Here is a 143,418-nt window from a genome sequence, read left to right on the forward strand (position 1 = left end):
CTTGGTCCACACAAATTTTTCCTGCTTGCCAAAAGCTGGGGTTTGTCTTGAGCTTTCTGCTAGGGGGCCTTGAGCAAATGTGCTGAGGTTCTGTTCATTCAGTGGTCACCTTGTTTGCACTCTGCTGTGGTGGTGGAGCTCATGGCAGTCTGTTTTGGAGCCTGGGAGCTGCCTTTCTACTCCAGACTCAGAGCAGAAGTAGCAGCAAGGATTCCCTTCACCACCACAACAGAGTAGCCAGAGCTGCCAGAAGTCTGCAACTGCTGAATGCCTCCTGCTAATCTCTGCCCCTGGCTTAAGGTGGAGACAGCAGAGCTAGCACAAGATATTAGCATTAGGTGCCAGCAAAGAAAAATATTTGCTCAAGAACTTTGAGTTTTCTTGCCCTTCCAGTTCTATTTAAAGTAGCTAGTACACTTTTAAAGATTGACCTGCTACAAAGACAACACACACTGACTTTGAGCACATACTGGAAGCAGTGTGCTGAACGTTCAGCACAGCGTGGCAGTAGGGTAGGCCTTCCCAAATGATTCTGCATGGCCTTAGTTGCAGCAAAAATAACCAGTGACAAAGGCTTGTTGTGTGTTCATCTCTTACGTCTGCTCTGCTGCTCTGGGGCAAAGTTAATCTGTAACTAACTCATTTCACTTGTGAGAAAATCCTGTGTGAAGTCAGCATTCCTGTAGCATCTGGTTGTTTTTTTTATGGGTAGGTACTGGTTCTGTGAGGCAATGGAATGGGAATGGTATCACCTGAGTGAAATACAGTGATTCCTTGTTTATAACTAGGCAATGAGTGTTTTCCCACAGTGTCCCCCGGAAAATGGCATTCTGCTTTTTCTTGTCTGTGCCAGCATCTTGTGTAAACCTGGTGAGGCAAACCCTGGTTGCTTACATCAACCAGGATATTTAGAAGTGTTTGACCTTAACAAGGAATTTATTTTATGTATTTATGGAGATAATTGGAAAAGATAAGTATGGGTGACTTCTTTTTAAAATGTCAGCATGTTCACCAAGTATTTGGAGTGTTTCTGAACAGCTCTGAGGTAGAGCTATTCTGGTCTGGAAAGCAGCTCCATGGCACTCAGTTATTTCTGTTAGCCTGCTGTAAGATATAGGAAACTCTTTTCTGCTTGTTTTTGTGGCTGGTGACATGGCATTGTGCCTGTCACACACCAAAGAAGGCTTTCAACTTTAATTCTCATTAATCTGCAGAAATTGCTCTGTCCACAGAAATTATGAGGCATGAATAAGTAAGAGAAGATACTTCAGCCAAAGAAATCAAGTCCCACTTTACCAAAATAGCCCTCTCTGTGTTCTGTGGGGTTGGGGGCACTGTGTCTGTGTTCCCAAATACAGGCCACACTTCAGTTCAAGACCATCAATGCCTGTGGGGGGGGCTGGTGAAAGCCCTTGCAGAGGGGCAGGCATTGCAAAGGCAGGAAAGCTGAACTGGTGCTTAGAGAAGCCCCTGGGTACAAGAGCAAAGAAGATTCTGGTAAAGGAAGCCTGTATTTCTGTCAGTGTACCAATTATGTGGGTTTAGTAACAGGCTCTCTTCAGGGCTGGCTATCCCACTTTTTTCATATGTCAGAAAAGGAATAAAATGCCAGGATTGTGGGGAGAAAACTTTACTATTCTCAAGCTCACCTTCTATTTTTAACTCTGAAATTTCTGTGGTGGAAGCCTTTTTGCCAAATAGTTGTGCGTGTCTGAATCTACAAACTAAGGCTTGGTGTCTGTTTATCTTGGCAGTGGTGACCTTCTCAGCACAGCAGTGTGATTTAAATCTCATTTACACAAGAAATTTGCTTTGTTAGTGCATTGCCAGATACGGGGTAGTGCAAGTAAAGTCTTTGCACAACACACAAAGAAATAACTTTCACAGGGCTTCTCCTGAGACAACCTCTTGTGGGAAAGGTATGACAGTGTGTGTGAGATTTCTTTCTTCTGCTTGTTGCTTAGTCCTAAAAGTTCAGCTCATTACCATACCTGGCCATTTCACAAAACATCTACAGTAACTACTGTGATCAGAAGTTGACTGCTGGTTTATTCTGTATATTCTTAGACCTGAAATTTGTGCACTGCACTCTTTAAGAGGTGCTGAATTTGTTGAAAAAATCTCTAGCTGTGGCTGTTTTCTGTTGCTTTCAAGGGGTAAAAATTTTATTTGTAGCTGGTCAGAAACCTGCCTGTGGGCTCTGTTGCTGTTTGTTCTTTCCTGTTTGGTTTCTCAAACTGATTTGAACAGAGTGGCTGTAGAAAATAGATGGTTATCTTGATCCTGGTTGTCACAAGTCAGAAAAATGTCACCTGTAAATATTTAATGAACCTTTGTGCAGCTGACCTGATCGAGAACTGAGTATTGATGTGGTTGCAGGAGTTGTGGCTTCTGTAACCTGGATCTGCAAGAAGAAAGAGAGCACCTTTCCTTTGCTAGGCTCTGTATTGTTGCTTGCTTTGTTCTTTGATATTTTAAGTAAGTGGTGTGTGTTTGGAGCTCTGCCTTAGCAGCCTCCCCTTTCTTAGCTGGTTTTCTCTGTAGGTTTTCATGTGTGTTTTCTGTGTGGGCTTTCTGCTCCTTGCAGAAAGGGAACAGAACTCCCAGTGAACAAAAGCTGAGCTCTCCTCTTCCCTGTATGTGCAGATAATATTCTCCCTACCCTTTTATGTTCTTGTAGATTTTTGGTCAATTTTTGCACTCTCCCCCTGTGCTGCAGAGCAAGTTCAAACCCTCTTCAGAACAGTGGGGTGAGGAAAGGGTCTCACACAAAAAGAAGAAATCAAAAATGCTCTCAGATTTACATGAGTTGGAACTTAAAATTACTATTAAAGCTGCTCTAAGAGAAAAGTAATGGAGCATGGAGAAAAAGGCTTGATTTTCAGCAGGCTGGTAACTACTGAAATCCACCATTTAAATCCTCCAAGGAGCATGGGATAAAATTAGGATAGCTGTGTCTGTATCATGTTCCTGTTGGTTTTAAGGCGCTTTCTCCAGTGCCTGATTTCTGGTGCAGTGTCAGTCTGGGCAGCAACATATGACACATTAGACTGCTATCCCATGTGTTGTATCAACACACTGAATAATTAATATTCTCTGGAAAGGATGAGTTTCACTTTTGTCTCTTCCTTCTGGGTGCCCTGTATGTGCTGCTAATCTCCAGCAGAACCTTGTTCTTTCAGATTTCCTTTCCCAAGAAGAACTCAACACATCAGGGTGGTGTCTTTGCTGTTGGTTTCCACCATGCAAAGCAAATTGGTCACATTTCCTTTTAAAGTCTTGGGTAATTGTTTCAGAGATATTGAAGCTCAAAATTTACATGTAGCCTTGAACACTAATTTTAATAACGTGTCAGTAACTGGGCAGGGTGCCCAGTTACCAATATTGTGTTTTATATTTATATTATAGCCCCAGAAATGGAAAGTTTTGTGTGTCAAAATATTTCAGTGGCCAAAGAAGTCTTCCAGCATACTTCTGAATTCTTAGCAGCTCTGTGTCACACAGCAGCTGCTGCGTCTCAGTACCAATGATAAAGAGAGAGCTCCTGGGGAAGTGCAGAGGGGAAGGGACACAACTTTATATGGTGAAGGAAGAGTGCAAAACAGTGGGGAAAGCAGTGTGCTGTTTACCCAGGGTGCCTAATTTTGTCTGAGTGCTTTACTCAAGGGGGAATGACAGAAGTATGTGCCTGTTCAACTCCTTCCTTAAATAAATACTTCTGCCTGAGAAATGTGTTAGGGTGAGAAAGTTCAGCCCAGTGCTCTTGGTCAAATAGCAGTCCTTGGGAGCCCCTTGTTCTCGTCATGCTCAGCAAAGGAAGCTGCACTCACCCAGTCAGGACCACGTTCTTCTAAGGTGTTTCATTTCGTTGGTTTAGGAGGCAAACACGGCTCTCCCTTTAGTCTTCTCATTCTGGCAAAACATTCGTTTAGTGCCCCAGCCGCAAGAAATTATCTAGTCACAGCAGTGATTTTAGAAGGTGCTAATCTCAGCCAGCAGGGTGATGGAGAGCCTTTTGTTAAAGGGATTATCACAAGGCCCCAAAAGCTTTGAAAGGAAGAACGCATCCAATGAAAACACGGAGGCTCCTGGATAAGGAACTGACCTTTACAAATTTCACAATCTGCATCTCTAGACTGGCACAATGGAATTGCTTTGATAAACAGTGCCTGGCAGTGCCAGGACACAAGAAGTTTGTACCTCTGGCTGGGGTTGCCAAAGTGGAAAGTAGCAATTCAGGCACTGGTAATTTGGCTTTAAATTTTTAACTTTTGTCACACTTTTACATTTTTTTTTCCTAATCAAACCCCAGCAGTTTGATAAATTTTAAAGGAACCAACCTGGTGCAATCATCATAAGTTCTCCTATTTTTGTTGTGCCTATTAAGGGCTGGGAAATCCTTCTGGCTTTGTTTTCCTCAGGGGGCAAGTCTGGGCTGTCCTGAGCGCGGATTGGGTGACTCGCGCTGGCTCTGCGGGTGGATGGAAGCGGCTGCCACAAGAGGTGATGGCTGAAGGGAGGTCTGGGAGGGAGAGAACACGCCAGCAGTCCAGTTCTGGTTCGTGCACAAGGCAGCCTGGACGGGTCAGTGAGTGTTGAGCTGACCCCGCAGCACCCGGCCGTGCCCGGGCCCCGGGAGCTGCACACAAGCACTGAGCAATGCCCAGCTTTCTGCATTCTAAATATCCGGCAACTTTCCACTTCTAAAGAACCATGGAATGTCAGTGTTGCCCCGGCCTGGCAGGAACACAAGTCTTAAAATACCATACTTTCCCGTTGCCTGGGATTATTTTTACTGCCGGTTGAGGCAGGCTGCCCAGAGCTGTGAAGTTCCGGTTTTCACAAGATGGTTCTGACCTGGCTTCACTGCACAGGTTCGCTGGGCCGCGCTGTCCCCGTCCCGTGTCCATGGGCCCGCCCTGTCCCCTGTCTCTGGGGCCGCCATCCCGGGCGCAGGGCCGGGGCCGCCGCGGCTCCCTCCCTGAGGGCGGGTACGGGGCGGGGCGGCGCGCGCCGGCCGCAGTCTTGTCGCTGTCCCATTGGCTGGCGCGCCCGCCGCTCCGCCGCGCCATTGGCCGCGCGCGCCACGCCCACGTTCCGCGGCCGCGGCCGCTCGAGGCCCCGCGCTCCCATTGGTCCGCGCCCGGCGCTGCTCGCCCCCGATTGGCGGGCGGGACGGCGGGGGCGTGTCCGGGCGGGGCGGGGCGGGGGCGCGGCGCGCAGCTGGCGGGGGTGACCCGCCCGCCCGCCGCCGGCTGGGGGAACGCGCCGGGGCGGGGGCGAGCGCGCGGCTCCGCAGCCCGGGGCAGCGGCGGGGGCAGGGTCCGGCAGCGGGGCGGCGGACGGACCGACGGACAGACAGACCGACGGGCCGGCGGGGGTGCCTGCGGCCGCCATGGAGGTGTGCGAGAGCGGCGGGGAGCAGCCGCCGCTGCTGCACTGGGACCGCAAGCTGAGCGAGCTGTGCGAGCCCGCGGACCCCGACACGCTGCTGAGCCGCACGGTGAGGAGCGGCGGGGGCGGGCGGCGGCTCCTGGCGGCGCCGGGAGGCCGGGGGTGGGATGGCTGAGACGCCGCCGTGGGCGGCCCCGTTTCGGGGGCCGTGGCGGGGTTCCCCGGGCTCCCCGTGGGGCGGGGGTGTCCCGGCGGGAGCCGGGGTCGGCACCGGGCCGGTTTGGCCAACAGGTGACTGCCGCCGCTCCGGGGCTGCTCCCCGAGGGCCTTGGGGCCCCCTGTGCGCCGGGGGGGTCTCCACTCCCTCCCTTCCGAGCCTGGCAGCGGCTCTCGGTAACCGGGGTCCCGCAGCCCCTGCTCCGGCCGGCGCCGCTGCCCCCGCCCGGCCGGGGCTCCCTCTGCGCTGCCACTTGTCCCGGGCGAGCGCTCAGGAGTCGCCGGCCGTGTCTTCTTCTTCCTCAAGACGAGACTGTCCCGACTCCGTCCCACTCCCCAAGCGCAGGAAGTGACACAAGTTTCCATGTTTTTGTTGTTTATTTTTTGGCTGGAAGCCCCGTATTTTGTTTTGCGCAGAACGCGTGGTTAGGACAGTTCCGAGGAAACGTGTCTTGTTATCTGTGCCCTGTTGGCTCCCTGTCACTCAGGAGGCTCCTCGTAAGCACAGCGATGCTGCCCTGTGGGTGCAAATTCCGGCTGTGCCGGGCGCCTCGGGACAGCAGCAGCAGCAGCACGGGGGACTGCCGCAGCCCGCTGCCGCTGCGAGGCCCGGGCAGCCACGCTCGCTGTGCTTGTCGAGCACGTGTTTGAGAGCCAGAGGAACGTGGTGGTGGCCACTGGGATGTGGCAGTGCCCCAGGGATGGAGCTGGGCAGGGGCTCCGCGCTTCTTCCTTGCCCCCAAGAGGTGCAGTAGAGCCCCGGAGTGAGGCGCCCAGCTCTTCGTGCGAGCAGCGGTGATCCCACAGCCGCTGCTCCTGCGCCGCTCCTGGCGTTAGTCTTGGAAGGCAAACGAGGAAAATCTTATTTGTTGTGTGTGGTATGTGGTCGTCTTACTGATCCGGGATCGTGTCCGTCACAAGCTCCGAGCCTCGTTCCAGCAGGAAGCGAGCCTGCTGCACGCGTGACGGTCTTTAAACAGTGTTTGGCTCCTTTGTCTTTGGAAGTCTTGGCCTTTATTGCACAATATGTATCTTCTGGTAGATCCGGGGAAAAGCAATCATGTTATGGTGGCTTGTGTTTTTAAAAGAGTCAGCAGGACCACTCATCAATGGAAAGCTCTTCCTTCAAACAGCTGTTTTCTTATGGGTTTGTTTTGTTTTGTTTTTCCTTTATCAACAAGAATATTTTGAACTAAATGAGAGGCTCTCTGGAGAGTGTTCCCCTTCATATTTTACGGTTGTGTTGGCACACTTCCTCTTGCTCTGTTTGGATCGTTGTGATGAGAATGGAGTTGCCACTCCTGTTTTCTTACTCAGTGTTCTCATATCTTCTTTATTTAGTGCCTGGAAGGAGATCTTGCACTTGGGTTAGAACTTGTGGCTGCAGTGACATGGATATGTGTCTTTTCTGCCCTATTTCAAGGAGCCTGAGAATTGAGATGAAGTGTGTCTTGATAAAGAAAACATCCTGTTTGTCTGGTGGATGGAAATGGGATGCTTTTCCCTCTTCTGTTTTCAGGTTTTATTGGGGATTTTCAGCTTCAAATGCTATGATGATGAGCGTTTTGTAAGGGGCAGTGCATAGCTGGATCTGCAAAATCTTGGGCAGTGATGACCTTTTTTAGGAGCAACACTGACATTGATTTGTTTGTGTTCTTTTGCTGATTGGGTCTTCATGGGAGTTTAAGATTTCTTCAGAGACCCTCTCGAAGCCAAATAAAAAGTGTGAAATAAATTCCTTTTTTTGGTTGTTCTTGGAATTCTTCTGACAGAAGTTTCAGAAAAAAGAGCCCAACTAAATGCTGTAGAGTAGGTATAGTGAGGTATTGCAATCTTTAAAGAAGAAAAGAATGTGTATGAAATTAACATTCTTTAGAGTGAAAAAAACCCACACTTCTGCCTGTTGAACTTGTTCTTTTGTGAATGTGTCCTGCCATGTGGAGGAAAATACTGTGCTTGATACCATGAAACACAAGGTCTCTATTTACCTCTGGCCAAAACTTCATAGAATAATCTGAAATACCCAAAACAAATAAACAAGCTCTCTGGATGAAACATCTGTTCTTCTCCTGGGTTATGCTTTCCATCTGGGAGGACTGTTTTGACCCAGTTACTCTGCTGTTTGTAAACTTACTGCAGGGTCTTTCTGGAAAGACTGGATGATGAGGAGACCCGTCTCGTGCTCCCTCTGCAGGAGTGCCCATGCCCTGTGCTGTCACCCTCACAGCCAAGGAACACATGTCCTACAGCATCTTCTAGTCTTCACACACCCCTGAGGTGCCCTGTAGCTGGAAGTGCAGGTCTGCACATCCAGGGAAACCGTGGGCTTGGGAAAGGTCTCTGGGACAGTCATGCAGCCCTGGGAGCGTGAGCTGGACTGGCAGGGGAGGAAGGAGAAGATGGTGATGACTGAGGGCAGAGCTCACGAGCGGGAAGAAGGATCAGTGTCATTCCACAGTCAGACCTGTGAATATAGACTGAGGGTGAGAATTGCGTGCCAGCTGCCTTTTGTGTATTTTGAGTTAAAAATTAACCTTTCTACGACCAAAAAGGCTGTTCCTGGCTCTTGTTGATTTGATGCTAGTAGACAAGTGTGAAAGTATGCATACACCTAAAAACTTGACCTCTATTTTAAACTGTTCCAGCCTGCCTTAATTACCAGGGCTGAAATCCAACCTCCTGGGGATTTACATTTCTTTTTAACAGCTGATGATTTCACCAGTGCCTGGAGCTGTGTGAGGAGCCGTTCCCTCACCCCACTGGTACTGTCAGTGATATCATCGGCTCTACCTGGAGAAAGTGGGGCCTCGAGGAGCTCAGCTCTGCTATTGGCAGGCAGCAGTCCTGGAGGTGTCTTGTTGAAGTCCTCACAGTGCTCACCTGGAGGCCAGATAGCTTTATAGCAGTTGTTTTTCCAGCGTGGTTTAGTTTCCCATGAAAGCAAAGGCTGAAAGGTTTCCCAGAGGTGTGTTCATGGTACGTGTCATGTGTTTGCATTATATAATCTTCATCTGTGCCGTAGCTTGCTGTGACTGTGTTGGCAGTGCCATGTGCTGGCACGGTGCAAGGCAGTGTTGTTGTTATTATTATAAATATTACTATTGTTATTCTATGCTTTTTCCTGGTGGTCGGACAGAAGGGAAACACAACACCTGCCACTGCCCAAGGGGAGCAGGAGCACAGCCAGGTGGCAAAACCTCCCGCTTCTTGCTGCTGCTGTTACTTTCCATAACACACAGGTGGGCTTGAAGTGGGAGAGCTCTGCTGTTGGCCGTGGGGCTCTGCTGGAATTGATCTGTGGTTGGACGTGGCCCAGCTGGGACCGTGTCTTCTGTGACAAGTGCCAGATCTGATGCAGATGGATAAGTCTGACAAACATGCTGTGAAATGCCAAGTACCTGTCCCATTGCTGGATGGGGGCTGAAAGAAAGACAGGTGGTTCTGAGGAGCCTTTGACATTCAAAAACCTTTGACTCCTTTTGTAATACTGAGGAGGAAGTTTTAGTGCCCCCCATTTTCATGTTTTTTTTAGTCCTTTGGCTGCTGCTTCCAGATGGTAGCAAAATGCAGCTGAATGCAAGCATGGATGTGATCTCGGCATGGAACATGTAGAACTGCAGCTGCCCTACAGGTGTGGGGGGACAGCAGCTGCCTTAGATATTTAGGATTAAATTCCTAGATGTCATGTCCTGGGTGTCTGGATGAATGGTTAACTGGAAGGTTACCTTCAAATGCCAAGTAGCCCAAATGGTTTATTCGTTAAAGAGCGTGATTATTGAACTTGGAACTCATGAAAAAATTGGAATTAGTGAAATGTCACATTGCTGCTGCTGTTGTCTGAGTGGTGTTTGAGCCCTGTGATCCTGTTTCCATGTTTCTGGCGATGCTGTGTGCGGCTCAGCCCTGGGACAGGGGTGTAGCGTAGGTTGGAGTGAGAGAAGGAAGCTTCCCAGGCTGCAGCTACCAAGTTTCTGTCTCCCTGTGAAAGCAAAACCAAAGGTGAAGGTTAATGGTCGGGGTTGTGATTGTCATCTAAGATGAGCTCGGGAAACTCTGTGCTGGCCTTCTTTCCTCCCCATTGCAAACCTCGGAACCTCAGCAGCGCTCGCCTGGTGATTCATTTCCTCTGCCACAAAAACGATGGTTGCTGTTACTTTGTGTTTCTAATGACTTCTGCAGGAAAGCTGCTTCTGGATGAGCTGCCAGGGAGTGCCTCGAGCTTTTGGAGTATGGCAGTCGTTATTGTAATGGATGGCAGCGCTTGATTTTTACAGCCTGTGTGTATTTAATTGAGAGCTGTGGTTACTGCAGCGGGTGGGGATGGGGAGCTGGCTCTTACTGTGGGGTGGCTGCATGTAGCTCTCTGGTGTCAGTATAGTTGGATCCAATTTTTGTTTCATTTTGGTAGGGGGAGAGCTACTTCATTTATTTGCACATGGGGTTTGGTCTGTTGCCCACAAGCCATAAAGCTGAAATCTCTCATTCTTTCTTCTCTATACACCTGCAGCTGACTTTATGTAAAATATTTGTACAGTCAGTACTTGCAAAGATTTTTCCAACATTTCCAGTAAAGAGGGGAAATGAGAAAGCGAGATTTTAAAGTAGTTGTGTACAGAGCTCATACAAGGCAGCAGTGTTAAATTTTGTCCATGACTTTCCATATCAATAAAAAAGTCAACATCACAACTGCTGAACAGTAAAATTAGTTGTTCCCAGTGCCTTGCACTGAAAACCATTTCTCCTCCTCATTTTCTTCCCAAATTTAAATAAGAAACCTATTCCAGTTTGCTGAGAGACATGTCACATACTTGTAATGGGTCTAACTGATCTACAGTTCCTCTAAAAGCTGAGATAAACACGAGTAGGAGACCATGAAACTTTACCCTGCTGTTTTCTGACAGTTAAAATTAGAAAAATAGGGGTATTGAGTTGCTGGCTGTAACTGTATAAGAAGTGCTTGATCTGCAGTGAAGACAGGAGCTGGAAAAATTGTTAGTCTTTCCTGGGACTGACTTTGAAGCGTGGTAGATAAGAATGAGCCAGAATTTGATGTACAAACCCACTATTTATTCTTTTTCCTAATGGATGTGGCTGATGTGTGCTGTCCTCTGTAAATGTTTCCTTTGGAAAGCCAGTCCTTACACATGGAGCAGGCTGTGCACGATAGCAGGGGTAAAGGAATTTCACTTCTGGTGTTGCCAGACAGGGCTTTCCTGTGTCTGGAGCTGTTCAACTTATCTACAGGGCTGGTGGGAACTCGTGCTCTTTGCTGGTCTTTGTAATGTGAAGGGTCCCTTCTTAGCTAGGGCTAAGTGAGTTTCCCCTGTCCTGGGACGGGGACCAGGTTTTTGTTAAAGCAGTCTTGCTTTTTTAGGATTATCTGTGTCTGTAGAGGAGGCCAGTGTGTGCTGTGCCTTGCTGGCTACTCCTTCCTCCAAAGAGCTGGGAGCTCAGTGTCACTGTGGGCTCATTTTCTCTTGGTCCCTCAGCTCACAAGGTCCCTGTGAGTTACCTCCCTGTGTAGCTGTGAAGACACAGTGCTTTGAAAGTAGCCCCCTGTCTCTGATCAGGCAGATTTTCTTACTGCCTTTGCACTTGCAGATAGGTGCTGCTTTTTTGTATCCTAATGTTGGTTATCAGGCCTTGCTGTCCTTAGTCAGTACACCTTCCTCCCTGCATTCCCAAAAAGTGGTTTTCCAGTCACTTCATAATCTGTCATCTGTATCCTCTGTCTTAGGCTGCTCCTCTCCCTTTTGGAGAAGGATCATTTTGTGGGTGAGATGTTAGCAATTACTGATGTGTGAAATTGCTATCAGACAGTGTCTGACCTGGCTCAATGGCATTTGTCACAGCCTGTCTTGGCAGCTGACCCTGAGCTTACAAGGTCTCCCCTTTAACTCCTCTGATTCCCTAGAGCATCTTGTCTTTTTCCAAGACAAATAGGTTCCTGGTGAGTCTCTGAGGGCTGCTCTCACAGCAGAGCTCTTAGTCTGTATTTTCAGGAGGGCACATTCTTTTGTGCTGTTGCTCCCTATTTGTCTCTCTCTGAATCATGGAGATGCCTTCTGACTGTGTTTTTTTTGTGGGTGACAAGACCTGACAGTGCAGTTCTGCACCTGGATGTAACCACAGGCTGCTGTGGCAGCTGCCTGGGAGCCCATCCAGTTTTAAAATTACTTTTTTTGCCAGAAATTAGCTTTCAGGGATATCAGTTCCCTGACATATCTTGCCCTGTAGCAGCCCATGTACTGACATGAAGGGGCACGTAGGAATATTTGGCTGGGGAAGGGGTAGTGGAACTGCATTTTGAGCTAAAGGAATGTGCAGTGGGAATGGTCAGAGTAGATTTATGAGATGTGCTTAGATGCAAGCCTGATGTTCATGTGTGTATTTATTTGATACCAGAAGATAATTATTTGGATGTCACTGGAAAGAACAGGGTTTGCCTGGAAGAGGTATTTGTTCAAGGGTCTGTAGGAAAAAGGGTTGTTTGAGAAGGATGTGGGTATGTAGCAGAAAAAGAGACAGACCTGATGTTCAAGGAAGCACTGATGTTGGATTGGTGCATGGCCCCACCACCCCATCATGATATCAAGTGCTGGTGAAAAGTGGAGGCTGCCTTGGATGCTAAATTATTTTTCTTTCATAAAAGCCAAAGGAGTGACTTGCAAAGAATAAGCTTGGCTTAAGGGCCACAATTTTGCTGGCAAATATGTTGCCCTTTCACCTCACTGAAGTAAAAGGCAGTAGAGAAGACAGGTGAAAAATGGTGGGGTTTAACAAGGCATAGCTGAGGTGCACATTCAGTCTGAGATGCTGAGCTTTTCAGAGCAGGGTCTTTTTCCTCATTCTCTCTGCCTGTGAGCTGACAGACTCAGATCACAACTGCAGAGAAGAAAGTCCCTGGACTGAGTGCTAAATGTGTGCAGGAAGGATAGACATACTCTACCAAATAATGAGCATTCCCTCTCCTGAGAGTGAGTGGGGAAGCAGAGAAGGCAATGTAAGAAAATAAAGTGTGGTTAAATGGGACCTTAATTACTAGAGTTGTCCCCATAGGTGCCATCCATCCAAATGTGGAGCTGAGTGCTGCCAGTGACCTCTCTGTGCCTTCTCTGTGTCTTGGAAACTACTACCTTCTATTTGTTTTGCCATCTGCTTCTAACTGGCTTTCAATCTTCTGTATGTGAGCTGGCTCCACTGTGGTGACAGGCAAAAATTTAATGGAAAAACGTGGCACCCACTTCATCTCTCTCCTCTATGCCAAAGAAAAACATTCCTGTGCAGCTGTGCCGGGGCTGACTTTGTCCTTTCATGCAATCTGTCAGTCATTTGGGGTGCGAAATAGAGACCAGGCTGCTCTAGTAACCTCTTAGGGAGCTTTGGGTGTCTTAAGGAGTTTAAAGGCCTCCTTCACTGCCAATCTGAATGTGTCCTGAGCAGCAGTTCAGGGCGGAATTTGATGGAGGCTCCTCTCCTGTAGTGTAGGGGCAAAGAGCAATATTCCTGATGGGCTTTAGTGGCTCACCTGGAGCTGGGCTCACTGCACTCCTGCAGCTCTGCTGGGATGAGCCCAGGCTGTTTGGTGACCCTGCAGCGCTCATCTCCAAGCTCTCGCTGCAGCTGCAGATGCTGGCAGAGGTAAGGAGCATGGGTTTTTGGGTGAGATGGGCTGATCTCCAGCAGACAGGAGGAAAGTTATTTGCCCTTGTTCTGCACCAAAGATGTTGAGTGTTGCCCCTGATTTTGGATATGAGCAGAGTCCTCAGCTGTGGCAAAATTGTTTGAAGCACGTGGTGGCTTGTGAAGTAAGAGAAGCAACTTTCAGTTGCTCTGCTTAGGAGTACCCAGTTTAATTTCTCTTTTCCAAAGCTTGCACGCTGTGATGTGAAGGTCTGTAGAAAAGAGTGGAAAAAGTTAGGCTCTTCACACCACAGCATGGCAGGACGGTGAGAGGAAATGGACATCAGCAGAAGTGAGAGAGGTTCAGACTGGTAAGGAAAAAGGGCCTCACAGTGAGGATAACAGCACTAGAGAGAGCTGCCCAGGGAGACTGCACCACCTCTTTCCTTGGAAGTTTTTAAGACCTGACTGGCTAAAGCCCTGAGTAAGCTGGTCTTAGCTTAGTGTTGGCCCTGTTTGGGCAGAAGACTGGGCTAGAGACGACCTGAGCCCCCTTCCAGCTGGAGCTGTGCTGTGTTTCCTTTCACAGCAGTCTGGACTTGAGGCACTGACCTGCTCAGATTGAGATAGGGCACTGCTGGGCAGCAGACTGGTTTGTTTCAATGCTGTTTGTCTGTGCTACCTCATACCTGTGTTATTTCCTTTTTATGGATAACCCTGAATCTATGGGTGTGGGAAGAGACCACCTCATGGATTAGCTCATGTGAGTAGCATAGGGAAGGTTTTCTAGACCTAAAACCTGAAAAACACCCAACAAAAAAAAACCCCAAAACTCCAATCTTTGTATACCAAGCAGATCTCCGTTCTTCATCCCTACAGCAAATTCTGTGCGCAAGATAATGCTTATCCCAAGGCTGCTTTTTTTCCCAGTCTTCTGTAGTTTCTTTTGTTGGCTTTAGTGCCAACAAATCTGTCTGCAATATTTTGGTTTTGTGGGGGTTATCTGAAGACATTTGTGTTCTCATTTACGGAGCTGCTGTTACCCACAGGAGAGATTTGTGTATGGGTAGAACCAAAACACAGGAGCAGCAGAGAACTGATCTCTCCTGGATTTTGTCTCCACTGCTGAAGCAGTGATGGCACAGCTGCCTTAGAAAGCCTGTGATGTTATGGACAGGATGCCTTTGGGGTGCCAGGACTAAGAACTTAGATCTAAGACTGCAGTATTTCTTGCAGCCAGACACCTGGCTTTCTGGGATCTGTCCTGGCTAGCAAGGGATGAAGACTAAAGGAAAATATGATGTCTGAAGTCTCCACTTTCATAACTCCTAATACGAAGCAGTGGCTGACTTTCTGCAAAACATCTGTCTTTCTCATCATGGGCGTAACTGGCCTCGTCATCAGCGCTGATGGTATGTCTTGTTTGAGCTCCTTGGAGCTGCAGCTCCCTTTCCCTCCTCCTCTGTGCCTCCCCCCCGCACAGCTGGCTGTGTGACTCAGGCCTGGGAGTGGTGTGGGGTTTCAGGCAGGCTGGTAAGATGTACTTTTTAGAAAAAGGGCATAAAGCAGAAGGGGAAGGGTTCTTTTCAGAGAAAGAAAAGCAAACTGGCACTGCCTACATATGGCTCCAGTGCCTTGCTCCTTGGTGAAATGCTGCAGGGACTGAGGGCTCTCTGGGGATGTCCATTATGGCTGGCTGTGAGCCATCTGCCCTTCCTCTCGCTGGGAAGCATTTCCCCCTTGCCTCTGCAGATGGATGCCTGTGTGTCTGGCTGAGCCCTTCCCTCACTGCACTCTGGAGGGGCTGAACCACTGGGAGAGGGCAAGAGCCGGCAGCTGCAGGAGGGCTCCAGATGTGCGTGGGTGCTGCTCCCTCGGGATCCCCAGCCGGCTCTCTCTGCCAGCTGCTGGAAGGCACCGCTCAGGCGTGACTCCCTGCAGGAGCAGGCATGGCAGGAATGAGTTCTGGCACAATTTTTAAGGCATGAGCTTTCTGGATGCAAAATTTGTCTCCTCCTCCAGCTTTAGTGCTTTTTCAATTCAGCTCGTTTGCTCGTCATGGCTTTCAGTGGGTGCTGTTGCTTGCCAGAAGGACTAAAAGAGAAAAAGTAGTATTTTGTACTTGTCCAGGGTGACTTGTGACTTCTCACTTGGGTGTCCTAATTCAGAGCAAAATTTCAGCTAAATTTCCATCAGAAAAGGGCTTTGGAGAGTCTGCCCTTTGACTTGGGAATGTATCCCTATTGCCATTGCTTCTTTATTGGGATGTTAGAAATATGTTAGAAAAACCACAGGGAAAAGATGAACTTAATTTATGTTGTTGGTTTTTTTTTCAACTACAAACACTGCAAGATCTGCAAGATCAAAATGAATACAAAAAGTGCCGCTGACTTTCAAAATTGTGCAGTTAAAACCTTGATTACTTTTCTAAAAAGTTTAAAGGCATTTCATGTCCAGAACATCTTTTTTTAGCTTTACTGAAAAAGAGCCTTGACTGGGACAGCTTGCTGGCAAGATTAGTTGGGGATTTTAAAAAGTCCTACCTGGTTTTAAGATGTGGCTTCAGTGCTCAAGAGGAACATTATGTGGTGGCTGGGATGGAGCCACTGCAGCTACGAGGAAATTGTTTCAAATTCACAGGCATTTGAGAGGGAAAAGGAGCTTGGAATTATAAGCAAGAAATGAGAGTCTGCAGAAACTTGCATTGCTGAAGAGGCTTTTGAAGCACTAATTGAGTGCAGAAAGCTGTAAAGTCTAGGTATAAAGGAGCCAGGGCTGTAGCTGGCGATGGCAAATTAATGGTGCCACTACCATTGTGGTGATAAAAGTGTTGAAAAGTATGGTTAGGGGAGATTCTTAAAAATCTGAGTCTTGCAGGTGTCAGTATGTCACAGTTTGGCTGAGGACTTTTCAGTTCTTGACACCTGGATATCTGTAAGAGAGCCTGATTTGGGAGAATTCCGAAAACAGCCGCAAAAGTAAGTGGTTGAAGTATGAGGTTTGTGAGAAATGATTACAAACATTAAATGTGTATTGCTCTGAAGGTGGGCAGGTGTTGGGAGGAGTTTGAGGAAGTGGTGTGATCAGAACAGTTTATATTAAGCTCACAATACTATTCTTGAGGCATCTTTCTCAGTTTCATGTGATGTATGTAATTTACAGTAATAGTACCAGAATAGAGCGTTCTGTGAAAACTTTGATTTCAGCTGTGGTTCTTGTAACACACAGATAATGAATATTTCTGTACTCGCAGCAAGATCCCTTCAGAGCTTTGTGCTTAGATTAAAATTATCGAAAAGGGGATTAGGAATCTTAAGCTATCATTATGCTGTGTCTTTTTTAAACTGCTAATGTCCTCTGGTGTAGTATCTTTTCTCTTTTTGTCCAATCTAATGCTTACAGGTTAGAGAAAGGTAAGAAAGAATCAGTGTGAAATAAAGAGAAGCTGATGATGATCAGCAAAAAATATCCAAGGGGAAAACACAATGTTGGCAAATCGTAAGGTTAGAAAGGAGACTTTTCTAAATGGTGTCGTATGAAAATTAACCACTGTCAGTAATCAGGTTACAAAACATTTTGGAACCAATAATTCTAGATAACTGGAAATCCAGATAGGCTGGAAGGTCCCAGAGGAGAAGTTTGGCTTGTTGACATTGATTTTTGTTGGGTCATGACATCATGAGGAAATAGCTAAAAATATTCAATTAAAGAGTAAAGGGGAGGAAATTGAAACTATTCACTAGAGATCCTGGTACCAAAGATATGTGAAAATACTTGGAATCTTTTAGGATTTCTCAGTTAGAGAGTGCAATAATACAGATAGGATTTAACCCTGGTAGGTAGAATTTAATGGAAAGCAGACAAACCTGGTTTCATTCTTTGAGATGAAAAAAAATGACAGTAAATGGAGACATTTTGCAAGCAATTGGCTATTTATTTAATTGTATTGGTTGAAAGACTTTACCGCAAAGTGTATGGAATTAAAGGACTGACTCAAAGTAGTTGCTAATGAAGAATTAGTGTCAGAGGATAGATTTATTGGGTTCTGCAAAAAGGTACCAGACAGGAGGCTTCTCAAGGTTCTCATGCATGGTCTGGAAACAAAGTTATGTGACTAGGAACAAAAAAAATGTGTCTACCTATGGGACAGTGAATATATATTGGAAATCAAGATTTGGAAGGCATAACAAGAAAAGTGCTAAAATATACTTAAGAAAAATGCTCAATCTTTGAGGCACACCCATGTTCTCTCCTGGCAGTTACATTTCAACAAATTATCAGATCCTATGTAAGTGTGTACCTCATGGAAACGGTGGATTAGGACGGGGAAGATTAGGAAGGTTTCATAGTCCTTTCTAGCTTGAAATGCCATAAAACTTTATTGCTGGGCCTGTTGACTCTGGGTACTTCAAGGCATAACATACATCACATGCATCACAGCATTTGGTCATTTTCCTGAACTGTTGATTTCAGTGAAGTTTGAAGAAGTGCTTTAATTGCTTCAAGCTGTTTTTGAACTGCTTGTGTTTATCATGACACCTCTTGGCACATATTAAGGAAAAAAATGTACAGGGTGTATGGAGAAGGATAAGATTTCTGCTAGAAAAGAGACGTTAGTCCCAAAATACAAGGCCACCTTTATGTATATTCCCTCTTGAAGATGACTACTAAAGGTGGCCTTGTGTTCTCTGAGCCTCCATCTGGGGTAGACTGGTAAAACACACATGGTTGGTGTCAGGGTGCCAAGGGTCTTCAACTCTGTCGAGTGAAAGGCAGAGGAAAAGAAGAAAGCAAAGCAGTTAGGGTGAGGTATGAGGAAAAAGGGAATATGTGAAGATGGGATAAATACCATCCCAGATAAAAAAAGCAAAGTTTGTAGCTTTGATTTTAAAGGTGTAATTAGTGGAAGGTGGTGGTTGGTATGGTTCCAGTTGTACTAATGGTACCAACTTTTGCCCCAGTGTTTAACAGTGGAAGATTGTTCTTGTCCCTCTGTCTCTGTGCATCACACTACAACCCTGTACTTTTCTACACCATCAGCTGAAGAAAGCTTAAAATCCCTTGCCTGTGGCAGGTCTTACCTCATTAATGCCTGTCCAGAACTTCTACAGCATTTTAAGAAGTGTGGAGATCACTGTGCAATCCAGGGTCAGTCTCCTCATAGTTTAGAGGGGAATAATCGTTAATTCTGACATGCATATTGAAACAGAAGGAGGAGAGTGCCTGGGACATTTGGGAAGGGTGAGTAATTTTTCTCCCTTGGCATCTCTGTATTTAGGTGGCTGGCCGACAGGAGATGCTGCTTTAGACTGCTTCCGTGGCATGGCATAACCTTTTGTAGTGGTAATGCTGTTTTGTTTTTTCTCTGGAATATGCTAGAAGCAAAAATATTTTATTCAAGTATAGTATGGACAACAGATGTGTTTTGAAAGTGTCCAGAAGCTGAATTGGAAACATGGCAGTGATCAGGAGAGTACTCGTCTTCTCTAAAGCAGTGTTCCTTCTTTTGGCATGAAGTCCCCGTGTGCCTGTGATGTGATGTGATGGTCTATGGGGGAGTGCTGCTGCACTCGTGGAGTGGCCCCTTCCTGACCTGCTCTGCATGGAGAATGTCTGGCAAGGAATGGAGCTCCTCAGCCTGACGATCCTGTTGGGCTGGTCAGGCTCCACCAGGAGAGGCTGAAGCTACGTGCTGCTGGGAGTCACCTCCGGAGCCTGTGTGGGGATGGAATAAATGAGCAATGCTGGTTGTTCAGCACCAGTTAGTTTGTGGAGCAAGTTCTCCTCCTGTGACTGCCTTTCTCGTGGAAGCCACTGGACAAGACATGCCTGACTTTTCAGAGCACTGCCAGAAGGCTTTTGAGGGGTCTCTCTTGACTTACAGGTCCTCTCTAATTGAGATAATTAAGGCACTTTCCAGCGGGTGTCCCAAAAATCTCAATTCCCACTTCTGCTTAAATATCCAACAAGACGATTTGTTTGAGCCAGGCAGGCTGCATTCCATCAGTTTAGTCCAGCAACAGGAAAAAAATGGGAGTCAGAATTCTGTGGAGGTGATATGGAGTGAGCAAATGCCTGAGATAACCTGGACCAAGTAGGGGTGTGAAGAACTGTGGAGGCAGATGGGGTAAGGAAATGTAATGAGCCGTGTGCAGCCCAGGCTGTGACTTCAGAGGTCTGCACTAGGTACCAAGGAGAAATGGCTGTGCTGGTGCTGGGGAACAGCTCTTTCACCAGCTCAGTTACTGGCACATGCTGCACTGTCTGTGAGCTTTGAGGCAGTGCTGTGACAATCTGAAATGTGTCCATGTGATGCTTTGCTTCAGAGCTCTTGCATTAGGCAGAGATATTTGACACATCTCGGATTGGAGCTGTACCCATACGGGAGCTGATCTTCTCTCTGGACTTTGGAGGGGAGAGGGGCCTGGTTTAGAAGCAGCTCTGAGGTTGCACGTGGCCTGGTGCTGTCTCATAGCAGCAGGGAGGAGGTTGGGTTTTTTTGTCTCTAAACAGATTTTCAGGGATTTCTCTGAAGTACAATGACACAGTTAATGTAACCAGCACATTCACTGTGGTTATTCGCAACACAGGGACACTTAAATCCTCTTTTGTTAGCTTAGCCAGGGACCAAGCAAAGACCTGGTTCCTTCAGCATCCTGTATTTTCCCCTGATTTGGTTTGAGGAGTGGTGCCCGTGGTTGCACCGCTCCTTTGGGCTTCTTGGAATCTCCCTGCAAACGCGCCTTTTCCAGTTAGTGACGCAGCGCTTCAGGAAGCTGAGCCAAGCCAAACAGGGATGTTCCCCACTTGGGGAGTGAGCAGGGAGCCTTAGGACCTTATGGTCAGTGTAACTGCAGGCAGTATATTCAAATATTAACTTCTCAGAGTCTCCTTTTTAGCAAATAGTCTTTGTTTCCTGGTGGTGTTCCTTTGAAAACCAAACAGGAAAATAAGGCTGGGAGGAAGGAGAGGGTTTTTCCATCCTGCTCTGACAGGGAAGAAAAAAAGTAGGTTATAAAATGTCAATTTTTTTGGATAGTTTTATGCGAGGAGCAGCTCTGCCTTCTCCACTGTAGCCTAATGCAAAGTTTCTCACACTGCTGGATGGGCTCTTATCAAAGTGTACAAGTGTAACCACTATGGGGAGTAAAAAGGGTTTACATTATTTTATTGGAAAAGGGTATAGCCAGAGGATCTATTGAGGGGATCCAGGGAAGGGGCAGAGAGATGTAGAAGAGCTGAGAAATGTGTGCTCTTTCAGCCCACTCCTGCCCTAGAAACCATACAGTGTAGGAGGGTGTCACTTCTGCTCCTTACCTTCCTGGTAGGGACTGGTGGTCTTGTGGAGCTCTCATTGTTATGTTTTTGTATGTCTAACCCAGATCTGCCAGCTCCTGCTGAGTCTGTTTTAACTGGAGAACCTCTTCCCTTTCCAGATTAAGCTTTGGAGAGCTCTTCAGGGAGTTCAGACTAAGGGACAGGGCATGGACTGGACAACAGTCAGTTTGACAGAATATGGGAGGAAAAAATAACAAGGAGCTCTCTTAGCTTGAAACTTTAATAATTAAGGACTAGTTGGACTGACCAGGAAGAGATTTAAGAAAGCAGAAACTGTCTGTAATCTTATTTAAGCAAGAGTTATAACTAAAGGAGACTGGGTTCCTTTTATTCTGTATTTCTAGTATATGCATGATGAACCTGTGACTTAGAATATTTATCTGCAGACTGTACTTTTTTTATCTTTCCCTGGCAGACATCATGAAGTTGTGTGTATTGATGCCACTGTGGAAAGCTGGGCCTGCTGGTCAGAGGCACCTCTGGGAAGTCTGGATTGCTTGCTTTGGTCAAAGGCTGACTGATAAAGGGTAGTACAAGCTGGCTCAATCACTTTGGTTTGGATTCTGGCTGGGCTTGGAAGGGTTTAAAGGAGGTTTAAAGACAGGGAAAAAAAAAAAAAAGACAAAATCTGCCTTTACCAGGAAGTGATGCAAACCTCAGAAGATCCAAATTTGATTCCCTTTTCAGCAGGGGAAGGCGTGTATTCAGCCTTAGCAAGAAACTGTCATCTGTCCACTGGTGTGTTTTTCTTGGAGGTGTGCAGTATTTTGGAGACAGTTTTTTTATTTTGGGAAAAGAGTGGGAGTGCACCATCCAGAGCAGAATATATCAGAATGTGGCACTGGCACATTAGCAAAATAATGTTTAACTAATGTAGCTTAAATAACTTGAAGAAATTTAATTGCTCATTAATGCGGTGGGATTTTGCTAGATGGAAGCATATGTGAAGAAGAAAACACGGAAGTGTGAAATATTTTGAAATCTCCTCTTGTATCTGCAGTGCTTAAAATGTGTCTTGATAACTCTGTAAGAATGAAATCATTCCTGTTACGAGTTTTTGATAGTTACCAGCCAGTTCTGATCCCTCAATGATCTTGGGCGACATGGGAAGTGCACTGCTCTGGAATCTGAGATGTACATGGCTTGTCCTGTTCATTAGACTTTGCACAGGTGCTGCCTTGCACAGGAGACACAGATTTGGGATCTTGTGGGAGGGCTGGAGCACCAACAGTGCTTGTCACACTGTGTAAATAGGGAGGGAGGGGTTTGTACCTCTGAGTGGATCTGTGGTGTGGGTGGCTACAGACTCAGCTGCGGGAGGGCGGCTGAGCGAATGTTTTACTGCTGCTGTCACAACTATATATGGGAGACCAGAAAAAAAAAACAAACCAAAAACAACCCACTGCAGTGGCCAGGCCAAAAGAGCTTCAGCTGAATTTTATTTTCCACTTGCTGAAGCATGTCTGGATTGTTTCTGTAGTAAGAAACAAAGTCAGGTACTTCGTGTCTGGTGGATGGCAGCTGGCCCAGAGAGGAGCAGATTGCTTAGTTTGAGGCTGATCTGTTGCTACCATGAAGTACATGGCTACCTAATCTTTTTTGGTGGGATTTGGGAACATCACATGCCAGAAGCAGATGTTCCCTTCAGGAGGAAGGGTTGAATAGTTCTATGTGTGGGCTCTAACAAAAATGTGCTCGGGTTTTGGAGGAAGCAGTGTTGCTAGTGCCCTCCCAGAGCCTGCAGAGGCAGCCCTGCTGGTATAGCCTGCAGGATTATGCTGGTTTATGGTAACTCTGACACTTCCAGCCATTCAGTGACTCAGGGTTGGGGAGAGTAGCCTATGAAGTCTACTTGGCACTTCAATTTTGTTGTTGCAACATTATGAGAGACAGTATGTCCTGGACAGGATGCACTGTAGCCCGAGGCATTTCAGGCTAATCCATGAGATCTTAAGGACAGGGAACCACACAAACCTCACATTCTTCTCTAGGGAAGAGCTGTTCACCCTGGAGATAGTACAGCTACGGAGTGCAAACTTGGACAGGATGTGCAGATCAATCTGCTTTTTTTTCTCGTTCTCTGATCATGGCATGAAAATTTAGTGAAATTGGACTTTAAAGTGCATCTTCATACAAAGAAATTTTATGAAGTCTTTATTGATAGAGCTCAAATTGCTCATTCCATGAATTTAAGAAGAATTCTTGAAGATATCTTTTGTCTCTACCAGTTTTGGTTCTTCCTGATGCTGAAGACAGAGTATCTCTTTTTCAGACTTACACATATGGGGATAGGTACATTTGCAGATCCCTTACAGGAATATTCAAGTTTTTCTTGCATTTTCAATGCAGAATGCTGCTCTAGTTTGAGGAGGTCACTTCTTGCACTACCTTATCTGGAAAATAGATGCTAATGTACCTCACCATGTTTTATGGAATAATTATAGAATATATTGTTGGCAAAGATCTGCTGCAAGAATGTGTGTATTATTTTTTATTTTTTTATGGAAGTGCATTTTTCACTTCAGTGAAGTTCTGTGCACCTGACCTCAGCCAGAATGGTCTAATTGTTGCAATTAAATCACCAAATTCTGTCATTCGTAATACCTGTAAAGGAAGCAGTGCTCTGTGCATGGCAGTGTGATTTAGATGAAGCAGCCTAAACAACCTACATCATAATGTCTAGTTTTACAAAGGCTTGCACACACCAGATGATGCAGGAACAATGCATGATTTTTTATTATGTCACTGTAAGATTCTGTATGGAAACACTGATTTACTTACATGCTTCTACATTCTCTTATGTTTCCAAGAAGAAATAGGATGTGAGGTGAGCTGCTGCTGTAAACAATGCAGTTCTGAGAGGTGGAGAGAAAAAAGAAACCCCAATTTTGCTGGGAGAGCTTGAGCTGTACAAATCTGGGTGCTTGGGCTGCTGCTGTTCCAAAGTTGTTGAACTTTGCTGGTGTCTTAAATAAAGTCAGTCCTGGTCGACCAAACAGGTAGGAATAAAGCCAAAATCAGCCGTGGGAGGGACAGCAAGAAATGAACAACTGGTTAGGTGTTCTGGCTGTCCACTTTGGAGCTGCTGGCATAACTGAACCTGGAGTAACTCCCTCGTACTGCTCTGCCAAGGTGATCTCTGTCAGCTTGAATAATCCACAGATCCATCTGGGTGGAACTAGGTTTGAGCAGCAGATGCGGAGTGAAGCTGCTCACTCTGACAGAACAGTGACCTCTGGGAAGGAGAGTGCCATCTTTTGAATATGAGGAATAACCCAAAAGTTTCTGGCAGAAGGGCATGTATCTCTGCAGGTTATGGGTGTTAAACACTTTTATCTCAGAATTCCAGCAGCATAGCGATACTAGGGTTTTCTTGGTGGTGGCCTTTTGCGTGATCTGCTTATGCTGTGGGATGCTGAAAAGAGGCTGAAGTGCACCTTTTGGTGAAACAGATAGGATGGAAGGTCAGGCTATAAGAAATTGCATATTTATGAACTCCTGCATTTTCAGTCTGGTGTGATGGCTTCAAATTGAGTGTTGCAGTTGGAATGTGCCTCTTTGCTGTGCTCAGTCTGAGTTTTAATGACAGTGCTGGCGTAACTGAGTAGTTTGCATGTGACTTTGCCAGGACTTGCTCAGTTTTCAAACTGTGCTCTCATCCATTGGATATGAGCAGCATTTAGACTCTTGAGCTGTTAAAGATAGGTTGCCAAAGTATGTTTCATAGCTTGATATTGTTATAACACTCCTTCGTGCGTGTGGGTTTTCAGGCACGTCGAGGTTTTCTGAAATGTGTTCCTTCAGCTTTGTTCACACTGGTTGTGTCGTCTGAGATCCCTGCTTTCTTCACCACTATCAACAGAGAAAAATGGTTTCTCAGAGTTTGAAAAAACCCAAGTGTTACCCAAAAATGAGGGTAAGATAAGATTGTGGTCATTTAGGCTGGAGAGTGTTCCTTCAAAGTCTAGGAATAGGCAGAGGACCATGCCATCACAATAGGCTGCCTTCTAATTGCTCCCCTTGCCCCTCCTCTTCCCCATCCACTTGAAAGTAGAACTTGGGAAAGAAGTAAGAAAGACAAGAAAGAAGCTGACCCCAAAATGTAGCCAGCCGGGGCAGTCTGAGCCGGTGGAAGCAGAGGCATGCAATTAAAAAAAGCTGCGTGCGCCCGGTCCCAGACATTCCTGCAGCTGCCGGCTCCTGGCGCGGTGTCCGGGTGGGCTGGATCCCTGCTGGATCCTGCTGGATCCCTGCTGGATCCCTGCTGGATCCCTGCCAGCCCCTGCCTCGGCTGGGACTCTGCTGGGGAGCGCACCGTGGATGGGGAGACGCGGTGGCTATTGCTCTTTCTCCACAGGGCGATGGAACTGCTCCTGCCTCTGCTCAGAAATGGCTCACTTTCTGTTTATGTGCCTTGGACGAGCTGCGCTGAAGGAAGAAAGAGCCTCAGAAATCCATCTGAAAGGCAGATGGGGCACAGCTCCCCTCCAGCGGGGAGCCCACCTCTGCTTTCCAGCCTGCCTGCACAGTCCCCGCTCTGTGCGCCCGCGGGGGAACGGTTTCACAACAAATGTCTCTGTGTTTCCTTTGGATCCGGAGGGAAAGGGGCAGGGGTCAGTGCCAACAGTCAGGCTTTTGAGACCCTGGGCCCACTGAGCCTCGCATGTGTGCATAACTTTTAACCAAACCCCGTTGAATCCGTGTGGTTTTATTCTGCCAAAGGGATGATGTAAATCCAGGGAGAGGTTAACACATCGGTTACTGGTAGTTAAATATAAAGTGTGAGAGCATGGCTGGGACTTTGGTGGGGTGAATCGTGGGGATGCTCTCGCCTCTTTCCAAGGACAACAACTCTGTGTTTGTGCTTTGGGCTGAGGCAGGCCTGAAGCTGCTCTGGGCACATACTTGGTCTTTCTTTGCACAGTGTTGCTTTTCCACGCTGCTGCCTCCAGTTGTCCCTCTCGTGTCTCTGCTGGGGACTGGCGTGGGAAGAGGTGCCTGGGCCTCACACACCAGTGTTTTAGCTTAACCCTGCCCTGGAAAGCGAGTTGTGCACCTCGTCCCTTCCTGAGAACAGGCACGGCGGGGGTGAAGGCCTGCTCCTGCCATCACGAGAGTGATAATCCTGCAGGTGTCTAGCATGATGTTATCTTACACCAGGGCTGTTTTTCTGGATATTTTTCTAGAACTTGTTTATCTGAGTTTTTGGGCAGTGACTGAAGGGTTCAGGTATCTTGGGGCTAGATATGTGTCTTAGATAAAAAGCACTTGGGATGTTCTGGGTGGCTGTTGGTGAAATATTGTCCCTTTCCCCAGCATCCCCACATCCCCAGGGCTCTTCCCATCACAGGCTCACAAGTGTGCTCTTGTGCCACCACTGTCACTGGCTGAACAAGGTGAATGACCACAAGACCATTTTGCTGCTAGAGGTTATCTTGTCAAGGATGAAACTTCTGTCTATCAGGAGAGGAGGCTTGCTGGTGGTGTTCCTGCCCTGGTTTCACAAGTGTGCTCTTGTTTTTGGGAAGAAAAGAGTCATTGCCATGGGAATTTGAGTGTTGAAAGGCAAGATGGGGAGCTGTGCACATTCCTCTTCTGCTTCCCAATTGTGTCTTTGTGTCTTGTTTATTCTTGTTGTATCACTGAAGTCTTCAAGAAGGTCTGTGTTGCGGTTCTTGTAAGTCCTGGTAGGAACCCCCTCTTTAGTCCTCCTTAGGTGCTGAATTTTTCCTCTAAACAGAACACCAGCTTCATAGTGTCCCAGGAGAACACCTGAATATGTGCATGGACATCCCTTAGCAGTGAGATATTTCACAGCCCTTGGCTGTGTCTGTAGACCATTTGCTTATTGGCCCAGGTGGTGCAGAGTTGTGTTGTTCTCTGATAATACAGTGCATTGCCTAACAATACTGTGATGTGGTGTGAAAATTCCTGTCCAGCTTTGGTTCCTGCAGGTACAGCGCTGTGTGAAGGGCCTCTGTCTTGTCAACAGAAAAGCCAGGAATACAAATATCTACACATCAAAAAAGGCTGATTCTCTGCATGTATCCTTGTTTACTGCTTGAGCTTCTAAGAATGGATTTACATCAGGATCGGTCAAATCATCTGCTTAAAAAAGAATGGCTAGAGCACTAAACCTTTAAAAGCATATCAGATTGTCACTGCTTTTATTTGTTATTTTCATTTTAGTTAGGGAATATACAGTTTGAATTGCTATTGGCATGGGAATCTGGTTTAAATCTATTTCCATGTTCTTTCCTGACCTTTTCTGACTGGTTTAACAAATCCTGTGGATAGGGGAGTAGGTCTAAGTGCAGCTACATGCACTGGAGATTGTAAGCAGGATGGGGAGGTTGATGATCTCTTCTACTCCTTCCCCCCCATCCCACTCACCTGGCAGCTTACAGAAAAGCACATACAGGAGTTATGCTAAAAGCTGGATGGTCCATTTAAATTTCTGTTATCTCCATCTGTTTGCAGGCTTTTCTGGGTGTGCCTGCTATCCCCATAAAGCTCAAACTGGAGGCTTGTGTAATGGAACCCTTTCGTGGAACAAAACTATTAGGTCTTTCTGTAAAATGGTCTAGTGTGTTCCTTTTACAAAATTATAACTTTCTAGACCTTTTGAAATGCTACTAGATATTTTTTATTGCATTATTGGAAAAATAAAGATAATTTAGTGGGGAAAAGAGGGAAAGCTGCTGTTTCCAAAAGAAGAGCTTTTCTCTTTACTGTCCTATGCTTGAATTCCCAATGTGTGCATGCTTGCAACTGTAACAACATGGGAACAATTCAGCTTTACAGAAATCCCAGAAATACTGAGTTCCTCTCCTTTGGCATTAGTGCCAGCCATGCCCATTTTTACTTGCCAAAGAGCAGGTCTTCCAAAGCCATCTGAAACCACAACTAGTTGGTAGAACAGAGCAGTGTTTTTAAATCCCTTGCTATTTGCACATCCGACGCTTTTCTGGGAAAGTTTGCGGACTCTGCAAACTTGAACTTGTTTCATATTCTTTAGTTTCCTTTGTTAGACTTTGCAGCTCTTGCAACCAGAAAAAAAAAAATAAAAAAATTAATTAAAATAGAAGCACAGAGAGGAGGATGCTCAGTAATTCTGAAAATCTGATGGTTTTAGTTTTGGCATGTCTGAGTCTTTGTATTGTTACTGCATTAGATGTGTGATTATTGTGAGCCTTGATTTATAAAATCTTCTTGTTTGTGAAACTTTGCTCTCATCTCTAGAGACCAGAAGCTGCTGAAGGGTGTGGAATACAGATCTCCTGAGGAGTGGCTGAGGTTGAGGTTGCTGGGTTGTTTAGCCTAGAGAAAAGAGGCTCAGGGGAGACTTTAGTGTTCTCTACAACTACCTGAAAGCAGCTTGGGTCAGTCTCTTCTTCCAGGTAACAAGCAATAGGAAATGGCCTGAAGTTGTACCAGGGTTGGTTAAGTGATGCTGCTGAAGACGAATAGATCACACGGACACAGGTCGAGGTGTGGTGAAAAGAAGAGAGAGTTTATTTTTCCCCCCAGGATTTATAGGCTTCTGACCACAGCCAGGGATTGGATGGTCAGGATAACACTTTCTCACTGCACTGGCCATGAGAGATGCCCATCACAAGACGTGTAACAGAAAGAATGTACACATATCAATGTTTATAGTTACTGTCCTGGGAAAGTCTTTAGAAAACCATGTTAGTAAGCTCAGAAGCTGAGTTTTCAGGGTGACACTTAAGGTTGGATAATATGAAAAAAAAATCTGTGGAAGGGGCTGTCAAGTATTGGAACAGTCTGCCTAGGGAAGTGGTTGAGATTCTGTCTCCACATAAACATTATTATTCTTGGTTAGAAGGATGTTGGAATGCTTTGCACAGGAACCATTTGTTCTTGTATGTTAGTTTAATGAATTAAAACTTGTGTGGCTTTGATGTGCTTTTCTTTTTTTAATGGAAGCAAAAGGCACTCTGTGCTAACCTGCTGAATGCCAGGTACCACTTTCAGTTCATTGGGGCAACATCAGTTCAGTACTTGATCTGCTGGCACACTGATGCCTGTCCTGGCAACTTGGTTTGGTTTCATTTCATGATGCTGAATTTAAGTGGTGTGAAGTCAGTCCTGTCATCTGTAGCCAGCTCCAACCCCCACAGGAAGCAGCAGTTTTAGGATCACTTCTCCTTCTTTTTTTTTTTTCCTTCTTTCAGTTAAAAAACCTTCCTGATACCACACATTAGTCCGTGTCCCTTATGCAACAGCTTTCTGTGTAAAATCCGCTGCAAGTTTCAAATTCCTCAAGAGTCCCATAGCGTTTTGGTCTCCCTCCCTCCCAGCCCAGATGGTCTGTAGCAGATGCTCATCCGAAATGTTACGCAGCCAACGGTGCCGTGTTAAAAAAATGATCTATATTTAATACACACAGACACACAAGCATGCACACACATACACATGTATATAAATCTATGTATATATAGTCCTAACTGGCTCTGGAGTTGCACATTGCAGATGAGCAGTACAAGGTTCCCCTGATTATTTTTTCTGGCTCTGTACCTGTGTTTCCCTGGAGCCAAACAGCCTCATTTAGCTCCGGGAGAGTTTTCCTCCCTTTGCTCTCCGCTTGAGCTGCGTCGTGCGGGGGGCTGTGCTGGGTTGGTACCTGGCAGCGGGGTGTGGTGTGGCCATGTGCCACAGGTGGCTTACAAGCTGCATGGAAGAAATCACAAGGCCTGAAATTTGAATGCACATTTTGATTTCTGAGCTCCCAAGCTTGCACTTTATCTCTGGGTAGCCCTCAGAGCCTAAAGTACCGTATGTGGTGTTGACAAGGTGGCATCTTGAATCCGGTGTTCACCCTCATGACAGAAAAGACACTGAGGTGCTGGAGCAAGTCCAGAGAAGGGCAACAGAGGTGATGAAGGATCTGGAGCACAAATCTTGTGAGGAGCAGCTGAGGAAGCTGGGGTTGTTTAGTCTAGAGAAAAGGAGGTGCAGCGGTGACCTTCTTGCTCTCTGTACAGCTATCTGAAAGGAAGTCATAGCAATCTGGGGTGGGTCTCTGCTCCCAAGTGATAAGTGGTAGGATAAGAGGAAATGGCCTCAAGCTGTCCCAGTGGAGGTTTTAGATTGGATAATAGGAACATTTTTTTTACCAGCAGGGTTGTCAAGTACTCAGAACAAGGCTGCCTAGCGAAGGGTTTGAGTCACCATCCCTGGGGATTTTTTAAAAGATGTGCAGATGTGGCACTTTAAGACAAGGTTCAATGTTGGACTTGGCAGTGCTGGCTTGGACTTGATGATCTCAAAGGTGGTTTCTAACCTAAACAATTTCAAGTGGTTGTGTGTGTTCATCTCTCGCTCCTGGCCTTTGTGCAGTATTCACTGCTGTGCCCTGCAACAAGGGGCTTTCTCTATCTCCCAGCTGGCATTGGTTTTCTTATGATCCTGATAATTTTGGTACTGAATGTGATGCAATCTTCCATGGCACTACCCTTGAGATCCCTCCCTTCTCACTAGAGTATCGCTTCCTTACTGCCCCTGGGCACATGACAAAGGGCGAAGGCAAAGGGTGCCCAGGCTGGCCCAGGTGGTATGTGATGGCTCTTACCCAGCCCTCTAACCACCAGGCCATATTTCTTTTCTTAGAAGAAGGAAAATGTCTGATAAAGTCTGGAAAAACCACATTTTCCACCCTGCTCCCCCCGCTTCTAAACTGTGGGGTAGTGGTTGCACAAGCGGGGGCTGAGGGGCCCCTGGAGGCACTGGCTGGGTGCTGGGACAGGTCCCATGTCCTTCCCAGGCACACCCCAAGGCTGGGCCTCCCCTGCATGCTCCCCATTCAGGCACCCAGCCACCTCTGAATAGCTGGAATAGATCTTGGCCGTGGCTGGCAGAGGCCTGAGCTAGCGCTGGCCGGGATAGTGGGAATGAGCGATTACGTGTGCCTGTGCTTATGCAATGTCTGATACTTCCCTGCGCCGTCTCTGTCCCCAGGACACTGGCAGGCTCTTTCTGCAGTCTCGGGAGAGGAGTCTTCCACGCTGCACAGCTCACTGGCTTGCTCAATATATCCAATTAATTAAATTTCAGTGCTGCAAGTGAAAGCGGCTTTGTTTGCGCATTAGCGTTTGGGAGATGTGGATGGGGAAGATGCTGTGCAGGGCTGTGTGTGTGTCTGTGTGTGTGTCTGTGTGTGTGTCTGTGTGTCTGTGTGTGTGTCTGTGTGTCTGTGAGTGTGTGGGGGTGTGTGAGTGTGTGTGTGAGTGTCTGGGGGGTGTGTGTGTGTGTGTGTCTGTGTGTGTATGTGAGTGTGTGTGTGCTGGCTGGAGGTTTTGGCTGCAGCACCTTCTGCTTCAGTGCCAGAAACTCACATCGCCTTGCCGGCATTCATCTTGTAATTAATCTTTAAAACTGGATGAAACTCCTCCTTTCCTTAAATGCTCCCTCTCCTTTCATTCTGTCAGCTGGTTGCTTTTAAAGCTTTTCTTCATCAAACTAAAAAAGCTTATTTCTAATGTAAAATAAGAGCACAAGTAACCTTGTTCTCACTGTGTTTGAATGGGGCTGCGCATTACGTGCTCGTGTTTGTGCTCTTTGTCAGATTTAAAGCAAGAATAAAGTTATTTGCCTTTGATTTCTCTGCTGTGGGCAGCCTTCTGCTGCTGCAAACTTGGCACTTGGAAAGGATGATAGGCCCTGAAAGAGATGCCCAAACACAAGCAGCTTTACTAACTAGAAGACTTAAAAGAGACTTTGAAATGAGCAATTGCTAAATGACTTCTTTTGAAGCAAATCCCTTCACACGGAAGCTCCCTTTTAATTTCCCCGTGCAGTTTAGCATTCCTCTCGCTTGGGCTCACAGGGAATCTCCATCAGCACTGGAAGTGGCCATCTATTGGATGTGGCAATCAGCTGTGGACTCTGGAAAGGATCACAGTGCTCTGTGCTTGGGAGTCCTTGCAGTTTGTCACAAGTTTGCTTGTGCTGTGGCGTGGCTGCAGCTACTCCTCCGGTCCTGAAAATCAGTTTCAGAAGGATAGGGGATGGTTTGCATGCGTGTGTTTGCGTTTGCAGTCTCTTTGATAGAGAAGCCTTGGGGTCCAACGTGAGCTTGCCAAGTCTTTCCTCTGAGACCCCGTCCCAGCTCGCTGTTGAGGTGTGGCTCTCGCAGTGATGGCAAGTGGTAGGGGCTCCCTCTCCCACCTAGCTGGAGATGTCTGAAGCCTTCACCAGCCCTCTGGTGTGGGGAGGGAAGCTGACTCACTTGTGCAGCAGAGCTGGAGAGCCCAGCCTGAAAAATAAACAAGGCTTTCAGTGGGCTGAGGCTGCGGGATGTGCCGGCCGCTAGAAGTTTGCCGAGCAGTGTGTTTGGAGCGGGCTTGTGAGTGGGAGGGTTGTGTCTAACATGGACAACCTTTGCTCCTAAAGCTGGGTGCTTGAACTGTGTTCCCCAGCTGCCTTCCTGATAAGGATATCGAGTTACCTGGACTCCAGGGAATGCAAAGCTGCATCAGCAGGTTTCCCAGCTCCGGGTTTGCATCAGTTTCTCCAGAACACGCTGCCATTCTAGTAAACAGCCTTGTTTTGCTGCCAGAAGGCCAAAGGAAACAATTATGATGAATTATTTTAACCTTACATAAATCAAGGGCTATAAAACTTCACCAGATTGTTTGAATTCCTGCGTATCTTTCTAGGGCAACCTCTAGTCTTCAGTTAAGAGTGGTTTGGGTTGAAGAATTTACACTGTTCCTTCATGATTGATTGTTCTCCCGTTTATTTAATATTGTGAACCACAATGAATGGATCTGGCTCCAGCTGGTAAACTTAGCTGAAAGCTGGTAGAGCCATCCTCTTTAAGTCTTATTCCCTGTTTCACTACTTAGGAACATTCACGTTCTGCATTTGTTTCCTCTTTGATAAGCTGAATACATTGTTTTCTTCTTGTTTGCTTATATTTTGAGGCAAGATTTCCCTTTCTATAGTGATTCTTATGATTCTCTGAACTTTCTCCAGTTGTTCAACTTCCTTTTTGTTTTGAAATTTGGTGGCAGAGGAGTAGAGCCTGGCTGTGGCCAGGAGCAGCTGCATCCACCACGAGCATGAAGAAATTTGTGCTTCACACCTCTCTGTCTTCTGAAGTCCTCAAACTCATGTGCTCTGGGTTTCACAGGGAACAAACTTGTGCAGCAGGTTGTGTGATTGGTGTGAGGCTGCAGTACAGAGCTGTAGCTGGGGGTTGAGCTTTACAGGCACACTTCTTTTAAATGTGAAAGAAGTTTCTCATTTAAGAAACAAGTACAAACAAAAGTAGTCCTAAATAAATAAAAAAAGGCAGAATTTCTACAGTGCCTTCCTGCTGTTCTTTGGGTGCTGGCTGCACAGCATGGGATGGCTATGCAAGAGTCCCCAGCGCTTGGCTGCACCTCGAACTGTGACCTGGAGTACAGCAGGGGTCTCCTGCATTTGGAGCATGAGCACATCTGCAGTAATCCCTCCCCAGGACCCAGTGGTTGTGGTACCTGTCCCACAGATGTTCCTTCAGCCATCTCTCCCAGAGTCCTGGGGTCTTGGTTCTAATTGTCAGTCACCCAAGTGTGGCTTGGAGCCTTTTGTTTGCACCATAAGATACTTTTATTTTTATTTGTTTTTACCTTCAGCTTTGCTTAAGACATGTCTCTTGTTTATGGCTGCTTACCAAGTTCTCTGTGTTTTGGTTTTGTGACCTGTGTTTTGTTACTTGCTGCCCCTGCTGATACTGCATTATCTGCAGCCTTCTGCAGTGGTGGCTTTTCCTCTCAGGTCACTGATAAAATATTAGAGTCTGGGACCAGGAGCTGATCCCCGTGGGAACCCACTGAAAACGTGTGGCACAATCAGCTCATTGCATGTGTGTGTTGTGATTCACATCTGGAGATGTGTTTCACATCTGGAGATTTCTGATTTCCTTGTCACACTGAGTGAGCCCTCCTTGGTGACTTCATCTCCCTCTGGCTTTGTTTGTGTAGCACCAAGTCTATATATTGTATAGCACCTCACACTACAAGGGGTACTAAGCTTGTAATATTATTTCAGAATGAGGTAAAATTTAAGAAGCTTGATTATCAAGTATTGTGAAATTATAAGCATAAATTAGATTTATCTTCCTTTTGAAAATCCTTGGGCTCTTTACTACTCTCTTCCCTTTTCCATCTCTTCCCTTCATTGGACACGAGCAGTAGGTAGGTTAACTTGCTGTTACTTTGGTTGCCTTGTTTACACTTAAATATTTTTGTATTGTTTCTTACAGTCCATCAGTACTGTCTCCTACTGACAATTGTTTCAAGAGCTCCTTAGAAGCTCTATTTAGACTTTTCAGATGGAAGTTTTCTAGGTCTACTAATTAAAATGGCCAACTTTGAGTAGCTGTTTTTATAGTCTCTCCCATTATTGTTGGGATAAAAGTCATTTCATTACCATCCTGTGGGATGGCTGTATCATCTGGTCTTATATAAAAAGCAGTAATTCAGAACCGCCCCCTCCCAGGAATATTCAATTAAACATTTTGATCTTCTTTTTTCTCCCCTAAATAACTGCAGCCAAGCAATGGCCTGATCTATAATTAACATTCCTCTGGATCATGACAAACTCAGAAGCAATCTTTCTCCCTCCGAATTGCATTTTCTATTAACTCTTTCTTGTTTTCTAGATTCTGATTTATGTTAATTCTCGGTAATTTTTCCTTTCTCCCAGTTGCTCAAATATATAATATTTATGTTCCCGTGGTAAGCAGGTTTGTTTTCCCTGTGTGGTTTTCTCTTCACCTGCCGTGGTGAGATGGCAGTGGTTTTTCCTTTCAAGTGGGGAGGAACAGAGGAGAGAAAGTCCAGAGCAGTCACGCTCTGTGTCACACTAATAGTCAAAGATTTAAATGGCAATGCACAAAAGTCAATGACACTTGGCAAAAATACACAGCTGGGGATGGAGGACATTCTTGCACAATCTTAATATGCTGCTTATCTGTCACTGGTTTATTTTATCCCTTTCCAGGTGCTGTGACTTTGACTCTTCCTGTTGTTTTCCTTCTGCTCCCTTGCTTTTCTGGCTCTGCTTTGCCAGAGTCTTTGACTGCAGTTTGCGGTTTTATTCCCAGTTCTGCTGCCCTTCTTTGTGTCCTGCAAGGGGATGAGTATCTTGGCCTCCCTTTCACCTGCTTGGGAGCAAAGGCCTGGAAATGGAATGTGCAGAGAGGAGGTAGAGATGAAGGAGAGGGATGCTCTGAATGGGAGAGGGCTAAAAAAAAGAAGCTGAAATATCAGTTCACAGACAGATGATGGCAACACTGACAGTCTCCCCTGTATTCCCAGGATTTATGAGGAGAGAGAGCTACCATACCTCTTGCTAGATAACCTATTCCACAAGTCCCTGCATCTCTGGAAGGAAGCAGAGAGGAGAAATAAGCACACAAGTTTGTTTTTGTTTAAGACCTGGTCTTAGGATACAGATGTTTCCATCTACTGCTATCTTGAGTCCTGAACCCAAGTCCAGTACCACTCATGGTTTATTTATGTATTTATTTTTTATAAAACTGAGTGAAGTAGTGTTTACTGGCACTGTGACAAAAGGCTTGTCATAGAAAATTGGAATACCAGCTCTCAAGTGTGGGATATCTTAAAATTATTTGACCAGATGCATGCTACACATGCTTGTATGTGTATTTTTATTTGATCTTTTTCATATCCTGTCTCCTTTTTTCCTTTCTGCAGATTTCAGCAGGGCTTCAAAACAAATTTTGTCTGCCTTTGGCACAAGTGGAAACCAAGTGACCCACCCACAGTCTTGTTTTGACATAAAATGAAATGTGTCTTCCCTCAGAAGAAGGGTCCCAAAGTACCAGTGCTGATGGAAGTACTGGTCCATACAAAATGATGTGCCAAAACCATTTCTGTGGGTTCCTGTGTGAATTTTTGCAGAGTTCAGGTTGTACAAGTGCAATGTGGGTGTCCTTAAGTATCCATCTCATGGTACAGAGGACCACTAGGGGTGGCTTTAAAATGCAAGGCTTTTTGCTGTGGGATGCATTTGGTAGGGCTGGCTCATCTGAAGCAGCTCCAGTGTCCTGGCTCCAAAAACCATGTTCTCTTTCAGGTAGAGGGTAGGGATGTTCCTGGTGGTGTCATCATCAAGTACTGTCACACTGCTCTTCATTAGCTTGCTGGGCTGTAGCAGGTTTGACATGAAACTTGCTGCAGAGTTGCAAACTGGAAATGTTTTGACAGTGAGGGATGAGAAGTCTGTGATGATAGCTGCTGTTGATGAAGTCCTGGCTCTGTGTGCATCCATGGTGTCTGGGCTTAGTGCAAGCTCATGGGAAGTGTGGGAAGCACGTCAGATCAAACCCCAGGATGTGTCTGCTGAGAGCAAGGTAGAGGACTTGTTTGGAAAGGTGTTCTTCACTGTGGTTGTTTGTTTGACTGTCTGGTGAGATCACACACTGGAGGAGTATTTGACACACAGTCAATTTTTTTAGTGCAGGGTACTTCATGTGTAACCCTCAGTGAGAGCAGCACTGAACACAAAGTCCTGCCAGTGTGTTTCTCCTGCCCTGATAGCAGGTATCTGTGTGATAGACACAGGTCCTGCTGGGCAGGGTCTAAACCCTGTGGCAGCTGGGGCCATTGCTAGCCAAAGGCTGCTGATCCTTGAGCTCTGCGAGGGTTGTGCAGTTCGTCCTCCTGGGTAGGGCAATATGACCCTTTGATTTCTTTACATTTATTTCACAGAACCACTCCATTTTGTTTTCCCTCCATCTACTGTGCTCAAGCACATGTTTCTTGAGTTCAAGAAAGGGTTATATCTGCGTGGTGTTTTTTTTCTTTTTAAAACTATACACACATCTGCAATTTCAACCATTATGTGTATGAATTTTTGGTAGTTTTTATAAAAGCTAATTAATGTTTTCCATAATCAACTCAGGGTGTCTGCATTTAGGCACTTGATAGTCTGACTCTTCAAAACTGAAGAGTACCTAAATAAACATTGAGGAGCTTAAATTTGTGTCTTTTCAAGCCTCAGTTTCTGTGCTTCTATTCTTAAAAACAAACAAACAATGCATCTGAACAACCCCCCCCAAAGAGTACTATAAATCTGTGAAACAAAGCCTCCTAACTCTTTTGTGAAATAAAATGCCCAATCTCTCTTTAAGCTGCCAATACTGATCATAAAGCCTTGCTCATTTTAATAATAACAGCTTTAATTAAAGAGCAGGCTTTTGATGGGTGGTGTGTAGGTTTGCAGCCAGTGTTAGGAAAAAGAAAGAATGATTGCTTCTGCAAGCTGGAACCCTGCTATTTAAACTTTGCAACCATTAAAGAAGAAACACTGTGGAAGGAAAAAATCAGGATTTTTATTTTAAATGTCAAGTGTCCTATCAGTCAGCACTAGCAAGCACTGCTGATAGGGCAGAAGTTGTTTCCTACCTACACCAGTCAGACTAGTGAAGGATCCTCCTTTGAAAGATACTAATTTGGTCCTCAGGGAGGAGGCTGTTGAGAACACTTTAAACATGAAACAGCTGAGCTGGAAAGCATCTGTGTTCTGCAGGACATCCCCTGCACTAATGGGAACCTAGATGTGAAATTACAATTTTTCTCATAACAGTATCAGTGGTTATCTTTTCCTCATTCCTGTTACCGTTCTAAAGTCAGCTGGGAGTTGGACTTGATGATTACAGGTTCTTTCCAACTTGAGATATTCTGTGATCTCTAAGATACATACAAGACTAGTGGATTTTGTTTAAAATACAGGAACTGTGCTGGCTGTGCCCCTTACAAAGGGCTCATCTGTACCCATTAACAGGGGATGCTGTTACATGAGGCCTGAGATGTATTTTCTTTCATCCCCTCCCATTTCCATGTTGAGGGAAGATGTTAAATGAAGCCAAGTGCAGTGTGCTCAAACAGTGTGAAACTCTCCTATATTGTTAAGATCTGTCTCCTGTCAAGAAGGAACTGGAGCAACCATGTTCTTTTAAAAATGGCTGTAAGTTGGACCAGCTGTGCAAGAACAAAATGTGTTATCCCTGCTGCCGAGCTCTTGAGCAGCAAAGAATATCCTAAATGCCCACCATTGAATTGTAAAATCTGTGTACAATCTGAAAACTTTCTTCACTCTTTATTTTTTGACTTAACCCTGTGAGTTACACGGGAGACACTAGTTTGATGTAAAACTTGCAGTAAATGTGAGTTCCTTCCATGGAGCCTGGAGGTGTAGCTAGGGTGTAGACAAGCAAATTAATATTATCTCACAGCAGATATTTATGACTGGCACTGCATGGCTGAAGCACATCTGGGGAAAAAAAAAAAAAACAAAAACCCAAACAAACCAACCAAACATACTTTTCTATTTTCTTTTTTCACTGCACAGCTTCTAATACATAGCTGGCCTCTTCAGGTATCTTGTGTGGGAGACCCCTAAGTTTTGGGAGCTGAGCTCCCCTCCCTGTGTTGTGTGAGCCACGCTAGCTGAAGGTGGCAGGAAGAAGTTTTGCTCTTGGTGGCTTGGAGGCTTGTGAGATGCAGATGGGTCAGCCAGGCCTGTCTTGTTGCCTCTGCAGTCACTGGGGTAAAGAATTGTGACTGCTGCTCGCTGGGTGAGGGGAATGGGGACAGGTAATGGAGAGGTTCAGTGTACTGTGCTTCTGCTGCTCAAGCTGGCAAAAAAAATAAGGGATAAGGGAGTAGAGGGGGAAGAACTGAGACAAAAGAACAGCTACATCTGACCTGAGAGCATAATCCAAATGCTTATTTGCAACACAGAATTAATAATGTACTTTGAGGTCTCAGTCAGGGACTCACATGAGGGGAGCCTTTTTGAAGGGCTTCCAGCTCACTGCCTCACTGCTCTGGCCCCAGTGACTCACTCTTCTGGCTTTGGCATTTTGGGGAGAGGGTGGGAAATAGCAAAACATGCACCCAGCCTGTTGAAAAGTTAGGCTAGATCCAAGAGCTATGCACTGGGAGAAGGGCAGGGGAGTGTGAGAAGGATTTTCCTATTTTGCATAGCTCCCAAGAGGCTTGGGCTAGGAATGAGCAATAGCATCATTTTCTCTTCTTGCAGACAGTGGACTTAAAAGACTGAACTTAAAAGGGCTGTTTCTCACCCTTGCCTCAGCTGCACAAGGGCTTCTTTTCTTCGATTTTTGTTTTTCTTTCTTTTAACCCATATTTAGTCCTGTCTATTTAAGAGTTTCATTTAGGTTTTAGTTATCTTTTTAAATGCAAAACACTTTTTTTTGGTGGGGGTTGTTAAGAAAAGTGAAAGAATATTTTGGAAGACAGGCAAAGAAGTAAGGATGGTTCTTGAAAAATCCCCCTGATGAGTTAAAAGAATGCATGTCTTCTCTGCTGGTTGTGGGGTGGAAATATTTGAGTGTTTGCAACAGGAGTGTGTGCATACATGTGTACATAATGGGGTGGATTATAAGATTTGCTCAGCATGAACTTCAACATTTCCAACTGTGTAACCTGAGCAAGTTGAGGAGATGTGCAGATTTAATTACCATGTAAATCTATTAGCTCTGAATTTCCTGGCATTTGTTTTGCTAATGACACAACCTGTATGTTATTCACTTAGTGGATTTTTTTTTTTTTTTTAATCTGCCTATTTTATTTTTTAAGTGGTTAAAATGAGCAAATGCTGGTGTGAGAGTCCAAACAATTGTGTCTGCTCTTACAGTGGATCTCTTTGCTGGTTTCAAATACCAGTTTTGCATTACTCTTTATGTTCATCCACAAATGAAGGACTTTCAGTATAGTTACTGAGTAGATATTAAAGGAGTTTACAGTATAATAAAGACATAAAACCCAGGCTGTTTTGTACCTATGGGTGGATAGTGGGATTTTTTTTTTTATCCCATGAGTGCCTGTTGTGTACCTGACACTTCCTCCTGTGGAGGGGTGACTGATTCCTTCAGCCTGGGGAGACTTTGGGGTGAGCCAGAAGGGAAAAACTAACTCCCAGGAGGGTAATATCTTGAATTTGTGGCTGGTTATAACCCTGGCATGTGCATGGCTGCCTTGCCCCGGCCTGCTGGGAGAGCTAAGCTTGTTTTGCAGTGTGCAGAAGGTGCTGTCACTGCAGCTGCAGCTCCCCTCTGGCATGGCTCTGCTGGAAAAGGTGGGATTGTGCTGCTACGGTGTGTGGGACTTGCAGCTGATGCAGTGCATTTTGCAGGCTCAGCAAAGCCTGCTACTTTTTAAAAAATTAAATACAATTGGAAAGTGTCATCTTGACTTCTCTGCCTTCCTTTTTAATGAGTTCTTAGAAAGTCAATTTTCTGAAGATGACTTTCATTTTTAGGCATGGTAATGTGTTGTCTTTAAACGACCAACTGGGCTGGTGGAGAAGCCAGCACTGCCATGCACCTAGCAAAACCTGAGTGTTTTGCTTCACAGATCTTCATTTGATCAGACAAGGAGGAAAAAAAAACCCTGGTTCCTGAGGCAGTTGGAGAAAAGGGTTTTTGTGTGGCAGGAACAGGCAGATGCTGTGGAGAGCTGCAGCCTGCGGCACAGCTGGTCTGCAGCCAAATGCTACTTTCGAAGAGCTGTCCAAAAATCCGCTGTGCCCCCGGATGTGAGAGCTTTCCTCTGTTTGCTTACTGCAACGTGATGTCCGGAGGTGTTTGTGTTCCCCAAAAACACCCAGGATATAGGCATGAGCCAGTGTCCAGCCATTGAGTGCTGGAACTCCTCAGGGCTGAGGTTTACTTTCTGTATGTAAACAGGAGTGCTGCTGTTTTGTTTGTCTTTTCAGGGTTCTGGGGGAAGGGGAGGCGGAAGATAAGGTTACATCTGTCCTAAATCCCTGACTTTTTACAGAGGTTAAAGTCTCAGCTGAACACATCTCTTTGCTATGTGGTGAGAATAGTTTAATAATTCAAACAGACTCCTTGTACTAACACATGTCTGCAATTAGTGCTGGGGCTGCCAGTGGGGTGTGAGGATAGCAGGAAGCTGCCAGCTGAGCTGTCTACAGAGGTATTAACAACAATAAGGGAAAAGAAGAAAAAAAAGGCAGATTCTCAGTACAAGTGCTCTTTCCTCTGATTTTTAAATTTTGCAAAGGTGAACTCTCTGGGTGAAAGATGGCCAGCTGCAAGCCATAAACAAAGAATTTCTTTCTTTTGCAAGCAAATTTATATACAGGTTCTAAGGGTCAAAGTCTCAGTTTCCTTCCCAAATTGCCCTTTCCTGAGCGCAGGGGTGGTTGCTACTGTGTCAAAATTGAGGGTTATTCTGGGACTTTCCAGCTACGGAAGTGGCTGATGGGCACTGAGGTGCATGTGGAAGCAGAGAGGGGAGGAAGAGGAGGAGGAAGCGGAGGAGGAGGGGGGTTGGCAATGCTTTGAAAAGAAAGAAGGAGCAGCTTAGGTGTAGGTGGAAGTTTTGGGGAGTTGGAGGTCTGGCTGCCCCTGGATGGTTTCTGCTTTAGCTGCTGCTCAGATGCTTTTTCATCTTTAGTTCTCTGAGGAAATGGAGCCACTTTCAATGAGACAATTGTTTTTTCAAGGACAAAAGGTGATCTAGCTTTAAGCATTCACAGTAGTACAGAAGTGTATAACGTGTGAAAGATTCCTGTAAATCAAGGAGTCTGTGATTTTTTTAAATCAGAGTGAGAAGTCCAGATCGCTAAAATTGTCTGTCTGCTGAGTTCAGTAGCTGCACAATCTGACCTGTGGCAGTCTCTACTGGCCAGTGTACAATGTTATATCACAGACCATTAAAAATAAAAACTTGAGAATTATAATGAAGCTAGAAAATAATTTTAGAAACTAACCATTTATTTGCTCTCAGACAATTCTCTTATAAATGCATATCCTTTTCTTGCTTACAGCTTGCTGCTTTGGAGCTGCATGTGAAAAGGGGAAAGCACAAATATTGACAGACAAACATGTTGAACATTCTTCCCCACCCTGAGGTCCTCTTTCTCTCTGGTTTTCTGAAGTTGAATGTTTGTTTCCTCTTTTGCTTTTCCTGGAGTGATTTTAGGAAAATTCCCCATTCAGAAAAGAAAAAATAAATAAAATCTGCTAGACCTAACTTCAGTCAAATGGAAAAGTAACATAACATTTGATAAGCTTTTATTCCATATCAAAACAGTGATAGACAGAAGGCTAATAAAAATCTTTATTTGTCAATTTGCCAAAAATAGCTGAGTAGCCTGTGGCCATGTTTCTTTCAGCTGAGTCTGTTAAGTTATAACATTTAATAGTGTCAGACTAAGTCAACACATAGGTATGATACTTTCAAGGATGACATCCTGAAATTGGATGATGCTGGTGGTAAAGTAGCTGCATGTGGAACCCATGGGACAAATATTGTAGCAGACATATTCCAGCATCTGCTGTTCATCAGTCAGAGTAATGCATGCAAGAATTAGAATGAAGGAAATCTCCAGCTTTAGGAAGATATGTAAACAAATATAATTGACTCTTGCTATTGCTCCAAATGAAGTGTGTAGACTGGAGGGAAAAACATTGTCCCTAAGAAAGGCAAAAAAAACCCAAAAACAACCCCATTTTTATAGGTTCATCCTTGACTTCTTTCATGGTTGGGAAGTATTTCTGTGCCTTGTTTACACATGAATGGCTGCCTAAACCATTTTACTCAATGTCTTTGTTGATGTACCATCAAGTTCAACTATTCTGGTCATCCTTTTTCTTTCTTCTTTGCATAGTGGGGTGTTGTAGTTCATACTTCTGTCCTTGTTGGGAAGCACCTGGTTGTGAAGTGCTAGTGAGTCCTTGGGTATCAAAATTAAAATAAACGAGGCTTTCTAAGGTGGTCATGACCCTCTAGCAGAGCCCTCTAAGAGTTTATTAGTGTTATCATTTACAGTAGGTAAATATGAGGCTACAAATCTGTTTTGCCATTTGTAAAGGCTTTTCTTGAGCTGGCTTGTTATTCCAGCAGGGCAGCTGTGGTCCTCTGTTTATTGCCCTGTATTCAGTCAATATTTTCTTTTCCTCAGCGTCAGTCAGAATTGACTCAAGACTTACACATTTTGAAAAAGGCACAGTTAGCATTTGGAAGAGGTGCTTGAACATCCAGGGAGCTCTCTGAGAGCCAGCTGTGCTCAGGGCTTTCAGCATGAGGCTTCATGGCCACAGGTGCTGCTGGAGCTGTGAAATGTGAGGGTGTGAGCACACCGTTTCCCTTGTGGGTTTATACAATATTGACTTGTTTAATTCTTAATTTAGCCTACAGGAAACTGAATCTTGAATTTCAGTGTTTGTTTCTGCAGGAGAGAGCACGATAAAGAGCCAAGATCAATACTGCTTGCAAAAACTAAACAAATCAAACAAACTTAGACTTTTATAGCATCGTGCCTCAGCCGACAAAGATTCCTATATAAGATGGTAGATAATGCCTCATTGTTCAGAAAATCTCATTACAATTCACTGTGCAAGTATTCTTATATAAAAATAGAATTCTTTGTGTGAATGAGATGAACAAGAATGATTTGTTGCAGTGCAGATTTTTCATCTGCCAAAGATGTAGTTTTCTGACACTGGAAAGAAGATGAATAGACAAAGTTTTTGGCTATTGATGGGAACTGCATTGGAGTTTGAAGGAAATAGATTGCAATATTTGGTTTGTTCTCATTTGAATAATAAACAAACATGAAATTACTCTGCTACATAGAGATTTAATATGTGTTGCTAGTGTAATGAATTCAGTGCAATAGACATAGTGGCAATTAGTAGTGTCTGTCAGGAGCTTTAGCTCTGGGGCCTAGAAGCTGGATATGGGCTCTAGGTGGAATCCTACTTCTAAAATAGACACACAAATCAATCAGGAAACCCATTTTATAGCAAATGTGTTAATTGCTTGGCTGTGGATGTGCATGGACCCGTTTTCCTGGAGCACACAGAATGTTCTGCACAGCTAAAATAGTCATATGTGGTGTCGGAGTCTGTGCTGGAATGTGTTTCATTTTTCTTCTGTGCTTCAGTGAGCATTAACCCCCTATATTCTATTCCACACATACTATGTTCTGGTGACAGATCCTGTAGGAGCTTTCAGTCTATCTGAGGGAAATGTGCTTTCCCATTTTTGGTGGTGCACTGTAGTGATCCAGTTGGTGTGGCGGGAGGAGGCTGCTTCAGGACTTGAGTACCATGCTTCCATTTTCCATTTTTTGTTGCAGTTTGGTGACAGGCTCTTCAGTTGTAATGTGTGCCTCTGAGAGGACTTTTGTTCTAGCTGTGGTGATTGGAGGAGGAGGTTGTTAGACAGGGCTGGTAGATCCTGCTGCTGACTGGCACGGACAACCAGGGCACATATAGAATTGTTCTGATCTATTCTCTCCTGTGGCTGGCATGACAGACAGGCTAGGAGATAAACTTTCCCCTGCCTTTTTGTCTCCACAGCACTTCACAGAGTTCCTGGATGAATTTTCACCTGATGTCCTAGGCCAGCTCTTGAATGATCCCTTCTTGTCTGAGAAGAATGAAATAATGGAAGTGGAACTGTCTCCAGCATCCCCAGCGCCCCTCATCCAGGCTGAACACAGCTATTCCCTCTGTGGGGACTCTCGACCTCAGTCTCCCTTGACCCACATCTCGACTGATGACAACTTTAATGAAGGTACAACACACTGAGCCCGTGTTCATTTGTTGTGATGAAATGCTCCTGGTGGAACTGTGGCTGTGGAAAATGGTGATGCATAGAAAATGATGAAAACCCATAGCATTTTTAACAGTTATCTGTAATTCAACAGTTAGAAATGTCTGGAGAGGAAGAAGGGGGAAGGCAAGAATGGTGGGAGGAGGAGATCCAACCTTCTTGTTCTGCTGTTAAGGGGTTGATGGAGGAGCAAGACCATGAATATCTGGTAACTCTAAAGAATAATTGCAGTGCCAGGCTGACTCCTTTGACTAATACTTGGTTTATTTTCATCATTAGCTTTACAGTACAAAACAGTGCAGTGTTAAGCTGCATTACAGTAAAAGGGAGAGAGATTAGTGCTTGTGGCTAAGTATTACCAGCTAAGCTGATTGTGAAGATCCACCAGGTCTTCAAAGGCTGAGAGTTTTGTAGTCCGAAGTGCTCTGTTGGAACAAGATGAAATCTTTTAGAGATTTTACAAGAGGACAACTAATAGAACCTGTGAGAAGGATTTTTCAGTGTGGGACAGGATTTTTTGGAAATGATTGGGAAACATAATCTACAGAAAATCTTCCATTTTTATATTTCCTAGTTGTTTTATATGAATATTTTTAAATTAACACATACAGGAGATATTAATTGTGGAAGGGGAAACAAGCACAAGGAACATCAGAAACCAAGTTTTTCTGGAAGTTAATAGAGAGAAGCTTTAAATTAAGCTAAAAGTGAGGGGAGTTTCCTTTTGGGGAAATTTCTGAAGAAATTCATACTGCTGAGACCAGTGTATTAGAACTGTAGTCAAATGGTGTTTTAAAAAGCCAAGAAACATTAGCATGTGGATTTAAAAATAGAAAATGAATGGAAAACATTTCATCTTATGTTCAGTCTGATGAGTGTCTCATAAGAGAGGAGGAGGAAGAAGAGTTGTTCTTGGTGTTTGGGATTTTATTTAATCTTAACCCCAGGATCTTGCTCACGACCTTTCTGCACCTATTGACTTCAAAACAGTGAAGCTCAGAGAAGTGCTTAAGAGAATTGCAGTATTAGAGTGCACCTGGCTGTCAGATAGATATTCAAAGGCATCACCCTTAGGATTTTTCATTCCTTGAATCTGTGAGAGCAGGCAGAAAGGATTTTGTGGATGGCAGTACTGCAGGGCTTGACACTGGAGATGGAAAGCATCTCTGTTACTGGACAGTGAAGGTACACAGCACTCCTGACAGCTCCAATGAAGGCCAGTCCCCTTGGTGGAGCAGAGCACAGATACTGGAAGCTCCAGTGTCCTTTTGGGGACCAGAAAGTACAGAGTGTCGAGGAGGAGGTCCATATGCTCCAACATGATCCTCTGCTGCTGGGGACCTGGGAGGGGTTTTGTGGAGTGGCAGGAGCTGAGACATATATAGAATGTCCAAAAAATTTGCATTCTCCAAATACCTATCCCAATGGCCAGGTTGGTGAGCTCTTATAGTGTGTTCATGCTTTTTCTGTGGTGAGGAGAAAATAGGCTGGCCTTATTGAGCACAAGATCTTCAAGACAGGTTTAAGCCCTTCAGTGTCTGCTTCCATCTTTTGTTTTTTTCCCCAAGTCTCCCACCACCTTATTGAAAATTTTATTTGATGTTTCCTCTCAGCCATTATGGTGAAGTGATTGTTTGCTCTGATTCCATTTTCCTGGCCACTCCTGCAGGGGAACGAGTAATTTCTGCTGTGAGCTGTTTCTTTCTGGCCACTGCCTGGCCATTACCGTAATTTCTGCAGCTGCTGAGTTGACCTATTCCTGTAATTGTAAATTTTATATAAAGTTTTTCTAAAAGGAGCTAGAACTGTAAAACCTAGGAAACTCATAAGCCTGGGTTTAACTTTTCCGAGAAGTCCTGTTAAAGTTCAGTGTGAGAGCACATTTAAGTGGCCATAAAGTCAAGGTCCAAACACTGGCTTTCCCCACTTACTCTTCTGACTTCACTGTATTGAGGCCATTTCCCCAGCTTTCTACAGAATAACTTCTTTGAATACTTGCAGTCTGTTGCTAGTGTGGGCTCTCCGAAGGTGTCAGTTTTAAAGCACATGTGTACAAGACATCTGGCATTTAATGCATTATTTGGTTTCTCCCCATGACTAGAATCTATTCTTAGATTCAGTTTTGCATAAACTTTAAAGATACTAGAGGGAGATTTACAGGCTTGACCTGTCTGCTTGCAGCTGGCTGATCACTTTTGTTTGCCTGAACTGGTGAATAGGACTTATGGCCTGGGGAGGGCTTCAGGCTGCAGCATGGAAAAAGGAGGCTGTGTCCTGTTTACAGACTATCCACACCAGCTTCACTGCCACCTCTCTCCCACCAGGTTTCTGCTTTCTAGTTTTGATCCCTGGGGTTTTTGGAACAACTGTAGGGTGGCTGTGGAGAAGGGCAGTGGGTAGCTGCAGAGTGGAAAATGCTCTTGAAAGGACATGAAGGAGCTGGGAGGGCAGACTGTGAATAGGGCTGATGGGTAAGGGAGATCTCATCGCAGCCTTTTGAGGCACAGATTCATTTCTGACAGCTGTAAAGAAATAGGGAAAGCTCATCCACAGCCTGATTTTCTGCTATGGTCTCTGCAGCCTTTTAGAAAGGAAGGGCTGTGGGTCAGATGGCCAGGAGCAAGGCAAGACCCAAGTTTCAGCAGGCACTATAGTTATTCTCCTTGTGACTTGAGACATGAGTGTAGGCTCCCTCCCTGCCCTCCCATGCCTGATCTTGTTGGCTGTGGGCACAAACAGCAAAAGAACAGTGGCTGTCCCTTGTTTGGGACATGTGAGATACATGGGTGACAGCTGAGTACAGGTAATACTGAGGGGCTGGTGTGTAGCAGGAATGCGAAGGCAGAGCCTGCAGCATCTTGTGGGGCTTTTCATCCTCTGAGATGAGTTCAAGTGCTGGGGGTGTTTTATGGTGGGACTGGGTTTGATTTTTCTGGTGTTTTTCACTTTGTGAGCCTGGCAGGGCAGTGAACAGCTGACCAGTCATTTGGATGCTGTGTCTCCTCCGACTGTGCCCAGGTGCCTGGGTGCATTCCTTTCCCAGTCCCCTGAGGCCTCTGCTTTTGAGACTAGTCTGGATCTCCACCTGCCCCTCCTGTTCATGCTTTCCTGCTCAGGAATGCTTTGAAGTTACTTTTGGATTTGAAGAGGCTTGTCTTGGCTGAAGGTTTGACAGACTGATTGCTGAAATGATGTGTTTCTGTTTTACTCCTAGCTGTGCCAAAACTGGGGCTGGCCCCAGACTGTAACCTGTATTGTTACTGGGTTTTTATTGCTGAGGTTATGTTTTTCTGTAATGTGCTTTTAAAACTTGAATTTTCTTTTTCAACTATTAAACTTCAAGTCTATCTCTCTACATGGTTTGAAAAAGAAAAACACAAACAAATAAGAAACCCAGATGAACCAAACAAACACCCCAAAACCATGGCTCCCACTTTTCTCCCTTCAACAATAAATCCATCCCTCATCTCAGGCAGGGCTATGAAAAACCATTGCTTGGGTATGGATTTCACAAGCAGTAATCAGTGTCATATGCTCTCTCTTTGCATAGAGGCACCTCTATGAGCTTGAGGCTCAGGTTGGTCTTCATAGATTTTATATGTATATTATATATGTATGCACACACATAACATACGTATGTATATGTGAGTCATAAGAGTTTTATTATTTATAGTAGGTTATATTACTAATCTGAGAATCCTAATTTTATTTTTTATATAGCCTCTATATAGAGAGGTACGATGTCCTGCTTCTGTCTTTCTCCAACTACATTGAACAATGAAAATGGGAATCTCCACTGCCCTGATTTTAGAGAAAATGGAAATTAACAAAGAAATTCACTTGTGCTTTCAAAAGTTGCTGCCAAAGCTATACTGGTAATTTTTAGAGCATATTCCTGCAACTTTTTTTCTGTGTAATTCTTTCTCTTTTGTATTTATTTAGGAAATAAGGAGAAAGCCATTAGTGGGAGTAGCCTGTATTTGAATGATTTGTATGTGGAAAGGTAGCAGTCAATCCTTGTCACCATCTGCAGTGTTAAAGTCATAGAATTATAGAATACTCTGAGTTGGAAGGGACCTATGAGGATCATCCAGTCCAGTTCCTGGCTCTGCACAGGACACCCCAAGAATCACACCGTGTGCCTGAAAGCTTTACTCTGTATGAGAACAACTAAATTCATACCAGAGTATGAGGAGATTTTAGAACTTCTATATATCTAAGGTCCACAACTCAACAGGTCACTCTGCATCTACCCTATAACTCCTACTTGAGCAGCAGCATGCCTGAAAAACGTTAGTTTTGAGTTGGAGGTGGGTCTTTAACTTACGGTTATTGTTAATAATTGTCAGCTCTATTTGCAGTCTGGCCTGCTTTAGCTTCCAGTTGCACATAGATGAGATCTCATTTTAGCCTTTGTTTCTTTTAAAGAGCCATCTGCTCTCTGAAACCTCTTTCCATAGGTGTTTGTAGGCTGTGATTAAGTTCCCTCTTGATTGCTGCCTGGATACAGTCTGAATGAACTGCACTTCCTTGGTGTTTCCCCTGAGGTGGAATCTTCTGGAGATTCAGCTATTGCCATGCCTTTCTCAGCACAGGGACTTTGCAGTTTCTTTTTCAAACTCTTTGTCAAGTGACTACAGAAACTGATTTCCCAGGAATAGTTTTCCTGATGATGCTTGTTATGGGAATACTCCTCCCACTTCCAGTCCTGCTGTTTCTGAAACCAGTGATCTCATTTTTTCTGTAGTGTTGCACTAACAGCTTGTGCTCACTTAGTTATGTACTGTGAGCATCAAGTCCATTTCATGTATTCTCTATTCATAATAGAGATCTGCCTTCACAGCATCTGTGTGGGGTGTGAGGAGAAAAATCCAGACCTGAGAGAGAAAACTTTTATTTGACCACAGTGCTTCTGTAGATAACTTTCTCATACCTTAAAATATCACTATCCTATATAGAATATTTAATGTTACCCAACTTTAAGGCTGTAAATCCAGCTACCACCTCAGTCTGTGCCTGACTCCCATGTACATAAAGGTGATATGTCTTTGTTTCTATCTTAGTAACTTTGATAGTGATGCACATTATCTGTGGGTTTTACATGGACTCCATGCTGGTCAAAGAGGGGATGCTGGTAGAATGATGATAGTTTGTTATGAAAAAAGCTATTTTTGCTATGCATTATAATTAATGTGTATCACTGCTGCTCATCCTTGCCCCTTTATTTAGCTCTCCCTTCCTGGCACTTTAAAAAGGACCCCAATGTTTGGTAGTCAAACAGTATCTCTTTTGTCGCAGCAGTTCTGAGGGCTTCGGTTTCATTGTTGGCGGTGGGAGCGTGTGTGCGCGCCGGGAGGGGGAAATGCCATCTGGGAAATCTGTGAGAAGAACTGTTTGTCGATGAATGTGGGCTCTCACCTCCCGAAGGAGAGAGGGGGAGAGGTAGAGGCGTTGGAGTTCAGCACTTCAGGCATAATAAACAGGGCCTGTGCCTGACAGGGAGCGTTATGTGAGCCCAGAGCTGGGCACTGAGAACCATCGGAACCCAGGGGATGGGGAAGGAAGCAGTTATTTCTCCAGAAAGGTCCAATTTGCCTTTGGGAGGCTGGAAAGTCTCTGACTGCAAAGTTGGGGATGCTGAACTTTCTTCCCTGCAAGTAGCATGTCCAGCTGCTTGGACATACAAAATGTATGCATAAGCAGCCCTTTTGGGCTCATGGTGCAGAGGTGCTTCTCCGACAGATCAAGCAGTTGTTTTCCCCACAAACAACTTGTGAGCCACTTCCAAGAGGTGCCTTCCCTTTTGCAGCTAGCTGGCTCCCAGCTGGCAGCTGTTCTGTGGTGGAGAGCTCGTGAGCACCCCTAGATCCTACTGCTCCATGAATGGAGGCACTCCCTGCTCAGGGCAGGGGTTCAGGTGAGCACTGAACACGTGTCCAGAGGCCAGCTTTGCACACAGGGACCCTTGGTGCAGTTGAAGCACTGTCTGCATCAAAGTGTGTCATTAGCGTGTGGTGAGCTGAGCCTGGGGCTGCAGATGGTCGTGCATGGCACGGCTGTGCAGAAGCCAGGTGGGCTGTGCATCCAGCCCTGTGGTGCATGCTGACATGCATGGAGTGGGGCATGCACCAAAAGGAATTAGTTGGAGCCCTATTGTTTGAGTCTGTGACACAGCTGAAGAGGAAGGTTATTTAAATACACTTGGCTTTGACTCATGAGGGAACTTCCTGCATTACCCTGTTCAGAGATGGCTTTTCTGATACCTGTGCACTTTGATAGTCTGTGGTCTCCTTAAATTTTCACTTTTGTTTTTCTCTAAGTTACTTTACCCATCGCTTGAACAGTGAACTTTAAGATGGAGGCAAAAGCTGCCTCTTCATTCTGGTGATACAAATAAAGATACATCCCTTGATGTTTCTGGAGGTCTTATTTGCACACTGGTTTGAAATGACGTTCAGTGCACGCATCTGCTTACTGTGATGGAGATCTGTAATGGTGGTATGGGCTTTTATTCCCCTTAAAGATTGGGTTCAGTGGCACACCCTTCATGTGGGTTGTTTACACAGTGGTGCTATCTCACTTTTTACTGCAGGGGAAAAAAGGTGAAACCCATGTTGTTTTTCTGGATACTTGCATCTCTGTACTTGAGATGAGTGAAGGAGGGTGAGATGCAGAGTGAATCTCTCATTTATTTAAAAATGCACAGTAAATGCACATGCAGCTTAATTATCCAGCAACAAGCGTCTCTGTAAACTCTAATGAAGAGTGCTGAAAAGAATGTGGAGAGCAAGGGACACGATTTTAGTTATTTTTGCAAGTTCTGTTTTTCTGTACATTTATCAGAAAGGGTGAAATTTAGTCAGTGTTGGAGAAGATCTACTTTTTCACAGGAAAGGAGGTGGTATGTTGGACAAGATTGAGGAATTAGTTGGATAGAAATAGGAAAAGGAAAACAAAACTTTCCAGGAGCTCTGATATTAGAAAAACTGTATAGTTGAAATAAGCATTTTTGACCTTGTTTTCCACTTTTCCTATCCTGCATTTCCTTAACATGTTCACGGAACAAGAAGAGAAGCAAAACGTTGCAGTTCTCCTGAGAGATATGAATATCCTAGAAAGCTGCACATGGTCTTATTAAGACACTATGTAGAATTTTTTCATATCTGTGTATAAATACAGATATATTAAAAATGTTTTTTATAAACACAGAAATGGTATATATTAATTATGACATGTAAAAACACGGCTGTTGTTGGTTGTGTGCCTGAATCACACACACTGATTGCAGCTACAGCTGTGATGCTCAGAGGAGCACATTTCTGTTGAAAATCATCACAGTGTGTGAGGTGTGCAGTGGAAGATGCATGCTAAACAGGTCTGCAGAAGAGGAACAAGCTTGATGATGGAATAAGCACACAAAAGCTTTCTGAAGAAATGTAATTTTAGTCTTGGATACAGGAGATCTTAGGTGCATGTGTCACAAACCCTGGGTGGCTGTGATGAATGGGTTTTTTGGATGCCTGAGTTGAAACTCTGATGTTTAACTTGCAGCAGTGGTAGATGCTCACAGCCCACCCTGAAAGCTCAGTGCATACTGGATTTTGATCAAGTGTAATAATGGGGCTAAATAATCTGAAAATCCAATTCCAGTTATCTCCAGCTGGACATTTTAAATTGCTAGTTACTTTTTTGGCCTTAGTCTCTCCATGTCTCACTTGAATTTTCAGCTCCACTGTGAAAATGAATTCAGGTTATGTATGGAGTATTTCCCTAGGAGGGAATTAAATAGCCCTGTGGGAACATATTTTGAGTTGTATTTGGTAAAGGAGAGGTAAGGCTGTGCACAAGACAGTGCAAAGAACAAAACATGGAATATCTTCTCAATTAGTGAAGCACCATGCATTCTGCTTGTTGGATAAAGCTCGGATTCTGCAGAGAAATTGGTCACATTATTAAAACATTCCTATTTTTATGTGTATATGATGTGCAAAAGGACACTGAGTTAAACTTTCATAGGTATTTCCTAACACCTGGGCACTTTGCAACCTGAATGTTCGGTTCACATGGGTGATTTACCAGCACTAGTGCACTGCATGTAGAAGTGTTGGGCTGGCATTTTGCTAAGTACTGTGTGGACTCCCTAAATGACATGTTCCATGTGCCAAAATGCCTAGCATTCATGGACTTATGGATGTGTAGGTAAAGGGGAATGGTACTCATCTGAGCAGTCCTTGCATGATGGAGTTCTGAGCTTTGTAGAAAATTTCAGCTGGGGAGGGAACTGACAAGCCAGGATCACTTATTCAACACTGAACTGTTTTGAAGCCTGAGAAGAGATTTTTAAAGAGAGAGAGCCAAAGTGACAGTACTTAGGATGTGTGTTCTTAGCCATTTTGAGAGCTAAAGCTCTTCTTGTTTAGGCTTTCTTCTTTGTATATCTGAATGACTTGTGTTCTGATTGTTCTGTGAAATCTCTCCCGTGGTTCTCTATAACTTTCCATCAGAAATACTCCTGTCTTGGAGGGTGTGCCATACCTCTCTATATGACCACTGATTTATTAGCCTGCTCCATTTTTCCTCTTGGCTTACGTTTTTCTGATTTTGTGTTAGATTCTCAAGGGCTTTGGGAGAAGGGTTGCCACTTTGCTCAGCGAGTACAGTGCTTGGCAGAGTACACTAGGAACTATTATAAGAGTAAAATAAGAATGATTTTCAGATAATTTCAACCTGCTGCAACTGGAAGAAGAGAAAGGAGAGTGGTAAATGTCCTTTGTAGCTCCCTTGGAGCAGAGGAGGGATTGTTGGTGACTTCAGAAACTAGAATTTGTCAAAAGAAAGTAACTTGTAGCACAACATTCCCTGATCCTGGTACGGAATGTGTAACAGCAACTTGGGAAAAGGGGTGCGGGAGGAGAGTATCAAGGTGAGATTTGACCAGTCCTCCATCCCTTCCTTTCACGGGATTGTTCATCTGGAATGACAGCTGTCACCATGCTTTGTAAGAGGCAGTGTCAAAAAAGTGCCAGATGCAGTTCTTCAGAATTATCTCAGTGCTAAACGCAGCGTGTTGCTGTCGCTGGAAACCATCTGTAGCCACACAAACTGGTTAGACTGGCTTAAAGCCTAGAATAACTCCGAGTAGTTTATGCAGATATAAGTGGTGATGGCAGGGATGTCAGGTTAATCAGCAAAGTCGGCTTCCAGAGGAGTAAAATGATGGATTCCAGAGGAGTGAAATGACCAGCCAAAGGCCAGCATATCTTGCTGTCTCAGAGCAGCTGAATATTCGTGATGAGTCTGGGGATTAGAGGTGATAAACATCAGAAAGTGCAGCCTTAGAGGACATGCCCTGTTTTGCTGGTCACCCTTGGCTGGTTTTCCTTTCTACTTTCCTGATGATACAAATTTGAGAAAATTGAGGGCTAATTACTGGCTTCGCTAATAGCTCTCATTTATCCATGGCCTTCACAATAGCGCTGCCCCAGGGGTAGCTTGACCCAGAGGTGCAGGAGGCAGCAAACAGAGGCTCTGCACAAGGTTCTGTGAGGCCAGTTTTGACACAAGTTATACAAACAGGCATTTGAAAGTTGCGTTTGCCAAAGGACTCTGGATTTCCAGGCAGATACCACTTGAAAGGTTTTACCTGAATGATGCATACAGAGCAAGGTGGGAGGGAGCTGCACTTTTGTGTCTGTGAGTAGAGAGGCTCAGGGAGGGTTGAAAAAGAGCAATGTCCTCTCTCCTGAGTTAATATTTAGACAAGCCTACCTATTTTCTTTTTCATAAATACTTCTATTTTTGAATTTTTTGCATTTCCCAGGAAGCTTTGGAGTAAGCTCTGCAGAAGCTTAAATATGGTGTTTAGCCCTTGCTCTGCAGTTAAATCTGGCAGAGCTGCTGGCCTTGCTGTTCCTGAGCTTCTGATTACAGGATACATATTTTTCATTTTTAATTCCTTGGTGTGTCTTTACTCAAATTACCTCCTTCCTTGCCAGTGGTGAAGGTTAGGTCCCACCACAAAGTAATTACTAGAACTGGAGATGAACATTCTTCTCCCTTTTTCCAGGCACCCACCTTCTGCCCAGTGCCTGTGTGCTCTGTGCGTGTGTGGTCTTAATAGCAAGGACACACAGCAGCAAAGAGGCTGAAAGCCCACTCTTATTTTTGTTACCTGTTTGCAGCTGAACTCTGTTGGCATTTCACCAGCTTGATACACTCAGCTGTGAATGAAGGGTCTTGTGCAGCCTTGCAGAATGCTGGTGGCACAGCACACCAAGGATGTTGGTGCAGCACACAGTTAATTCAAAGCTCTGTAGCTTTTACCAGCCCTACGGTGTGTGCATTACTCTCTGTTTTAATTTCATATATGCACTAAAGAATCTGTTCGAAGGCAGTAGAAAGCTTTGAAAGAAAGATCAGCACTCTTTTTTCTTTCATGTATATTTGCTTTCAGATTCCAGTTGCTCTGTTTAATGGATGTGCCTCTCATGATGACTGCTCAGTCTGTGGTGGAGGACTGTGCCACATGCAATTGGGATGCAGTGCCCCTGGTATAGGATATTCTCCTGCAAGAGGAAAGACTAAAGTCTTTCAGTTGGAATAGGAAGCTTTCTAAGGCAAATTGCAATTGCCAAAAATGCATTTGATTATTTTGTATTTTTAAAAGGAGTTGTTAATAGCCTTGTGGAATTGTTTCAAATGTTGAGTGTTTCCAAGTTCTTGGTCCTTTGTTATACTTCAGACCTGGGAAAATAAGTCCTTTTTCAGCAAGTCAAACAGTGAATGGAAATTGGTAGCTAAACTTACTATGCCAGCCTTCTTCCAGTTCTTGGCAATGCTGGGCAAACCCTTCAGCATTGCCTAGAAAAAAGTTTCATGGCTTTCTCTGGACCAGTGAGCTTTCAGTAAGTGGATTTAGGGGATAATTCTGCCAACACGTGATGCATGTTTCATTGCTGCCAGATAAAATATGCATCCTGTGCTGTGCCTTCCCAGAGGCTGTATGGAGGAAATTAACATGATCACCATGGCACTGGTGCTCCTGTGAAATCATCAAAACCTGTATCCTCTTTTGCATGTACTAAATGAGTCCTCGGGGGAAAAAAATGAAGTCAGGGCGTGACAAATACTTTGTTCTTAAAAGTATAATCCCACCATTTGAGCTATTTGCTTACTGCAGGCAGCAGAAGCAGCAGAAGTCTGGCTAAAGGCTATCTCTAGAAGGAGGAATAAAACTGAGTCAGCAGGCATTAGCCTGTTTGGGACATGGCTCCCTGGCTGCTTTACCCAGTGGCTTGTTTAGTCTTGTTCTGCTACGCATTAGCAGCTTTCAGCAATGTGCAGTGATTAGTGCTCTGTGTCTTTCCTCGCTGCTCCTCTGTGTATCCTGGGGCTAGGATTAGGTTACAGCCCTGAAATGGCATGGTTGTCTGCATTGACTGAGAGCTGAATAGTAAGGGCAGAGTTTTGTTGATAGACTTAAAATGTCCTCTGTGTTTCCTTTCTGTGGAGGAGGAATGACATTATTTTCATTTGTAGTCTTTCTGTTTCTGATCTAAACATGTGGTGTCCAATTTCCTTCCCTGGCAGGTGACCTGGAAAATGAGGAATGGTGTCTGGCTGCAGAGTTTACTCCAGCTTCAATAAAGACTGAGCCAGGGCTGTGTGAGACGTCAGGCCTTGCTCCCTCAGTCAGTCTCACCGTCGCAGCCACGTCGCTGGAGGGGGAACAGCCTGAACTACAGACAGATGTCCTGGTACTGCAGACTCTCTGTTCTCTCTGCACAGTTAGCTGCAGGTTCTCCTAAGGCTGCACACCAGTGTACCCTCCTTGGGGCCAGAGCTTGGCAGTTCAGGGTGCACACTGCAGTCTGCTTTAATGGTTTTTAATGGTTGCTGGTGTCCCACTATTGCTGTAAGAGCTTGTGTTTCAAAACCCTTGTCTGCATCTTGAGCTCTTAATGGTTGGGTATACAACTTTGTCTTCTATGCTAGCCCCAAAGCTTGGGGCTCTTGGGTATGTAGAAATATTTGAATAGTTTCTAATGAGCCAGTTGCACCTGAACTGACTCATTCACTTGCTCTATCAAGCCTGTGACAAGCTGAGTGTCTGTCATAAGAATTTGCTTTAATGCTGCTGTGCCTTCTCCTAAGCAGAACAAGACTCCTTGTTTGGATTGATTGGAGAGTTTCCCTGTTTGCCTGCAAAGTTACTTTTGCCAGATATGTGAAGCTTTGACATTTCAAGCTGCTGCTACTTCCAGACCAAGCAGCCTCACAAAGAGCTTTGTGATGCTTTTCTGACCACAGCTGGAGCAGCCAGTGGGCATTCTAAAGAGCTTAGTTTGGTTGGTGCTTGGGTTAAGGAGAATGAACTGCAGCAGCTGGTGGCTCACCAGGGTCCCCAGCCAGTGGAGGAAGAAGCATAGCTGTTGTCAGCCCCCAGGATGCAATGTCAGTCCAGGCTGGAGGGAGTTGATATATGCTGAAAATAAATGTTTCCACTTGGATGTGGATCAGAAATTTGTGCAACAGAAATTATTTAATGAGAAACTGAAAAAAGCTAAGCACAAGTTTCCCATCATTATCTCCTAGCTTGAATGTGCTGTTCCCAGGATGTAGTCCTGCTGTAGCTTGGGATGCTGTGGTTTGCAGAGTGGTGGGACTTGCTGGTGGCTCATTGCTGTTGCATGGATTGGTTACATGGGTTGCTGGGAGAGATTTTGGCTGCAGGTAACCCGCTGGTGTGCCAGTCTGGCTTCCTCAGGCCTGGGACTGTAGCACGCAGACAGGCTCTGGGCAACAGCCCTGTCAGTGGGGCAAGCCAGGTGTCTTCCAAACTTCATTCAGCAGTGACTGTCTCTTTTCCTGCCCCCCAGCACTGTGAAAGGGACTTGGGTCCCAAAACCTGGTGCTCAGTGACTGGCACTTTGCTCTTGCTGCCAGATGACAATGGCCTTTAACAGGCTCTCCCTGACTCCCAGGGGTGTTTCTGTCCTTGCTCAAACAGACCGTGCAGTTCAGCACATCCTAGCAGCAGCTCTGTTGCTAAGAGAAGTAATTTGAGTGGGTTACATGTTAGCTTTCAGTCTGAAATGTCATCTCTGAGGAGTAATCTTTTATTTTAGCTAAATATAGTAGTAAGAAAAGCCATAGTGGGAGTAGTCAGGGCAGTATTCTCTGTAGCCTGGTTTAGCAAACTGTGTGAAGCAGTTAAAGCTTTGCCTTTGGCAGAGCGGGGGAGAGGAAACCTTTCCATTTATGGAGAAGTAATCCTTGTGTCCTTCTATGAGGATTTTTAAGGTGTGTACCCCAGGTTTTCATGCTTGTTTTAATTTCTCTTTTATAGATCAAACCACTGACCCAGAAAGTTCTTCCAGAGATTAAACTGGAGCCCCATGAAGTGGATCAGTTCCTGAACCTCTCTTCTAAGGAAGGTCTGTTAAATACCAAATGAAAATGTAGGGGTGGATGTCCAGAAAATACAATCAATGTACTTCACCCTGATTAAATATTTGGATTTCTCCTTCATCATGTTAGTTTTTAGGCTGAAGCTGTTGTTTTATAGGGATTCAGCTAAGGCTGTTGATCTGGCTGTTGAAGATCCAGAGTCTCTCTGAGCCTTTATGTGAGGTTTTTCTTTCTTTCTTTCTTTTTCCCCTTACTTTTTCATCACAAAGAAAATGATCCCTTTTTCTCTGTAGGGTATTAATAATTCTACCAAAGGGAGCTTGAATTATTCAAGTGCAGGATTATTTAGGATAGAAAAGAAATCAATTTAAGGAGACTTAGTTAAGATATAAGTAACTTTTCTCTTAATCTCTGATGCAAAAGCAGGATGTGAGTTTATATGAAGATAAAATTTAGGTGAGTCTGTTTGTATTATATTAATTTTAAGAACAATCATTATCTCTTTATACTACTCTCTAATGTGGAAGGAGGAGCAAAGATCCCTTCCCTGAAAGCTAAATGCAATTAAAGCCAAGAAAACTTTGGAAGAGCCAAATATTTGTTGTGAAATCTGAGCAGATAACTGCATTTCAGTTAGAAACACTTGATATCCTGTGAGTGAATTAATTTCTGTGGGTAAGTAGTACTGCTCTAGGGAGAGAAGCAAATGATGTAGCAGGTGGATAAAGGGAAGGCTGTATCTCAACTCACGTGTAGATTTGTTTGCTCACTTTGTGGGATTAAGGGCCTTTCTGTTTTTCAAACATTTCTTCTTCTGACAACTGCAAGAGCTAACATGTGAGACAAAAAGAGTATTATAGATTTCTTTTTTATTACTATTTTTCTTCTATCCTCCCTCACCACCCATTTTATCTTTTCAACTCAAATTTACTAAGCATAACAGAAGTGGAAAGTGGCAAATTAGCCCTGTATCTACCTACTTCAAAATCCAATTTCTGTAAATTTAGCTCAGAGAAAAAGAGACTTAGTTATGGCTGTTTTGAGTATCTGCTAAATTGTCCATTTAATAATAAGAGTAGGTGAGACATGTCCTGTTTCTCTCGGTCCAGACCCATTTCATCATAAGCAGTGCTTTGACAGTCCTAGAGCCGATTCTTTTTTCTGCAGTTGAGGTTGTTGGATAGACAGTGTGAGAGAGGTTCCTGTGGTGGCTGCCTGTGCTGCTCCAGCTCCATCAGTGCATTGAAGCCTTTGCTGTCACTAGGTTGTCAGTCACTTCTCAGCTCTGCCAAATCATGTCCTTAGGAGGCCTTCCTCTTCTTCCTGATCATGTAACTCCTTGGATGTCATCCCTTCCTTTGCAAATACTGGCAAATTCTTTAATCCACGGCAAAGTTAGGAAATACTATTGTTTTTGGAGAGAAAGTATGCTGGCTCAGAGCCCCTCTGTTAATGTGGTTTCCCAGGAACAGGGAGCTTGTACTTTACATTATACATGAACCTCAAAGCATTTGAAGAAGGAGCTGAAGTGTAGGTAGAAGTGACTGGAGCATATGCACAGAGCCCTGTTTTGTCTGTCAAACCTAAAGATAGCTGCTGCATTTCATTCCTTCTTTGGAGACCTGCATGCTCCCAACCTCTTCCAAGTTGCCACTTTTGCTTGATCCATTTTTTCGCAGACACTCCTAGTCTTGGCAACTGTGTGGTGCCGGCGGCGGCTGTAGTGGCAATTTAAATCGACACCTTAAACCCTTGTGTTACTTTCTGTCTCTTGTGCCATTTAGCAGTGGATCCCCTGCATTTGCCTCCCACCCCTCCGAGCAGCCATGGCAGTGACTCAGAAGGAGGGCAGAGCCCAGCTCGATCACTCCCTCCTTCCAGCCCAGTCCAGCTCCAGGCCACAGCTAAGGTTGTGTCACGCACAGCTTCAGTGCTCTCCAATTCCCCTCTCCTGACTGCACCACATGTAAGTTGAGCTGGCTTTCTCCACCATTTATCTCTGTGGGTTGTTTTTTGGTTGGTTGGTTGGTTGTTTTGGGTTTTTTTTAACTTTTTTAATTACTGGTTTTGACAGAGATTTGCTAACTTTCTGTTATTGTTTCGATGAATCCATCTCTGGTCAAAACTGCAGATCCAGTAATTCTCGCTCACTGGTCTGTTCTGTTCCCACAGGGAACAGCATGTGCCTCTCCTTTAAGCTGAGACAGAGTTCACTGGTGTTATTAGGTTTATCCCATCATGGACTGTGTTTTGCCCTGGGGCCCAGCCCTGCTGGGTTGACCTGTCTTTGGTAGATCTGCATCTGTCCTCTTGTCATGTCATTAGCAGGTGGTGATCTTCAGGGAGGGATTTTCAGTAGTGTTTCTCACGTGTCTCTTTCCCTGTGAGAGCCAAAGGCAGTTTTACTGTTGGCTTCAGTGTGTACAGAGCTGGGCCAAGAACAACTGTTTTGAGGGAATCCTGTCCCAAAGTTTTGAACTCTGAATGGAAGTTAGCTGAAAGGTCTTCCACACACTCCCATTTGCAGGAGCCTGTTCTAGTAGGCCTAGTCCTCTCCGAAGTGGGAGACCTGCTGCCTCTCCTCCCTAACAACCTTTTCTTCTAGGACTGTGTGCACTTACTGTTTTCTTTTATTTGATTTCTATGACCCTTGAAGAAATTACAGGGGACTGGCCCCCTCATCCTGACAGAGGAAGAGAAGAGGACGCTGATTGCAGAGGGCTACCCAATCCCTACCAAACTGCCCCTGACAAAAGCAGAGGAGAAAGTTCTAAAGAAAATCCGCAGGAAAATAAAAAACAAGGTAAATGTTAGCTAGCTTTGCTGGGTGGTTCCTAGTTGTCCTTTATTTTAAAAAATGCTGCAGAATTCTGCAGTAATGGTCTGTGGTACTGTTGAATGCTGTAAGTTGTCTTTTAACAAAGTGCTTTTCTTTGTTCCTAAACACATCCATCAAATTGTCTGTCAGTGTGAGTGTGCCTCGGAGTAGGTATTTACCTGACCCCTTTAACAATAGAGTATTTAGCATGCAGGGTATCAAGTTGCTGTGGTTTGCTCCATTTAAAAATCAGTACAATCCTACCCTTATGGTAGGCAAGGAGTTCTGTATTTGCTTAGGGAGGAAGGTGTTCTTTTCTGTTTCCTGTTTTAAAATATGTGTATTTCAGTGCACCAGTCTTCTGATCACTGAATTCACTGACTACATTGTGCAGTTGGTACCAAAGATGTCAAATGCTCTTTTTTTCTTTCCCCTTCTGACATGGGGAAGATCCTAGTGATAGGGAAGAATGCAATTTTTTTCAGACCTGGCCAGCTCACTTGTTTTAGAGGATTTTATCACATCTTTGGTGGTTACTGTATTCTGCTAATATTCTGCTAATGGTTTTTTTCAAAATTTTCTGAAGTGATCTTGTGCCTTTCATGTACCACTTACATAGAATCAGAGTCATTTATATTGAGGAGAAATCTGGAGGTCCTTTTGTCAAAGCCTTGGCTTGGAAGGCAGGGTCAGCTTAAAGTAGGTTGCTCAGGGTCTTGTCCAGTCATGTTTTACTGCCCCAAAGGGTGATGAGTCCCCTATAGTTCTGGGCACTGTGTTCCCATTTTAGGCCACCCTTGTGGTAAAAACAAATAAATAGAATCCCTAATATGTAATTGGAATTTCCTTTGCTGCAGCTTGTATTTGATGCCTCTTGCTGTGTGCCTCTGAGAGCTCAGACATCATCTTTGTTGCATGAGATAGCTGAAGACAGCAATAGGATTCCCTCCTTGGCTTTCTCTTCTTCAGTCTGAACAAGCCCAGCTTTTTCTGCCTTTCCTGAAATGTCATGTGCTCTGGCATGCTTATTATAGCAGAGATCTGCCTCTGGGTCTGCTTCTGTACATCCAGAGGATTTATTTCTGAGCCATGGACTGCACTGCTGTACTCATCTGTGGCTTTGCAGCCACTGAACAGAGTGGGAAGAGCCACTCCTGGACCTGCTAGCTACAGTCTCATTGATGCAGACCCACACTTGGTTGGCTGCTTTTCCAGCAGGGGCACACTGCTGACAGATGTTTGACTTGTTCATCAGGACCCCGTGTCCTTGTCTGCAAAGCTGCTTTCCAATATATTCATGGGCTTTTCCTCTCCCAGATGCATGACATCGTCCTGGGATCAGCTTTTGGTATTTGTCCATGGATATTCTCTCCAGATGAATCTGATTTACTTTTTAAGATTAGCAAGAGATGATCTTTTTTTGTGTGATTGAAAGGAGGAGCCTTGCTTCAGAGTGTGGAAATAGATCAAGTCAGTGCTTTGCTTGCCAGGAATAGAAATGAGAACAAGACAGAGGCTTGAATCTAATAATATTGGGGCTTTTTAGCAGTTTATTAATTTGTCTCTGATGCTTTTGTTTTCTGTGCAAATATTTGGTGTTTTCCCTCCTTTTTCCTTAGATCTCTGCCCAGGAAAGTAGAAGAAAAAAGAAAGAATACATGGACAGTCTGGAAAAAAAGTAAGCCAGCCTCCTTCCTGTTTCAAGCAGGCCAATAGCACTAGTTTGTGGGACTGGGAAGTGATCCAGCTGTGGCTGCTGGGATAGTTCCATGCACAGAGTGCCAGCTGCCATCTCGTGGCAGTGACTGAGAAAAGGCCTTGCTCCTCTTGTTGGGGTCAGGACTGTGCCTGCCTGCAGCAGGTCGTTAACAAACACTTCTCACCTTAAATTAGGCAAGACCCAGCTGTATTGGCCTTCGCCTCAGGCAGCTGTGTTGGCCTAGAGGACAGGCAGTGTTCAGGGAAAGATGGATCCAGAGTGAGTATATTCTGTCTTCTAGCACAGATGAAAACAGAAATAGGAAGTGGGTGAGTCAGGACTGCCTGGGAAAATAAGCAGGACTCGGGAAAATAGCATGTGACCCATCAACTTCCCTTAGCAAGCAGGAGCCAAACCCCCAGTTAGTGATTTATATCCCAAATTAATCTTTCTTCCAGGAGATGAATATTCTAGTATTACTCTTATGCAATTCACCAGATGGTTCTGTTAAAACCCTTGTACCATCTTTGGTTATATCCCTGATGTAATTTTCATTTTTTTCTTGTCTCTTTATAGCTCTGTCTCGCTTCCTCAGAGTTACTCTTGTGAAATTCCACCTCATGCATACCAGATATCAAGGCTATTTCCTTTTCCCATTTTAATTCTTGAAGCTGTTCAGGATGGTCCTGTTTGTCTTCTTAGGACTCACATATTTTACTTGGTCCTCTTACATCTTGTATGACAATCTCCTTTAGTTTGGGGATTTCCAGGGATGGTTTGGAAATGGGTAGTATCTTGGGACAGTCTTGAACACTGTCTTTAATCTTGTGGCTTATTAATCCTCATAAACCTGAAATTTGAGCCTCTGATTTCAGAAGCGTGGCATTTGCCAAACAGCTAATATAACTTTTGTTATGTGTTTCACACTATGAAGTGTGATCAAATACTACGACTGAAGTTCACTGCTGTAATGTTTCTTTAAATGTAGGCAAGATCACAGAGCTCTCAGTGAAAGCAAGTTTGGCTTGTTTTCCAATCACTTGAATAAATAACTGATGTTTTTATATTTCTCTTTCATTGTGCTGTCTCCAGAGTTGAGACCTGCTCAAATGAAAACAGTGAGCTGCGTAAGAAGGTTGAGGTCCTGGAGAACACTAACAGGTAAGGTATGAAGATCATCAAACAACACTTGGCAGCGGGCTATTACCATGAAAAGTGAATATCTGGAGGTTAAGAGATCAGCTGAAATGTGAACAATAGCTGTGTCTGATGGGGTTCAAGTCAGAGAAAGAAGTGGAAGGCGAGTTATTGTGACTGCAGTGGGATGTAAAGCATGGAGGTTTTGATGTCATGTCTTAAACTGCCTCCCCACCTGTGGTGTGCTTGAGTGCTTTTAGCACTCTTCTCTGAGTTCTTCCACTGCCCAAGGGAATGTAATTAGTAATACAAAACAAAAAAACCACTACAGTCCAGCTCTCCCAATTGCCTTTATTTAGTGAAATTTTGCCAGGAAGCCTTAACCTGAGACATGACACTTAGAGAAATGACAGTGCTGAAACTCACAAGTCATTATTAGTTCCTTATGCACTACTAGATGTCATTGCAATTATTGTGCACCCTTCTAACTATCTCACACCTCAGAATTTCCTTCATTTGTAGGGGAAAATCACCTTCTTCCTTCATTTCTGAAGAAATGGGTGACTCAGTGGCTTTTTCAAAGGACACATGGCAGAAAATGTTGAATAACTAAGCTTTTAATTGGGTGTTAGCTTGAGAGTGTGCAGTGTCAATTCTGGTTTCTGTTCAGTGTGGCAAATTCCAGTGAGTAGATAGTAGATGAGCCCACTCCTAACACTGTCCAGTTAGAGGCATTTGCAGTGTTGTTTGAATGTTACAGAGGAACATGATGGTGACACTGAAGTGTGGGAGGAGGCTGGGTTTTGAAGATAAGACCCACAATCGTGGAAAATGGCCCTAGAGCTGATCTGGCAGCCAGTGCATTGCTAATTGAGTGGCATGTGTTTCTAATCTCTGGATCCAATCTCTAATTTCATGAAGCCAGACCCTGTAGTACTGTGACTTGCTGGAGAGTGTCTCCCACACACTGCTCATGCAAAAAGGCATCTGCTGCTTGCTTGAAGAGAGCCAAGCCATTTCTGTGCCTCTTATATCGTCCTCCAGGGCTTAACATAAAAGAACCAGGAACTGTTCTGTAGCTGTGGAGTAGGGATGTCTCTCACCCAGAATGTGTCCCAGAAGGTACTGAAGCCAACTTCTCTTAAGAAAAGATTCAGCTGTAGATTATCCCCTTGGGGACAACATGTTGTCAACCCTGGAGCTGTTCTCCCCAGTTAAGATAAATTTTGCCAGCTGCTTTCATTTCTGAGATGTTGAGGGTACACTCATGAGAACAGCTTTGTTGGCGTTGTCCATCCTTTCAGAAAGGACCTTTAGCATCTTATCTATTATTTGATTATCTTAATTCTTTCATGCTAAATGCTCTAAAATATTTTAATTCACTTACAAAGGTAGGTGATATTATCTCCAAATCCTTCATACTTTGGCCGTGTGGGATGAGTTGCATTGTTTTCTTCCCTCTGCAGTAGCATTGATATTGCTCTGTAATCTCATGCAGAGAAGCAGATGTTCGTCCTTCTGCACAGAAATTCTTGTAATTCATGGCAATGCTGTTTTGGCTATTTAGATATCAGCTGTGTCTAAAATCTGCTAAGGCTTACATGTGAAGTACTGAGAAATTTCTTAAAGTGCCTGCTTTCATCAAACATCAGTTTTGTAACATATCATATTGTAGAGTTTTCCACCTTATATCCAAAAAGACACTTTTCCTATTTACTGTATAATTGTGCAGCTTGTACAAAGAGAATGGTTCCAGGCCCTGGTTTAATGTACATTATCCACATCCAGTGAATTCAACATGTCTCATTTCCTCATTGGTATTTGCACAGAGCCTTGGCACGACATCCATAAATTGTTCACATGTTTCAGAACTTGTCTTCACAGCATCCTATAGCTGGAACTTTCATCTCCTACATACAGTCAGGAATCTAAGTTCGGAGCAGTGGTGGTCAAAATTATTTAGTGGCAGTTTGGTGTGTCAGATGCCTGAATTTATATCTTTAGGACTTTATTTCTCAAAGTACCTAGCATAGTTATGCACACATGTATCTTATTTAATATGCTGAAAGCAGAGCCCTAGTTGACTTCAGCTGTAACTTTGAGTGCTCATTTCAGTAAAAAATTAAGACTTTACTGAACATATTATCTAAAATTAGATCTACAAACATCAGAGCTGTTCTCCCATTGTGAAAGATTGTGAGATAACACAATGGAAGATAACAGAAAATTAAGAGTTATGATTACATGTTAAAACTATGCATTCAAGTATAGTTGTAGACAGAGTTGGATTTTTACCTTGTTGAAAAATTTGGCTATAGCTGCTTACCTAAAAGTTCATGAACATGTATTGCTGTCAGTCAGTTTGTGTAGTCTAGCTGGATTGACAGGAACTGAAGGACAATTTCCAAAGCATGCAGCTATTGAATAGCAGTTTCCTTTCAGTATATGCAATCAGATTTTAAGAGCATGTTAATCTCTATACAGAAAAAGTTAGCATAGATACATACCTAAGACTTCAGGGGAACCCTGCTTGCATTTCAAAATCTGGCTCCAAAACATGCAAACACTAGAATTTTTTTTCTGATAAAAGTGTTCCTTCACTACTCTCGGTAACATGAAAAAATATAGAAGATTCTTCTTGAAAGCAAACCTTAGTCTGAAAATCTGAGTCTGAAAAGATGCAATATCAAAGGTGCAAGTGTGGTCATTGCATCCACGAGCATCTCCCTAGGCATACACACATCTTAAAAGACAAGGCAGGAGGCTGGGGATCAAGATGCTAGAGTTTTTAATTCTCATTACTGAGTGGGTGAGTGCAGCATTTTTGTCAGCTTTAGTGTTAGAACACTAGCATATGTTACCTCTCCTAATTCGTGTGACTCAATCCCTTAAAAGAAACCCATCCAAGTTCCTTCCTAGGCAGTTTTCTCAAAACTAAGGAAGCATATTATTACATGCTTATCTGTTTTGTCTTATAGCCACAAGTGAGCCTTGGTTTGAGTAGCATCTAAACATGTGGGAAAACTGCTCTTTTAGAAATCAAAGGATGTGAAAAGAAGCTGGCTCTGGGTATTTAACTGAGTTGTCCCAGTCACCAAGAAGGCTTGACCCACTCACATTTTGGTACTGAGACCAAAGGCAGAAACTGCCAGTGATCCAGAGGATTGCAAACATTCTCTGACACCAGCGTTGTCTGCCTGGGAGCCAGGTCTGTTTGGGCTTAAAGACAAGTTTGAAACATCTGTTTCTGGGTGTGACGTGTTGAGAAGTGCTTTTGCTTCTCACTTCTGTTGAGTCTGTATTTGTGAGTATCTGGTGATCGCTTTTCCTGGAGAAATGATAGGCATAGGATCCGGTGCATGCGTGGTTGAGAGTGTCACACATGGACAATGAATGCAAGTGGCTGCCAGAGCTGCTCCCATGGAATAACAGTAGCCAGCTGTATAGATCTGCACTCACAAGCACCTTAAAGGCAATGCCTTGTAAATGAAAATGGGATATCCTTCCATTTCTCCAGCTCCCAGTCATCTAAAGAGCAAGTTGCACATCAGTCTGACCCACCAAGGGTTTATTAGCACCAAAGCGTCCAAACTTCACTGATTTGCCTGTCTGTTCTTTCATTTGAGACTGGTAAAGTCATTTTACCCAATAATTTTCAAGAAGTAAAGGATCTAGGTTTAAGTTGCAATGGCATATTTTGCACTTAATTTCAGGCCACCATTACAATATTTGACAAACCTTGGCAGCCCTGGAGTAGCTCCTTACTTTCAGACCAGCGGGACATTTGTTTTCATGCTGAAATACCTTTCATGAAAAATTGCTGGAGATTTTATTTGTAATTCAAATGAGGGAAAATTGTGGATTTAAATGGTCTTTTAGTTAAAACCTTAATTTGGGATTTGTCCCCTTTCCTACAAATGGGATGGGCAGATAAGAAATCTCTGTGTAGAGTTATAGAATAATTTTTCTCTCTCCTTATCAGAATTAGGTTTTGTTCCTCACACAATAGGAGCGATCCTCTAGAAACTTTTGATTAAGTGCTTGGTGTCCACTAGAAGTTGTCTTGTTTGTTTGTTCTTTTGTTTGTTTGAATTGATGTAGGATTTTAAACAGAAATACTGACTTGAGGAAATCTTCCGGGTGGTTCTGTAGTGACAAGTTTTCTCTGCTTAATTAAAGTATCTCTGCAAGCAGAAGGGAAGGCTTGATTTGGTCCATACTTTTGTAGTGAAAAGGCCTCTTCTGAAGATGAATTTATGTGAATGTGCACCAAAACCAAGACATCACAGAGCAAGTTTGCTGGCATTATGTGGAAGGAAGTGCAGGAATCTTCAGTCACTTTACAGCTTTCCTGTGAGGTGCTTCCATTGGCAGGGAAAAGCGTGAAACCACGCTCACACCTCCTACGGAATTGACCCTCTAATTGAATATCCCTGGGAAATGTGTCAGACACAGTGAAAATAATCCCTGTGGGTACAAACCCCCTTAGCATGCTGTCTTGGGATTGCATTTTCTCCTGTTAGGACTTAGCCATAGGCAGTGCATGCCACTAAAAGCATTTGTGGCCTTTGTACTGCTATTTAGAGGGAGCATCATAGTTCAGGAAAGTCCCTGTTCTGCAGGGCAGAGATCTGCTCCTTTTGCCTCTCCTGGTCCAGATCACCCATGCAGCTGTCCAGTCACAAGGTTTTGCATGGGAATCTTTTGACCTCAGAATCCAGTCTTCCACCATTCCAGATTCAAATAGAGAGTAAAAGCACCAAGGAGCATCTCATTTTGGCAGTGGCAGGATAAACTGATGTCATCTGATGAAACGTGTTTCTTGTTCTTGCCTTGGTTCCTGCTCACAGTTTGCAAATGCACCTGTATCCTGTCAGCTCCAAACACTGAGTCCTTGTCTGTTGAGAAGAAAACAGTAGCTCTGCTCAAAGAGATAAAGTGCTTGGGGAAGAAAGACATTTTATGTGAAGGTATTTGGTAAATAAGGTGGGGGATGAATCTTCCTCAGAATACCTGCCTAATCATAATTTTCAAAGAGACTGTTTTGTAATCAGCTCTCTGGGCCCCCTCTGCCCAACAGGTTTTTTAAATTGAGCATGAAAAGGCAGAGATGAGCAAAATGAGGAGAATTGCCTCTTCTCTGTTGATTTCCTCACCAGCCATTAGCTGTTTTCTCACTGACGCCTCCACAAAAAGTGGCAAGAATGATCAGCATTTCAAGGCTGCTGCTGCTGCCAGCCCCCGAGCTGAGGAGGAGGAGGAGGAGGAGAGCTCCTTCCTCCTCACTCTGCAGAGCTGTTCTGCATCGAGCCCAGTGAGTCAGGCCTGAAATGGGGGAAGGATTTAGCCTTCCAAAATAGCACAGAAAGTTCAGGGTTGAAAGGGCATTGCTGTCTAACACAGCAGGTGGCACACGGTGGGAATACAGTGGGCAATGTATTCTGTGCCAGGAAACGATGTGCACAAATCTGGTGAACCCCATGCCATGCGGTGGATGTCAGGAGGGATTGGGGAGAGCTGCCAAAGGGAGCAGGGAATTAGGATGGTCTCATTTATGTGGTGGACACTGTTCATATCTCTTCATTTGCCTGTGGTCTCTGTATTACTGAATAAAGGATTGCACTGGGTATATCGCTCTGCTGTTTAAATACTGAGTTGCAGAGTAAGCCATGCCCTCAAGAGCATGCAAGATATCCTTTCTTAACAAATTGAGAAGGATCTGCTGGCCCAGATAAATCTGTGCTGTGAGAATGCCTTGTGCTCATTTCAGAATGTATTCCTGAAGTCCTTGAATTCATTAAACCCTAATTAGCAGTGAGCATTGATGATTTAAAAAAAAAAAAAAATCTATGAAAATAGGCAGACCAGTGTATATTGAGCTGTGGAGGCACCTCTGGATCTGACCTACAATTAGCTTTTAGCCAGTTTGGTCTTAAAATACTCCTTCTATTTTCTCTGACATCCTGACCTTGCTTCTTGCTTTAGCTTTTGACGTAACAGCCTCCAAAACTGTCGTCTGGAGTTTCTATGGGGTATCCTCCACTGCAGATTGTGAAAGTTACAGGAGAAGTGAAAAGTAAACTTGGAAACAAACAGCAAATTTAGCATCTTGGTACAAAATTATTCTACATTTGTGTTGAGGATAGGCATTTGGGTTGCTCATAGATTGTTCAAAAAACTGCTGTGGAAACCCTGTATCAATCATACTTTGAGATCATTTCCCATTTAAATTACTTGTATTCTGACTGTAGTAATTTATGCTGTATTAGATAAAAAACCAAAAAACAAACAACCAACCAGTCAGAAAGGCTCTTCTGGTCTGGGACTTGACTCCAGTCACAAGAGAATTGTCATTGTGATTGGGACCTCTGAAAGACACAGTCAGAGTAGCCACTTGAAGCATCTGCAATTTTTTGTCAACTCTGCAGGATTTAATAAATAGCATTAACGTGTTTTATTTATTAAATGAATGTGAGACATGAAGGCTGTGCCTATGTCTGGTTTTAAGTCCTCTTTAAAAGTCAGCTGACATGTGTTCTAAACCAATAAACAGCAGGTTTTGGGGAAAAGAAGGTTTTGATAACCAACTGTATAACCAACTAGAGCAGTTGGAGGTTTTGATAACTAACAGCAGTTATAAAGCAGTTATAACCTCAATTCTGCATCTTTAAAAATAATGGCAAAGCTCCTGCTGAATTCATGACATAGTGTCAGGTTATATATGCAACCGGTCACTTGCATGTAGAGCAAGTGCCATTTTGTATAGAAACACTGAAAAGACAGTTTTTATTTATAAGAACTTAATGGAAGTACTGAAGAAGTAATTGTTCAGGGACATCAGCTGAGGGAAAAGCAAAAGATCTTGAAAGTTCCAGTGCTAATACATCTAAAAACTATGTAGAATTAAAAACATTCCTTGCTAGTAATTTCAAGGAGAAGACTTTAACTCTCTCTAGCTTATCCTAAATGCTGTATTATTTCCACATGTGGAATTTGAAACAAGAATCTATTTAACCAACAAGCAGGTCGGTGTGTGTGATGCTTGTCTGTTGTCTTTGCTTTCCAGAACTCTTCTGCAGCAGTTGCAGAGACTCCAAGCCGTGGTTGCTGGCAAAGTGTCCCGCTCGTGTAAGGCAGCTAGCACACAAACAGGGACCTGTCTTATGGTGAGTGTTCCTAAGGCTGGCTGGGAATTGTAAGGGAATGAGAATCTCTTTCCACTCCTCAAAAGCACATCTCTTGTTCTGCAAAGCCTCTCAATGGCAAATTTGCAGCTTGGGGAGCTCCTTTTCATCATTTGACAATTTTGAGGGAGATGAGACTTGTGACTGATGGAGATTAATGATGGTGGGAAGGTACTGAGTTCTGGAGGAGACTGGTCCTGCACTTTTGGTTGGGTGCTGCAGTGATAAAAGAAGGAGCTGTGCTCCTCCAAGTTACCCACTTTATTATTTCCTGCAGTATTATATGGTGGAAATAGTGTCTAGAGTTGTAAAATGAAAATGAGGGTGACCTTTGAGGTTCAGTGCTTTTGATACCAATAAAAATAAACTTGCTCAACCAAATCAAAATATGACTGAGGGTGTAAATCTGCCTCTGTCCTATTTCAGTAGTAGTAGTCAAGATAAGAAAATGAGTAGACTGAAACATTTCCTTTTCCCTCCTTACACTCAGCTATCAAGTTCCCTTTATATCTAAAGTGCTGTAAATTGATGGAAATAATTTACAAGGCCTAAGCTGTTCTCCCAATCTAGCCTCACTTTCTCTTGGAAGCAAGACTGGGCCAGCAGCAGAAATAACCTTGTAAATCCTCAGCAGTATCTGTAGAACACACATGGCAGCTTTGTCTGCTTTTCAACTTTGTGAGGAAATAAGACAGCTGGTCAGAATAGTGCAGTCATTAAAAACGAACCCCAGCATTGAAATGTGCCCTTTAAAACACTGAATGGTTATTGTACAGCTGCCTTTGCTAGGTGTAGAGTGATGAGAGTGGCCTCAAATGATTTGTTTTGATACAGTATCAGTTCTCATGTGCGCATGTGGGTCAAGTGCACTCACCTCTCCCGCATCCTCCCTTTGCCAGATGGTGGTGCTGTGCTTTGCAGTAGTTTTTGGCAGCTTCTCTCAGAGCTATGGGCCATATCCTTCTGCTACGAAGATGGTGTTGCCCAGGCAGCATTCCTCACCAGAGTCTTACACAGATTCCATTGGTAAGTGACAGCTATTCCAGTCCTGCTCTTTGCTTGGTTGTACTTAAGCACTTGTTTTCCACACCCATTCCTAACCCCTTTCTCAAGCACTTCTTGCAGTTCTGCTCCTTAAATGGCTATTTTTTAATATATATATAACTGTGTTTTTCTAAGAAAGATAACTTTGCAAACTATGCTGCTGGCAGCAGACTTCATTAAAATGAGCAAAACCTTTTCCCCACTAGCCTGCTTGATACTTCTGTTTAAGGAATTTTTTGCCTCTGTTTGCAGAGCTAAAGTTAGTGGTCCGTGAAAGGTAGCAGGCTTTCTACTCGGTAGCAAATGTTCATACTGTTAAAATGCACAAATTATTTCAGTTGCTGTTTTCTTTGCCAATGTCACCAAAGAGTCCAAAGGCTGAGAGGGAAACTGTTAGTATTACATAACCATAATGGACCAATGTATTATGAAAGTTATTATTTAATTTCGTTCTTGTTTTGTGAATAATTTAGAGCTTTTTGATCCCTACCTGGACCATTCCTGCGGTTTCTTTCTTCAGCTATCAAATTGCCAATTAATCAATATGGAAAGGCCTTTGCAGCTTTGGCTCTGGCCTAACAGTTTCCATTTCCTGAAATGACCAGGGCTGTTCTCTGAGCTGTCTGTTGCTCATGTCATGTTGCCTTCTGTCTTTGTATGCAGTGAGGTCAAGGAGTCTACTAATTTATGAAGAGCCTCACCAACTGGAGGAGCCATCAAGCCCGATCTCCTTTGCAGATCGCAGTGACAGGCAAACAGACGCCTCCAAGTTCACAACACTCTCCCTGGAAGCTGTGTCAGGGACACAGCAGGATGATATCATGCAGTTCACAATAGCCAACGAGACAAGGCTAGAAAAATCAGTGCTGCTGGGCCTGCAGCAGCACAGGTGAGTGCAGGGTTGTCACACTGTGTTCTGTGTCACTCTTGTTCATGGCTGAGCCTGGCAGCTCAGCTGTGCTGGGCACTGTGAAGCGTGAGGTAAGAGTTTGGTTTTGATCTGGACAGCCTATAGGCAAAGTCACTGTTGCTCTGGAGAAGTGGTTGCAACAGAATTGTGCTAGTACAGCTCCCAAACTTGATACTTCTGCCAGAAGCCTAACCCCTGTAAGCCTGTTAGTTTGGCTTACCCACTTCTTTAAAGCACTTGTGTGCTTCCCAAAGGAATAAGCTTTTGGCAGTTGTATGGAAGTGTGAGGTTGTGACTCACTGGAATTTCAATGAGGTTAGGGCATGAAGAGCTGGAGTTTCTCATCTTACTAAAGCATTACTGTGGAAAGTTTGCAGGACTCGGTCTCAAGAGACAGACATGTAAAATTATCTGACTATTTAAGTTCCTACACTGAGTTCTCTCACTTTTAGCATAAATGTAAGGGATTTTTTTTGGTGGTGGTGGTGGTGGTTTGTTGGGTTTTTTTTAGGCATAAATGTAAGTTTTGCAGGTCTCTGAAAAGAAAGAAAGTCACTGGTTTAAATATGTGTGCTTCTTTCTGCTGCACCTTTGTTTGCCTGGCACCAAAGAGATGACTACTTCAGTATAATTCAGTATGTTACCAGACTCAGCTAACTGACAATACCTACCTGGTAAATACTGAATGGTTCTTTAGCATTAGCCAAATCAAGCAGGATATGTACTTAGAAAAATTACTATTAGGGTTAACCTTTGGTTTTTTATTCCCTACAGAGTCAACTCGGAACTAGAAGGAAATGAAACACTGAAGATAATTGAAATAGATAGAAGAGTCAATGCCACCTCTTAAAAATAAAAAAGGCCTTTTTTCCTTGACTTCCCTCTTTCCCACATATTTTCAACCAAAGTTCCCCTGACTTGTCATCCTCAGTGAACCAAAGTACAAAAGAGAGGGAGTTCAACTTCTGCCATTGACTGGTGAGGCTGTGACTACAGATGGGATCTCTTGTCTTTGTAACTCCCTTCCTCACGTTGCACACAGTCCCTGTCTCTGCTTTTATCCCTTTCCTGTCTAACACTGCAAGGGCAGGATTGAATTGTGATGGCAGATGATGCCAGCAGCGTGCTGGTGACTGGTGGGTGGGTGTGCCTGCACAGCCTGATCTGAGCACAAGGACATTCTGGAGAAGGGTGAATTGTGTGAAACCAATGGGAGCATGTGGGTGATGGGTTTCCTGGGAGAAGGTAATTGAGAGAGAGAGGAGATGCAGCATGATGGTGCTTAGAGTCTCAGCACAGCTCCGTGCCTACTGGTCTACAGCGCTTGAGCCTTTTGGGAGGATGGAGAAGCACATGTGCAGCCTGCTTCTATAGGGACAAGAAAGGGCCCTGACACTGCTGAGTTCACAGCACAGGCAGGAGAGGGCTGGTCCATGATGCTGCTGAATTGTCCTCCCCTAGCTCTTCCTCTTCTCCCCTCCAGTCTCTTCATCACTTAGCATGGTAGGTTTCTCTATGCATTGGAAGCAGTCCCTTGAGAAATTAAACAAAGATCAGTCACTGTCTTACCACACTCTTTGTGGGAGAATTATGCTAGTTTAACTAAATCTGTTTAGAAAGCAGGTTTTGTTACATTTATGCAATATTTTAGATGGATGGCCTTTCGTCTGCTTAAGCTAATTTATTTAGCTTAAATCAGTTCCTTCCCAACAAACTAAGTCAATGTAAGGCTTAAACCAGAAGTGCCTCCTGAGAGGACCATATAGATTTAATTTATTGGCTTCTAGCTGGTTGATGAAAATTCTTGTGTAGACCCAGTCTCAGATTGTCTTGTGTTTTCCTTTTCTTGCCATCTTCCTGTTACTGTTGTAAATAGTATTTATTAGCTTTGAAAAATTCTGTTCAGGCAGTTGCAATGAAGAGAATTGAGCTTTCCTAACCCTGCAAGTGATCTGGGCAAACCCTGAAGTCGGACACATAAACATCACTGAACAACCAATTCCTCCCCTTAATTGTCCTAAAATAAAGCCACGTGTCTTATTTTCCTCTTACCTGCTTTTCCAGAGATGTGATCTGAGACTAACTGCTTTGGGCACAGACAGGCCCAGCTCCTGGCTAGAGGTGGTGGGTACTGTATTAACTGTGTGGCAGGGCAGCCTCTGCTCTGGGCAGCTGATGATGTTATGTAGGCAGGAGACCTGGCAAAGGAGGAATGGGATGAGCACGTGGGGAGGTGAAGTGACTGGCCCAGGCTCATTGAGAAAGCCAAGAGCAGCATTCTGGTCTGATCCTAGTCCAGTACTCTTCTCCATGCTTTGTTTCCTTCTTGTCCCGTGTTGTTGTTGTCTTCAAGTGTCCTCTCTCTCTCTCTCTCTCTCTCTCTCTGTACCCTGGTCATGCCTTTGCCTGAGCTGTGCTTCTTGCAATTTGTCCTTGCAGGGGCATAGTTGAACTCAGTCCAGAATTTGAGCAGGGTTTTATCTGGTTCTTACAGAAGGGCACTTGTGCTCCATTGAGGATGGATTTAATGTGAAAATCCTAATTCAGCAGGTTAGCATAGCTACTTTACAGTTTACCAGAAGAAGTCAATTAAAAAACAAAAGTAATTTGAAACTCTCTTTTATTTTTTTTTTTCCTAATGATAAATAAGGGAAAAACTAACCTAGCCTTACAAATAATTTTTTTTACTATGTACAGTAGATATTTCCTGCATTCTATTTTGTAAAATATTGAATTTGTATTTTATTACAGCATCTGTCACACCAGCTCCTTTCTTGTTCTTCATTCTCCTTAGAATTCCTTCCTTTGGTGTCCTATTTGCCACCCTCAGGCGTGACTCAAAATCCAGTGAAATGAGTGGAAGGGATTTGGTGACTTGGAGAGGACTGTGGATCAGTCCCCTCTGTGCCGTTTTAAGAAGGTGTTTCACATCTGTGACAGTGAAACAAGTGCCTGACTCCATGAGCTAGCTCTGATGTACAGATATGCTTTTCTAGGTAGTGCCCTATTCTTCTATGCAAGTGCCTTATTATTTTACCTGAGGTGACAATGAGAGTAGAAATGCTGTTGTAGTCTGTTCTGCAAGTGTTCCCATCTTGGCATGGGTCAACCTCCACCATAAAGTCTGTTTCCCTTCGCAGTGATCCTGCTGGGTTTTCTGAATCATTCCAGTATCCATTAACAACTTTTGTGTTTGGGGTTTTTTTAAATGGTTTCAGGCTTCACATGAACAGTGATCACTTGTGAGTGCCACCAGGGATGGCTGCATTGCTCAGCCACTTGAGGTCAGCAAAGTGACAGGAGAAAGCTGAGACTGACCCCAGCTGGTCAGCATAAGTGGGCAGGGTCAGAGTTTAGAAAGTTCCTCAAATGGTCTTTTTTTTTTCCAGAGCACCCTTGGTTTGCCAGATTTGAGGGCAACCAAGTGGTTAAATGTTTTGCAAAAGAGGCCCCAGGGTGTGAAACACAACACCACTTACTTGGTGTTGCAGTTTGCACTGTGCCCATTGCCAGCTAAATGCATCACCTCCCATTTCAGATACAGCTGGCTGACTTCACCTTGTGAAAACCAAAGTGGAATTATTTCTCAGCTCTTAAAGGACAGATGATTTTGCACAACCAAAATGGCTCCTCCTCTCTGAAACCTACTGCACTGGCCACCATTAAAATTTTGCCCTTTTTTTAAATGTAAAATTTTAAATTTAATTTGGGCATATTGGTGCAAATCTGATATCTGGAAGATAATCATATTTTTAATCATATTTTCATCCTGAGTATTTTAAACTGGCCATGGTCTGGGTCAGGCCTCTGTACTAATTCATCCAAGCTAGTATGGCCATACTGATTTCTTCTAAGTGTTTGATAATCTATTGCTAGAATCCTAATTTGTGTAATCCTTTAAATTATTTTTAGGTACTCTTTTAGGGAATCTCTTTGCCTAGCACACACATTGCTTGGGGATTTATTGTATTATATGTTACTTTATAAGGAAAAGCTTTGCTTCACTTTGGTATGTTTGTGATCATTTTTCTTCAGGGGCTTTAATAGAACAGGTTTCTCTGCTAGAGGCCAGGAAGTCCCCTGTCATCACTTACCCACAGGCTGTGGTGTGGCCAGGACCCCACAGTCCCCAGAGGGAGTTTGTGCCCGTGTTCTGTACCTGGCAGGGGACAGAGGAGGCAGGAGAAGCCCCAGCATCCAGGGAATACCCCGGTGGGAATGTTGATGCACTGCAGATCACATGGAGAGGCAGCTTTTGTGCTCTGAGTTAAGGGCATGGGGCAGGAGTAGGAAGGCACATTCAGGGAGAGGATGCCAGTAAGTGCTTTTAGTTAGTTCAGCTCTTTTACTTGAGGCCTTAGCTTTCTGCCAGTGTGCTTTTTCTGGTGATCAGTGACTTGGTGCTGTGGAATCATGTGTGTGTGTATATGGACAGGGTAAGCAAAGGCCTTGTGTGCTACATAATTTCCATTTCCAGTAGAGGACTTAAGTGATAAGAGTCCTCAGCTGCAAGGTTATGTTGCTCATCAGCATAATTTTATAAACACTAGTAAACTTACTTTTTGGCCTATAGCTTTAGAGCATGTCTAGATCTGTTGGGTCTTTGCTTCTAGAGAGATAAGCTATGAAGGAATGTAGGGCATTATTTTATATATATGTATATTTAAAAAGTCTGAAGCACAGGGCATATGACGTTTCTAACCTTTTTACCAATGTGTAGATAATACTGTTTTCTGCCCCACCCCAGGCTATTTATAGTTCTTTGCTTCACTTCTTTAATTTCATCTGTACCACTCAATATTTTTCGGCTGCACAAACTAATGGATTTGGCTTAGGTTCTTAGGCCACATCCCAGCTGATATAGCCAGCATGGTTCTCACACACTGCTCTTGGAGGCTGCAGGTCTGATTTGTACTGACAGGGGACCTTTTCCTCCACATCTCTTTGTGTAACCATGTATCTTGATGTGTTCTTGATTCTTGTAACATAGACCAAAAATTAATCTAAAACCTCTTTTTTTTCCCTGCAAAAGAAACCAACGCACCTCTCCACTCCCATCCTCCCAAACTATCAGTGGTGAATTCTGTCTAGACACTTTTAGAATGTAGGTCAAGTAAGTGAATGATGCTAATTGCTACGTTGGGAGGGATTTCCACTGAGTATTTGGGCTCTAGATTCTAGCTAGCGCCAAGAGGCCATTGTTCAAAACCCACGCAGCTAAGAACAGAGGAATACAGAGTATTTTTATACTCTTGGTGACTAAAATATTTCTTTCTCGAGTCACTAATTAAAAAGGGAACATTTTGTATTCTGAAGGTGAAATGATAGGTCAGTACTTTGTAGCTACAAAAGTTGTCCCAGCCTATATAACAGTGTAGTGCTGTGATGCATTGCTGCTTTGCACTATCTAGTGTTAAAGTTTAACAACTTTGGGGGTTGAAAGGGGAATGGACTGATGTATGTGTTAGGTAAGGTCTGTACAAAGAAAATGTAAGGATTCAATCCATCTTGTAGTTTTCTCATGGCCAGTAAAGTGACACTGGGCATTCAGAGAATTTCTTGAAGGTTAATCCAAATTAATACTGCATTGCTTAGGTGATCAGCATCCATTGGAGACTCTAGGATTGAGAGGGAAATTGCAATTTGAATTTCTCATTTTTATGTCAGGTCTTTTTCTGCTTTACCAAGGTGTGTATTATATATATGAATCAAATTCCTGTGTAAAAAAAAGTGCCTCATGCAGGGAACTCATTTGTGATGCTGTTTGGATCTGATGCTGAGTGGAGTTTGAATATTCTTTATTAGCAGTAGTCTCTTGTCTGCCCTACAGCCAGTCTCCAGATTCTTCTTCCAAGAGCTGTGACTAAAGAGGTGAGACCAGAACATGGGAAAGCTGGATTTGTAGACCTGTCTTACAGAAAGTGTGAAAGAAGAGGCAGGTGAAGGGACTCCTCACATCACAGGGAAACCTTCTAGTTCTTGATTCCATAAATCAGCAGTGATAGTCTCTTTCATTAGTTACCTGCTAGATTTAGCTTTACTCCTATTCCCCTTGCTCTTTAAAGCTATGCAGTCCTGTGTAGGTAGAGCTGACCTGTACATTATATCTTACTTTACCCTCTAAACATCAGGTAAAAATGTTTTTGAACCTCAGCAGTCCATAATGAAGGGAGTGGAAGAGAGAGAGGGGGAAGCAGAGGCAGGTACTGCATTTTTTTTTAAACAGAACTCTGCTCATATCTGACTTAACCATAGCAGATTTTAATCCAGTGGTGCTGGTTTAATGGCATCTTGCTTTCTTAATTTGTACAGTTAGCGAGAACGGGTGTGAGCGTGTGTGCATCTGTGCACATGTGCATGGTGAATGATCAAAAGGTATCAAAACCACAGAGTTTCATTTGTAATTTCTTAATGTAATAAATGTTGCTAAATAAAGGCATCTACCTGAACACACAGGGCACTTTGGGCTTGGTGCAGCAGAAAGCCCAGGCATTTCTCTCTGAAACCTGTTCACATTCCACATCACTGAGCACTTGTAAAACTGTTGTGTGACTTGCTGTCTGAAGACTGTCCTGTGATTAATTGTCGACTGAATGTTGTTGCACTGTGTCATTTTGTCTGGCCTTTCTAGAGAGCAGTTCTGGCTTGGTACAAAAAAATAATTATCTTATATTCTGCTATCATTTTTGGTCTGCAGAATTATGGCTTTGAATGCCTTTTTATTTTTATTTTTTTTTCTTATAGTGGTGTAAATTAGTCTTAAAAGGTGGCCCTGGGAGCACTGGTGCCCTAACCACCCCTGGGGCACAGTGAGATGCCAGCCAGGGGAAATAATTTCCTCTCAGAAGGTGGTGCAAGTACATCCCAGTTTCCTTGAGATTCACTAGGCCTTGCAAGGGTAAATTACCTGGTGTTGCTCTCTTGAAGAGAAATACATATCCATGGCCAATTCCATTGCCTTGGACCATGCAGAACAGCACAGACTAAGTCACTCTGCTGTGACACCCCTAGGGCACTTAAGCTGATTTTTCCCTTTTCTCTCTGTTCATGTGAATGCAGTATAGGTTTGTGCAAACATGTAAAACTATCTGAGATGTCAGGGACAGTGATCCTAGTGCAAAAGCACCCCCCCAAACTCCTTGGTAAGCTTCACTGGGGCCTCTTCTGACTGCAGATATCTCTATTCTCTTGCCATGTCTATTTAACTCTGTGTCTGTCTTCAGTGGCCTGTCTATTTTTGTACAAGTGCTGTCATCTGGATACGGTCCCACCTGATTGTTCACACTGCAAGCATGTCCATTGGGTGGAAATAAATTGCTGTTTCTCCTTTTTAAATCATCTGCCTGATTCTGTGAGAAAACAGACTACCTGCTTTTGTAGCCTAAATATGTATGTAGTGAACTATGTTATGCTTTTCATTTCTTGCAAATAAATATTTTCTGTAGAAAAAAACAAGTACTACTTGTTTGATTTCCTGATTATCAGAAAAAATCGGGGCCTTCGACTTTTCCACATGTGCCACGTGTCCATCTTCAACACAGCAGAACCCTGGTGACAGAAAAGGCAGCTGAAAGACAATGATGTGGGGTTTTACTGAAGCTGGCTGCCCCTTCCCTTTTTGAGGTTAGCAGGGAATTCTGTCTCAGTAATGGGTGGAAATCGGGTGAAGGCCGATGACATTTTTTAGTGACAGTGACACTCAGTGCTGTGCTGCAGCCCCATTAACAGTAAATTCTCTGTACAAGTGGGATCCAGGAGGGCTGATGCTGGAGAGGGCATTGCTTCAGCCCAGTGACACCATCTGCCAGGGCTTGCTGGGGCTGATCTGTGTGGCCCTCTGGAAGATAAAGCCTTTCCCTGCTCTGGCTTTGCACTGGGCTTGCTTAACCTGGAGCAAACTCTTAAAAGAGCACTTCCTGCTTTGGCTTTTGGGGACTGGGTCTTCTGCTGCCCTCAGCTCCTTTCCTTAGCCTGCCTCACCCCTGAGGTGTTTTGGGAGCTTTCTCCAGCAGTTTGGAAGCTGTCCTGCCTGCGTGAGTACCCAACATTACACCCTACAGCCAAACACAGCATCCAGCCAGGGCACAGAGCTGACCTCTGAGCGTTTGGGTAGACATGGAAAAGGAAGATTCCTTTCAGTTTGGGTCGGCTTTTTGCTGGTCATCCAGGGAACCTGACTATGGCAAGCTAATTTGTTTTATGCCAGTTTCCTACTAGGAGGGAGACCTCATCTATGAGTACCATGCACCCCTACAACAGCACCCAAGAATTTATCTTCCCTGGGAAATACTAGCCATGGAAGTCACAGTTCCAGCTTAACTGGAAATAGGAGCGAGACAGATGGCTTTGGTGCCTCCTTTCCAAGGCCTCTTAAAGGAGGCTGCTTTAGAGTTTGGGGAAGGCAGCATACCATGGAAATTGGGACACCGTGGCCTGCACTAAACTTGTGGCTGATGCGGATTTTCAGAAATGCCTCGATTTTGGGCTAAAGAGGTTAAATAGCAAAAGAAATTGGCAGCGAAGGAAGGAAAAAAATAAGCTCTTCTCCAAGGATCTACCCTGCATGCCTCTTGCTTTCCAAACAGGCAATTTCGCTTGCCAGGACTATTGATCCAGGGCACTTGTTTGCAGCATCAAGCCATATATAGCATTTTTAGAGGAAAATCGTTAGACTGTGACTGATTGGGAAAGTTACCCTCAGCTTAGTTTTAGCTGAGCTCAGTTCCTCCAAGCAACCAAAACACAGGCCGGTGATTTGCCCTGGGTGAAGAATCTCCTTGGCTTTCCACGTGACCCTTAAAGCATCACACAGGAGGTGATGCTGCAGGGAGTCTGATTAAAAAAGAAACCCCACACAATGGGGAAATGCTGTGTGATGAGCTGTCAGCCTCCCCACCTATCAGCCTCCAGGACATGCTGTTCTTGGAGAAGCATCTTAGTGTTTGAATTCAAGGCTGGATTTTGATAAATCCTTTCTCAGGTTGGTTCCTGTTGCAAGGTTGGAGGAAGGATGTCCAAGTGCAGTTCATGATGCCTCTCATGGCATGTTTGGGTAGAAAGTGTTCTCCTTGCCCTGTTAGCTTTTGTTTGTACCTACTTTACAACAGCACAGACTTCACCCCCTTGAAGGTATTTCATGGAAGATTCATTCCTGATGCTCCCTTTCCTGATTTGTTTGCTTTAGGGTTTTTTTAGAAACGTGGGCCTCATGCTTGTGGCATGCTGGTGAATTTGGCTGGCCCTATTCCATGCTTCGGATTCCTGGTCTGCAAAGCCAGTGGCAGCTTATTCCTCTCTGTAAATCACACTGAGATTAAGCTAAGCAAGGTGATCCAAAGGAGATGGAAATTGGAAACAAAAGCATATTTCCTTTCTAATGAATAATAATGCATGAGTGTCTTGTCTCACTCCAGTTTGTGCCTCAAAAGTCAAAGTAATTTATTTGATTTCTCATTTTCTTGGTGTTGCCTCTTTGTGGGCTTCAAATGGTCCCTAGGAATGACTTCTTTAAATTTTCATTACTGAATTAATCTTACACTGTATTTGCATGAGTTCTATACATTGCTATAAAATTAATATTTTTTGTATCTCTAGTAAGGAGAAAATTACAAGTTCTGGCCCCTCTCTGCTGTGGTACAGCTGAGGGAAGATAAGAATAGGTTCATGACTGTTGGGTTGTCTCATTTTCTCTGTCTAAAGAAATGCTGAGGTTCTGGTTAGCCTTCTTTCTTCAGCCTCTGGTAAAAACCTGTGTTTGATCTGCTCAGCTGAGGTTGGTCCCTCCTCACTGAGCCTCCACATCCCTCAGTTTCCCAAAGGATGAGCAGTGTTCTACTAGACCTTCAAATGTTGACCAAAAGGGAATGTTCTTGTGGGTGGATCCAATCTATCAACATTGGATCTGGAATGGGAAGTTGGCCACTTATGTCACATTTAAAAAAAGATTTACAGTTGGAGGAGATGCAAATACATGCATACACATGTCCATGTGTATAAATATATTTTTATATGTTTTGTATGTTCTTCCTGAAAGTTCAATGCTGGGGGCAAACTTGGGGATGAATTTTGTATGAATTTAAGGAATATGGAGCATTTAAAGTAGACTGACTTCCCATTGGCTGGCCTGGCACACTGAACAAGTAAGGTTCCTTTTCTTCCCCAATCCCTTTTTTCATATATCCATCTCTTTTGTATTATAAAAAGAATTTTCATTCCCTCCCGCTCGGAATAAAACTTACCTCAGTGCACACAGTCTGTGCACACTGGAGTGTTCAAAATGGGATTTAACAGGCGTGTGAGTAATGGAATAAACCTTCCCTTGGCTTTACTCCAACAGGCTGAAATCCCTCCTTTCTCTGCATTTCCTCTGTCATTCCCACCATCCACCCTGCTATTCATGGCATGCAGTATGGTGAGAAGTTTCCACCCAGGAAAAAGAGCTCCCCACCTGCTGAACCTTGTCAGCTCTCCCAGACAATCAGGGGAGGCACCGCAGAGCGACGTGAGGTGCTCCATTTAACCTGACAGCGATTAAGAGAACCCAGACATGGAGTTCGGATTTTTGTTAGCATGATAATCCCAGATACTGGCAAAACCTGCTGAAAAATCTATTTTTGTGCTCATCTTTTCCCTCCTGGCCCAGCGGTATGTCTGCAGCAGCCACACCTTGGAGCAAACGTGATACTCCTACAAAGTTTTTGCTGTTGCTGCCTTGCTATACCCACAGGGATTGACAGCTGCACCACAGGTGTAATTGCGTAAGCAGGGCTTTCCTTCACGAGCCTCAGACTCTCATAATTGCTCATATTCAGAAAAAAGGCAAAGGAAGTCAATTTAGCTCTTCATGTTGCAAATGAGTCATGCAAATTGCAGCAGTCAGAGGAAAAATAGGTAATCCTGGAGCAGAGTGTAAATTTGGTCATGTGGATAAAAGGGTTATTGACAAGCAGGAGCTACAGGAGGGCTTATGCTGAAGGAGGAGGCAGCTCAGTGGCGTGGATGTTCACTGGAGAGGAGGTAGGAAATCCTGATTAGTTGTTAGGCTTTCCTCCAGATGCTCTGGGGGAGGTGGAGCTAGTAGCTGGGGCACAGGCCGCAGAGCTGTTCTCATGTGGTCTAAAGGCTGGGAGAATAAAGCTGTGAGATGATGCAGAGTGTTCTGCTCTCCGAGTGCAAAATTAATTTGCAGTTACAGGTTTTTTAGCGCATGTCATTGGCATCTTCTCATAGCAACGGGCCACACGGTTTTCACCAAAGACAAAACCTCAAAAATAGCACTGACAAGAGAGGGACTTACGGTGCCATCCCCCCATCCCTGAAGCTGGCTTTTGGGTGGCTCTGAACTGCTCTTTGACAGGTCCACCCCAAGGTGGTTTAGTTTGGTTCTGCAAAAAATAATTTTCATGTGATCTTAAATTGAAGGCTTACACAAACAACATTGGCTGCTGATTTCCCTGGGAGCTTAACCAGAGACTTTCCAGCCTGTGACCCAGCTCTCAATGGAAGGCACTGATGCTTCCAGTAGAGCTCCATGCTGGTTTGTAGATCTCTCTGCAAACAGCTCAGAAGAGGATCTGGACCTTCCTTTTACAGTCCTGCATAAGAACCTTAGTTTTGCTCCTAACATGCAAAGGTTCTACATGGCTTAATTGTGCTTTACCTGCTTCACTAGTAATTAAAAATACTCTGAGGTTTGGGGGAGAAGACATATATTTTACAAAGCACCTGTGCATGCAGGGAATGTATGCAATGGTTATGCACAGGGGTAGAACATTCCCTTGAAGGTTCACTCAACTTTTCAGTACTCATGCTGTAGTGAAAAGACCCACTTTCCATCACCCAACAAGGTGCTGGTGGCTACTGCCAACAAGGGACAGGTTGATGTTAATTGGCTGGCTTGGAGGGCCTGTCAGTGCTGAGGCTGAGGTGAAAGATGTGTACACAATATGTGCTTCATGTGGGGAAGCTGAATCTGTGGGTGGGATTGGGAAGGAGCAAGGATCAGCTGTAATGAATCTGTTGACTGTCATAAACCTGACTGGCACTCACACAGAAGAGGCAAGGCTGCTTTGGGAAGTCATCTGGGGAGCACAGGAGTTAATGAAATCTCTTCCTGTAGGGTTTGCCTTCTCTGTAGAGCTTAATTGTTCATGCTTCTCTCTCCCTTTTTTTTTTTTTTCTTACATCTTTCTATTTTGGATTGCATTACTTCTGAGAACATTTGGGCACAGGAAACAAAGCACTGCCTGTGTGTAATTCCTGCAATAATTTCTGTACAGCCACAGACCTCAGCCTTTTCTGTAGTTTTTAATCTTATTGTCACCGTCAGCTCTTGTGCCGAAACATGCTGACTCCTTCCTCTGAAGTTTTCCTAAGTGTCCCCTAATGAGGAAAAGGGAGAGGCAGGGGACGAGGTGGGACTACAGTTAAGCTTAACGAAGGGGCACCGTGATGCTCGTCAGAAGATGTCTCTGCCGCAGGAGAGAGCACCAAGCTGAGACCGCCGGGGGAACAAATCGGAAGCAATTGGCAGACGAACAAGGACTTCTTCTACAGAAGCCGAGGGCAGCGCTGGACGCTCCGGGGCTCTCTCGGGAAGGGATCTGCAGGGTACCCGCTGGGGCGTGGCTGCGGGGCGTGGCGCTGCCGGGCGTGGCGGCGGGGGCGCGGCGGGGAGCGGCGCTGCCATTGGCCGGGGCCCGGCGGGGCGTGGCTGCGGGCGTGGCCGCCCAGGAGTTTCCCACAATGCCCCGCTGCAGTGCGGCCGCCGATGGATGCTGCGCGGTCGCGCTGCCATTTGCAGCCGCCGCGGCTCGCAGCGCGCCCCGCGGCCCCGGGAGCTGCTGTCCCCCGGCCGCCGCCGTCCCCCAGCGCCTGCAGCCGCCGGCCGGCCCTCCCCTGCCCCCGCCTCCTCCTCCTTCTCGGCCCCGCTGCCCCGCCGCAATGAACCCCCCCGCCGCGGCCGGCGGGGAGGAGACGGGGGCGGCGGGCGGCGGCGGCTGCCGGGGGGCCGAGGGTGGCGGGGAGGCGGCGGGAGCCGCCGGGATCCCGGAGGAGCAGGGGCTGTCGGCGGCGGACGAGTCGCTGGAGGAGAAGCTGCGGAGCCTCACCTTCAGGAAGCAGGTGTCCTACAGGTGGGTGCCGGGCGGCTCCGGCCGTGCTGCGGCCGGGCAGCGGCGTGAGGGCAGCACCCTGGAGCCTGAGGGGCTTCTCCTTTCTTCATCCTGCAGCCTAAAAGAGCGCTCCCAGGTCTGCATTCCCTTAAGCCAGCGAGCGAGCTGCTCTCAGCCCCGCTGCTGCCGGCAGGCTCGGGGCGCTCCTCGGGCGAGCAGCGCCAGGGGAGATGGGGAGCGTGACGGGGAATGCGGGTGAACTTCAGAGTTACTCCGAGCCGGAGCCGCGGCTCCTGCGCCGCTGCCTGGGGAACAGGGTTTGCCCTTCTCAGTGCAAACACATCCGCCCGTGATCCCGGCGCCTCCAAACGCTCCTTAAGGCGACAGGAAAATCCTTCCTGGCGGCGGCACGGCTGCTCCCGGGAGGGGTTTCTCTGCGGGAATTGTCCCGGAGTGCGGTGTCCCCTCCCTGCCTGCGCCCCACTCGTTGCATAAGCCCCGGCTGCTGGTGAGATGGGGGCTGCTGTGCCCGCACCCCACGCCTGGCTGAGGGCCACCAGCGGGCAGCCCCCGGGTGCCACATCACCTGCTACGGCCAGAGCAGGACGCTACTTTCGTAATCAGGGTCTTCTGTTTTTACGGCTGTGCCTTTTCCTCACATGTCTGATGTCAAATAAACGGGTTTGTTCCTCCTGTAAATACACCTGCGCCAAGGGGCCGTCGGTGGGGCTCGTCTGCTCTTCTGTCACCAGCTAGGAGCTGCTAATTGCCAGCATCTGCAGAAACGGATTGCTGTCTGAGAAGGTCCATGCCAAAAAGTTTTTGAGTCTTACCTAATTCTAGTTGCAGAGCCCCTGTGGAGGCAGCACACCACCGGTAACCAGCGTTCTAGTGTGCTTAGGGATGAGCCCTCTCAGCTGGGAGGACAGAAAACACAGAGCTGTTACTTGGCTCTGCAAGAAAAGGGTGTCTCTAGCCCCAGGTAAATTAGCTGAAGATTCTCCCCAGCCACGGGGATGCTTAATGTGCTGTCAATTTACAGCTGGGATAACTTAGGAGCTGGTCTGAGTCTAAGCTCTGCATGTGGCAGGGCTTAAAAATGATGTAATTAAACACTCTTCATAGCTGAAGTTTTATATAATACTTGATGTGTGCAGAGAGACTTTCCCCATCAGGGCTGACGGTCCCAGTGGTGAGTGTGAAGTTTGGGATGATTCATCCCAGACTCAGTAAGGTGAGTGATGTGAAAATGAAAACTTACTGGACACCTCTGAAACAAACATTGCATCAGTCAGCTCTTGGTACTTTTTCATCTCTACCCTGACAGTTTTCTTAGCTTGTACCATCTGGGGGAAAATCTGTTGCAGGTAAAGGCAAAGTCTGAGGTGAGCTGCTGAAATAAAGTTGCTGCTAACAAGATAGGTTTGCTCATCTGTCTGCTCTTGGGACAGAAGGCAAGGAGTTTGCAGTAAGTCTTCTGTCTTTCTTTGGTGGGGGGCATGAGGGCGGGGAAGAAGAGGTTCTCTGTTTCTAATGTTCTGCTCTCTAGATTGTCGAGAAGTGTGTTACAGATGTGGGTGTTCTTGAAATTTTCTGCATGGTCAATATTTGTAAGGGTTTCATAATAAATGCTTTTAGGAGGAAATGTAGGGGTCTTTTTTCCTCCTTCTCCTCTCCTTCATCTATGCAAGCTTATAACAAGTCTTGAACTTCAGATATAAAAGATATTTTCTTAAGCATCTCTTGTTGCATATCACTTGACTTAAGATACGTGCAAGAAAGTACATTTTCTTTGCATCCTTAGATTTCTGCACCTTTTTCTCATTTACTGTTGGTTTCCTACAGATAATATATGCTTTATCATTTATCCATAATGAGAAGAATTGGGATAGATAGAAGAGTAAAAAACTTCCACAGAGGACCTCCACTGAGTTCTCCACACCTTGCAACCCTGGCTCTTTAAATTGCTACCATTTCCCTCACTAAATTATGGTGCTGAAATACATTTGCAAATGTAAATGGCTATATTAGGTCCAGGAAAACCTATTTACACTGGCACTTGGACTCCCTTACCCACTGGCACAAGAGAAATTATTCAAGGCTTCACACAGCCTTTCGAACAGCTCATTTAGGGCTCTCTATGCAGGTGCATTTACATTGCCATACACACCCATACAGCTACATTTATACGTTCAGGAAAAAAACCCCAACAGCTGGAACTTGCTTAAAATAATAAAGGTGCGTGAAAATGCATGGAAAAAAAAAATCTTCTGGTAAGAGTTGAAGGAGTGAAATGGGAGGTTAGGGTATTGTTACAGGGGGAAAATAGGAAGAAGAACTTCTGCTGTATCAGTGTTATTAAACTGTAGTTTACCTGAGACTGGATTTAAAGTATTCTCTTCCGCCCTCCCTTCTTTTTTAATTTGTTTTTAAAGAGCAAATATCGTCGATGTAATAATACATCTCTGCTTAGCTGACGTTGTTGTTGCGTGCAAAAAATTTGTTAGTTTCTCTAGGATTGTACCAAACCTATGAGTAACACGTTCAGAAATCAATGTTTCCTACCGATGTGGCCCGGAGCTCGAAATGCAGAAACTGCTGTATTAAATATGTCATGATTTTGTGCAGCAAATACCAATGTAGGCGTGTTTGTCCCCCAGCCGAACCAGCAGGAGGAAAAAGTTGCTTTAAATGACACAGGTATGCCTCGTGGGGAGCTTGAGGGCTCCCATGCCCTTGCCATGTTCCCAGCCATGCCAGCTGGCAGTCCCCAGAGCTCGTTGTCCCCTCCAGGAGCTCGGCTCAGAGCAGGTCCGTGCTGGCTGTGCTCTGTCACAGCGCTGCGCTGTTTTTAGGGGCACACGTGGTGGGGATGTGTCGCTTTCCCTCCCGTGCTGGAGCTGGTGGCTTTGGGGCGCGGCTGTTCCCATGTGCTGCCAACCCCTCTGCAGGGATCCAAGGGCTCTTCTTTGCCCTGGAGCTCCGGTTCTGCCCGCTGGGATCAGGCACGGGACGGGGGGCTGCAAACAGAACCTTCAGTCCCTTGCTGAGGGGCCTCTTGCAGGCCGAGTGACAGCCAGAGAAATCTCCCTTTCCAGGGAAAAATCTCCCTTTTCAGCCTCACGCTCTTAAAGGAAGCCGACCGACCCAAGGGTTGGATGCTGACATCAGGATGCCAACAGCTAAGCAGAAATTCTTAGCCCCAATATTTTCACCTTACAAATATGGAGTTAAGTATCTTAATGGTATTTTGGCTCTTCTGCTGAAAATCTGAAATATTAGCTCACAAAATGAGAAAACTTTTTTTAATTTTTCTTTCCTTTTTTTTTCTTCTTTTTTTTTTAAATAAACTGATAGAACCAAAAGTTCAGTCTCCCACCCCGCTGTGAAAAGATTGGCAAATGAAAACTGAAAAGTGAGTTAGATATGTACATCTGCCAGAGAGAAATGCTTTCTACAGTTAGGCTCTCAGAGTACTATTTACCCCATACATTTCTAGACCCAGCAGAATATTTAGAAGATATTGGAACAGAAAGCTGTAATTATTTTTTCCCTTTAATTTTTATTATTTTGTCATTGCAAAGTTTGTGAGGAAACTCATGGTGTCCTTTAAATTAAGCAGAGGTTAAAGTTGTTGTTAAAGTTGCATTCCTGAAGTAATTCTTGATATAAAGAGAAAAATTCAGATTGTTCCAAAGACTGATGCTCAGTAAGAATACTTCCACAATAAAAAGCTAAGGTAAGAGGAAACCTGGGAAATAAAGCTTTATCTGGTAGTTTCCTGCAAGTATTTGCACCTCCAAAATCTAATCTGAAATGCAGTCTTGTCATTTAATTGTTTAAGCTTAAAGAAATAGTAAAAGCAATAAATAAATGAATAAAACCCCCAAACAAACAAAAGATCACCCCTAAAAATCAAAACAAACAACACAACCTAAAGAGCAAGCAAACTGGAACAATCAAGAGAGAAAATGGTTTTTGATCTCTTAATTAATTATTATTTAGAAATTTAGGGAATCTTGATTAGTGGCATTGGAAATAAAAACAAAATTGTAATTTTTAATGTGCCTCTTGTGAGAGCTCAAGTGGTTTTTGGCAAACAGTTCTCACTAGAGAGTAGTTTTCCTAGAGAAACGCCATTTCATTTTGACCAAGTTGAGAAATCCCGACCGAGGCAGTGGGTGGCAGGCTGGAGAATTTTTGTTCCTACTTGAGTCATGGATTTCCAGCCGTGGGGCCATGATGAAGCCTGTGATGTGACCCCCATGATGTGCTGCTAACTGGCAGCATCCTGGCAGCTCAGTGGTCGTGCCTGGTCTTTGGCTGAGGTGTCTTGCTCCAGCAGGGAATCGTGCTTTCGGTAATAGAAGAGGCTGGAGGTGCTGCTTTCCTTAGCTCATTGAGTCCCCTGGCCGCCCAGTTCCACTCCTGCTGGGATGACTCACTGTGGAGGGTCACCACCTCAAGTAGGTGGTTTGAGTTTCCTTGGCTGAAGTTTCTCCCCCGCTTGCCAAATGAATCTGTTTGGGATGTGCCTTGTGTGCTTTCCCGACCCTTCCTCTGCCAGCAGAAGCCAAGAATCGAGCTGGCCTCTCCCCCTGCACCATCAGCAAGAACTGCTTGTCTGCCCTGGCAATAAGTAACAGGAGTTATAATTAGAGTTGGTTTTGTCACTGCATGTGAAGGGGGAAAAATTACGGCAAGGAAATTCTGGGAAATCCTTATTACACAAGCCTTGTCACTGTATGTTGATGAGCATACAAGTACCTGAGACTACAGATGGGGACCAAAATAGAAATGTAAACATAGGAAACATCCTCATCTTTTTTGGTTCTTTTATTTTCAGGCATGATAACAGTAATAAAACATGCATAATTTCTTAGTAAATATTAAATATAGACAGGATAATAGAGGTGTCTCCTATTACTAAGACTTAATTGTTTTATGAAATGTGACAGCATTTACTATTGTGCTGTGAAGCATTATAAATAATTAAAGCTGAATGACATTTGTAAAAATGAAAACACCCAAGCACCAAGAGGAACACACCAACAAGCCTTTGATTTTTTTGATAGTATTGTTTTATTTTACCCAAGTTTCCTTGAATCTTAACACATTCTAATGCTATAAATGAGTGTGGCTGCTCTGCATGAAAGTGATGGATGAGTTTTTATCTTCTACCAAATGTCAAGGAAATAATTCTCACTCTCTGGCCTAATCTCAGAGGATCTGTGTGCAACTGTCTTTGTTAGAAGCTGTGGGTAGGTACTGTGCAGTCTTGTTGCCACCCACTCGCGTAAGTGACTCGATTCACTCTGTCACCCAAGACTTTCATCACCATTTTGTCATTTCCTCCCAAAGCAGATCACTGGATGGTTTTGGTACGTGAGGGGGACTTCATGAAGCTATTTGATTGATAAAGCTTTGAGGTGGAAACTGTGCTGCAGCAAAATGCAGAAAAATGCAGAAAAATGCAGAAAAATGCATCCTAGCAGTCAGAAAGAAGAATCCTACCATGGGAATCAAGCTGACATTTAAGGTTCCCTCCTGACACTGAGCTGTGGCTGCCAGTCTGGCTGTCAATGTCTCTATACAGCACAAAGTAAAGGGTCTGTCTTCGAATTCAAAACGTGTCTGACCTTCTCCCTTTTCTATCTGGGCTTAGCAGCACCTCACAAAAGAGATGTTGTGAGTGGTAGCTGACTAAAATTACATGTGAGCTGCAATGGAATTATGTACATAGTCAGAAGGAGATAAGTGCATCAGTGATCTGAAAGAGTGAGCCTCTGTGAGCACATAATGAAGCTGTTGTGTAGCACAGGCACGGACCTGTACACCCAGATTGCCCTGCAGGTGGAAAATTTCATCGTGTAAAAAGTGCTGAATCAGGTGCCACATAACTTTGATGAAGTGGAAAACCAATTCTGCTCTCTCTAATCCTTTGGAATAAATCAGCAGGTAGTCAGTTCTTCTCTCCTAGGTCAGCCATGGGACTGACAAAATTATCTTCTTGAAGTCTCATCAGACTTTTGATAGATTTGTTCGAGTTTTTTTTAATTTTAAGATTTTTTTTTTATTTGGCAACTTGGCTGAGGTTTTGGGAAGGAGATGTGCATAGCCAACCATCTTCTGTGCTCTTTCTATTGCTTTATGGTACATGCAGGAGAGCCTGGGCATGAGATACACATGTGACAGTCAGACAAAGGATTTCACAGATGTTAAGGAAAAAGGAATGGGGGAAAGAATAATAATAGTCAGAAATGGCAGCCTCACATCTTTGTATCTACTTCTAGTCACAGAACTGTCAGTGAGAAACTTTACCTTGGAAGAAAATGGATGTAGAAATTTGGAGCTCTTTTTTTGTCTTGCTTTACAAAGTTTTTGTTTTGGTTTTTTAAAAGCTCTTTGTAAGTCGAAGTAATGCATGAACTCAAGTACACTTGACATGTTCACCCACATGTCCCAGTGTTGGTTTGGGGACATTTTTTTATTCCTGCTTCTTTTAGTTTTTGAATGGTTCTATGATTTGTTGCTCTTAGCAAAGAAAAGTCATGTGGGATGGAGTATATTTGAAAAAGAAGTGTTAAGGATACCTCTAGAGAAGCCCATGTGTTTGTAGGGAGACTATAGGGGCCTCCATGTGGATTAGTGCTGGGTATTTGGTGGCTGTGTGTGGCTAAAGTGATGTCTCTTCAGGGTAAGGAAGGTTTATGGTGGGACATGAACATGAAGGACTTTGCTATGTGTTTTAAAAGTTGCAATCACGTGGGAAAACCATCTGTGCTTTCACCAAAAAATTGCTGGGCCCTCTGTGGGCTGAGAAATGCATACCATGGTGTTCTGTGTTCCTGTGGGCCTTGGTGCATGCTCTCTATAAATATCCAGGGACAAAGATGAAGGGATGTCATGATGTTGCTAATTCCAAGGTATGGTGTGTGAGTTTTCAGCCTTTTTCTGTCCTTTCCTCTGAGGTAGTACATATTTATGAGTGCAAAACATTAATGTTCTTGCTCATGGCGAAGGATATAGGTCTGGTGGAAGGGGCAGTGCCAAATGCTGTGTCCCAGGTTTTCAGGCACATTTCTGTCTTTTTAAAAGCCCCTACATCTCTGGTTTCACTTCTCATTTCTGTCTGTACTGTGTTTTTCCTTTCTGTTTTCCTGTATCTCTTGGTGTGGATGTGCTGGGTGCAGCCGCTTCCCTGGTGCCACGTTGTGCCAGCCCCTGGATTCTCCCGTTTCCCTTTCTCTCGGGATGCTGAGCTCCTGGTGAGGCTGCTGCTGATGCATGTGCAGCCCACTTCATGCTGCCAGCAGGGAACTTGATTCCCCCTCAGCCTGCTTGTAAAGGCTTCTTTTTTCTACCTGGAAACTTGTCTTTTGTGTCCTGCCTATAAAGAAGTTCAGGGAGGATTTTGTCCATGAAGATTAAGATGTGTTCAGCCCTCACAGCAGCACCACCTTGTCTACTGTGTTGGCTGCTGTGTGCCACAGGTTAGCACAGACTGTCCCATCGGTGCTTGAATCTGTCTCTGAGGAAAACACTGGGCTTGGGATGACTGTGGTTAGGAAAAAAAAAAGAGGCTTTTCTGCTTTAAATTTCACCAGAATGTTTTTTTGTCTTACAAAAGACTACAGTCCCTCTTAGTCTGCAGAAGAGATCCACAAACGAAGTAGGAGACTGTGTAGTGCCAAGGAAGTATCTGTTTTTTAACCCCAAAAAAATCTCATGTGCTGGTCAGAGCCTTACCTCGAACTAAAAAAGTGAAATTCTCACCCATTGGATGTTGTCTCAATTTTTTCCACCTATAGGGCTGTAATCTGTGACAATACATAACACAGGCAGTGTAGGGCCTGAATTTTTGTAGATACACTTTGAGAAACAGAGGGAAAGGAACATAAAGAGACTTAGAATGCAGATGGAGTCTGTGGGACAAAGTGGGAACAGATCTTTAACACTAGCATTTAGAGCAAGACCTCTCATCCAGGCCGAAAAAAGACTGGAAGAGAAAGGGATTGAAACTACAACTTTCAGAGAAAAACCTGAAAGTTAGGGGAGAGACAGAGGACAGCTGTGCATGAATACTGTAATTTAATCTCGCTTAGAGTATAATATACCCAAATATATTTAAAGGGAGCCTACAGGAAAGCTGGAGAGGAACTTTTTTTTACATGTAGTGACAGGACAAGGGATAATGGCTTTAAGCTGAAAAAGGATGGGTTTAGATTAGGTATTAGGAAGAAATTCTTTCCTGTGAGGTGCTGGAACAGGTTGCCCAGAGAAGCTGTGCATGCCTTGTCTCTGGAAATATCCAAGGCCAGGCTGGAAGGGGCTCTGAGCAATCTGGGGTAGTGGAAATTGTCTCAGCCTATGGAAGGGGTGTTGGATCAAGATGATCTGTAAGTTCCTTTTCAAACCAAAGCATTCTTTGTTTCTATGAAGTTTTGCTTCTGACTTAATTAATTGAGCAAGTGGGAAGGCTCATCTTTAAAGATCTTCTGTAGCCTGAGGCTGCCACAGGGCACTAAGTGGTTCTTCTGAATGTCTCAACACCTTTGAATTTAGTGAAGGGGCTTGGTGTAAAGTTGAGGAAGAGGCTGAGGAGAAAGTGAAAGATTTATTAGGTGCTTCTGAGGAATGAATAATCGCTAACTACTGTGTTCATGACAAAGAAAGCTGGTGCAGGGCTGACCTTATCTGTGCTCTGGGATTGAGCTGGTATTTCCTAATACCTGTCTACAACCGCATTTTTGAGGAAGTTTGGTGGTTTGAAACGCTTGTTCTAGAAAAAACCTTGGTAATGAGGTCCTGAACCTTTCAGTTCTGGATTTCCATTCCAATGCAGCTCTGAATGGCACTGCCAGAATCCCTTTCCATTTAACAGCTGTTTGAAAACTTTGCTAGATTCAAAACTTACAGTTCCTAATGGGAAAGTTCTATTTCATAATTTGGTTCATCCAATTTTTATTTTTTTTTTTTTTTTTTTAGGGGTATTAACATTAATTCTGCCTACAAAGTTTTCCAGCTCACTGTCCCTACTGACTAGCTAACACTGATATTGTTGTAGACAAATGGCCATGCAGTCAGAGAGAAGGGAGGTGTCTAATTGTACTTGGGATTGAGGTTTAATTGAACACTTCACTGCTCCTCCTGTGGCTAAACATGAGAGATGAGAAGATGCAGGATGCCCTTCCCTTGAGATGCCAATAAGGTGTGTACCATCAGCAAAGGGGTCACTTATTGGCAGTGGGCAAAGGTGCTGCTGGCAGCCCTGTAACCCCAGCTAGGCTACAGAGGCATTGCAGAGATATATGACACTGATGCCTTTGGTGGTCTGACTCTGTGCAAGAGCTCTTGGAGGAGAGATGTGGGCACTTTTTCGGTGTCCAGGGACTTGGGGGAAGGCGTTTAGTGGTCAGAGGTGTGGGTAGTGGGAATGTGGTGGGCGAATACTTTGTCTCGCTTTCTAATATCCTTTTCAGATTTATTCAACATTATCCATTCCTCCCTCGCTGTTACTAAGGAGTTCGTGTTTAATATGTACATCTAAAATATGTACATATTGAGGCTATATGATACAGAAGTGTTTGGGGGTATGAGCTGATGTTTTTTAGAGAAGGAGAAAAAAAATTATGTTTAATAGAGACATAATTATTAGAAGCACTGCGCTTATGTAGAACTCGCTTCAATATTTGTAATTCCGCCAACTTCAAAGTATTTAAAAACTGTAAAATTTGTTTCAATATTTCTAGTATCTTTCAAGTGTTCATGAGTTTTTCCTGTCATAAAACCAAACAGCAAAGTCCTGAGTAGTCAGATTGTATTTCTCCTAAATTGTATGACTCATCAGGAAGCTTGACCCACCGGGGAGCATTTTCCAAGTGGGGCAGGGATTAAGCTTCAATTGCACAGATTCATCAAAGATGATGAGTCGAACACCCTAGAATCCCTCTGTGCTCTGAAACTGCTCCCTAATGCTGTGTAATATGCAGGAGAGGGGACTGCCTGTGATGCTCTGAGAGGTGCCATGGGGTTTCTGGGCACCATAGGAGAGGATGAGGAAGCAAAATAGCTTTAAAGTCCTTTAGCGTTAAAAGATGATGAGAAAATACCTTCCTGTCATCACTTTATTTCATTAGGTTGCTAATGAGTTTCCTCTAGGGATGGTAATGGGGTAGTTCTGATGCTTTTATCCAATTAGTGAGTGGTCCCAGGAGTGTATCCTTTTGTTGTGAAAACACATGGAGGTTCATTCCTCCTGGAGCATTGCATCCTGCAGGTGCTCTGAAGGCAATGAAATGCCATGTGAAGGTGCATGCTAGGCCAGGTCCTTCATTACTAACTGCTGATGTTAGCCTGATCTGTGGTTTTGAGATGGAGCCCTAGAGGGCAATGGACTCTCCTGTGAAGGTAAGTAAAATGCCAAAGATGTGAATAAAGTTTCATTATGAGTTTTGAGGTTACTTGTAAGTTGAGACACTGAGGGAATTCGCATTTTAAACACCCTCGTGTAGATAGGAAACAAAAGATAAGTGCCTTTGATGCTACTGCCTCAAGGGATATCCAGTACCAGTGCCTTGCCAGCTGCTTGTGCTTGTAGGAACCTTTGCTTCTGGCACTGCAGTCACCTCCAGGTTTTAGCTTGATTTAAAATGACATTGAAGAAGGAATTAGCAACAGTACTGATGCAGCTGACATGTTTGGTTGTGGGTGGCCTTTCATTAGTGAAAAGAACTGAAGCTATTCCCTGTTTTTCATTTTTGTCACTGCAGGTAGCCAACAGCTGCAACTGTCACTCCTCTTGTGGGGCACTCCTTTTGGCTTTGCAGCAGGCAGATTGTCCCTTGCCAGTGTCTACCACGAGAGGATTTATGTCTTTCTATATTTTTTCAGTTGCTCTCTGTCCTTATAATTCTATAATTTTCCTTTGTTGCCCTGCCTTCACCAAGACCCCGGCGCTCTGTGTTATTTATATACCTGGGGCCGTGCAGTGCATGGTACAATGAATGAACACAGAATTACATGAACACTGGGTTCCACATTCTACAAGGTTAGATTTAAGTTATTGAGGTTGCTCAAACCGTTTTTTTCCTGCCTCCAAGGTTAGTGTGAACTTTATAGTACAGTGCTTTATCTCTGATTCTTTGCCATTAAGATGCTCATAAGCTGCTTCCCTTTTCCTTTAGAGTTGCAACATGGGGAGTTTCCAAGCCCTGCAGTGGTAGGCTGTGTTGCAGAGGGTTACATGCTCTTTTAAAATGTAATTGGAATAGACACTGGTTTTTGACTTCTTCTTCCTCTCAGTACAATGCAAACCTATGGCAAAAAGAAAGAGGCACTAGTTACCCTCTCCAGGTTTTCAGCTTTTATTTTTTTTCAGCTTTTTCAGGTATTGAAGGAATGCTGAGAGGTGTCTCTGACAGGCCCCAGTGATGCATAGCAAACAGTGCTGGAGTAGGCTCCCAGTGGGTTGGGTACAGGGTAGGGCTGTGATGCTTGCTTGGACTCTCTTTTGCCTTTGTGAGTCTTGATTCAGCCTGGACAGCAAACAGCAAAACAGTGTTTTTCATTTCCTTGAGTGTGATATGGACCACATCATCATTTGATAAATGTGCCGTGTTCCAGAGTGAACAGCAAAATTACTGAGTGTCAGATTATTTGGCCTCTGTCTTGGCAGCATTTTGTTTCTCTTTTTTCAGCAGAGAGAAGGATGAGTAATGTTGGCTGTGATGCTGGGGCAGCTACGAGCTGGATTGAGACCAATGAAACAATTAAGATACCCCCTCATAGATTTTACATATGGTGTTTAGAAACTCCTACCCTGATGGCCTTAACTCTAGTGGCCTAGGAGTGGTAGCTCTTTCCCCAAAAATCCCCTTACCAATCAAAACTTAATCCATTTGAGAGGGAGAAAAACCTTCAGCAGGGATGGCTGCAGGCAGCCTGGCCTGGCAGGCTCTGGTACCCTCCAAAGGGAGGGCTGGCAGAATCACAGCTTTTCTGTTTTCCAGAGGAGATACTGCACGTCTTTCCCTCTGGGAATAGCCTGGGCTTTCCCAGTGCACAGCAAACTGCTGTCCAGACCCCAGACTCCTGGGGATGTGATGGCCATTAACAGTGTAAACCAAGAATTATGTATGTTTATCCAAGCCTCTGGGCAGTCTCAAGCCAGAGAAATGCTGTCCAAGACAGGACAAACCCAGAATGTTGTGCGAGCTCCCCTCTTAAAGAACGTGTCTGGAAAAACCTCACGTGATTAAAAAAAAAAAAAAAAAAAAGAGACTGGGTGGAGTAAATTCTGCTAATTTTTCCAATTTTTTTTTTTTTTTTTTTTTTTAATGAAGGACACAAAACTGAGCTATCTCTGGCTGCAGCTGGGTGAGATGTTTAATATGACACACAAGTAATTTTATTTCCTCCTATGTAATCTTCTAGAGTCACCTATTCAAGAGGAAGGAATGCATTCTTTCCAATTTTCACCTCATGTCTGGTGAAAATATGAGAGATCAGATAGCAGGGAATTTAAAAGGAAAACCTAATCTAATCCCTTGGTTGTGCAATATGGTATTTTTTCCCTAATCCCCGGATTGCTCAGTACACTCTTCTCCCCTTACCCCCACCTCCTTAGTGCAGAAAGGAAAGCATTGAAATGTAATTCTGCCATCAGCAGATGATAGGTTGACACTGTCATTTTCCTGCCCATACAATAGCTGCTTACAGTTTCAATTTCCCTTCTCTCTGAAGAAAGGCTTTGAGGTTGGTGTTTATATTAGTACCTGGTCCAGTAAGCCACAGCTGCTGAGCCTGAGCGTGGGGCTCCTCTGCTTTCACAGCTCATGCTATTCCTCTGTGGGAAGAGAAGATAAGATGACTAATTTGGGGAGAGAGATGGAAGGAGGAAGGGAGCTGACCTATGGCTTTGAAAGTGCTGGGTTCATTCCTCGTTTCCTAACTGGTAGGGGCTGCTCTCTGTTCAGGGAGAGGTGCAGTGCAGACAGAGGCAGGGAGAGCTTCCATCACAGACTGATTATACCCCTCTTCTGACTTAGCAGAAAAAGAAAGTAATTTACTTTCTTTTCAGTCTTTGGCCTTTGTCCTAAGATTACTCAGCTTTTACTTCACAAAAATTTGAGATCACCCCATTTTACACATGAAGTGCCAAGATTCCAAATGGCCTTTCTTTCCTGCCACCAGTGATGTTATTTTGCTATCCTTTGTGGCTGTGCATCTTCTCAGTTATAAAGCTGAGCCTGAGTGCCTCCTGAAGGATATGGATGTGCTCCATGTGTCTGCTTCTCCCATCTGCTTGTGCTGGGAGCTGCAGGTGATAAAAAGAAAAGGATTTAATTATTTCAACCCTGTCAGAGTTTTGGATCCTCCAGCTGACCAAAGATAGGCTTTTCCAGTGGGTCACCAGCAATTATAAAATGAGAGAAGGAGAGGAAGGAAGGGTGGAAAGTCATGCTTAGAGAGCACCAGGTAATACTTTAGAACAAAAATTTTTCCAAGCTTGAAAGAAGCCAGTAAGGATGTGAAATACAGAGAGAAAGAAAAGAGGGAGGAAATAAGCTGGGACAGCAGAATCACCATTCAACTCCACCCAATTTGATCCAATGGGTGAAAAAGAGAAAGGCATGGATTGCTCTCACAGAGGAGACACAGCTTGCTGTCTCAAGAGGCAGTTCCCTGGCACATTGTCTCTCCTGCCCACTCCTGCCTGCACCAGGAGGGTCATGTCCAGAAAACACGGGGTTCTCCTGGGTTTTGCTGTGTCTGAGCTGTGCCTGGACAGCAGCCCCCGTTTCTTGCTTGGCAGCCCCTTTCCCAGCCACCCCTACCCAAACACACAGTGGGAGCTTTTTGTTTCTGATTCAGTCACTTTGCAAACAGTGTCACAATTTGTCAGGTGCTGAGAATGATATTTGCTTGATGGAAATGTTGGCCCTATTGTGAATCAATCCTAACAGCTTCTCACAGCGAGGTTGTAAGACAATGAGACAAATTTACTGCACAGGCAGACAAAGCAGCTTCTATTATGTGTGGAACCACAAATAATAGGAGGAAAAATGAAAACCAATGAAAATATCTTCATGATGGGTGGTTGCAGGCACAACAGTGCGTGTCAGCAGCTGACTGGGGTGATGAAGGTGTTGGGGATGGCCAGGTGAGCCTGGAGGGCTCGTGCCTGAGCTGGGGGCATGTGCTGAAACACAAGGAAGATGTCAAGGCCATTCTCTGAAGAGTCTGCTCAAACATAGAGTCAGTGGGAAAACACACATTTGCTTTTTAAAATGGCTCATTCTAAGAAAGCTGGGCATCAGGTAATACTTGTGAAGGTACCACAGTATATGCATTTGCTTGTAATTCCAGTCCTCTATAGTGGAGAAGGGTAGCTTAAAAGTTCACAGTGGAGTATTTCCATTTTAAAAACATTTTTGACATAATATTTTCCAACTGAAATCTTCTGGGCAAGATATTGGTTTATTTAAAAATCCTCCAAACCATGACCAATATATTTATATATTCATCTTATCAATAGGATATAAAATGGTTGATATTATAATTAATTTTCTTCATCCTGAGTTGTTCTTTTCACTCTGATTCGGAAGAGAAAAGAGATTTTGTTTTGATTTGAAATTTGAGAGTTTTCCAACGAATGGGAATGCAAGCCCAAGTTGTTATTTGGTAGCATTTGTGAAACTATCTTAGCCATGATTAATTTTTTATGATAGAAATATGTTGTAATAACCACATCTAGTGCTGGTCAGCCCTATGACACTTAGCCTCTTCTGAGCTACCAGAGACAGAAGGAACGTGGAGTATGAGTTGTCCTCTGACTGCTAGCAGGAGCTTCTTGAGGTCATGATTAAATTATCTTATCAGAGTAATATTGGGTAGTATAATTTTTCCAGCTAAAGAGACCTGAGAGCTGAATGTACATCAAGGTGTATGGTTAATGGTTATTTTTTTCTTCTCTCTGAGAATGTTCTGTATCTATGGGAATCTTCCTCTGCAGCTCCTGGTGGAAGTAACTGGCTAGCAGAAAGCCAAGAAGTCACTTGCTGGTGACAACTCTTGTCTTACAGAGAGGATGAAAGTGATGTCTGATGTTAGAGCTGAAAAGGCTTCTGCCCTGGAGAGATGTTGATGTGCTCTTTAGCCATTCCTGCTGCTCCCTTCTGAGCACGGAGCAGTTGGATCAGCAGTTACCCTCTCTCGGGGAGAGGGCACCAGGGGGGTGGGTCTTGGCAGGATGGTGATCTCTCCCACCATGCTCTGGGTGCTGAGCACCACAGTGTGCTTGGCTCAGCAGGGTGAGAACTTCCTACTAGTCAAATTTCTGTGAGATTTGGCTCTCTGGGCTGAGGAGCTCCCATCCAGCTGGTCTGGGCAGAAGAAAAGGAAGGAGGGTAAGACTGAAGGGTGCTGATAACTGCAGCCTGGAAATAAATGCAAGAGATAGGTGGAATAGCAAGGCAGTGTTTGATATAGTGAATTATGTCTGGACGAGGGATTGCTGAATTGTCAGTCACAGAACAGTGTCTGCTTGTACTGGTTTTGCTGTTCCAGACATATGTCTCCCACAGGATTTAAGAACTTTCTTGGGAAGAGACCATGTGAATGTTCAGTTCTTGCCATTAAGACTAATGCACTTCCTTCTAATGGCTCTGCTGTGATGAATCAGTCCCCCCATGCACGCCTTGGTGGTTGGTGTCACGCCCTGCTGGCTCTGGAAAAATTGTGAGCAGTGGTATGTGTGAAGAAGTCAGTATGAGGAGAGGAGGAATTATTCCTGGAGGATAATTTCAGGCTGGGGAGACTAGCCCTACTCAATGGTTGTTAGCATGTGAGAGAATCTTCTCCAGAGGACCATTTTGCCAACGTAATTCTGGCTCCAAACTGTCCTCTGGAAGAGCCCATCTCTGTTGACTGCAGGCAGTCTACGGAAAGCAGTCTTAAAATTAGTTTTTATGTGGACCCTTCCTACAAACAAGATGAATAGATGTATATGCTTGTTAGTGTTTGACATATGCTTCCAAAATAAAAAAAAAAGCAAACCATAGAACTTGCAAATTTTTTTTTAAAACTTTTTTTTATTTTTGTTGTTGTTTTGGTTTTTTTTGGCAAGATATAAATCTGGTTTGAAGTGGAAATGGTGACTTCTTTTTAGTGGATGCTGGAAAGTATGTCAATTTTATAAAATGCTGCAATATCTCTACAGCCAAATAGAGATGTTGCCATTTTGCCTGCTGTGAACTACATCTTGAAAATGAACTGCTTTGCCAGCTGCAAGGGCAGCTGGGAGCCACTTGTTCTGTGATTCGGTCCTGGTGCAGGACATGAAAGCAAATCTCTTGCCTCTCTAGGGCATATATATCTAGGGGGGCACATTTGTCATGTTTTCCGTGAGCTACAATAGATTGCCTGGAAAATAAAACGTGTGGATTGCCCATGACTGCTGGTCTCTCAGGATTGTTCTTTAATGGTTCAGAGCCAGCCCTGGCTGCTGAAAAGAGCGTGTGTTAGAGGAGGGTTGGGTGGATGCCTCTGTGCAAGTCCTGATGTTATTCCATGGGACAGTCCCTTTTTTGGTGAGCTTTGCTCTTAGCTTAACATTTGCTGTTACTCTAATTCATTTACCTCGCCAGAATGGCACCAACAAAACCTGCAGGGGGGCAGGAATGGGGACAAATCATCTTTATTGTGAATATGTGACACCTCCAGCTGTTGATGATGTGCTGAATGGTACCTGGGTGGCTGATATTTGACCTCTTCGTTAGTTTTGCTTTTTTCTTCCTTTGGTTTCTTGGGAGCCTGAAAAGCTATAGATGAAATGAAAAAGGACTAAAGAAGGGTAAATCACTTCAGGCATTCAAGTGTGTTTGTGATTATTCTGCAGGAAGAGAGATGACAGACTGTGATTATTTGGTTTATAAGTAGAAGAAAATATGATGAAATAAGTGAGCTCAGGGGCTTTTTCTTTACTTGCCATACATGATTGTTTTGTGTGTATTTAATAGGGACTTCACTGCTGCAGCAAATCATTGAAGGGAAATATTCAGTAGAATCCAAAGAAGGATTAGGCTTTTATAGGAAAATGAACTGCATTCGTAACAAGTCTGACTGCTGAGTACCCACAATGTCACTGGAGCTGCCAATGTTTTCGTGCTTCGGGAGCTGAGAATGTGACCTGGAGGGGCTGGAAAGGGAGTGTCTGTGCACTGCATCTTTCCATCCTCCACTGGCTATGTGCCAGTGCCTGCGTTTCTGTCTGCCTTGCCCTAAAACACCAGTATAGTCATTGGTGGGATATTGAGCAGAGTTCTTGAGCTCATTGGGCAGTGATTTGATCAGGTGTGACAGCCGCTAAGGACCTAAACAAATAGCAAAGAAGCTAATTCTGTTCCCCTATCTAAAATTCTAATCTTGTTTGTGACATCACAATTGGTTGCCATAGGGACAATTATGGTGTCATAAAAAAAGGATTAATGATGAGTTTAAGTGAGGATTAAGCAGCTGGAACAGATGAACTTTTTAATAACTCCTGCCTCCTGAAAGCTACTGTTTTGTGCATAAAAATATAGCTCCAAATAAAGAATGATGGGCTGCATGAAAGTAAATATGCACTGAAGGAACTGTTATGCATCTGAAATGATATTGCCCTAAGCTTTTATCAGGATGCTGCACTGTAAAAGAAATCTCATCTATGTAGAGAAATGCTAGAATGAACAACAGATCTCCTGTCTCATTTGTGGACTTTTCCAGGTGTGAAACTCCACAGGTTTTTTTCTTCTGTGCATCTTTTTTTTTTGTGTGTTCAAACATGAAAAACTATGTGGATTTGGGGTTAGTGTTCCACTGTAGTTAGTTTAGAAAATAAGTATGAGGGAAGCGATATATAAAAGATAAATGAATTTTGATGCAACTGAATATATTCACTTGTAAGTCTGCTTCAAATTTTAGTGGCTTGTCTGTTTGGGATGGCTTTGTCAAGAAAATCAGGATTCCTGGAGCTAGCATACTTCAATATAGATCATCTGATGCTTTAGCTTTTGCCTGGGCTATAAAAGCTGGGAAGGGCTACTGAGCAGAGGGCAAACCAAGCAGACAGGATTCTTGTGCCCAAGCTGGCAGGATCTGAACTACTGCATCAAATGGTCGGTTCATACACATTTTCCATGCTGCTGATTGTATGCCATTTGTAAAGCAGCGTTTAGAAAAACACCTGGATTGTTTCTGCAGCATGAGTGTCTGTGCTGGCTGCTTTGTGCGTGTTCCCTCAGAGCCAGGCAGGCTCCGCGTGGCTCCGCAGCTCTCGCTGCCGCTCTCACCTGAACACCCTGCTGCCATGGGGTAGCAGAAGGGCCATCAACAACAATTATTAATATGTGACAGGGGATGGAAAAGTAGTGTGAATAGCACTGGGGATGGACTCAGTGGCAAGAAACTAGCTGAGGGCTTGTGCGTGGGTGTCAGTGCTTTGTTGTTTCCCTTGCTCTTGTTACATTTGCTTAACTCTGTCTCTCTCCTTCTGGCTCCTCTTGGTGCCTCTGTTATGAGCTGAAGAGGAATGCCTGCTTCTGCCTGCTTGGGAGGGGAAACACTGAGTTCCTGAGGTTTTCTGGGGATCCAGTTCTCTTGTTTATTACCGTGATGTTGGTCTTGGTTGTCACTTTTGAAGAGGAGTAGGACCAGCACGGTTTGGCTGCTGTTGCTGAGCGTTGGAGCAGAGCTGCTCTTGCATCCATTGTAGAAGTGCATGGGAGTCCTGAGCAGAACACACTGGCTCGCAGACAGTGACTTGTATGCCAGGTGTTCCTGTGAGGTGTTCCTGCTGGGATTGCCTTCTGCCTGGGTGTGCAGGTGGCAGATGAGGCTGGGTGTCCGTGGTCCTGGCCCTGCTCTTGACTGCTGCATGCTGAGCACAAACCTCTCTCTCAAGCGGTTTTGGGGAGTAATGGCAAACTCTGAGGATTTGTAAAGTGGTTTTCAAAATCCTGTACAGGCATACATTAATCTCTGCAACACCACTGGGGTGGCAGAGGACAGGCTGTTCTCTTACCACAGGAGATGAAATTCAAGAGTAAAGGTTAAACTATGAATTTTTCAGACATTTGTAGAGTTGAAACAGTCCTTTCAGAGTACCTGCTCAGGGACACATGAACTTGGGGCACTTAAGAGTCTGTCTCTGATTTTGAGCCAGGCTGAAGGTTTTGCCACAATTATAAGGGATTTCTGTGGGTATAATGTCAGTAGGTTTGGATGCTCTTTCTCTGACTGCTGCCTTCTTAATTTTATTTATCTCTTCTCTCCCAAAGCCTTTGACCTTCATTCCTCCTGGATGTAGCAGCCCAGCGTGCAGCATTTCACCTCAATCTGCCCTTTTGCCCCCAGGCAAAGGATTTCCTGGCCAAGGATCCAACCCTGCAGTTTTGCAATACTTTGGGAAGAGCAGTTTGTAACTGCCTTGGGCTGTACTCTGGCTAGTCCTGCCCTCTAAGGTAGTGATACTGAAATCAGCTTGAGAACAAAAATTTTAAAACAAGTGGAAGTATTAGTAAACTGGCATTTTTTATTACAGTGCTGGACACATCTGGGAGATTTTTCCTCTAATTGAACGCATGAAATTTTACAACAGGGTGTTTATTCCACCATGATTAAACATATTCATTACAACATATTTCCTAGCCAATACATGAACATCACTTTTCCTGGAATTAATTTACATGCTTCTGCCTCTTACTGGAAGTCCTCTTATGGTCCTGAAGAGTCCTCTAAAGGGGTGGTTGTATTCACTGAGAACCCCCAATATTGTGATGACTTTGCCTTGAACTTCTCTTAGGGCATGTGCTGTTATTTCTTGATGCATAACTTTGCCACAAAAGACACTGTGCTCCCCACTGTTTATGCACTGGTTCTAGCTATGTTTATCATCCTATGTGCATACTTCTACATTCTTTTATCTAATTTGCTAGTTAGTTTTTAAGCTCCCTTTTGCAGCTTCAAGGCAACTGAACATTTTTATTCTCCATGTTGTCTCTCAGCAGGAATATCACAGAGCAGGAGCGTTGCTGCTCTGAGCTGTGCAGGCAGGCTGGGGAGTTCTGTGCTCCCAAGTCCTGGAGCAGTAAGTGCAGGGCAGAGTGGCGTGATGAGCTCAGAGCAGGGCAGATAGCTTGTGCCAACACAGACCTCTATATTTTGGGCTTTTGCGGGGGAGCAAAAACCCTCTGCTGTCTGGACCTTGGTGATTCTCTTCTGAAATAGATTATCCAGTTGAGCCTCTTACTAGATCAGCAGTAATTCCTTGAGGAACAGCTGGGAGGGCACAAACAATTTTATCATCTCCTCCAGACTGAGAAGGTGTGCCCACCACCTGGTGTGGAGCTTCAGGCAATTTGAGAATGCAGTGCCCAAGGAACTACTTTGTTATTTTTCCATCCATGCTTATCCAGTGGTCTGCAAGCTCCTCCCTTCCCATACAGAGATGTGGGGCTCTGACTGCCCTGGGAACACCTCAGCTCAGTGCCAGGCCTCCTCATGGTTTGCCCTGGGACCTGGTACCACCAGTATAGTGATGGGGACCTGCTGGTAGGTCAGAGAAGTGAATCTGGGAGAAAGCACTGCCTTGGCTTCCTCTCAGATGTGGATTCCCCCCTTAAATCCCAAGAGCTCCTTTGTAAAATCAGACACATTCTGTTTGTTTTCAACAGGCTGCACCTTCCAGAGTCCTTCCATCTTGGTTACAGCAAAGTCAAGGTGTACAGCTGGAAAGAAAAGTGTTCTGTTCTATCTCCTGTGCTATAAAGCCCTGAAATAAGCATATCCCAGTTGTGTCTTGGATGGTCTGTGTATGACACGTGGTCAGTGAGAGGGCACAACTGTGTGCCTCTGAGCTGGGCAGGAGAACATTATTCATGAGTGATCACATGCAGCTGACAAACGGTGGAGGCAGATGATAAATTGGACCTTTGGCTACCTCACCCTGGAGAACAAACAGCCTGGCTCTCCACTGAGTGCCTGCTGTGCTGCTGGGGCTGGTGATGGAGGTCCCCTTGTGACAGGAGTGCTCATGATCTGCCTCTCTGTGGGTGAGGAACAGCATAGGGCTGTCCCTCCTTTCAAACAGGGGGTGAAGTACATCTCTAGACTAGCACAACCGTTCCCAAAGTCACCTTGCCCTTGCAGAGTTTTGATGCTGCAGGGGTGGACACCAGCAGCACTTTCTGCTTCCAGTCTGAGGGTTTTTCTAAAGACTGGTCCTGCCTGCCTGGGCTGCAAAAGTGCTCTCTGAAAGTGCAGGTCTTGTGATCTCAGGAGGCATTAAACACAGATTAAACTGAAAAGCATGTGGGAGCAGTGGGTCTGGATGCTAACATCTGCCAGAGCACAGGGGAGGTATGTGAAGTAAGGGGAATTTCTCTGTCTGTTGATACCTAGGTAAGAATTGTGAGCCAGAATGCTTCAATTATGTGTTTATATAGATGTCTCAAGTTCCCTGCTGCTTTCCAAAACACAGCAGTAAACTAAGCCCGTTTCACCTTCTGACATTTAAAACCTATTTCCATTTGCTGTGTCAAAATCTCTCCCCTCTTCTCCCTCAGTATTTTATCTTTGTCCTAATTAATTGGAAAATTGTTAAAAGCCCCTACCCAAACCTCATAAACAACTTCTTAAATTCTAGATTGTGAATTTATTTCACTTTAGCTGGGACTGAAGCCTTCTACCATTTGTATGTTACTGAAAAACCTTTGCATAGGCAGTATTAGTTTGCTCCCAAATGGGCAAAGACACTGTTTTGGTTTGATTAGTGATCTCAATATCAAAGAGAAGACCAGGCTCTGAGGCTATCCTGGAGGTCTTTGAAAGAAAGCTAGAGGCAACCAACATCCCAAATCCCATTAATTTCCATAAGATCTGCTCTCCAGCTTTTTGGATTCCTCTGGAAAATTGCTGCAGATGGTTTAATGGGATCTGCCTCACAGAAGCCTTGTGTGGATCAGGGTTTTGCGGCTCTAACCAGGATGTTGATGCTCTCCTTGTTTGAAATGGGGACTTTCCATGGGTGAAGTAGTAACAGTTTATATCTCACCTAAATTTGGGTCTCACTTTTTAGAGCTCCCCTTTTTTGATTTTTAGAAATATTAAATAATAAATTTCGCTGCAAGATATGTGTAAATGGGAAATTATTTCTGGCTTTTTATTTCATTTCTGAAGCACTGTTGTTCAATCTTATGAGGTTTTTGATGATGGTAAATGAAAAAAAGAAAACCCTCTAGCCTAATATCTCTTGAACAGAGCCTCCTCTTCATCTGAATCTGGGAACATAAAAGTACAAATCTGTCTCTTGCTGAAAAATTTCATTTCTGTTCTAATTTGTAATAGGTCTCTAGATGCTGAAACAATTTTCCTTTCTCTACAGATTTATCCCAAGCTTTTGTCAATGGTTTTGAACGGAATGTTTAAAGTAAATTTTTCTCTTTTCTTTCCTCTTACATGTAGTGCAAAGAAAAGTCTAAGCCAGTTGCTGACCAAAATGAGCCATGGTGACAAAAGTGTTAAATATGAGTCAGGCTCTCTTGTTTTAGTGGATGAGTCAGCTTTAGTTTTAAGAAAAACATTAAAAAGTTTGGAAAAAATGCTGAATGGAAATATTTCAGAAGAGTCTCTCTGTTGCTGAGAGAGAAGATGGGAAATTTACTTATCTCCGCATAGAAACGATCACAAAGTGTTAAAAGTAGTAGAAGTGATGAGGTCAAACTAAATTGAAGGGTCTTCTTTGGGAGTATCATGCCCAGTGTCCCCAGCTGGCCATTTATGGCAGAGGAAACAGTGATTCAAGGTGAAGATCAGGGATGCAAACCCAGGTCAGGGAGTCCCTTGATTTACTAGGCACAGGTGCATGTGGGTGATGGGATTCCAGGGAGGGAGAGAGACTGAACTACCCTGTCTGGGCTGGCTTAGGGGCCTTTGGAGCTGCACTTGAGGCAGTGGAGTCTGTCACTGCCCTTGGCTGCTGAAGCCAGGGGAGCTGCAGAAGGTGGGATGCTGTGACCACCAAGGAGAGTTCTTTGTGTGTGCACAAAGCTCAGACATTTTGGTAAGAGGGTAGCAGGTGTTAAGAGGAAGGGAGCATTTAGAGAATGGAAAGACTGAAGAGTTGGCAGACATCTATGAAAGGATTTTTCTCTCTGGATTTGTTATACCTGCTTCCTGTATTTCACAGTGTTACCTTTTTGAAAAAAGGATGATCAGCCCAAAGGGATAATCTTCAGCTGTAAAGCTGGAAAACACCAGCAGAGAGAAGCAGGTGATGTGTGACACAAAATAGCAAATGAACCAGCTAAAAAGCCATCCAAATTCCCAATAAAAAGAACATATTGACAAAAAGCATAAGAGTTGCCATTAGCATGGGATGGACTATTGCTGTGCACAGTAAATGAAGTAAATTTATTCCTGAATCCACTCTGACTTTAAGAGCTTTGCTTATAGCCAGATAAAATGTTTGTATGAAGAACACAGTAGCTTCTTCTTACTCATGTATAAAGATGTACCATCTAACTGTGGTAATGTATTATTATTATACTTCATCACAGGGTAAGGGTTATTATGTGCTCTGCCTGGCTTTGTTACTTGTTATGAAAGGCTACAGCACTCAGAGCTTTTAGCAAGCTGCAGTGGTTATCTGCTTGAAGCAAAAGCGAGGGATTCTTTATTTACTGCTCTAACTCCTGATGCTCATCCCTGGATTTGAAGTAAAATTTCAGCAGGATCTGGAAATTGCATGGGTTTTGCTTACTCTGCTTTTATTTGCTGTCCTGATGTTCAAACAGGACAGAAAATTGTCACGTCCTCCATGGAAAAATATAAGCCCAGGAGGTTGGTTTTTTGGTTGGTTCCCTCTCCATTTTATAAGCAGCTACTTATGTTTTCACCTAAATATAAAAAATGGGAAGGAAACTGAAGCGTGCTCATATGACAGTTGTTCCAGTGGCCTCTCAAGAACCACCTCTTCCCTCCTTCTGCCCCTCATCTTTTTTTCACTTGGCTACCCTGGGGCAGCCACAGGGTACTCCTCAATCCTCCCTGGACCTACTGCTTTCTTGTCTTCATGTTGGGCAGCTCCTGAAGTTGACAAGAAAGTCAGACACTGGGTGCTGGGGACAGGAGCCAGCAGAACTTCTCAGGAATGTGGGACCGGTGGAAAGACAAGCATCCTTGGAATATTCGAAGGTTGGAAGCTTTCATGTGTGCTGGTGCATATATATCTCTGTGGTCCAGGTTTTCATGTGTGTATTTATATCTCTGTGGGCCATCTGGGTGCTCCAAGTTAGTGGCAATGTGCGTGTCAGCATGATTGTGTGTGCATAATAGCGAGCTTATGTAGTAAAGAAACAAAGGTGCTCATTTAAGGGCTCACCCTCTTGGTTTCTGTCATGGCAATTTGAGTGGAGACCTAAAGAGGAATTTTCTCCTTAAATGTCACCAAAAACCAAGTGGCTTTAGATGTATGATGTGGAACACTTGAAGTGCTGGGGTGTGACAGAGGACTTTGCAGATTCTAAATGATGTTATGCTTTTAATATGTTCTTGTGAATTCATGCCTTGAAGTGCAAGAATTTTAGAGAGGCTTTGTGAAGGGTAAGAGGACTGAAATTTGACCTGCCCTCAGAACAAGGTTTGCTTGATGCTCCTGATCTGTGCAGTTTTCATTCCTCCTGCAGTCAGGGTGTGATGTTCTGGATGCAGCAGGTGTGTTCTGCTGCCAACCCGCTGGCAGCGGGCACAGATAGCTGGGCCACCCTCAGGATGCCAGGGCACTCAGGAAACCTTTCCTCTACACCTGCCCCTTTGGTTACCTGAGTGGATAGACTGAGCACTCATCCCTACTGGTTATCCCTCCCCTTGGTTTCCAGTGAGTGGAATTCTTATGGGATTTCCAAGAGTCGATTTTCCTATTATCCTCCTTCTTTTGTTGAAATTACCCTGGCTTTGAGAGCTGTAAAATTAGTAGTTTCAGAACCCCTCAATTGTATTTGTAACTCCTCGTGCTCAAGATGTTTCTTGGTGTGAATGCACACAAATCACAGTGATTTGGAAGACAGGATGATGTGTTTGCAACAGCCTCTGTACAGACTGTATTAAATACAGAATAATTTGGGACAAGGGAACCCCAATTATTAGTTCCTAGCTTCCACTAATGAATCATAATATTGTGTGTAGATCTTCATAAATCTTGGTTTATAACTTCACTTGCTCCCTTGAAAGAGGCAGCCCTGCAGAAGGCACTGAACATTGCAAACCCCTCTGCACTGTTTTCACAGCTGTTGAACCCTCATGCTGTGCAGTGGCTTTCTAACCCATCAGCTCTCTAGTTTCTACTTCTCTTATTCTACCTCTTAGACTTCATTCAACAGGCCTTTATCTGAGTATTTTCCTGTCTCTGCCCCAGCAGCATCCCTCATTGAAAACAAAGATGGACTCAGTATAAAAGGCTGTAGGATTAATTTGTTCAGTTTTCTGCTCATCTCATGTCTAATTTGGTATCTGTTGGAAGAGACAGAGTGACTCCCTGTGATTTCTTCTCTGGTTACCCTGGGCTTCACTATCCAAATATGATTTTGAGGCATATTTTCTTGATTATTGAACAGGTGTAGGTGACTGCATGAGCTGCTGTAGCTGTTGTCCAAGACTATGCACCTTAATTTTGTGTCTATTGTACTAATTTCTCAAGTTTCATTGATTTTTTTTTTTTTTGGTCATTTTTGATGAGAGATGGCATTGTAGACATAAAGTGTTGCTACATTTTATTTCAATTTCATTGAATATAATACAATTTTTCTTACTCATAGTGATTTACCCAGATAACTATGTAAGCACTCAGTGTTTACATTTTGCAAGTTGGGGAGGGTCTAATGTTATCCTGCAGGAAATCAGATGTTATATAACTGATTATAATACAGCAAAAGTAATCTGCTTTTTAAAAAATAATATTAAAAAGAAATTCTTATTTCATGGTTATGAATTTTGAGCCCTAAACTTTAGCCATCTGATGGTATTGGTTGTGAATATATTTTTAAAATTTAATAGCTAGCTAGCAGTGAAATTTTTGGTAAATCCTTCCTAGGTAGGGCTGCTTTTCCCCCAGTAGTTTACAGTGCCATAAAGTGAGTGCATCTACTCTTCAGATTTCTTGTTGTGGTACAAGATGAGGAAAAGTTTGGTGTCTAGGCCTGTATGCTTTTCTTTAACTGTGCTGGGAATAGAAAACCTGTTTTCCTTCACCCCTGAAAGGTTGTACATCAGAAATACTAATTTGCCCTCTTTCCTGTAAGCTGGGTTATGGCAGGGCTGCTGCTGGAAGTAGTGGGTGTTTCAGATGCCATGTGGTCCAGAGCAAGATCAGCAAGATGTTTTTGTTTTGTTTTCTCTTTTGGCATCTATTCATGTTTACCTCAGCTCTGTGAGGAGCTGCAGTAGGTGGGGACTGATGGAATGACAGTCCCAGGAAGTGAAAACTGGTGATTTCTTTGTTTTGTGCTTGTTCTTTGTTTTGAAGGGGGGGAAGAGGAAAGGTGGCATGCTGTATTGTTTCAGGAGAGGATGTTTGTGTCTTTATGCTTTCTGTGTTGCAGTCTCTGCTCTACAGCTGAACCTGAACACAGAGCTGAGGCAAGGAAATGGATGTGTCACCTGTTCCCACTCTAAATAGTGATCATGAGGATAACAGATTTCCTGGAAATTATGCATATAGGGATGAAAGGTTGAAATGCTGCTGGAGACATCAACCAGATGATTTTGAAACTGTGGTGTACTTAACCCTCCTGCCCCCAAACACAGGACTCCTCCCCCTTCTCTGAATCCCAGATCTCCAGCTCTATTTCAGGACTTGATTGATCACAAACTTCCTGAAATAAGGGAGAAGGCTCAAGGAGGATGTTAAATTTGGATATTCAAAGATGTTAATTGCAATAGAACCAATTTCCTGATGAGAGCTCTTCTCCACAGAGAAGTCATCTCATCATTGTAGAAACACCACCATAATTAACAGGAGCTGAAGCACTTATTGGCAGCTCATCACAGAGACCTAGGTTAGTATGTGTCCAGATATTATATCTCCTTCTCTCACAGGAGTGCTATCTTCACACTGAAAGATGAGGAGACTTGGGTCATGTGCTGCCTCTCTGTTACTGCTGATGTCTCAGTTATTCTCTGAATGGTGAATGTGTGGTTCTTTCCTCCAGTTATCCATACTCAGAATTTGAGTGATTAAACATCTTTTTGGGTAAAGTAGTCCAGCAACTTTCCAGAGTGTTTAAAATTCAACCCAACAAAAAAACCAAAAAAAAAAAACCAAAAAAAAACCCAAAAAAACCAAAAAAAAAACCAACCCTGGAAAAGGGAAGAGGGCAACTTTTCTCTTATGTCTCTTCTCCCTAATTCTGTTTCCCTCTGGAGTTTCATGTGTGAGGCTAATGCTGCCAATTTGGACACTGGACAGATAAATGCTGTGTGCCTGGCCTCTGAGTGAGGAACAAAATGAATCCAACTTCTGTTATCCAGCAAGCAGACTAGTGCAGGGCAAATCAGAAACCTGTTCTAGGGGAGAAGGTGTCTGGAAAGGTTGCAGTGCAATTATAGAAGAGTCTGTTACCTGAGATGAGACACAGTTTAATTTTTCTTGTAGGTCTCCAGCAGGGTCACTTGGTTAGGCACATCCCAAAGAGGTTAGACCTGGAAGTCTTTGGTCAGGGAAGACTCTAATGTTGGAGTAGAATTGGTGCACATGTACTGCAGTTGTATGGATCAGGGAAAGAGCAAAAGACTGTTGCACAGAAAGCAAAGCCATTTGCCTAGCTCCAGGTGTTTCCAGCATTTTGCCAGTGGATGTGAAATGAAGACACACAGAATTATGCTTCAGAAATGGGCACTGTTTCTTAATCAGTACACAAGTGTGACAGAAAACTATTTTAAGAGCATCTACATTTGGTACAAAGGATGCAGATTCCCTCATCTAATCTGATCTGGGCACTCCTGCTTCAACTTTCTCCTCAGCCATTTTCTCAGCTCCCACCTGGAGCTGAGATTCTGGGTTCTGCTGGAATCAGAAGTCTGTCCCTGTTCCCACCTAAGCGACCCACGGCTCAGCAGGCCCCTTGCCTTTCCCAGTCCCTTTCTGCTCCAGGGAGACAGCTTTCCCTACACATATCCCTGAATGTCAGGCACATGTTCTCTGCTCCCACCGCATCCTCCTTCCGCATTTACATCCCACTCCTCCCCACCTGTTGCTGGTTATGGAAAAGGAACAAAAGCCAGCATGAGCAAATGTGCAGAGCTCCGTACAGCAGCAGAGGTGTCAATCTGAGCAAATCCCCAGCTTTAGCAAAAGCCTTCTTTCCCCTGCAGTGCCAGTGATGCTTTGCAGCTTGTGATCCTTCATGTGCTTCCACAGGCACCGGGACCCAGGGGCTGGAAGAGCTCTTTTAATGTCTTGCTTCAGCCTCCTGCTTTATGCCCAGAGACCATCCAAGCACCACTGCCTACAGCCTGGTGGGAAATTAGGGTACCTGCTGGTCCTAAAACTGATGAGAGGTTTTTGTTGCCCTAAACATCTTAAAGCAGGGCAAAACAGTGACATACTAATCCCTCTTCTTGCATGGGACAAACTTCCACTATTCAAAGGAGCCAGTAAGTTCCTAAAGCAGCCCATGGCACACCATGGCTGTGGTCTGATCACAGCTTGTGGGTCAGAGCCAGATCCCTGTGCAGCACATGCACTGAGCAGCAGTGCAGCACTAAAGCCTCTCCCTACCACGTGTCTGGTCACGGCTGATCTGCGCATGACAAGCCTCACCTTTTGCCAAAAGCTGTGATGGTGGAAGAGGAGAGCTACCTTAGACCTTCTTGTCCTGGTGTCTTCAAGCACCAGCTCAAAATAATCTTGAGAGAAGCCAGAAGTGTAAGTAAAAGTTGAACTCAGTTGGGTGGATTTTGACTGGCTCTGTCATCCCAGGATGGGGGAGTGCAAGAACTGTAGGAGGAAAGTTGGATGAGAGAGGGTGGTTGGGTGAAGATTTCAAATATGTGCAGGAGTATGTGCCTTAATGCATTGAGTGTGTTGGAGGTGAGGAACTAGAAAAAGAGAAGTTATCTTAATAAGTCTGAGTCACTGAGTGAGTGGGGGTGGTGGCAGAGAAGTCTTAGTGAGGCAGAGATTCATAAAGTGAGGAGGACACTGGAAATTTTGTATGGGCTGGACTGTGGAAGGGAAAGGAATGAAAACTGGTGTGCCAAGCTCTTGTGAAGAAGCCCTTGAACTCTTGGCAGTGCCCACCTATTTCTTTACAGTGTTTACCTTGTGAAGTTTGCAAAAATGGAGTATGCAAACCTTCTGAGGGACTGGGAGTCTAATCTCAAGTAAGTGGCAAATGGTTAACTTAATGAATAAATCTTGGGCAATTTCCCCCTTGGTTCCTAGGCCACCTCCTCCTAGTTTGGCTACAAACTCAGAGGAGGCTTCAGTTGAAATAGTTTCATTTGAATTTGTTTCTAAGGTTGTTCAGCTATGAATCTCTGAGCAAAACTGGAGGTAGCAGACTCATGGGGATTGAAGGAGAAGAAATAGCCCCCACAATGCTTTACTGCTGATCTGTGCACTCTGACAGCCCAGAATATACGTTACATAAGGGGGGTAGCAAAGCCACATGGGATTAGTATATATACCTCTTCAAAAAAAGCAGCCCCCACAGAGAAACGAAAAAAACAAAGTAGAGGGAGAGAGGAAACTTAGGTTGAATTTAAAAATTGCTTTCCTGAAGAATAAGGACCATGATTATCACAGAAAAGAGACTTCTGACAGGGGGCATATTCATTTAAAGTAGGAATTTGCAATACCTTCATCCAGAATATGAATGAACCTTAACTCAACTTAGTGTTATTTTGTTCACTTGTCTCTTCGTTCTACTTGTGGGCTTGACCACACATGCATAAATATTCACAGAGATTGCTGCTTGTGTGCTGTTTCCAGCACTCTTGCAAGGAGTAAGAAGTAGTGGGCATGTCAGAAGGATCCAGGTTATGAGATTATAGTTTGGCAGAGTACAGACTAGTGGGGCTAAAGTTAGCCAAGTTGCATAAATGAAGCTTCATCTGAATTATGCCTGAACTCTGCACTTAAAATTAAGGGCTGCTAATTTAAGAAGGTATATTTCTGAAAGAGTCTGGGGAGGAGCCTATCTGCATTCCTGATAAACAGAGCTATAAGAGCATCCATGTGTGCTGGGCAAGCAGGGGACCTGTGCAAAGCACAGCAATAGGACAACTAATTGTAAATCACACTGCAACAGCAACTGTTTCATTATTTGCCATAGCTGCTGGGTCTTTCAGCTAAAGTCAGACCAGCCCAAACCCTGAATTAGCTAGAAATCAGCAGTCCAAGTGCTTTCAGAATTGTGCTTTTATCCACTGGAGGCAGGCTGAGCAATGCAGAGTCTTCCATGGGGACCATGATTCATATGCCAGTGAACAGCTGCTGCAGATCCCTGGGTATGCCCGAATGATCCTGAAACTGATGCTTCTGCTTTGGTGTGAGGTTACTTTGTTGTGGTGTAGATGAAGGATTAACTAGTTATTAATTTCAGGTTAATAGGGTCCTTGTTTGCTAACCTGCTTTGGTGTTGCATGCAATGGAAATTCAGCCTCTTGAAAATCCCCTTCTGCCTGTTCTTTCCCATCTTGAAACTTTTAATTTTCTAGGTATTTAATTCCATACAAATGTGTGAGATAGTAGAGATAGCATTGCTCTTTCTCTGAATGATATATGTTGTACTAAATATTATGAGGGGAAGAACAACTTTGGAAATCTCTGCATTTAGCATATATATATATATATATGTATTCCTCCTGAGATGGATAGCATGGTTAGACAATTATACATGCACACAAAGCCATGTAGATTTATTCCTTCATGCAGCATCTCTTGCCACTTTAGGTTTTTTGTTTCTGTTACAAGAAAATACATGAAGAAAAAAATGGTGTCTCTGAGTGGGAGTTATCACCTTCTAAGTATTGGTTTAAGACCAGATGAAACAAGGTTTGCTTGTGACCTACATAATTCTGGCCTAGATCTCTGGTCCACAGAATGGAAAAAATCTTACTTCATATTAAAAAGCTCTAGGCCACTGCAAACATCTTGTCTTTGGTGTTTCTTTTATATTTAGCCTCCTTTGCTTTGTTTTCAGCTTTCATCTCTGAAATACCTTTCCAGGGCTGTCCCCTCACTAATGGCATTAAAATTGCATTGCTGATGTATAGTGAGGTAGGACGAGGGTGAGAATGGGGACTGTAGGAGAAGGGAGTTTTCATGGGAAGTGTTGGAAAGTTTCATCTGAAATAGCTGGGATTAGGTGTCTCTGTTATCGTAGCATGGTTCTGAAGCTGCATTATCCTACCCGGTGCTCTCTGCCTTGCCTCTGATTCCTCTCTGGACAAATCCAGAGAACAGTCAGGCCTAATGTATCCCTCTGCATCACAGTGGCTATTTCTGCCAAATTATGGATGTTGGACTTGGAAAGCTCATAGGAGCTGTGGAGAAAGGAGGAGAGGAGGAAAGCATGATTATCAGACATATTATCTTTTTGATCTCTTTTTCAGGGAGGGAGGGAGGGGTAAAGGGAGGAGAAGGACAGAGCAGCCATAAAGGAGAGTTCTGATGCTAGTTTATTTAACAAGCAAAACACATAAAGATTAGGGTTCCTATGGCAACTAGCTACCAGCAGAAACACCTCAAGGATTTGGGGAGGAGTGGGGGGAATGATGGAATGGTTAAGCACAAGGTTCTAACATTTTGGATTTTAAAGACCTTTACCCAGCTGCAGCAGCATTCTCAGCTTATTTGCTGAAGAACAACATTTATGTATGAAAATGTCCTCAGCACCAGAGGCAAAGGACATGTTCCCCATGTTAGTTGAGTAAGTCCTTAAAGTCAACAGGAATTGTTTTATTGACTGTTCTGTCATGTTCTCTCTCTGAGGAGTCTGAAGGAGAGGAGTGGGAGATGGCAGATGAAGAAGGGAGGATGCAGGGGCATTAGAAGCTGAGTGGCAAGTGCAGAAGGGACATTAGTTAAGGTTTGTAGATGTGATATCCAGCTCTGTCCCCTATTCTGCAAGGCCATAGGAGCCACATCCCTTCTCCTAGATTTGAGAAAGGTTGTAGAGCAACTTTCTTCTCTGGTCTTGAGACAATGCCATTTCAACAAAATCAGAGAGGATGAGTGTATGTACAAGCAGCAGAAGTCTTTAAAACGTCAGTTTTGTTTGGCTTTTTGAAAAAATTATTCTTTTCTCCAGTGCTGTAGTAGCTCCAAGAGCCTGGGTGCTTGTATTTGTTCTCTGCTTGATGCCAGACCTCTTGCTGAGAACAACATCTCTCACCAGGTATTGTGTTTTTTCCATTTGGATTTGAAATGCCAGATCATGCAGTCAATTTGAATCTGGGACTAAGGGGAGGATGAAGAAGGTTAAGCACAGCTTGTGTTTACATCAGCACAGTACAGAAAAAAAAACATCTTTGTACAACCTCAGTTGTTTGTATTGAAGGTCCTACTGAACAGTTACCTGATCAACCCCAACCCTGGGAGGTTGATTGAGTGATTTTCTTAATTGAGTTTTGTCTGTTGATCTCACTTGCTTGCTTGTTTGGGTTTTTTTTCTTACTAATAACTTATTATAATTGTGCCCCTCTGTCTACTAAAAAATCCCCTACACATCACATTGAGAAAGGATTGTATTTGTCCTTTGGCATCTGGTGGTTGGCATAGCTTTCATTAGAGCTCGTGTTACTGCTGAGCAGTGGTCACAGGGAAGCATTCCCTGCTCACCCTGGGCTGTGCACACACAGACATGTACTAGCTTGTGCTGGCAAGGGTGAGAGAGAGAGAGTTTGTCAATCAATCTGCAGGTGAAAGCTGAAATCAGGCTAATTTCAGTGTTCATGGAGTAAATAGCAAGTTGTGAACTTGTCCCACCAGAAGGAGTTTGAGTTGCTGTTTGAGTTGTGTGGTACAGTTCCATGAACATGGGCTGTCCTAGGATTAAATCATTCCATATTAGGAGAGCATTTGCACTGTTTGTGACAGAAGACTGTGTGTAGCAGGAATGAGACATGTGTGTGGCTTATAGACAGATAAATAGCACAGGAGGATGAAGGGGCTTTAGTTCTGATCAGAAAAAGGTATGTCCAAAATTTTAATAGGTCATAGCCGTTAATAAGAGGAACAATCCCACTACTGTTATAAATGGAGAGGGTGGATGAGGAAGGAAAAATTTAGGAGATGGGAAATATGCAGTAACATGATGAAGGGAGATATGCTGATATAAGAACCTGAATAGAATTCAGGAAAATGAAATATGATGAGGAGGTTTGAAACTGGGGCGGGAGGAGAAAGGCACAATGGATGCTGTGTGGGTAGGAATGAAGTGGGGGAGTAGGAACTGAGCAGGATAAAAGGGGAAGGGAGGAATGGTTAGTGGAGAGAATGAGCAGGGCAAGGAAGGTAGAGATTTGTAAGGCAGTGGGAGGGAGGAGATTAAATGGAGAAGGTGGAAGAAGGAAGGGAAGCAAAGAACATAAGTGTAACGAGGATACTGAATTAGAGAGGTGTGGGGGATGGATCTAAAAGGTGAGAGCAGGGAAAGGAGGAGAAAATGTTCTATTACCTAGGGAAAGCAAAGGGTTTGAGAGAAAGAGAGCATTAATTTTAAAAGGGGAGAAGTGCAGGGGATGGAGAGAGCAGTGGACACCAAAAACCTAAAAAAAATAGAGCTATAAAACAAACAAACAACAAAAAGGTGAGAAAATAAAAGGAGAAGGGCAAAAAAGAAAGAACCCCCAAGGGTGACAGTGTGTTACTTTGCAGACACAGCACCTGCAGAAACTCCTCAGATACACATGTTCCTGTGAGCTCCCATATAAGCTTATCTTTGTGTTCCCCCTGATCTCCCTGATGGAAAGTGGGCAGCCTTTGCCAAAAGAAATGAAAGCTCCACAGCTACAGGGTATGACTGTCTAGATGACCTAACAAAAAATTCCCTCCACACTGCCTCTGCCTGTATATTTGCTACATAAATTTAGGGTGAGGACACAATTTAATTCCAGTTTCTACCTGCTGTTCAGATAATACCCTTAGTGTATGTAGGACTGGGTAGCATGCATGTTTTTGAGTAATTTGTGTAATAAAGATTTTATTTTAGCAGTAGGAACAAATGCTGTCCTCAAGAAACAGATGTGATCTGTGTATCTTGAGTGGCTGACAGATGAAACTGTGCAGTGCAAATAATGCTCAAAATTGTCCTGTGATCAATGCCTGAACTATCTTTAAAGGGAGCATGCTGTCATTCTCCTGCATACATGCTCTGCCCTGGAACAGCCATGACAAGTTGTGACAGGCAGAGTTACAGGGAAATTCCTGTTAGCTGGAGCTGCCCAGCCAGGAATGGCAAAAACCAGGAGGATGCATGGGATTTTCCTGCAAATCTGCAAGATTCGTTCTTGCAGCAAGAGATGTGCCTAGAAATGCACTTCTAAGCCAGACTTCCAGTATCTTGTGCTCTGAATGAATTCATGAGCACAGCCTGCAGCACACTATTTCTCCCTTGTTCTGGTCTGCCTGCAAAACAGCGTATTAAGGGAAGCTGGGATCCTACCCCAGGCACTCACTTGGTGGCTGAACCCTGTCAGAGAGAGGGAAGTGCCAAACACATGCTCTGATTTGTAAGCACCATGAAGGAATTGTTCTAGAGGGGGTTGCAGCCATTCAGCCATTCTCCCCACCAGGCCTTTTATAAATTTTTCATTTACAGTCAAAGATTGAGTCAACAGAGTAAGTGGTGGATGGGGTAAGGCCTCAGGGATCTTCAGTAAGACAGAAGCTGTCAGGCTGAGCTCTCTGTGTGGAGTTTAATAATGGCATGATGATGATTCTAAGCAAGGCTTCACTTTCCCAGGCTTTGTTTCAGCCTACCTGATAACTCACCTTCCTTCTCTTGATCTCCTATTAGATTTCCTTCTGCAATTGTCACCATCATGAGCATTACTCCTTTGACTTACGTTTTCATTGGGAAATGACTTTTTCCTTTCAACTGGAAACTTTCCACTCCTGTTTTCTCTACACTAGAATTCTCCATTAGTAGTAACTTCTGGGTGTTCAGCCCACTTTGAAGTAAAATAGGTTGCTATATTAAAGTTGCATCTGAAATGCAGAATTTCAGTGGTAGGCTGAACAGAGGTGGAAATTGATCATATCTTTGGCTAATGTATAAAAAAATTCTTTTCTGCCTTAGTGATGTAGACTTGTGTGCCTGGCAAAAAAAATCAAAACAAGTCTTCTGTAATTTTTTTGAAAGCATAGGGGGAAAAACAGGCATGCAAAACAAAAAATAAGTGTGGAGCAATAAAGAATTGGATGGGACTATGCTGATCATTGGATACTGTTTCTGTAATTACAGGTGAACATAATTGAAAAGTCTGGATTTATAGGGGGAAAAAAATTCTAATTTTTCTTGTACCTAAATTTTTCAGGAACTCTCATATCCCTGTAATAAAATTAAGCCCTCTAGCACAGTATTTGAAAAACTCTTCAGTGGTGCAAGGAGCCATCAAGTGAGATGTCAGCTTCCTGGGTCCCTGCTGGAGTGGGAATTTGGTAGTGAAAATACCCAGGTGATCTTGGGGAAACACACAGGGCCATCTGCTTAAGGAAAGGTGGGAAAATCTCCAAGGTTTCTGCTAACCTGAGCTTGTGGGAAGGGCATTGCTGATCTCAGGGTGGTGATTGCTTTAGTCACAAGTGTGTGAGCAAAACACCAGTCAAGTTGCTGAGGGTTTGACTATGTGGTTAACAGTGCCCGTGCTCAAATAGTGAATATTGTTGTAAGGAGGTCAACCAGTACAGAAATTAAAGGAATGCAAGATGTTATTTCTAGTCCAACACCCACTACATCTATTAAAGTAAGCCAAAATTTATAGAGAAGGTTAATTTTTTCTCTTACACAATGTCAAAATAATAGCATAATCTGTTGAGACTCCAAGCACTGATCCCTGCTAAATTCTCCTCCACACTTTTGGTGATGTTAACTGCTTTGTGCAAGTGTAACAAAGATGGGAAAGGTCAGTTGTTCTCCATCTGATCCCTGTCTTTCTGCTACTGTAAAGGGAACCTGCATCTTGTCTTCTGCAACTGGTATTACTGCAGCTAATGTAAAACCTCTATCAACTTTACTGTGAGTGCTGCTGGTTTGTGTTGAACCAGCAGTCTTGTTTTGGGTAAATTCTCTTGTTTGTTTTGGACATTAAGTATTTAAAGCTTCCATTTTAGTGGGTACTTTTTTGGCTGCTGAAAGGAAAAACTGAATGCTTTTATTCTTTGTTTCATCCATAGAGTGTTCTCCCTTTTCAGTGACTAGGCAAGCAATTTTATAAAAGGGAGGACTTTTTTTTCTTTTGTTCCTGATGCAGCTTTTCTTGGTAGCTTCAAGCTACAAGTTTAAGATGAAGCCTCCATGTTATGCAGATTTCTGGAGCTTTTTTAAGAAAAAGTCCTCCTCCCACTCCTCAAAGTTGTGTGGCTTTGTAGCACTGTTCTTGCTGTGTGCAGGCTGCCTGTCACAGAGCTGCACGGAGGCTTGGCTTAGGTTCTCTTCTTTTTTCCCTTCCCTGAGGTCTGAGATACTGCTGTTGTGTCATGACTGGACACTGTGTGTGAGAGCACACGGCACCAAGTTTTCTCTATTTCAGTAATTGATTGAGGATTAGGACAAACAGTTGTTTATTTTCATGCTGCTGTATTCCTGCAGTCTAAAATGGCTTTCAGAAAGAAAATGAGAAAGTCCTGAAGGCATCTATGAGTTCATCAGCTCTGAAATGGGAGGTGGCTACTGCAAGGACAAAAGCACTTCTGCTACCTTGGCATGTGCTGGGGCAAATACTTTCCTGCAGCTGCTTTCCTCAGCAGGAGAAATTTTAAACTGCTCCTTGCCTTATTTGTACTGATGAAGCTTAGGGAGTGAGGACCGAGCCTATATTAGTGCTTGTGGATGGAAGATACTAAGAATTTCCCAAAATAAAAACTTTATCTTGTAGGAAAAAAATATTGACTTGATCTGCGAAGTCCACCTGAATGGAATGAATAAGACAAAAAGAGATAAACATCTGCTCCAGTTTGGGAGCAGGTGATTTTGGAGCCTACACCCTGTTGGAGTACTTTTTGTCAGAGGAGAAAATGCACTGGGAGGCTGGGTTTGGGGTAAGCTGGGAAGGGGGTGAAGCTGCCAAGAGTCTGGGTGAATCATGCAAAGGAAATTTCTGTACTGCAGCACTGGAAAGGGCTCTGGGGACGGTCAGCAGCAGGCAGGTGTTCACCAAAGGGCAACTGCACAGAGCATCAACCCTCCTCTGGTGACGGGCCAAGCTAGACTAAGGTTCTTCCAGCTGGAAGCCATCTCTGGCATGTCTGCTGAAGGAGAGGTCAGCAGGTTGCCCCAGCAGTGTCCAGAAGCAAGCAGAGATGAGGCTCAAGGCTTTGCTGCTGAGTCAGTGCCTGAGGCAGCCTGAGCCTCCTGGCAGCCATGCAGAGGCAGCTGTGATTCCCCTGCTCTCAGGACTGCCAGCCTTCACCCTCGGAGCATGAGCACTTGGGCTTTGCAGGGCTCCCTGGGGTTTAGCACAGCTGAAAGGTTTGTGTTAGCCTCTGTCTTGCTCCCACATGCTGTACTCAGCACAGATCTGCTCGAGACCCTTTCCAGCCCTATTGACTGAGACCTCATCACCAGATAAATATTTGGAGCTTCACAGTTGCTTAAAAAAAAAAAGAAAAAAAAAAAGTAAAGGCTTTTAAACTCTGCTTTGCAAACTGTGCCAAAGGTTTCATAAAGTGGGTATTTTTAGCATGTCATAAAAATATAAAGGCCCACTCTTATTTTTATCCCTTCAATCTCTGCAAAATTAATTGAAGGCATTTTACCTTGCTTTCCTTTTCTTCCTTGACTTTGAGAAACTAGCTAACTTTAGGACCCAGGAGGGAAAGCATCATCAGATGTTGGCAAACGCTGGCCATGTTGTGTGTCTATTTATAGTAAGTGTGTGTCGAACCACCTTGTCGTTCTTTTCTTAGCATCAGCTGGACGAGCACAGCTATCAATTATCCACGAAGCTAATGATAATACAAGGAAAGCTATGTAAAGCAGGTGCTCAGAGGCGAGAGAAAAAGGGGGAGGTAGGTGAAAGGACAGGGAGAATGAGGTTTTAGGAATTGAAAAAAATCCTTTTACTTAGCCTGAAAGCCCTTATTATCTGTAATAATTAGTAATAGCAGGGGTGCCTGTACAAAGTCACTGTGACTGCTTTCAGCTGGTATGCCCCTCCCAAGCATTATTTCCCTCATTTATTTTCATTGTGTTGACAATCAAGGGCAGTGGGTTTTTATCTCCTTTTTTTGTTGTTGTTCTTTTTTCTTTTTCCTTTCTCCCCTACTCACTTTGCTTTTAATAGATCTTAAGATGAGTGTTCTGCTTCCCCCCACTCTGTCCTGGGTTCTGATATTTGGGTTGGTAATAGCAGGTTCTAGTTTCCCTGTGAAAAACGGAGCCTCTGGTATTTCTCATGCTGGGAGATTGCACACACACATTTGTTTCCTCTTTCATCTCCATTGCAGAGAGGATTTTGCCTGTAAGGACACTGGAGGGAGAAGGGAGGAAGTGAAGTGATGTCGTTCCACTGGCTGCCAGTGACAAAGCTGATTGTCAGCTATTTATCAGCCTTTTTTTTTTTTTTTTTAATGGCTTGTCTTTGCTGCTTTCATCTCTAAGGCAGGAGAGCAGGACAGTGTGAACTCTGCTTTTGACGGCAGCTCAGGTTCTGACACCATCTGCCACCTAATCCACTTCCAAGGAAGGGGCTGACGTTTATGTGCATGTGTGTGCACACATGCCCTCCCCACCTCGCCATACATCATTTCAGCAGACTCACACTGCTCAGCTCACCAGCAGCATTTCTCTTCCAGGAACTGGCCTTTGATGATATTACCTCTTTTCTTCCTCCTGCTTTAGATTTTCCTGTTTCAGTTTGACACACAGGTGGGAGGCACTTCTCTGTTTTCTACCTAGCCTGGCTATCTGAGGTGTCGGACTTGGAGATTTCTTTTTAATTTTCCTGGAAGTTGTGAGGGTGAGATACATGGATTTCTTTTGCAAAAGCAGCAGGAAACAGAACAGGTGTAAAATGTCTGTGTCAGGCTCCTTGGATAGCTGGTAAGTGGGTTCTTGCAGGAACTGTTGAATTTTAAGCTTGAAAAGCTTTGACATAATGATTAGTGACATAATGGCAAATCTTGTCCACAAGCACTGAGGGTGTTTCAAGATTTCTGGACTCCTTTCTCTAATCCGTGAGAAATGACAGTTCTCATCACACATGATGCTGTGGTGTATCTGCTGGTGATTTCAGATGAACTGTACTCAGCACTGTTCACTGATCGATGGATCAGGTTTGCTCCTGGTGTTCAGTACTGTGCACATGCAGTGCTGTGGAAAATGGGATGAGAATTGAGATGGAAAGACAAGAGGGGCTTTGGGAATGATGGTGAGGAAAGGAAAAGCATGTATTCAGAAAAGCCACTTGTTTTACTTGCAATGAACTCTTTTGCCATTTTTCTGGGCTAGGGTAATGAATGTCTGAATTAACTTCTGGCAAACTCTATCTGTTTCTACTGTTGGATGGTTATTGCACCTGAGTGTTGGGACTTCTTACTCCTGAGTGCTCATGTATAACTCTTTCTTCCCCCTTTGAAAGAGCCTCCATTGTACAAAAATGTGTCTTTTTTCCTTGCTGAGGAGAAAGGAGTACTGATTCCTTCAAAACTTAACACGGTCTTGGGAAAGAGTTCTCTACATCTGCCAAGCAAGGGACCAGGAATTCAACTTTCCTGCAAAGCTGAGCAGAGCTCTGCTGTGTAATGAAGAGGGTTTGATGCAGAAATGCCATCATCTGCAGGGGACTTTATATCAGGCCCCAAGCCCTCATTGATTCCCGTGAAGATCTGCTTTACTTTGTGGTTGTATTTTTTTTGCTCCTCCATTTGTCTTTGTAGACTCTCTCCCTCATTGTCCAGGCACACACTAATGGCAGGATGTTATTTGCCCATGTGAGCATCACACTGAGCTTGGAACAGAGGAATCCTGCCATTCAGTTGTCCTTCATTTCATCAAACACACTTAAAGCAAAACAAAAAGAAAAAACAGTTTTATACTGCATAATGCTCACTAATTAAAAAGCAAAAGAACTTTATTCAATTACTTGGAGGTAGATTTCTGTTCAAAACTTAATTTGTCAGCAATCTTTGCTAAGTGCATTTTATTTTTCTTGTAACAGAAAAAAAATATTTTTTGTAAGATTACTTGTGGAGGTGTTTGAAGAGAACTTTATACTGAGACTGTATTGATGTCTATTGATGAAGCCTGAAAACTTCTCTCCCTTTCCCACTGACAAATTAAAGCAATTTTCTGCACTTCTAAAAGAGGTAATAGAATAATTCTCTGCCTCCAACTAGCAATTTAATATTGATCTGACTAAGACAGAATATTTCAAACAATTGATTAAATAACTTATATTCTAACCCAAGTTTCATATTTTGTTTTGGATCATTTCCTGTTCATAAGACGGTTGGAAGCTTCAGGTTAATTTTGAAAGTGGATTCTCCAGAAGAAAGTAACAGTGGAACTAGCAGAGGTGTGTGATGCTCTGGTTTTGTTTAGAGGATGTTATCCTTCACATTTTGCACTAGTCTGCATAGTGAAAACAGCAGTGTGCCCATGGAGGAATCAGACTTCTGAAGTCACACTCTTTTGTTAGAACATTATAATTTTTTAGTGAAATATGTATCTCCAAGGCAATGGAAAAAAATTGTAATGAGAGCTGTGTGTGTGAGGATTGTGCTTCATTTTGAATTCAAAGTATTCGGAAGGACCTCTTTTTCCTGGTTGGTTTATTTTTCATTGGAAAATATCTTCTAATGACTACTAATTAATCCTGATGTGTATTGGCCATCTAAGATAAAAACAAAAGCTCCTTTCACTGCTGAAACATCTCTAAGGAATTGGAAAACTGGCTCCCTTCAGTACTAGAAAGTTTAGTGATTTGTTGTTTCTCAGCTCTATCTCTCTGCTTCTGTCTCTAGCACTCTGTCTCAGTATGGCAACCGTGTCTCATAAGACCTTTTCCAGCCTTCCCTTGAGGTTTTGACAGACCTCCTGCAGGGAGGGCTGGGGAATTCTCTTAGGCATAGGTACTCCCCTCGTGCCTCCAGCCAAGCTGCAAGGAGCCCAGCTGCTCCTCATGGGAGATGCAGACTGATCTTGCAGTTGAAAGCTTGGAAAATTCCAAATAAATCCCTGGGAAGACATGAATGTTTGAAATAAATCCAGGAATTTTGGAGTTCAGTTTCCAGAAAAATTTAATGCGTGTAAGAAGAGCAATGGTGTTCAGAAGACTCTTTAGTCAGCTCATTGCAGTCAAGCTTACCTGGCACTATTGATAAATTGAAACACGAAGAAAAAAAACCCAAACAAATAAAAGAAGAGCCAAAATTCTGTCTTCTCTTACAACATTGGGAGTAAATGTTTAAAAAAATGGACAAAGTAGGATGATGCACAAGCTCCTGGATCTGTCAGTTAGGAATATTTTTGTCTGGGTTACATGTATCACATTTGGAAGACTCTAGCTGGGTGTGTTATTCTCTGTGGAAAGAAATGCTTTTCTTCATTTATTAACTTTACTATTGGAAAAATAATGTAGTTTCTGAATGTACATACAATTTAAAACATGGTATATTGCTTTTACATTTTACTGAAGAAAAAAGGGATCATGTTGGATGCCCATACTGCGATGAATAATCTAATCTGCTGAGTTTGGGTGCACGGTCATTCTTGAAAATGTCCCTTTCAAGTTTGTCTGTTTGTTCAACTATTTACCTCAAATTAACTTTAAAAATTTCAATAACAGGGAGTCACATGTTCATTCCCCTTATTTTGGAAATGGCAGATATAACATATATTTGCTTGTTTCCTCATCTGTAATATGCATATATATGTTAAATCTGGTCAACATTTCATAAAATTTTAGGCTGAATAGTTTTAACTAGTTTAGTCTCCTCTGATCAAAGGTAAAATCAGGTCAAATTATTAATTGCATCTATACAGGCAATTCAAAGGCATTTTCCCCCACCTGGTCCATAACTGGATGTCAAATTTGTCACAGATCCTTTGAATATAAGAGCAGCAATTGCTCTACACTGGAGACCCCTGCATCAGTATTTGGTCATCTAAAATGTAGATTTGTGCCACTGTTTGCAGTGATCAGAAATACCAACAAAGAAGCTGGAAGACTGATGTGAATCTTTGATCTGTGAAAATTAAAGTTTAACTTTGCTTCAGAATTTTCACACAGCACTAGGTTATGGTCAGATTCAAGATTGGCAAGCTCCTAATTTATGTGTTTGTGGTGATCTTGAGGCAAACATCTGTTCGGCAATGTGATTAAATTTAACATCATGTTAACTTCATATCGAAATATTTGTTGCAAGCAAATTTGAAATTTTTACAGGGACAAAACATGACTCCATATTGCTTCCTCCCAGTACTCTGGATTTCTTATCTGCAAGTTCCCATTTCAGATAAAGCAACAAAAGAATGTGAGGCTAGATCACCTAAGACCGGATGATACTTGTCTTGGGTTACTGCAAGGAATAAAGTATGAAATAACACTGGTACTGATGAGGACATGTGATATATCCTGAAAAATCAACAGCTGCTGGTCACAATTGACAAAGCACCAGTGTGGGATCTGTCTCCAAACTGGAGCAGCAAGGTGCCGGAAATCAGGGAACGGGCAAGCTGCCCGGTCACTGCAGGGGGACTGGATGAGAAACTTGGGATAGAAAAGGGCAGCACGTTAGTCTGGGATCAAATTGCCATTTCACTCAACAGGTGGAATCTTATATCTGTTAGACTTTGCAGATATGAGGTGGCACAGATGTGGGACTAAATATGAACACAGAATAAAGGCAGTCCAGCATAGCTGTCCTGAGTTACTCGATTTTTCAGAAGACTTTTTCATTGAGTAAGTTATCTGTCAGAATTTGGAGTATCTATCATGAAATGCTGACAGTGATAATTAAGAAGTGAGTAGAACTTCTGCCAGCTCTCATCTCTGTCCTATCTTTTTAGTCAGATGGTTCTTAAATTCCTGTTTGTTTTGGTCTGAAGTAGTTCATACATTTTATATCTCACCCTGGAGGTGGATAAACACAGCTCATCAGTGTATCTTTGTTCTTTAATTTCTGGGAAATCTGCATGCAGTAGGCTGCTTCATCAAATATTCCTAATACTTGAATAGCCTCAAAAAACCCCCAGTGCAACCAAATCCTCAAAGACAAACTCAGCTAGGACTTGCTCTCTTAAAACTCCAGATGAGTATTTGTGCCCATTCTGAATGCTTCAAATCCTTCTAAGCTTATGCGTGCATGTCTGGAAGTATCTGTGCAGTTCACAACTGCAGCGTTCTGCTCTCAGCACTGCTGTTAAATGGCAATCCAAGGGGCAGCTGAACAAGGCAGATGAAGAACTCTGGTGGCTTCAGACCCTGAGCATTCACTTCCTTTGGGGTGGGTGATCCCTTTTTATGATGGTATCGACAGGCCGAGATAAAACTGAACATCTAAATTGCCATCTGTTTGTGAACCTGTATGCTCTTTGGAGAGGCAAATTTTATTTCACAGGCCTGTCAATAGGGTGCTTTTTCATTTGCAGAAAAATCATCTTTGGAAAAAAAAAAGGAGATGAGAAAACATTTGGTAGAGACTGTAAAGGAGGACAAAAATCTCCAAGTAGATATTGGTGTGCCAGGAGCTTTGTATCATGGTGACACTTTAAATGTCAAGTAATGCGTGCTGGCAAAAATGGCCTGAATTCACAGAGAGTGATGTGCTCTGGAACTGTGGAGTTCTCTAAGGAATAAAAGTCACTGTGGATATTTCAGTGGGGATATTTAAACAGAACATTACTGCAGCTGGAAAAGAAAAGGGGAAAAAAAAGAAGAGGGGTCTTCTGAGGAACAGAGTGGAAACTAAGTAGAAATTTGAAGTGGGTAACTGGGTTCATCCATGTCTTCTATATTTTCTCAGGGATCAGTCCTGTAATAATCTTTTTCTGCTTACAGTAGTGGATAAAAGAGTGCAATTTCACTGTAATTAATCAAAAGCAGCATTGAGGTGAGAAATCTCTGCCTAACTCCTACTCTTTGCCTGCACATATCTTGAATGAAAATCACCAGGTGTTTCCATATTTACTGAAATTCCCTTAACTCAAGGTTTTCCCTCAGCTTCGTGATAGAAAATGTTGGTCTAATCATTGTGAATTGTGAAGGAATCACTGGAGTCCTTTGGCTGGAGAGGAGCTCCTGCAAGGAGCAAAGAACTCTACTGCTGAAGGTCTTTATTTTTTACGTTGTTTTAAAGAATGCATTTGAATTGCTGTATATTGTTACTTCTGTCTTTCCTGGTGAATATGTAGGCAATTGTGAGGAACAGAGAGCGGCTCACATAGCTCTGCGTTCAAGTAGGAAACTGCTATTTTAGATCAGGTTTAAAAGATTATTTTGAAACTGAACATTGTGTCCTTAGAAAAAGCATTGGGGTGTGGGGATGTGGAAAGAGTATAGAGATTGTTAAATTTAACCCTTGAAAGAGTTTTAGGTTGGGATTTATGCCCCTCCATGGGGAAGGAAATAGCCAGTCACCTGGATATTTTGGAAAGACTGTGATGCAGGGGTAGAGCTGTTACCCTCCAACAAGGTGAGATTTTGCTTTCAACAGATTTTGCATCTCACATCATTGTATTCACCAAGTGGTGCTGGCATGAGTGTGGCTACTACGCATTAGTTCTAAAAGCACTCAGCACTTCCTGATGGCAAAAACCTCTGCCCAAAGGGAAAGTGGTTATGGAAATGTAGTATCTCTCTCACCTTCCCTGAAATGAGGCTGGGAATCAACTCGCATGAGCTGAGCTGGAATGAGTTAAGGCAGGGAGGTGAGCAACATGAGAAGCTGTGGAAGATCTTGTTATTCTAAAGGATGGGTTTGGTGTCTCACTAGCAATGTTGGCAATTCACTGCTCTCTCTCAGGAAGGCTGTTGGATCCAGACATGTAACTGCAGCCCCCTGAGGTTTCTCTTCTCTTGACAGACAAGGAGGCTGACTCAGTCCAGTATTTAAAGTCTGCCTGACAGTTCACTTTACTGTACACTCCTGTGTATGTTTTCAGGTGAATCTTATTTCTTCAAAGCAAAATAAGCAGATGACCTTTCTTCATAGCTTCTTTAGCTAATAAGGACATCTCTGCAGGATGTTTTAGTGAGAAAATTGCCATGTAAAATATTTAGCATAGTGGTATTATTCAAGAGTTCCTTTATTTTTCTCCTCAGGTCTCCATTTATATTACCCTGTAGCAAACAGACTTTGTGCTGGGATGTGACTTCCATGAAAGATGTCTAATATTAGAAACAAATTGATCCTTTTCTAGTTCCTGTTTAAGTGGTCATCTATGTTAGGGGTCAGTTCCTATTTTAGTGAACCTGTGAAAACGTGTCTCTGTCCTGTATAGCATATAAAGAACATTACACAAACAGCGGAACTTTGAGCAGTTTAGGATTACATCCTATGGGAAAAGACAAAACTGCAGTCATTATAAGGTCAATAAACACTTGAACTGATCTATACTGGCATTTTTCTGGGTTGCATTCTCTTCTGCCATTCCTCACATGGGAAGGAAATGGTTTTCTGAAAATGTTTTCTGCTGATGTCAGCGCTGGTGTTCCTAAACACAAAACAAATTCAAATGGCCTGGGCTTCAGTGACAGCTCAGCACTTTTTGGTCCTGGTCAATATGAGGCTTAGTTCTCTTATAATTTATTTGGCATGTATTTGGACCTCTTTCTGAATTTTACTTTTTTCATGTCTGAGTTGCTTGCACTAGAAAAAGATGTGCTAGCAAAGATTTTTGCCTTTCATCCACAGGAGAGGCACCTCTTCCATTGTTTTCTAGCTATTTGGCATTGCTGTTTAAGTATTTTTCTATGAAAAACAAATTGCAGTCTGTACTGTCCTTTCTATGAACAAAATTACTGACAAACAGCCATAATTGTACTCTTCCTCTTAGGTCAGGGCTGTTGATGCTTTTAAGGGGAAAGGGTAAGAAAGGCTTCAGAAGTGCACTTTAATTTAGAGATGCATGTGAATTTGAAGAGATTTACAATGCTTCTCTTAAAACAATGCAGAGCTGAAGTCTACAGGGCTTGAAATTGGAAGAAGTCTGAGAAAACAAATGGAGCTGTTGGACTGTATAGAAAATGATTGTCTGCACAGCCCAGTGAACTGAAGGGAATTGCAGGAATAAAAAAACACATGCAGCTGAATTCCCAGGTTTTTTTCTTCATTGTGAGTGCTTCTCATGGAAGATCACTAACAGGGGCTAAAATAATTTACATCTCTACAGTGTTTCTATCCTCCTTAGCAACCCAGTCCTATGCTGCAGAGGCTCTGAGCATTCACTTCTCATTTGTGATGCCATTCACAGTTTCCTGCAGACACCTGGCACATGTTGGCCTTACTGGGGAAGTGGTGTGGAGTAGTTACTGTGCAGAGTTATCTGGCAGCTGAAAGACAGCCAAAGTGTTTTAGCAGCCTGGTGGAAGCAGCTATTGAGGCACACTTTGATTGCATTTAATCTATAAATACCTCAAACTATTTAATCTAAATATACACAGCAAAAAATTTGGGCAATGCCTGCTACCTCCATGTTTTGTACAGTATCTACAAGCAAGGAAGATATTTATTTTTTATATGGTGGAGGCATGTCATTCCCACCCACCTCGACCTCCAGAAATACTCCAGGAATAATCAAACTACTGCTTTTTTTACAGTTACTTTCCTAGCTGTGTCAATAACTATCCCGTGAGCAAGAGATGTGGTATGTTACAGCTTTAGGGATGAGTGGCTAGTGCTTTATTTCCCATACATGTGAGCTTTGAGATAACTGTGAATCCTCGTGGGATTTGGATTTACTATTGATATGCAGACAAATCCCTAAGCCTGACTGGGATTTGCTTGCATTGAGTTTGGGTTGCTCAAGGCTGGAGATGGGCTGAAGTGGCAGTATTTAGTCACACTACTTCTGGTCCCTCTGCCAAAGCTGTTTCTTTATTTTATGATCTAATTGGCATAATGTATCTGTGTTTGCTACTTTTTTGTTTTTCTGAACAGCATTCTTGGTCTATAAGAAACAAAATTGTATTCTGTGGGGTGAATTATCTTGGTCTAAAAACTGATTAAAAAATACTAGACGCCAGTGGTTTTTGGTCTAGAGGGGTGTTATCAGAGATTTATGTGGAGCTAGAACAGTTGGTGCTAAATCCACTCCTGGAAATTGTTTGGAAAGAGGAAATAAACTATGGGCTGCTGAAACTTGTCTCTTAGCTATTTAAAATGAGAATTAACTGTGGAGTGGAGGGAAGATCAATTGTAGTGAATGAACAGACTATAAAGTGGGGCTTGCAATTCTGTGTTGATAAGGCTACTTTTCTCTGTCTGCACTACACTGCAGGTAACTCAGGCAAGGACGGACTGTGCATTAGTTAAGTGCCCGTTTGGAGAGAGATTTTGTAGTCACTGTAGATAAGCCTCTGAATATTTCTGCTTACTGCTCAAACAGAGCAATAGTAATTAGATCAGTGAAATGGAACAGTTTATGATTGGGAAAAGACTGAATAGAAAAAGTTTTACCAGCTTGAATGGCTTGGAGAGCAAACAGAAGGCAGGTAGGGAACGCTAGATTAGTCTTTCCTGTGATGTGGGAGCCAAATAAATTTGTCAAACAGGTTTAAAAGAAGAGGAATAACGTTTGCTTACAATTCAATATTATGCGGTGGTTTTCATTGCCACACAGTGTCAATGGACACAAACATACCTGCGTTAAAAATCCAAATAACTGAACACTGAGAACTCATTGGTGAAAAGGAAGTGGGAAGATTCGATGCAGCCCCTTCCACGGAGACCAAAGCTTTGCTTTGCTAAAGGCAAGATGGATATGTGGAAGGCAATGTACCTTTGTACTCACCACATTGGCATGCTTTCTCTATTAATGCCCATCACTAATTTGCTGCGAGCAAGAGCTGCTGGCTTAGGTAAACATTTGGTCTGTCTCAGTAAGATTCTCCTCTTAGATTACATCGACAAGTAGACAGAGGTAAGATTATATTGCCCTTTGCATGGTACAGGCTGGGAGCTTGAGCCTGAAGAGCAGCTCATCTTGTTGACATGATAGTGAGACTAAACCCCCTGCTAGCAAGATTGCTGGATCCTGCTGCCTTCGAGTGGCTCGGTGTGAGGTGGCACAGACATGGAGGAACTTGATGGCACAGAGGTGTCAGGACTGCATGTCAATTTTAAGAAGACATAGAGATCACTCTTGCTCCACTCTCCTAGCACCTCCCTGTTAGCCAATTTAGCTGCTATGTTACTTGGAAGAACCTAGTTCCTTTCCTCTCAATAAAATATTTTGTAGGGAGCCCGTATTTCTTTGTGGGGTCATCTAAAAATGTATCAACAAGACTCCACATTAAAATACATGAATCTGCTTCTGCCTCAAGCAGTTGTTCTGGAGCCTGTTTTTTTTACAGATGGTTCCTGTTATGTTTCATTGTTTTTATTTGTGCTGAAAGCTGTAAATGTAGCTGTCCTCATGTATGTTTTAATGGTCTAAAACCAGTCAGGAACTGCTGAGAAAGTTCACTAAGCTTGAAATAATCCATGTTACCCACATGCTTCTAGTTTTGCTGTTGAAGGCTTAGAAAATCCTTCAAACTTCATAAAACTCAGTCTGAAATAAGCAATTTTGCTGAGCTGCCAGACAGGGAAATTGTTGCATTTGTCAGATCTCCGATGTGCAAGCAAGGCCAAAAGAATGGGAATGGAAGCTGCTTTTGCTGTCTCTTTTTCCCACTTTTCTGATGCTCCAGTCCTGATTGCAGAGCTGCACAGAACGGTGCTGTCCTCAGTACACTGATGTGGCTCTGTTGTGCCATTGCAGTTTTATACTAGCTAAAAGCTGATTTATGAGACATTCAGCACTTGCTTTTTTTTCTGGCCAAATCTGTAGTGAAATTTTTCGCAAGGCAGTATCATTGATTTTAGCAAGCTCAGTGTATATCCACTTGTCCTTCAGCATGTGGCATCCTAGAGATCCATGCCAAAAAGAGTTTCTCTAGAGAAGCTGGCACATAGTTTCCAGGAAAAAAAATAAAAATACTTTCTAGTTCTTCTATATGTGTACACAGTGCCCTCCATGAGTCCTCTGAGGTTTGCCTTTTACATTAAGGAAGAGTAATGTGGTTTAAAGAAAAAAAAAACCCAAAAATTGTTTTAAAACCTCACCTCTTTGCTAGAGTTTCCAGTTCAAAAGTTTTTTTTTTGTTTTTTCCTTCATTTAAAATATTTTTTTCTATTTGAGCATCTTCTCTGACTGGAGGTAGGCTTAAAGTAGAAGTCAAGCTGCCCTCAGTCCTAGCACAAGATGTGTACAGCTTCCATGAAGAAAACAAAAATGTTAAGTCAAATTATTTTTTTTCAGGTAGCTTAGTCTACCTTTGATCTCAAAGATCTCACTGTCTTAAAAACTTGACTTAAAAACTTGAGAAAGAAAAAATGCTATGTTTTGCTCATGGCAAAAACAACCAAAAAAAACCCAACCAAACAAAAAAAACCAAACCCCTCCAAAAAACAACCCTCAAATCCAAAAACATAGGCAAAACAGATCTTACAAGAAGAAATATGGGAGAGAGAAGAAAACAAGATATTGGAAGAATTAATTCTTAGCTGTGTATAAATTACCAAAATTAAGGTGCATGGGATCAGATTGTATTGTCTCTGATCTTTTGCTGACTTCAATTAGGTCTTCTGCACCCTTGGTCTGACCTTCTGAGAATTATCTTTGGTTATGGAAAACATAATATTCTGGCACTGGTCTGCTGGGGGAAAACTGCTGTCTCCACTCTCTGTGAGGTCCAAGACTGGCCTTTCTGCACTGGAACAACTGGTTTCCCTCCCATCTGATTGGTGTAGGTCAGGATTGCTGGGCTTGGAACATCCCCTCTTCACTTGGAGGCTCTTGTCTAATATAGGCCTCAAGAAGCATGAGTAACGTGTGGTATGAAATTAGGAGCATTGGGTCAGTGGAGGCTGGTGCTGCATGAGCTGGCTCCATCCTCTTCTGCCAGCAGCTGAGGAATGGTGTGGGTGGCACCCCCTCAGGAGAACAGGTTTGACACATTTGTGAGTGCAAATATCAGCCAAAGGAGAATCCAGGGTCCTTTGTCATCTCTCCTGTATCTTGTCCATCTGTTTGGCACCTCTCACCTTTCTGCTCCAGCAGCAAGGGCTTGGGGTATGAAGGTCTTACTACTTTAGCTTTCTGGAGAGATGTTTTCCTGCCAGCTACCTTAGCCTAGGAAAAAAAAAAGCTGTAGGTCTTGTTACATATCACTCTCTTCTAAGATACAGAAAAATAAAGTTTGGGGGAGTTTACTGCTTTTCTTCACAGTGGGAGTGCCAGATGAGTGGGATTTGTTAGTCATTAGCACAAGTAACAAGGATATTCTGATTTGCCTGAAATGAACAACCTGGGGAAATCTCATGACAGATTGATTACATGGAGTGCCCCATTTTCTTTGTTTAAAGTCTGTAAGTTCACACAAGGACCTGCCCTTTTGCCTGCTCATTTTGAGAACACTTCTGAGGTGTACCCAGTGCATAGAGCTGCCTCCAAGCACATTATGTATCATAAGGTAATGCGTCAAACTGAGAGAAAATAGATGCTTTGACAGAGAGTTCTGCACTTAAAAAAGCAACATTTCTCCTAGCTTCCAATCTTTTTGGTTAGCTATTTTTAAAAAGTATTTTCCCACAAAAGCAATTTTTTGCCAAGTGTATACCAGCAAAAGTGGAAAGTGCAATCACTGTTTCGAATTTGAAAGGTCTTGGTGGGGAATGATAGGTGGTACAAGCACTGTGGTTTGTTAGCAATGACTGTCAGTGAATGCATTGTTTGATTTATTTTTGTTAAAATGCTCAGTTCTGCTTCTTCAAACACTGCAGCTCCCTCTTTTCCCTGTTTTGACTCTTGCAAATTAGGGAAAGAGAACAAAAGCTATGCTTACCTGTCTCTTTTTTTTATAAGCAGTGCAGAAGAAGTAGGCCTTCAGAGGGGATTTGAAAGGGAGGAAGACAGTGGTTTAAACTGGTACAGGAAGTAAACTTAAGAGGATACAGAATCTAATCTGTGGTGGGTAACAAGGAGAGTAAAGTAATAAAAATAAGAATAATATTCAAGTTGCTCATGGTTTTGGAGGGAGTAATGGTCAAGTGGCCTATGAGGAAACAAAATCATGCTTTATAATGTCTTCTTGACATGGAAGAATGCATCACATGCTAGAAAGACTCCATTGTCAAGAAAGCATTTAATTTTAGTTTGAAGGAACTGGAAAGACTGTATTTTCCATATGTTCCTCTATTAAAAATAAAAACCACATTTTTGGGCAGGAAAAGACACTTTGTACCTTTTATGTGATATCTGTATTTGGTACCGTTTTGTATGTTTAAAAAAATCATTAGAGCCCCAAGTGGAAAATCAAGACTTCTCTTTATTTTTTAAAGTTTTTTATCTTTTCATCCCAGCCCTCTTCAATGAGAATATCCTTCTCTGGCCAAACCTGTGTGGAATTAATTTCTTTTGTGTCAAATGGCCCAAGGGAACCATTTAGGACTCCAACAGATCTTGTATATTTAAAAGTCATTATGCATTTTTTAAAACTGTAGTGTATACCTCTTTTCAAATTGTGTCTTTTATTTTAAAATGTACCAAATGGTTCAGGTGTTCTGTTTTGGTAGAACCACGCTTTTCTCACCAAAACCAGCTGATAACAGATTCTGTATTGCTGGAAGGGATTTTGTAACAGTGACTGCTAGGGTCACTTGTATGTTGAGTCCAACTCTTAGCATGAACTGTTAGTGCCAGGCAGTGGCTGGATAAATAAATACAACTGAGGACACTGCACAAAAACACTTAAATACAGCAGGTTGAATAAATGCTGAGGGGATGGAAATCTCAGCAATGAGGACATACATTAACTAGTGGATGGAACTCGGACAGGAATTTTCTAGTTGTGCTGGGATTTTTCCAGCTGCAACAGAGCTGTCCCAGAGAATCAGATCTGCTACTGCTGCTCATTTGTGTTTGCTTTGAAGCAGTCTACATGGACCAACAACAGAGGCATGTTCCTAGGGAGATCCAGCCAAATTGCAGCTCTGGAACTGATATCCCAATGTGAATTGATAGCTCCTGTGGCAAAGGAGCATTATATTCCTTAAAATACTCTCAGACAAAATTGTCTTCCAGCATGGAGACATTCTTGATGAAAATATTTTGTCATTGTATTTACTATTATTTTGTGGAGGCTTGATTAGCTTTTGCAATAAGAGAGATGGGGATCAGACATGCTACCTGAAGAAGACTGGTCAGAGAGACGAGAAGCTGGGAGTGGGAACATAAAGACAGCTATTCCTAAAGATGGCATTCCATTTCTTGATATTTCTTTTCTATTCTCCCCTACTTCTCTTGCCTTCTTTTGGTTCATAGGCAGAGGAGGTAAAAATAATGAAACTTGCTATACAGTAAGTGAATTGTTCACTTGTTATAAATATAGCTTAATATCAAATTACTGGAAGAACTGCAACCTTTTATATAGGTAATCCAAATCTAAAATGTGACTTTTCTCCTTCCCTTTTTCTGGAAGTGAATCCAACAGTCAGCCCCTGGAATCCTTGAGTTGTTGGCTTTGAGGTGGATTAATTTAACCCAAAAGCTTATCTCTTCAAGAGAAGGAAGCAACACATATCAGCAGCTTCTGAAGTACTCATGAAATGCTTCAAATAGCAAAAACCATTGGTGTCCAATTTTGCATTGTCACATGTTTTATTGGCAGGCAGGAATGAGAAGGTAGGGAACCTTCCTGCACTGGAGGGGATTGTGTCTTGTTAATAGAGTTAGTTGATGCAACTAGTTTAAATCCTTTTAGAAGAGCTTTTCAAGGTCCTTTTAAAAGAGGTCCTGTTCAGATTTTTCCTTTATTCTTCCTCCACCCCTGCACTGATGCTGCAACAATGCTTGCCGGCTTGCTGTGAAATATACTCCCTTAGTGATGGACTTCTCTGGATTCCCTTCTTCTGAGTTCCCACAAGTTGCTAGTGAGTGCTATACTTAGTGCTAGCTGCATTTTTATTTCAAAGGCTATTTTTGCTCTATCTAGAGTTCTGATGGGTTTATGACCTGTCTTGTCAATCCTTCACTTGTAGAAATGGCCCTGAATTCCATTTCAGGTTATTTGTATAGAATGAGGATAGCACTGGTTTGGGTTTTGGGCACCCTCCTCAGCTGCAGAACTGAAAGGTGAGTCCCATCTTTGCTGTGATGTGGGGGCACCAGGTGGTGGCTCTGGCTTCCAAGGAAGTGGTTAAGTACAGTGCAGCCCTTCAGTTTGGGGAGAACAGTGGTGAATTACAGATTGGAGTGTTTGTTTTCATACCAGACGTGTTCATGATGTATGGAAAAAAAGTACTCGTGACTGCAAAATCAAACATGCAAAAGTTAGGAAATGCCAGGATGTGGATTTTCCCACCCTCTTGCGTGTGTGCCTTGTGATTCAGTATTTAATTACACAGTTGCACACTGTTTTTTCCACAGAATTCCTGCATCCCTCTGTGCACAGGATGCATGCTGTTGTTTCAAAGAGAAGCTATTAAATATTTTGTTTTCTTCTCATTTCTCCTCGTGACATTATTTATGCTGCACAATGAGTGAAGAATTACGGATGCCCTCATGTTTTTGTTTTGTTTTTTCACATCTTCATAAGTGTTTCATGAGCACTCTGCAGTGGTCCTGTCTGATCCTGGATGCTGCCCTGACTCTGTTCGTGAACCATGGGAATGCAAGAACATTGGTGATGTGCTTTGGACCAACAGCCTTACCAAGGGTTCTGATTTCATCATCTCCATTACTCTCCTCATTCCCAGGGGCCCATTTCAAATCCCAGTCCAAATTTTTTCCTTCACTTACCTGGCTTTAAAAAATAAATTGATTTGGTAATTTTTTTGTTACCTATATGTGATTTTACAATTCTTTTTTTATCCTGTACCAGAATAGGGCACCAAGCCTCTTGTAAATATAATGCTTAGAGAAACACAGGGGGAAAAAAACCTAAAGAATAGGGAAGGTAAAGTTGTTTTTACACCCACACTCCATCTCTTTTCATATTACTCTTGGTCTTGTCTGTTTCAGTGAAATTTCTCTATTTTTTCCCTTTAAGTAGTGCTTTGAGAAGATGCAAATACCACCCATCAGCTTTCTTTTAGTTGGTAGGTTAGCACAGAATTCTGTTGCCAATAAACAGTAATAGACGTAGAAAAGAATGTGTGGGGCTGCTGGCTTCAGGTGAGTCTGAAAGCCCAGCTCAGCTTTCCGTCAGTGCTCTTGAGTTTTTGTAGGAAGCTGTACAAACCACCAGTGTAATCTTGTTTCCTTTTTAATTTCTAATAGCCAAACTAGTGCTTCTCTACCTTGGTGGTACTGTTAGAAAAATCAATGCATGTCAGAGGATGCTGGAATACTCATTGAGGCAAAACCCAAATAAGTTGATTGTTTTTATACTCAGCTGGTTACATTGGAATCGATTTACCAGTATATTAGCTTCAAAGGCAATCCCAGTATAAAATATATTGACATGTAGCTGCATCACAATGATTCATACATTTGCTGTAGTCAATATCACAGATTGTGTTTAGTGTTTACATTTCGTAACTTCACTAAATTTACCCAAAACATAGAGTTATTTCTAGTCCTGATCTTTATGTAAGGCTGAATTTTGGAGTCCGAGCTGGCAAAGCACTGTATTTGATTAGTAAAACTTAAACCAAAACAAAGCAACTGACTGTTCTTTTCATCTGCATTAGGCATTCCAGTTCATCAGAGTTTCTTGAGAGTCTTAATTCAATGCCATATAATTAGTTTACCATCATTATGACTGGACTTCAGGCTGACCCACTTGCATGGTGGTCAGTCCACAATCAGACTGGTAACTAGACCTCTGCGGAGGTTTTCGACGTGACCATATTTGAAATAAAAAGAAGGGAAACACCAAAGCTGTAAAATGAGTCATCCAAATTTCAGTTTTTCACCAGAACCTCTGCTTCAGGTAGTACTGTATGTATATATAATATATTTTACTCTGAAGGTTATTCTTGTTCTTTGAATTCCATCTCTTTATACAAGATACTGTAAATATGTGGTTTTGAAAAATGATAATTGTTTCCAGAACAATGAGTAGGAGCACTGCAGCATTTGGGAAATTCTGGTCTTCTTTGTTTTTTTGTTTTTTCTTTTTTTTCATATATTTTTCAGTTTCTGATTCACATTTAAATCTACTGAGAATTTCACATTCAAACAAACCTAAAAACTCTTGAATGTTGGCTAATCTTTTATTTTAATCTTTACAAAAGGATCAGCTTTGTCATTCCTTCTACTTTCTGGTGCTGTGAGCTAGTGTGAGGTAGGGCATACACCTTTGTACAGAATATATAGGGAAGAAATATTCCACATAGATCTGTTGCCCCAGACCTCCAGCACTTGGCTTTGTGGTTGTCGTGGTGCAAAGGATCACAGGCTGCTCTGCTCCCTAGACTAAGAACCACTTTTTGTATAGATCTAAATTTGGGATAAAGGAGGGAATATACTTTTTTCTTAAATGCAGTCTCTCTAAGGCTTTGCATGCCCAGAAGAGCATATTAATAAATCAGGCCTGCATGTGATCTGTCCTTTGTTCAATGTGTGGATCTCAAGGTGGGCTGGAGTTTCTCTGGTCAGAGTATGGGGGATTTTCCTTGCCGCTTCAGCACCTGTGCAGTGTGTGATGTCTCTTTGGCCTTTGCGTGGGCACTGTGAAAACTGATCTGGCACATTCTTCACAGAATCATTTTCAAGGCTCCAGCTCTGCTCAGTGAAAAAATGATGGTGTTGCAGTTAGGAGAGAGTCAGGACGCTTTGGCACAAATGAACAAAGAAACAGATATGGCTTAAGCCATCTGTGGTTCAGATCTGCCAGGCTCAAAGTCTCCTCAGCACAGAGTCAGTGCTATCCAGTGGTGAGGGATGCAATGAGTATCTTGAGGAACCCTGATCACTCTTGTCTTGGCCATGGAAAAGATGGAACCTGGACAAGTAATTTCACACCTCTGTTTCCTTTCCAATCGCCGTCAGACCAATAGCTCGTTACAGCAGGGTCTGTCGTTCATGGCACACATTCCTAGCTCAGTAAAGCCTTGGTGTTTGCTGTCAGCTCCTTCTGTAATGGTGATAGCCTCCAACAGAGCAATCCAGAGTGATCCTTTCCAGTCCTCTGCATAAAGCCATGGCTGGCAGGGCTAGATAAAACTGAGATGCAGACACATTGCGAGGGGGCTGGAGCACGGCAACACATTTAGAGTGTTACTTTTATTAAAGCTGCCCTTTCTTTCTCCTACTCCTCCTCTTCCTCCTTCAGATGATGATGACATTGATTTATTTGTTTTACTTCTATTGTTAGCAAACATGGTTACTGAGCCAAATTAAAAATAAAGCAGCAATCCTTCTCTGTTCTAACACTGTGAGAGCTGCTTCTGCTGAAGCTTTGCATTGCAGAAGGGGTATCGAGTCCTACCCCTAGCTGGAGAGGTTGTGCTCAGATCGACATACTCTGGAGTAGCTGGCAATTTCTGTCCTCTTTCTCTCTTTTGTGTGACTTCAGGCATATGATCATTAATGTCATCTTGGTTAAAGAGTGAAGCCCCATTTCCATGGAAACATGGGGAAATGCCTTTGGAGTTTTAAAGGTCCTTTATTTATTGGGTAGCATTTTCACCTCCTGTTTCAGCATTTAAAACAAAGAACTCTGCAGTGCTGGAGTCTTTTAAGAGAGATTGAGTTAAATGAGGGAGGCAATTATAAAAATGACATTTAATTTTGTTCTGCTCTGTACTGCTGTAAAAATACATCAGCTGGTGAAAAATCAACCTAGTTAGCCTGAAGCCAATGGAACTAGACTAATTTACTACAGGCAGGACTTTGTCCCAGAGGTCTGGTAGCCTATGAATGAGATTCCTAAGGAAAGCTATGAGATTTTCATTACCTGAAAGCCATATCTAGAAAATATAAACTACTTTACAGGTATGGAGAGTTTTAGCTCTTCCTCAGCTCTAGATGACAAAACAATCTAATTTCTTTAGAATTTATTATTATGCTTATGGATTTCCTGATGCAAGGTTTATTTATGTCTAAATGACTTATTTTTTTTGCGTTGTTTAGTGTCAAAGGAAACCAGTTATCTGTGCAGATATTTTGTGTTTTAATGTGGGTACATATTGTTTTATTTTTAGTATGAGATGAATGATATTGCAATGACTATTTAAATAGAATTAAAATCCTGTGAATTCTCCATCTTGAACTTTGTTTTATTATAAGTTATTTGCAGTATATTACTGTAAAGATCAATAAAATACTATAGAAGGTACTTGGTACCATTAACAGTGCATGGAAAGATAGAATGCACAAAAGGCAAATTAAAGAATATGTTTAAAAAGGCTTAACCAGTGGCATGGGAAATGACAGTCTTTAACACAGCTACTGAAGCTGAGGG

At 43.5% G+C, this 143,418-nt stretch overlaps 1 protein-coding gene across 2 annotated transcripts; it reads left to right on the forward strand.

Moving 5' to 3' along the window:
- Positions 1-5,236: 5,236 nt before the first annotated feature.
- LOC131591720 (cyclic AMP-responsive element-binding protein 3-like protein 2) lies at positions 5,237-79,882 on the forward strand. 2 transcript variants are annotated; one of them, XM_058862703.1, is made up of 12 exons: positions 5,237-5,503; positions 43,970-44,186; positions 55,815-55,981; positions 57,574-57,661; positions 59,420-59,601; positions 60,292-60,438; positions 62,073-62,131; positions 63,245-63,313; positions 70,356-70,455; positions 71,373-71,499; positions 72,181-72,406; positions 73,202-79,882. In XM_058862703.1, exons 1-12 carry the CDS (start codon positions 5,396-5,398, stop codon positions 73,275-73,277), a joined length of 1,566 nt encoding a protein of 521 aa, XP_058718686.1. In that variant the 5' UTR covers positions 5,237-5,395; the 3' UTR covers positions 73,278-79,882. The 2 variants fall into 2 exon arrangements, with proteins under 2 accessions (XP_058718686.1, XP_058718687.1); XM_058862704.1 differs by having other exon boundaries at positions 59,423-59,601.
- The last annotated feature ends 63,536 nt before the right edge of the window (positions 79,883-143,418 follow it).

This window comes from Poecile atricapillus, chromosome W (assembly GCF_030490865.1).
Source record: "Poecile atricapillus isolate bPoeAtr1 chromosome W, bPoeAtr1.hap1, whole genome shotgun sequence".
Taxonomy (NCBI): Eukaryota; Metazoa; Chordata; class Aves; order Passeriformes; family Paridae; genus Poecile; species Poecile atricapillus.

Excerpts from the sequence above, each read along its gene's own strand:
- LOC131591720 (XM_058862703.1), top strand. The coding sequence starts at position 5,396 with ATGGAGGTGTGCGAGAGCGGCGGGGAGCAGCCGCCGCTGCTGCACTGG. Across the intron at positions 5,504-43,969 it reads ACACGCTGCTGAGCCGCACG|CACTTCACAGAGTTCCTGGA; the intron begins GTGAGGAGCGGC and ends TTGTCTCCACAG. Across the intron at positions 63,314-70,355 it reads GTCCTGGAGAACACTAACAG|AACTCTTCTGCAGCAGTTGC; the intron begins GTAAGGTATGAA and ends TTTGCTTTCCAG.